Consider the following 144179-nt stretch of genomic DNA (forward strand, 5'->3'; position numbering starts at 1 on the left):
ACGTGGGATTTATTCCTGGACTGTAAGGTTGGTTCAACATCTGCAAATCAATCAATGTGATACAATACATTAATAAAAGAACAAGAACCATATGATACTCTCAACAGATGCTGAAAAAACATTTGACAAAGTACAGCATCCTTTCTTGATCAAAACTCTTCACAGTGTAGAGATAGAGGGTGCATTCCTCAATATCATCAAAGCCATCAATGAGAAACCCACAGTGAATTTCATTCTCAATGGGGGAAAACTGAGAGCTTTCCTGCTAAGATCAGGAACACAGCAGGGCTGTGCACTATTACCACTGCTCTTCAACATAGTACTAGAAGTCCTAGCGTCAGCAATCAGATAACAAAAAGAAATTAAAGGCATCCAAATTGGCAAAGAAGTCGTCAAACTCTCACTCTTTGCAGATGATATGAAACTTTATGTGGAAAACCCAAAAGATTCCACGCTAAAACTTGTACAGGAATTCAGTAAAGTGTCAGATATAAAATAAATGCACAGAAATCAGTTCATTTCTAAACACCAACAGCAAGACAGAAGAAAGAGAAATTAAGCGGTTGACCCCATTTACAATTGCACCCAAAACCATAAGATAGCTAGGAATAAACATAACCTAAGAAACAAAGAATCCGTACTCAGAAAACGATAATCAGGAAGGAAATTGAGGAAGACGCAAAGAAATGGAAAAATGTTTCATGCTCATGAATTGGAAGAAAAAGTATTGTGAAAATGTCCATGCTACCTAAAACAATCTACACATTTAATGCAATCCTTATCAAAATACTATCAGTTTTTTTCAAAGAAATGGAACAAATAATCCTAAAATTTAAATGGAACCTAAAAAGTCCCCAAAGAGCCAGAGAGGAATGTTGAAAAGGAAAACTAAAGTTGGTGTCATCACAATTCCAGGCTTCAAGCTCCTATTAAAGCTGTAATCATTAAGACAGTATGGTACTGGCACAAAAACAGACTCATAAATCAATGGAACAGAACAGAGAGCCCAGAAATGGACCCTCAATTCTACGGTCAACTAATCTTCAACAAAGCAGGAAAGAATGTCCAATGAAAATAAGACAGTCCCTTCAACAAATGGTGTTAGGAAAACTCGATGGCCCCATGCAGAAGATTGAAACTGGACCATTTCCTTATACCACACACAAAAATAAACTCAAAATGGATGAAATAAATCAATGTGAGAAAGGAATCCATCAAAATCCTTGAGGAGAACACAGGCAGCAACCTCACCTGCAGCAACTTCTTCGTAGAAACATCGCCAAAGCCAAGGGAAACAAGGGCAAAAATGAACTATTGGGACCTCATCAAGATCAAAAGCTTTTGCACAGCAAAGGAAACAGTCAACAAAACCAAAAGACAACTGACAGAATGGAAAAGATATTTGCAAATGACATATCAGGTAAAGGGCTAGTATCCAAAATCTAAAAGAACTTATCAAACTCAACACCCAAAGAATAAATAATCCAATCAAGAAATGGGCAGAAGACATGAACAGATATTTTGGCAAAGAAGACATCCAAATGGCCAACAGCCACATGAAAAAGTGCTTAACATCACTCAGCATCAGGGAAATATAAATCAAAACTACAATGAGCTACCACCTCACACCAGTCAAAATGGCTAAAATTAATGAGTCAGGAAATAGGAATGGGAATGTGAGGTGGTGCAGCCACTCTGGAAAACAGTACAGAGGTTCCTCAAAAAGTTGAAAATAGAGCTACCCTATGATGTCAATTGCACTACTGAGTATGTACCCTAAAGATACAAATAGTAGTGATCCGAAGGGGCACACATGAACCCGAATGTTTACAGCAGCAATGTCTACAATAGCCAAACTATGGAAAGAACCTAGATGTCCATTAACAGATGAATGGATAAAGAAGATGTGGTATGTACATATGTATGTATGTGTGTGTGTGTGTGTATATATATATATATATATATATATATATAAAATGCATGCAATGGAATAGTATGCAGCCATCAAAAATGAAATCTTAGCCTTTACAATGACATGGGTGCAACTAGAGAGTATTATGCTAAGCAAAATTGGTCAATCAGAGAAATATAACCATCATATGATCTCTCTAATATTAGGCATTTGAGAAGCAGGGCAGGAGGCTCGTGGGAGGTAGGGAGGGCAAAAATGAAACAAGATGGGAATGGGAGGGAGAGAAACCATAAGAGAGTCTTAGTCCTAGGAAACAAACTAAGGGTTGCTGGGGAATGGGAGGGGAGGAATAGGGTGGCTGGGTTATGGACACTGGGGAGGGTATATACTATGGTGAGTGCTGTGACTTGTTTAAGACTGATGACTCATAGACCTGTATCCTTGAAGCAAATAGTACATTATATATTAATTTTTTAAAAAGAAAGAAAAAAAAAAGACTGAGTTCTAGCCAGTGAAATATGTGCACAAATGATATAAGCCACAATAAGCCTGACACACACAAAAAACTTCTCATGTAAAGTCTTTTATCTGCTACCTGATTGAAGAGGTCTTGGAGGACCCAGAAATAGGGCAGATTCTGGACTCACCCCAAAATATTCGGAAGGCATCCAAACCAGAGTTAGAAAACAGGACTAAAAGAATGAGAAATAAACACACTATGTTAGGCCACTGAAATTTGGTGTTTAACTATTAGAGCAGCTAACATTACAACTTAATTAATACAAAGAATCAGTATCAATCAATTAATTAATTTTCACTACGAGAAAAGACTCCTATCTTCTGATGCTTAAAATTGCAGAACTCTGAGGTAAGAGTAAAATAAGAAATCATTTAATCCAATATGTTCTGCATTTACCAAACCCCAAGTTTGTCAATAATTCGTCAACTCTCTTCCAAGTGGAATTATTCACCTCTGGCTTCGTTTCCCACACTCTTCCCCTGTTTCTAGACTGGGTTTCCTTATACTTTCCCTAAGTCTGATATATGACATCTTAACTATTCAGGAATGGTGCTTGGTTTTAGGTTACTCCCAATGGGCAATGTAAATCCATAACGAAATTACACAAGATTACAAATAACAAATGTTCAGGGTGCTAATATTGTTCGGGATGAAGTTATATTCCAAATATTTGTGTAAGCATAAAAATAATGTCCTATATTCTCCTTTCAGATGAGCAATATCCCGGAATTTAATACTTAGAATATTGGTTCCTATTAAATAGTTATTGTGATTTTACATGGTTTTACTTAAGGAATTTTTTAAAATTTCTTCTGAATCTATCTTCTCTAGTATGATTGCTCTCTCTTTAAAACCAACTCCCACGTATCTGTCACTGATGAAAACTCTAGAATTAGTTTTGGTTTTTAGCAAGCCCTGATTCTTCTAGAAGCATTTTTTTCAAACTGGTTTTTGATATATCCACAATTGTAAATATGTAACCTAATCTTTATATCACAAACTTTTAGTCTCTCTTTAGGAATCTTAGTTCAGTGCTTAATAACAGTAGCATCACTATACGATCTGCTCTATGAAACACTATTTTGTGATAAATCTTCCCAGACCACCTTAGGGCTCTTTGTTAATATGTCCTTTTCCCTTTATTTTTTTTTTTCCTCCAAGCAGTTCACATTTAACCTTAAAGGAATCAGTTTAGTTCTGCTGTGCAGAAATGTCTTTATAACTTACATTCCATTGCTATAGTAGAAGTTTATTTTATAGTCGTTAATAGGCAACAAAGTATATCTTAAGCAAATCGCATATTAGAGATTCTATTTAAATGTCAAAGTGAAACTTTGTAATTTAAACAAGCTCATAATAATAGCAACAAGTTTCAAGTTCTGTGTATTTTCAGGATTTATGTCCCTTTATAGAGTCAGTACTCACTTGAAGCCATGGAGCATCAAAATGGTTCTCTAATAGTTGCAACATGGGCAGTCTTCCTGCTTTGTAGTAACAATTTCCATTCCATGTTTTCTAGCATCTTATTTTCTTCCTTTCAAGAGAGATATCCTTTTCTGACAAAATAATAACAGAATTCTCATCATCTCTTAATAATTACAATCAGGATGTTTCATAAAACTTATGTTTAATGTGACTAGACATCTATGTGATGAATTTTACTATTATTAAAGTGTGGGGGGTTGGTTTGTTTTTGAATATTTGTGATTCATCTAATCCAATGGGAGCATATACAATTATATTGATAAAACATTGGTAAATTTTGTTTTCAGAATCAACAAATACTATTCCTAACCATGAAGCTTCAGAATAGTTTCTTATTGTATTATTTTTATGAACAATATGTATTAGAAAAAATGTTTCTAAATGGTTCTTTGATTTTTTTAGACTTTTTTTTTTTTTAAGATTTTAATCCATCCATTAGAGAGAGAGAACACAAGCAGACAGAGTGGGAGTGGGAGAAACAGGCCTCCCGCCAAGCAGGAGCCTGATGTGGGGCTCAATCCCAGGACCCTGGAATCATGACCTGAGCCAAAGGCAAGCACTTAATGACTGAGCCACCCAGGCACCCCCACTTCTTTTATCTTAATGACTCATGTATTATGTCTCCTTTCTGATTTCCTTTCACACATCCTAGTGGGCTAGTTATTGATAACTTTGGATCAGCATGACTACTGTAGATTCCTAATTGTTCTTCCTCTCTCTAAAACTTCTGTTTTCTGTACATAATGGCCTTCTTACTTTTTCTAAAATAATTACATTAGATCATTTTTTCAATCAATAACCTTCTATTGCTAACCAAAGTAGTAATTTCTTGGTGAATTACATCTTACTCACTTTTGTAACTCTCACTCTTAGTACCAAGTTCAGCTATATTAAATACACTTTTTAAGCTAATGGCTTTAAAATTATTCCAAACAGGTCCTAGAGGAGTAGATAGCAAAAAGCAAGTAATACTGCAAGGGAAGGGAAAGTAAAGAAAAATTATATATAATGAGCTCCTACCGTATCATCTTATATAGTCCCCCAAACAGCCTGTGAGCTAAATATCATTACTCTCATTTCATAGATGTGAAACTAAAGCCAAAAAGTTACATGATAGCCAAGTGCATACAACTTGAAAGTGGCAAGCCAAAAGTCAAAGGTAGGTTTGATTCTAATACATTTTTGCCTCTTTCTCTGGTCTCGGGTCGTACCATCTTTGTTTTGAATCACAAGTATTGGTTTCTCAGCTGGAAGAGAAGGGGGAATTTTATGATAGGCAGAGGAAACAGTACGAACAAATAGGAAGTTATATACATGAGACATTTGGGAAAATTTGAGTTGCCAGCTACCACCACTTCCACTGGTGGATGATTGGGAAACAGGTGGACAGATGGGGGAACCTGTCAGTGTTCTAGAGCACCACTTGGGATAGTGGGTAGAATTACCCACTAAATAGTTAGCCATATTAATATATATATTACAAGAGGTGTTCTGGAGCAAGATGGAGCTATCAGCTCATTTCTGTTGAGTATATGTCTAAGACTGAAATTCCTGTTCAAAGGTAACCACTATTTTAATTTCTGAAATTTAGTTTCTGAATGTTATATTAATGGAACCATGCAATTATATTATTTAATGTCTAGTTTATTTCAGCCAACATTATATCTTTGAGATCCCTCCATATTGTGTAAATGGAAATAAAGTATGTCACTTTCCCTTCCATTTTATGAATGTACCACCCATTATTTATCCATTGATTATTATTATTTTATTGTGGTAAGAACGCTTAACACAAGATCTATCTTTTAAACAAATTTTAAGTGCATATTATTTCTGACTATAAGTACAATGGTGTGGAACAGATCTCTAGAGTTTATGCCTGTTGATTAATTAACTCACTGTTTCTTTTTCCACCCAGCCTCTGGTAAACACCATTCCCATCTTTATGAATTTGATGATTTTAGATACTGCATATAAGTGAAATTACAAAGTACTTGTCTTTCTGTATCTAGTTTACTTCATATAGCATAATGTTCTCAAGGTCCATTCATGTTGTCATAAAATGCAGAATTTTCTTTTTTTTAAGGTTGAATAGTATTCCACTACACACACACACACACACACACACACACACATATACACACACACATAAACACACACACACACATACCACACACACACACCATGTTTTCTTTTTATTTATCCATTCTAATTCCATCTGGATTCCATCTAATTCCATCTGGATTCCTGTTTGTAGTCATAGGAAGTAATATTGTTATAAATTTCCAGTGTAGTTTTGATGTTTATGTGTGTTTATTTCTGTTGAGTATATATCTAAGACTGAAATTCCTGTTCACTGAGGGTACATATGTTTAATTTTAGTAGGTAATATCATTTTCCCAAAATTATACCAATTATACTTCTTTTAAAGGGCATGAGAGTTCTAGAACAATACCAACACATGATATCCAAATCCTCATCAACTTTTAGTACTGATATTTTTAATTTAACCATTCTGGGCACTGGCTAATGTTAACTCATTAGAGTTTTAATTTTCACTTCCCTATTAACTAATGATGTTGAGTGTCTTTTCATATATTTATTGAAAATTTGGATATTATATCCTATGACATGTCTATCCAAGTTTCTTGTTCTTTTTACTATCATTACCTTTCTTATTAATTTGTAGGGTTACTTTGTTATAAGCATTGCAAATTTTTTTCCTATTTATACCTTGCCCTTTCACTCTTCTATGGTAGCTTTTGATGAATAAAAGTTCCTAATTTTAATATCATCTACTTTGTCAATATTTGCCAATCTTTTCTTTATAGTTAATACACTTTGTAATACTGATTAAGAAATCATTGCATTTCTTTGGAAGGATAAATAAGAGGTGTTTTGAAGAATCAGGAGTCAGTTAAGGACAGGATCAAAGCGACACAGAAAAAAGAACAAGTGAGCAAGGGCAAGTCAGTCACCTTTAGGTTCATGGCATGTTCAGGGCAAGTCAGGCACCTTTAGGTTCATGGTATGTGGATGTATTGGGATTATTTAAGGCTACAGAGTTGAAATGGATACTACATATGACTCAGATCCCTTCTGCCAAACAGGGTTCAGTCTAAGTTTCTTTGGAATGACCTAAGGAAAACAGGTATGCATATTCAGAGGCAATCTCCATATGAGGACAATTGCAAGCATACCAGCTCAGCAGAACACTACTTTCACTATATACTAGGATTCTCCAGCTGAAGCTATAGGTCCTAGATGTAGAGCAGTGTGTATGTTAGCCAGGTTTGGCATGAAATAAAAAATAACATGAAGAAACAGGTATCCATATTGGGAGGGGTGTATACTAAAGGGTTGATTCCCTCGGTGAATTATCTTAAAGACCTCATGAATTATCCTCAAACAAGTACAAATGTAAATGCCTATATGTTAGGGAAAGCTATCCAGTGTTTTCCACGTGGTCTGTCTGCTTGGATGTGTGATACAGGTTTGCATAAACTTTATATTGCTCCTTCCCCACTGGAGAGTAGATTACTCAGGTTTTCCAGTTTTAAGATTTAAACCAGCTTCTGAAGAAGGGATTGAAAGGAGAAAGAAATCTCTTTGCTTGTTTAATTGAAAAAAAAGCAAGAAGTTTATGATTTCAGGCATGACCAGATTTGGGAGCTTAAAGACAAATGACTGGGTCTCTCTCTTTCTTTGTTTCTGAAGTCTATGTATTTATTAGTGACACCTAATTACCACTGTAACATACTGGTAATGAACACAAGTTCTAGACCCAGATTGTTGAGGTTCAAGTCTCGGCTTTACCACTAGCTGTGAAACTTTGGGCAAAACATTTAGCTTCCTTTAATTCATTTCTGGATTGGGGATAATAAATATTTACCCTGCTTCTAATGGCTATTGTAGACTAAACAACTAGTTGTATGGTTAATTAACACCAATTAATTGTTCAATTAATTGTTTAATTAATTGTTCAATTAATATCATCTAGCCATATATTGATTCTATTTTATTCTGCATTAATTTCAATCTTAGATAGGCTCTCCTTAGGCAGGCTCTCCACACACAGTAGCAAAATTGTCAACAACAGCTCAAGATTTTTAATACTGGTTTAAATCTGTTGTAAAGGAAGCTTTTCTGCCCCCCAACAATTTCAAATATAGCTCAGAATTTATCCTCTTGTCTTCTATTGTGTAGTTATCCATGGCCCAAGCACTATGGCTAGACTAATGTGATTCTCCAACCGGATCACAGAATCACTCCTGGACCAAATCTGGGGGAGGATCAGTCCCAACCTAATAAAGTGAATTGACAATGGAAGAGAAGCAATGCCTTAAAAAAAAGAAAAAACAAAAAAAACCTCATGTCTTTACCATGAGAAAGGAGAACATCCTGGCCAAGCTAAAACATTAAATGTCCAACAGAAGCAGGGATCCTGTAGGTTTCCTTGAGCAGCTCATCCAGGTAACCAAGAGGGCTTGTTCTTGGGAAGGCAGGATATAGGGGGAAAGAGAGGGAAGCTTTGATGGCATGAATGTGGTGATTAGCTGAATGGGTAGAACAATACACTTTTTGAAAATTACACTGTAGCAGATTATGCCTTGGGTCTGCATAGTAAATGCATTGGAAATAATCTAAAACATAGCTGGAGCAGTAATTGGTCCAAGATGGAGATGACAGACAAATGGATACAGAGATATAGAACTTTGAGCAGTGACTGCTGGAAGCATGAGGAGAAATGGGCTCAATGACAGGATATCAGTGCTGGGTACTTTTTCTTAATAAATCATATGACAATGACTAGGGGAACTGGAGGTTCAGTACAGAGAAAATGCTCTTGCTGGTCTGCCATTTTGGCGAATGCATCTACCAAGATTGTGATGTGGTCTCTGAAAAGATTCAAGCATTTCACCAATCTAGGGTGATGATTTTGCAGATGGCCTAAGGGGTTGGAGTGAATAAAGAAAGTCTTCCAGAATTTCCTAATCCCAAAGAAAGAAATAACTAAGTAGTGCCATAGTATAGGGCATTGCATTTTTCTTCTTTTTTTTAAATTCAAAATTCAATTAGCCAACATATATTATATCATTAGTTTCAGATATAGAGTTCAATAATTCATCAGTTGCATACAACACCCAGTGCTCATCACATCGGGTGCCCTCTTTAAAGCCCATCCCTCAATTACTCCATCCCCCACCCAGCTAGGGCATTGTATTTAGAGAAAGCACTTTTTTTTTTTTTTAAAGATTTTATTTATTTATTTATTTATTTGAGAGAGGGGGAGGGTCAGAGGGAAAAACAGACTCTGCTGAGCAGGGAGACAATCCTGGGACTCCAGGATCATGATCTGAGCACTTGCTTAACCAACTGAGCCACCCAGGCATGCCTGAAAGAGCACTGAAATTTCTAAAAGCAACACCAGCATGAGAGTACAATTAAGACTTATGTTTGTACTTCCTCATTTGAATGATGGAGCATGGTGTTTTTGTCTAGTTTAGGACCTGATTGGGGTTATGTCTGGCTCATTACCAGACACTAAAAGGCAAAATCTCCACTTGTTTCTGCCTAATTATCTCAGTTATTGTCAGTTGTGGCCAACTAGTGGACTCACAGTCTCGGCCAGCTTCCCAGTCAGCTCTCTCTTGAGGTCTTCCTGATCTAAGCCATAAGTGTGGGCCAGTTGCTCTTAGAAGAACCTAAATTCTGCATTTACACTTTCCAAAACAGATGTGCTAAATGTTCTGTTAAGGTAAGCTGGACATTTCAAACACAGTCTAGAAGATGGCCAGAAACCCCCATACAACTCACCAATAGGAAATTGCCAGGTTACCTAAATAAAAATGTGCATTTATCTATGCCTAATTAGCAAAAGACTAAAACTACTCTTTTTAAGTTCCATATTCATTCATTAGAAAAATAATTATTTATTTTTAAATTTTATTTATTTGAAAGAGAAAGAGCACCAGTGGGGGGAGAAGCAGAGGAAGAGGCAGAAGTAGACTCCCTACTGAGCAGGGAGCAGAAAAATATTTATTGAGCACTTATAGTATGCCAGAAAACTTTTCTTAGGTGCTGGGAATGTTTCTGTGATTACAGCAGATAACTGCCCTCATCTAGCTCACATTCTAGAAAGGTAGGACAGACATTAAACATGGTAAGTAAAGTGCACATTATGGAAGGAAATGCTATAGTGTCTGAGATTTGCTTTAACATATACAGAAATAAAAGTAGTGGGGGTATAAGTTAAATAATGCTGGTAAAATATAGATAATTGCTGAAGCTTGGTGATGGAAACATGGCAATTCATTATCCTATTCATACACACCCACAGACAACACACAATTGTGATAAACACCACATAGAAAAGTAAAGCAGCATAGGAGAATAAGAAGTAGTTGGGTACAATTATAAACAGACCATGGAAAGGTGACATCTGAGCAAAGATCAAAGGGATAGGGTCATACAGTTATTCACTCTACTCAGATATATAGTAACGATGAGGTCTTTTCATTTTCTGTAACCCATCTGATCTTTCTTGGGAGTCCCCACTTGCTTTTGGGAAGCAGGAAAGAAAAAAAAAACTACATTTAATCCAGTCCAAGAAAACCTCAGCCTCATCTACTTGTCTGAAAGGTGAAAGAAGATGAGACACTATGAGGCAATCTGGAGACACAAACTTCTAGTATCCATGGTGAACACAATCTTCTAAGTTAAATGTAACAGGTCTAAAGCATCTCAGTGTTTTCTGTGCATACAAGTCTGTACATTTTTTTTTTCCTAACCCAAGTTTATCATTTCTATGTTCTCATCTTTCTTCCACAATTTCTCTCCGCCTTACCTTCCAGTGACCCCCTCCTTTTTCCCCCAAGGTGACAATAACTAGACTACAGATTGTTCTACCACTGTTTACCAATTACTTCATTTTCTTATTGTATTTTCCTATTTAAATATCGTGATCGTGAAGAGGAACTCCATTATTCAGGACACCAGGAGTGGGGCCTTATACAGCATCAGTCAGTTAGAGCCCGTCCTTTGATCAGACTCCAGTTGTGGTTTTTAGCTCATCCTCTGCTTATCATCATAATAATGAAAACATTCTGTACTTGCCTCATCCTTATCTATTTTTCAGAATGTCTTGGTAAACTTATACTTTCCCCTGAATTCAGTAGTGAACTCAGTGACTTTATCCATTTTGTTTTTTATAACCTACATTAATGTAATTCCATTACAGATTTTTTCCTTCTGATCAATTCTACTCAACACCAAGAATTTGAATACTCTGATTCTTCTGATTCTCTCCCCCAAGCATTGTCGGACCCCTGTCATCCCCTCCAGAAGCTGACTTAACTTCTCTTTTTCCCAATTGAATCCTCCCTTTTTGAAAAAAACACTAGGCTAGTTTTTTGTTTGTTTTTAACTCTGATCCCAGTTCAGTGTGTTGTGAATAGTGTATTAAAAAGAGATGAAATTGTACTGGATAAAGTATATCAAAATACATCGCAAACAATAAGTTTTTTATGGAACAGTTTTGTTTCAGCCATTATATTTATACTATATTTATAATGAATATAAGTACATTTGAACTGGGTTATAACACAATGTTTCCTATTGTGATTAGGGGTGCCCTGAAAGCCCAGTGGCTATCAGGCCTAGCTTTTAATATGTTAAATGCAAGTAAAAGGAGTTTAGGAAAACCTTTTCACTCTCCAGGTTTGCAAGACAATTATCTTCCTAGAGAGGGGTCAAGAAAGTCAGCTTTTGAATCTAAAGCTCATCAATGTCCTTTTTGGGGTAGCTTCTTGGGTATAATAGCCTCTAGCTCCTTCTGTATAACAAGCCTCAAAGTAAGGGAGAGAAAGGTTGCAAAAAAAACACTAAGTTGTATCATATTATATTATAAACTAGCATCCTATTAAATGTGCCAATTATGAGTCTTAGGCTTCCATGTGTACTTGCAGTTGCTTAAGCAAGAACAGCATTTTTTTTTTTTTCTCACTGACCCCAAGACATGTCTGAGGAATGAAGCAATGTTGGCTTGCAGATCCCTAGAACAGCTGTGGGAGAAACTGCTGCTACCTGCAGGAGAAGCAGTTTCTCTTTTTAACAAACTAATTCAGCCAGGTGGATAGGTATAAATATTATGGTCAGCATTTCCCTCCCTCACCCTGCCTTATCTTTGGGCTTCAACAGATGCACTTATCCCACTAGAACACTAGAATATAAGGGGTTTTGTTGACTACTATATCATTAGTAGCCAGAACAGCATCTAGCTTCATAGCATGTGCTAAAAAAAAAAAAAAAAAAAAAAAAAAATTGTTGGGGAAAAAAAAAAAAAAAAAAAACTGCTGACTTAAAGTGTATTTTTACATATCTTGAGGAAAAATGAAGTTAGCAGCAGAATGTCCATAGTCCCCACAAAGGGATTAAGTGTTAAATTACCCTGGGCTGCAGACCTTAGAGCATGAGAATGACTATGGTAAGTAACTCCATTACCTGCAAAGGTCCAAAATAAACAAAGGCCAGTCAGAATCCCAAGATTAAAGAATTGAGAGTGGGAATTTACACACACAAATGCCAGGTTCAGGAAGTGGAAATGATGGAATGAAGACTCAAGGGATGTATAAGAAACGGACCACAAACAGGGAAGTGGGTCCAGGATGATTTTTGCAAACACTGGGTAGTCTCTTATACAGGCCTATAGCTAAGTGACATGTGGTAAATTAGACGGATTAAGAGGTACAGGGTTGAAATGAGCAGAAAATGAGCAGATGGCTAAAGAAGTAAAATTGGATATATAGATGGGCTTTGGGGCAAAAAAATAAGAAGAAGAAAAAGAAGAAGTGAAGGCCTGAATAAAGCAGAGGAAAAACTAGATTTTTAGACAAATTTTTATTAGAATTTTTAAGACTTGATGATGAATTGTTAGTAAGCTCTTAAGGAAGCATAACAATGATTAAGGTAATGTACTTTGAGGAACTGGGAAGACAGTGATTGTATTAAAAAGGAATGGGGACCAGGGGGGAGCAGTTTTGTTCACTTTATGAGTTGAGTTTTAAACATATCTGTAGAAAATTCAAGTTGAGGGAGACCTAGGTGGCTCAGTGGGTTAAAGCCTCTGCCTTCGGCTCAGGTCATGATCCCAGGGTTCTGGGATCTAGCCCGCATCATCAGGCTCTCCGCTCAGTGGGGAGCCTGCTTCCTCCTCTTTCTCTGCCTGTCTCTCTGCCTACTTGTCATCTGTCAAATAAATAAATAAAATCTTTAAAAAAAAAAAAAAAAAATTCAAGTTGAGAGGTCAAAAAGGCCTTTGGAAATTCTCCTGTGGATCTCAGAAAAGATTAGATTTGGAACTAAAGATTTAGGGAACCAATTGTAAGTACTAATGAATTTCACAGGGACAAGTTGAATGTAAAGATTGCTCATGGAATCATAGAAAAGAGAGTGAAGCACATAAGGATGAGGTAGTTTAACATGTAGGGGATAAATGGAAGATCATCCAGTAAAAGGAATGTAGATAAAATAGGAACAGTGGTATTTAAGAAAATGAATTTGATATCCAAGTCTTGTGTTCGTCCTTCCCCCATGATTATACCACATGTGATAGCTAAAATTAATCACCTCATTCAAATTTCTCTCTTCCTTTCTCTCCCCTATTTCCATATATATATACACACACACACACACACACACATTACTACATTGCAGGACCGGATCCTTGGAAACACACCCTGAGATTCTGAGATCTGCATGTAGGAGGACTGTTGGGGGTGGGGTTTTCTCTCAGAAACAAGATCTGTGAGCCCTAAGAGAAATAGTATTGGGTAGAGGGAGAATTTGAACTGTGATGCCATTGTAACACAGGCCTCTGTTGACCCATGTGAGATCTGAAGCCTCCTCAGAGAAGCTCCCCACGTCGACAGAGGGAGTGTAAATGTGATGCAGGATCTTCTTCAGATCAAGAGGAATTTCAAGATTAGAAGGTAGCTATGAGAGGTCCCCAGCCAACACTCCAGGTGGATGTTAGCATGGGTGTCTCAGTCCTAAAGGGGTTGAAATCTGGGTGTCACAGCACAGCATCCAAGATTCTCATTTATGTTTCTACAGGTACGTGCACATGTGTATTTACTGATTTCTCTGGTTCATCAGTGAGTATATAATAAAAAATGATTACTCAGGACAGAAGCATTTTGTTTGATATAGCATAAATACTCTGGCAAGCTGACTGACTGCACCTGCTGTTGTTGAGAAGCTACCAGTAAGAACAATTTTCCAACTCATATCCCAGAAGCAGAAAGAGCATAAACTTGGGTGGGAAAACCAAGGTTGGGGGATCTTATCTCTTCCCTAAGAGAAACAGTCAATAAAAATGTCTATTTTATGCCCTGATCTTTACAGTTTGCTCATATTATAGCATCAAAACGGGAACTGTGTTGTATTACTTAGAGCCACCTATACAAGAAATATAATTTTGTCAGAAATTTTCAAAGCCTATCAAAGTTTCAAAGTTCTTACTAAGAATAATTTTTAACCAACATATAGATGTAATATGCTGTGATGATTTTTTTTTTTTTTTTTTTTTGGAGGGGACTTATACTGTTTCTGCTTTGGCTCACTTGGAACCCTCAGAAGCACTCCAAGGCCATGAGGGCCAGACTCTGGCCAGCACTCTGGTGTCTGGAGATGATGTGCAAACAACCTATCCAGCGCTTTACCTTTTTGAAGGGAAGGATGCCAGAACCATAGTAAGAGGAGGGAAGGCCCCAAATGCACCACGAGCAGGGCAATGCAGAGTTCTCATGGGCTAAATTAAAAAAAAAAAAAAAAAATCTAGTCAAGCAAAGTAATACAGACCTGAGATTTAATATATAATGATTTTTATATATCATCCAAACTTAATACTAATAGTGCAAAGCAAGCCCAAGACTTTTATGCTTTGTAAAAATATGTTTCGGGGTTGTCTCAAATCCTCTTTGTAAAGAATTCAGATGTATACAAATATTAACATACTAATAGAAATATAGTCAATGAAAATGAGGAATAGGATCAGGAAGAGGAAGAGGCATCAGATTTATTTGTGAATTCAGATTTATTTGTGAATTCAGATTTATTGGTGAACTCAGAAAATATTAACTAATTCTGAGGGGGTAAACCTGATCTTATTCAAGCCTAAAGTTCTTCAGATCTCTTCTGAATCCATTGCAAAGTTCATAACTAGTTTCCATTTCATGGATGCAAATTAAACGGATGGTTTGTTGTGGTAATATGGACAAAATTAAATAAATTCTGCCATCAAGTGGTTAGGCAGTCTTAGAGGTATCACACACGATCTTTAGGCTTTCATCTTCTTACCTATAAAGTGAGGGGGTCAGACAATTACTAAGGATACTTTATGCTGTAAGGGATACATGAGAGGTTTAAATGATTCATTAGTAATAAATATAAAGAGCATGTAGCACATTACTGAAGGAGGATTTTAAAAGCAGAATTATAGGATTTTGGCTCTGAAATATATGTTAAGCTATAGAATTCTTGAAAGCAGTCTATTACTGCCCTCTCCTGTTAATTATATGGTGAAAATAAGAAATAAAACAGAAGATATGTGAAAGGTACTAAGAGGTATGTCACAACACACGCAATGTCACTAGTCATTTGGGAAATGGAAATTATGATCACCATGAGATATCACTTGATGCCTGTTAGAATGGCTGTCATCAAAAGCAAGAGACAAGAAATGCTGGCATGGATGCCGAGAAAAGGGAGCACTTGTGCACTGCTGGTGGGATTGTAAATTGGTACAGTTATTATGGAGGATCCTCAACAAATTGAAAATAGAACTACACCATGGTGCAGCAATTCCACTTTTGGGTCTATATCCAAAGGTAAAGAAAACAAACTAGAGAAAATATGTACACCTCCATGTTCACCTCATTATTTACAGTAATATTATTTACAATAGCCAAGATATGGAACCAATCCAAGTGTCCATCAACAGATGAGTGGAACAAGTAGTTACCCCCAACCTAAACACATTCAGTTGAATATTACTCATCCATTAAAAACAAAACAAAACAAAACAAAAAACAAGGACATCTTACCATTTGTTTTGTGACAACACAGATGAATTTTGAAGGCATTATGCTAAGTAAAATAAGTCAAATACAGAAAAACAAATGCTGTACAATCTTACTGTACAAAACCAAAAACCAAAAACCAAAAACCAAAAACCAAAAAACCCGAACTCATAGAAAAAGAGATCAGACTTGTGGTTAACAGAGGCAGAGAGATTGGGGGAGGGGAAATTGGAGGAAGGTGTTCAAACGATACAAACTTCTGGTTATAAGATAAATACATATTAGGGATGTAATGTACATGATGACTATAGCTAATACTGCTGTATGATATATAGAAAAATTGTTATAGTAAATCCTAAGAATTCATCACTAGGAGAAATTTTTTCCTTTTTTTTCTTTTTATTGTATCTATATAAAGAAATTGATGTTAGCTAAGTTATGATTGTAATCATTTCATAATATATGTAAATCAATCATTCAGTATGTCTTAAACTTATACAGTGATGTATATCAACTATTTTTCAATAAAACTGGAAAAAAGAAGTAAAACAAATATGAAGCATTTTTATTTTAAACTAACTTAAAAGATTCCTAACACCCGTCTCAGCAAATATTCATTTACTCACAAAAAGGAGGAAATATATTAAAATACGGCATTCATGTTGAGTTTGATCAAACATTGTAAATTTTTATAGTTAATAAAAAAGCCCATGACTATCATTGTATTAAGAAATTGATCCAAGGAAATAATATGCAACATGTGAGGCATCATGAATTCATGTCATTAAATGTCACTGTAGTACTTATAAAGCATAAGAGCATTTTTAAATGTCATAAAGGAGCACAGCTGATCTGGTCATTATTTTGCCTCTGAAAAAGCAGCAAGGAAATTTCTATTATATACATGCTTGCCAAAATCTCAAAGTTCAAGGGTGTATCCCAAATATCTTTAATGTCTCCTGACAACTAATGTTCTTATTCGGTATTTGATTTAAATTTCCTGTTTTTATTTTGGGTTCTTTTGGTTGTCTTTTTTTTTTTTTTTTTTTTTTTTGGTTCTTGTTGTTTTATTCTGAACATCAGAAATCAACATTTTAAAGATTTTTTTTAAAATTTATTTGTCAGAGAGAGAGAGAACACAAGCAGGCAGAGCAGCAGGCAGAGGCAGAGAGAAGCAGGCTCCCCACTGAGCAAGGAGCCCAATGCAGGACTCGATCCCAGGACCCTGGGATCATGACCTGCGCTGAAGGCAGTAGCTTAACCAACTGAGCCACCCAGGCGTCCCCAGAAATCAACATTTTAAAATCACAACATGAATACCCTTTCTTCTACATTCAAAATGCAACATTCCATTCACTCAACAACTATTTAAATTGACACATAACTCACATTCCATAAAATTCACTACTTTATGTAATTCAGTGTTTTTTAGCTAAGTCACAAGGGACAACTATTTATTGAATGCCTACTATGTGCCAGGTTTCTGGTTAATGATATTCATGAACTAACAGAGTTTTCAAATTACAATATGAATATTCCTTATCTATGCCAGATAAATCAGGCAAGTTTGGAATAATTCTTAGTTCCTGACCAGAGATGAATTTAGCCAATGTGAAAAATGAAATATGCTTCCAGAGTTAAAGAGAATGCAGAGTGCAGTTAAGAATTGTTTCCTGGGGCGTCTGGGTGGCTCAGTGGGTTAAGCCACTGCCTTCGGCTCAGGTCATGATCTCAGGGTCCTGGGATCGAGTCCCACGTTGGGCTCTCTGCTCAGCGGGGAGCCTGCTTCCTCCTCCTCTCTCTCTCTCTCTCTGCCTGCCTCTCTGCCTGCTTGTGATCTCTCTGTCAAATAAATAAATAAAATCTTAAAAAAAAAAAAAAAGAATTGTTTCCCCTTTGGCATAGTCTGGCTTGCTCATGACCTTAGATTAAATCCCTGGTATCACCTGGATAGATGTGAAATGGTTTATAACCAGGTAGAACTGGAGATCATAGAATTTTAGAGCTGAAAGGTGCCTTAGAGATCATCTATATCTTTTACCTCCACTATGCAAATCAGAGAATCAAAGACCAGAGAAGGCTAACAACCAGCTCAAAGTCACAAATTCAGAGCAAAACTTTCAAATCCTTACATAATGCTTATTTCTCTATAACACATTCCACACTGTAATTCTCAGGTGCCCAGGATTCTTGCAAGGAACCAGTGGGACTTCTGGGATGACAGAGAAGTGACTGAGTCTAAGAGACTCTACAGACCTCCCTAACTTCAATTCTAACATCTCTACTTTTACTACTTTTCCATAAAATTCTAAACAAGCTTTTGATATTTTAATATTGTGCATATTTGAAAGTCAAAAAAGGAAAGCAATTTTCATTTACTGACCTCTTATTTAGATATTGAAATCACAGAAAAGAAATATACATGGGTAAATGATTGTATTTATTAACCGAATGTAAATCTATATCAAAAAACAGATTTCTGACTATTGTTTCTGTAGTATTAATCTGAACTGAAAATAGATTAGCATCTTCCCAAGAACACTTGATTTTTAAAAGTACTTATAAGGATTTAAAGTCTACTTATGCCCAAAGGAGTCATAAAGATGCCTTGCCTAACAGTCTACTCAAATACATAGTCTAATATTAGTATAGTACTACCAGTAACATAGTATTTATTTCCTAATGGAACTGGTCTTCCAGGGGTACAAAAGGCTGATCTGGCAACTGAATTTGGGGTGAAAAGAGTGGGGTGCAGCCACTCAAGAGATCAATGTTATTTGAAAATCATTTCAGTTAATGTTTCTCTGTAGACTCTGACGCTTTCTTGAGTCACTTACTATACTAGTTTTCCCAAATGAAGCACCACAGATTGGGTGGCTTAGAAAACAGCCCAAGGTCAAGGTGTCAGCAGGGTTGATTTCTTCTGGAATTTCCTCCTTGGCTTGTTCATAGCCACTTTTTCCCCCTGAGTCCTGCCATGGTCTTCCCTTTTGTATCTGATCCCAAATTACCTTTTTATGAAGACACCAGTTACACTGAATTAGCTTCATTACCTCTTCAAAACCTTATCTCCAAATGCAGTCACATTCTGAGGGATGGGGAGTTAGGACTTCAATATATGTATTTTGGGAAGACATAATCCAGTCCACAGCACTTACCATGAAGCAATAAATTCTGCTAGTCAGTGTTTAGCAAGCAGCTCTCCAAAAAGGAAAAGACTTGAATTGCAGCATTTGCTTATTTCTATGGCAAAATTTCTCTCCCACCACAGCCAATTGCAAGCTACCAGTGTGATTTCTCTGACTGCAGATTTTGGAAGAGATGCAACACGGCACACCATTTTTTACTATTTCTACCACAGAAATATATAGATGTAAATAAACTTAAGAGATCAGAAGTCAGCTAACTTTTCCCTGGAGTGCCAGGTAGTAAATATTTTCGATTCGCTCAACTCTTGGAATTGTAGCAAGAAAGCAGCCATGGGCAGCATGTAAACAGATGGGCATAACTGTGTTCCCGTAAAACTCCACTTTGCAGTTGGCCTTTGCCTAATGATACAGACTTGGGGAGATGTAGTGTTCAAAATGCTTCTTCAGCAACTTTCAATCAGCACTCCATGTTTCAGCCTCCCTTCCTATCCCCTTGATCAAGTTCTTCAGCTTCTAGTTGCTGGCACCCCTAAGCCTTTCCAGACTAGATCAGGATAGCCATGGAAGTGTACTGCTTCTATCTCCCTTCAAGACAGAACTTGCAATTCAGCCGCAATTAACGTCATTAAGGTAACTGCCTCTACCTGTAGTATTTTCAGGTTTTAATACAGCATTCCAACTGAGGCAAACTCTCCTGCTCAGCCAATAACTGAGGATGGCGGTGGTACTAGGGCCCAGCCATCTTTGCTCAATGTAGGATTTCCCCAACAGGAATATTTGCTCCATAGCTCCGCATTGTGCTGGCTGAGCTTTTGTCGTATTTGTACCATCATCTGAAACCTTTCTTTCCCAATCCTGCTTTCTCTCCCTTCATCTTTTTTTCCAATAGGCTTCCTGGACAACTAACTTAGTGCCATCATCTGTTTCTTGGAATACCCTGAGTGAGACACTTGGTAAAAGGAGTTGTCTAAGAAATCAGTAAGAGGGGGTTTGGGAAACTGGATCTGAACTGTCCCACTGTTCGTGAACCTCACCACATGTGGTATCTGGGGCTTGGATAGCCTCTGGTACAATGTGGTGGCCCAGTTAAGAAAACATTCACCAGTTGTCACTAGGGAGATTCTCCTGAAGCAGAGGAATGCCATGACAGGGGCAAAGATGCGGGCAATTCAAAAGTGTGTGTAGGTGTATGAACAATAGATACAAGCTAATAATAGCTGGCTATTATTAAGTTGCACTGAGGCCTACAGAAGGTTAATGAAAACCAGAGAGCAGTTAACCAAGTGAAAACTACTTCCCTAGTGGCTTCCAAAGACACCTTTGCTTCCTGGCCTGAGAAAAACAGAAAAAGCTTTAACACCAAACCCCAAACTTAATCAATCAAGAAGCTTTAAAAACAACTGAATCCGAGGGTAGATAACTTGTTGGAAAAATCAGGACCCTCATAAACGAGGCATATGGAGAGCTGTGTGGATTCCCCCAAAGATTCTGAGAGACTTCCATGAACACTCAGAACCTACAGAAGTTGCCCACCTTTCTGGTTAAAAGCTAGCACTCCTGGACTCCTCCATGGCTCAGTTGGTTAAGCAGTTAAGCTGTTAAGTGTCTGCTTTTGCTCAAGTCATGATCTCATGGCCCTGGGATCAAATCCCTCATAGGACTCCTTGCTCAGGGGGAGCCAGCTGTTCCCCCCTCTTTGCTCCCTCCTTTCTCTGTCAAATAAATAAATAAAATCTTTTTAAAAAGTAGAAAAAAAAAAAAAAAGAAGCTAGCACTCCCCCACGCAGAAAGTCACCACAGTAAGTGCTTCTGAACAGAAGAGGACTCTCTAAGAAACTTAGCCCACCTTCTTTCATAGCTGCTACACCACATGGGAATATGGTAGGCAGCAAGAACTAGTCAGCATATACTGACCCAAAACAGGGAAATATTTGGGCAGGTTTTCAGAGCACTTGATCAAAAGAGCTAGAACATAAGAGTAGATAAGGGTAACCTATTGACTTGTTGGCATTCTTAGGTTATGGGAATTCACAACCTGACAAGGTCCCAGGGGATGGTGAAAATCTCCTCTTAGGATGGTTCCTAAAAGTCTGGAGAAAGTAATGGCCTATGCTGAGAGATGCTGAAATGCCTAAATTGTCACACCCGACAGTGGAGGGTAAGATTTAAAAGATCAGAGAAGTAGATATATTATGCGAGGCCAGAAGCCCAGAATGGAAGATTATGTTCCATGAGAGGGTACATCGTTCTCCAAACCACCAAAACCACAGGCATGCCCTGGTAAGAGAGGTATCACCCTCATGAGTAAGTCCAGTGACAGCTTACCTCTAAAGACCAGGGCTTATTGTCAGTGATACTATCATAAAACTTGGCTTATTAGTAGCAATGGGAATGATGGGGCCCAGAAGCATAGCAGATCCAGAAGACGGAACTTAATACCAGAAGTCAGCATGTCACAATTATCATAATGACTGAGGAAATCAGCGCAATAGCCAAGGGAGTTCAACCTGGAAGAAGTTGTGGAGAGATGTCTTCTAGAAGTGCCCCTAAGAGAAAAAAAAAATTGATGGGCCGCCAATAAGAATACTGCCTAATGTATGTAATCAAAGAAAGGAAGAATGAATGAGGAGTCCGAGCATGGTCACTATAGTAAAAAGTGTCATGACCCATTGCCCAGTTCCCAGACTGGAGCTAATATTTTTTAGACCCAGAAGCTATTGACTATAGAGGTAGTCAGGTTCTAGCAGAAAGGACTCCACAACACTATGGCAAATATATATTGTAATGATTCTTCTAGTCCTTCCCGCAAAAGGACCTAGGCCATTTTCTCAGGTGACTGAACACTGAGGAAAAGGAAGTGTCCAGACATTTCAAGGAAAATTAGACACAGGACGTGTGTTGACATCAACACTAGAGACTGAGAATATTTTCTTGACCTCCCTATTAAGAGTAGGAATATATAAGAGCCAAGTAATAAATGTAGGCCTGGACAAATTTGGACTCACGGTAAGTACACTGGGTCTATGGAAACAACTAGTGCTCATTTCTTCAATCCCTAAATGTAATAATTGTGATTGACACACTAGGCGTTGGAGTAATCCCCATACTGGGTTTTAGCTTTTAAGTAAAAGCTATTTCAGTGGGGAAGACTTAGAAGTCTTGGAAACTAATACTCAGTGTACTTCTGACCCAAAAATGAAAAAACAATGTATCATATTTTGGGTATGCATTGTGGAGATGGGTGCTAGTTTTAAAGGTCATATAGATGCCTGGGTGGTGTCCATGAGAGTTAATTTTATGTGTCCACTTCACTGGGCAACAAGGTGCCCAGATAGTTGGTTAAACTTTCTGGGTTTGTCCATAAGTGTGTTTCTGGATTCAAATTTACATTCGAATAGGTGGACTGAACAAATTGCCCTCCCCACTGAGGGTGGGACTCATACAATCTACTGAAGGCCTGAATAGAACAAATAAGGCTAAGTAACGGAAGAACTTTCTCTCTCTGCCTGAATTCTTAGTCTTCTCCTGCCTTTGGATTCAGACTCAGACTGGAACTTACACCATCATGTCTCCTAGTTCTCAGGGCTTTGGACTAGGACTAGAGCTGTATCATTAGCTCTCCTGGGTCTCCAGCTTATTTGTACAGCTCTTGGGACTTCTTAGCCTCTAAAGCATGAACCAATTCATTACAATAAATCTCTTTTTATATATATCCTATTAGTCTGTTTCTCTGGAGAACCCTAACACATGATCCCTATCATTTGTCTGCCCCCTGCAAAAACTGAAAGAATCCTAGAGAATGACTATACCACTATAAGCCCAACCAAGTAGTAGCTTTGACTGCAGGCCAGACTTGGCCTGTCCCTTTACTAGAGCATATTAATATGGCTTCAGTTATACAATATATGATAATGCTGTAACACAAACTGTTTGTGGAACAATACTGTTAAGCAAACTGAATGCAGAATCTTCTGGATGTTTATGCTATTTCACTTTTTTTTTTTAACTGTTTCATATATACCTCATTTATCTGAATATTCTTAGCCAGTTGACTTTCAGTTTTTCAAAATCATTCCACAAATGTTTCAAAGAAACTAGATTGCCTTCTTAGTTCATCAGTTTATGTATTTTTTTTTTCAATTATATAACTGCAACAATGAGTACAACTAGCATTAACAGGCTTAAAAGAACAAATACATAATTTAAAATATGCAATTCAACTTACAGAAGCAGGAATGTATGTTGCACTAGAGTAGCTTTCCACATATAAGCGCTTAAAAGCTGCCGATGACAGCAATGGGTTTTACACAAGGAATGGAAAGGGTGGGTTATTCCAAGGAGTTATAGTGGATTGAAGATTAAGTGGAGCTCAGTTATGAGGGTGTTTGTTCTCAGAAAGGACATGATCTTCCTTTCCTTCTTCGTAGTCCCATGTATGTGTATATGGTGGGAGGTGGTGGGGAGGAAAGGCAGTGGGAGGGGAAATGTACTTTAGATCTTACCAACACTAAACAGATCGGATCTTACCGTCTCCCAGCTCCCAAAACATCATTAGTTCTCACTGCTCTGAAGACAAATGAAAACTCCTTAAGGGTGCCTGGGTGGCTCAGTTGGTTAAATGGCTGCCTTTGGCTCAGGTCATGAGTCCGGCATTGGACTCCTTGCTCAGCGGGGAGTCTGCATCTCCCTCTCCTCCTACCAGCTGCTTCCCCTGTAGGTGCTTGTTCTCTATTCCTCTCATACATACATACATACATACATACATACATACATACATACATAAAATCTTTAATGAAAGTAAAAAAAAAAAAAAAACTCCTTAAAAGTGGTGTGTCCCTTCACCAGCTCAGAGTCACTATGTTTTCTGTCATATTTCTACCTTGTGTCCCTTCCCCCACCAATCCTCCTGCCATGCCACTCAGTCTAGAATTAATTTTCCCTTCCTTTTTTAGGGTGACTACATAATTTACTATCCATAGTGGTAAACATTTAAGAGCAAATGAGAAAATGGGAAAAATTAAACAAACTAGGGTACTCAACAGACCTGTAATCCCCCTATTCATCATAGGCCCAATGATTTCCTCCTTTCTCTGACTCAGGGCTTAAGGCTCAGAGAATGCTCCAAAAACCTTGGTTGAAATTGATTATATATTCAATAACCCTCTCCTGTTGCTGTTTTTATTTCCCTTTCCAACCTTGGTTACCAATAACATGTATAGCAACTTTGTGTGAATTATAAAATGTGCCCTTTCTTGCTGGCAGCGAATTCCAGAGTACATAGCAAGTAGATACAGGCTGGATTTCAGCCACTACTTTCCCTGCACGTGGGTATTCTTCTGTAGTGAAAAAATTACTTGATGTGTCTCCAACTATTTATCCTGCATAAAAATTAACTGGTGGTGGAAGATACTGAAACACTCCACTGAAATCTATGTCAGATGACATTTGAAATCTGGATAAGAAAAGATGCAAAGTGAATTTGTAGTAAGGGGAGGAAAGTATCAAAGATTTATCCAGAATTTTATGTGGAGTGACCATGAGAACACTGTGAAAATCTACTGGGGAGCAATAAATTTGCTTCATGTTGAAACAGGAAAAGATTTGACAAGGGGAACATGGGACCATAATATTATTTAGAGAAAGCATACTATCAATATCAATCTAAGAAAAAGAAAAGCCAATATTCTCACTGCTCAGAAACAGGCTATGACAACCATATGTATAAAATGTCCATTTTGTTTTAAGAAATCTATCTTAACAAACAAGCACTCAGTATTTTTTTTTTTTTGGTTGCTCCATACTTCTGTAACATAGTACATACATTTTAGATATTACCCCCTGGTAACTTTAAAAATAAAAAAAGATGAGGGGCACCTGGGTGGTTCAGTTCAGTTGTTTAAGTGTCTGCTCATGTTGTGATCTCGGGGGTCCTGGGACCAAGCCTTGAGTCCTGCTCCCTGCTCAGCAGGGAGTCTGCTTCTCCCTCTCCCTTTTGCTCCTCCCCCTACTCATGCCAACAAATTAAAAAAAAAAAAAAAAAAGATGAAACTTCAAATTTCTTATCCTTTAAGACTCTGACTTCTTATGTTCACTCTATGTACCCCACTTCTGGATTACCATTCTCTACGTTCAGAACAAAAAATACTTTGATTTTTAAATTGCCCATATTAAATAGTAATTAAAGAAATCATTTTTTAAAATGGACTCAATTTAAAATTCTAACTTGGGGGCTCCTGGTTGACTCAGTCAGTGAAGTATCTGCCTTAGGCTCAGGTCATGATCCCAGGTGCAGGATAGACCCTGGCTCCCTGATCCGCAGAGAGCCTACTTCTCCTTCTCCCTCTGCCAACTGCTCCCACTGCTTGTGTCCTCTCTCTCTCCTTGTCAAATAAATAAAATAAAATAATAAATAAATAATAATAAAATAAATAACATCTTTTAAAAAAACAATATTTATTGAAAGCTATTTCTTCATTTACATATTTTATATAATGTCTCTTTACTTATTAAGAGAAAGTAGGGATTTTGTCAGGTAAGATGCCTCAACTTCTAGTAATACCAATCCCACCCCATTTAAGAAGTAAGAACTGTGCTGATTTCCACAATTCAAAGTCCGGAGTTTATTGTGAACCTGAGTCAACTTCATTCAGCGACACTAGCTCCATTTCTCTGTGGTTGCCTCAGTTCTATTATCTTGGAATGATGTCCCATCCACAGACTGCCTTTCCCGTGGGGCAAATGAACTGTAGTACTTCCTGGTCTCATGCTAACACAGCTGATATCCAAAGGAAGAAAGAGATTCATTCTCTGATTTTTCAGATTAGAATAAAGAAGATTTCTTTTTCTGAATATCTAGATGAATCCCATATAGATCTTTACTATGAATTGGGTTATATGTTCGTTCCTCAGCCATTCCCTATAACCTAGGGAATGCCATGGATTTACTGGCTCAGAACCACCCATCCTCAGATATTAGATTGGCAAGGGCAATTGGATTACACTGATCAATTTAATCAGACTGACCCCTAAAGTGGTCTTCATGGCCACTATGCAATAGGGAAGAGGTGGAATGGATGATGAACAAACAATGTCAACTTTCACTATAAGCATTCAGCACTCAAATACTATGTCCACCCCTACCACTCCAAGGGTATTATATCACCATATTTAGTTAAATCATATTTAACTTCATGATAACCATGAAAAAGATGGCAATAGGGTACTATAATTTTATTATCTTTTTGTAGAATGTTTATACTTCACCTGTAATTTTTTAAAGATTTTATTTATTTATTTGACAGAGATCACAAGTAGGCAGAGAGGCAGGCAAAGAGAGAGAGGGGAGGAAACAGGCTCCCTGCAGAGCAGAGAGCCTGATGCGGGGCTCAGTCCCAGGACCCTGAGATCATGACCTGAGCTGAAGGCAGAGGCTTAACCCACTGAACCACCCAGGTGCCCCTTACCTGTAACTTTTAATTGCTCTTAAAAATCCTACAAAATTTACTTTTAACATAGTCTAAGCTTTTCAAATGTTTCATCCTATCAATTGACCAGGGTGCTTACCTTCTAGTAGGGGAGAAAACAATAGGTAAGTAAGACAAGGAAAATGAGGTAAATGTAAATCCTAATTGCTATTTTTATGAGGAAAATAAACAAGGGAACTAGAAAAAGTAACTGAAGAAAGCCTCATTAGAGAATGCTGTTCAGAGGCCCCTTTGAGGAAGTGACATCTGACCTGAGACCTAAAGGATGACGAATAGCCTGCATGAGAAGAGCTGAGAGCAGCATTCCAGGCCCAGAAACACCCAGAGCAAAAGCCTGGGAGGGGAAAAGCATTTGGCAGGCTTGTGGACAGAAAGGAGGCCAAGTGACCTGGACAGAATGAGTAGGGGGGAGAATGATGGGGTAAGACTGCAGAGCAAGACTGAAGTCAGGTCATCCAGGCTCTTGGAAGACCATGGAAAGAAAGCTGGATTTCTCTGAAAGGGTGTGAAACAGTGGAGCAATAGGATTTGCTTAATGTTTATAAAGACACCCCCTGGATTCTTTGTTAAGAGTGGATTTAGGAGGAGGGTGGGGGTTGGAGCCCAAAATGGAAGTTACTGAAATCAGCAGGCTACTGGCTGCCACACTCTTCCTCATAGCAGTTCCACTAGACTGCATTCTTCATCCTATGTTTTTTTTTTTTTTAAAGAAGCTTGAATTGTTTTGAAAATGTGCAATCAGCTTCATTTATTAATGACTAGATGTTCATATAACCACTAAGACCAACAGAACATCAAACTTAGACAAAGTACTTGTACTTATTTTTCTTACTTATTTCAGATGAATCATGTAGGCTCACCTACTATCTGCTCTGAAAGTTTTGTTGGTGACATATATAAAATGATCATTCCATGTAATTTTTGCTTACATTCCTCTAATTAAAGTGATCTCCATTCATCACAGGAAAAAAAAAAAAAGGTGAACCACAATAACAACTAATATTAAGAAATCATAAAATCTAATGGATTTTTAACTTTTTTAAAAATAAAGCATTTATGCCTTATTATGTGATGCCAAATGTCTAAGTATTTCACATTTCCAGGTTGAAAAATTAAGATCTATGGAGAATTTAAAATATGAATAGAGATAGAGAAGCTTCTAGTTAAATGAGCACTTTTACTTCCTCAGTGTTAATACAGAAATTAGTATAAACAAACAAATAATTACTATGTGAGTGCTCCCCTGCACTGAACTCAAATCAGATTCCTTGCTGTGTCATAAGCATAATAAGTACCCTCTGGCCTTAGGGCTTTTGTCCTGCTCTTCCTTCCACACAGAATGCCCCTGTCCCTGCCAAATATCTGCAAGTGTCTCACTTTATTCAGTTTTTGGCTCACATGTCTATAACCTTATCAGAAAAGCTCTCTGTAACCTTGTTTAAAATACCATCCTCATCACCCTCTAGCCCTCTCAAAATGTGTGTTTTGTCTTCATAGCACTTAACACTACCAGATAGAACGTATGTTTACTTTCTGGCTCCCCACACAGGAACACAAATTCCAAAAAAAATAAAAAATTGAAAAAAATGCACAGACTTGGCTTTCTTGTTGATTGTTGTATCTCAAACATCTAAAACAAATAACACAATACCTATATGTTTCACATATGCTTATTGAATAGGATGTGTCCTTATCAAATAAGGACCTACGTTCTTAGCATTAAATGAGTCTAGGCTGTCTTAAATTAATAATGACTCAACTATATTCTTTTCAACTGTAGACTTTCTTTGCCCCTAAATAGTGGATCTCAGGGTCAGGATCTGGGGCATGTCCTTCTTGTCTCCAAGAATATAAGCTTCTTTGAAGCTGATGTGATGACCTTGATTACTGGTCAAGTCCTGTACAGCTGTTCACTGCTAGTCATTCTTCTATTTATTGACAACTTTTTTTCTGGTTTACGCTCATATTTCCCCTTTCCAACACTATATAGATCATTCTCAGTGACTTTCAAAATATATGTAGCTGACCCACCCAATAGCAGTGTTTTTGTTTCTGTTTTTAAATCTGTAGCATTTCTGTTTCTTTCTTAGGATTTCCAGCTCTTAGCTTACATTGCCTACCTATTCTTGCATGATGCCTACTTTATCTATTGTTCGGAATGTATCAGTCATTGTTGTTTTAAATTCTTTGATTAATAATTCCCAACAACTCTGCCATGTCCGGTCTGATGCTTACTCTGTCCTCTGTCTCTTCAAATTATGGTGTTTTTTGTTTTGTTTTGGTTTTGTTTTTTGTTGTTGTTGTTTGTTTTTTGTTTTTTGGGTTTTTTTTTTTTTTGGTTTGTTTGTTTCTTGATATACCTGGAATTTTTTTTCTTAATAGTTGGACATAACATACTGGATAAAAGGAATTGCTGTAAATAGGCCTTTAGTGATGTGGTGTTGAGGTGTTGGTGGAGGACAAGCAATCCATAGTGCTGTGATTAGATTTCAGTCATTTAGTGTGCCTATGTCTCTAGACTGTGAACCTTACAAGTGTTTCTGTTTTTTCTATTCCCTTGCGGTGGGACAGGATAACTAGAGTGGATAGGAGTTGGATATTTCCCTTCCCTTAGGTCAGTTAGGCTTTGAAAATAGCCCAGCTGGTTAGGCACTGGCTAACTAGTTTCTCCTGAGGACAGGCTTTGTTCAGAAGAACAGAATGGTCTGGAATATTTCTGAATGGCTCTTTTCCTCTCTCCCTGCAGAAGGCATAAGGGGATTCAAGTTAGATATTTATTGTGGGAACCTAGTCAAGCTCGTGGAGGTAAATCTCAATATTTGGGGGACCCCTGTATGACTGTCCCCTGAAGTTTTTAATTCAGAGTTGTTTACACAAAGCCTCTAGATATTCATCAATTATGGTTCAGATTTTCCTAGTCTGGTCTTGTTCCCAGTGTTTTCTGCTTGTCTGTGCTCAGGTAAACCATGACTGTGTATTTGCTTGTCTCACCAATCTTGGGGGCAGAGGTCTGTCCTGTGTTGTCCTTTCTCTTACTGATCCAAGAAGAGTTTCTGATTTTATAGTCTGCTAGCATAGAGTAGAAACTTCTATTCTTTACTGGAAACTGGAAAAGGTTCTTTAGCCTTCATCATCTCCAAAGACCATCACCAACCTCAATTCATATCTTAGACCAACCCTGGACCACGTAGGCACTGATGACTGTACTACCTGTGAAATATCAATTTTGAACATCTTATTTGGTCCACCCACCACCTCCTAATTTAGCTCACTTTAGCTTGGCAGTAAATCTTTAGCTTCTTACAGACCTCTAGTTCATTGATACCCTCTTTCATTCCCACTACTTTTTAATTACCTGTATTCACTCCCACATTTACCCAGCGTGGAATTCATGTTTCATCATATAAGCATTCCTTCTGAAGCACAATCAAGTGCCTTGGCTCCCATCTCTCTCTGTTGAAATCATTTCACAAAATCTCAAACCTGCTTGAATTCAATCTGATTCTTTGTGCAGAGATCCAAGCTACTTAATAAAGAAATAATACAATTCGCGGACTCATTTCTCTCTAAATTCATGACCACAGACCACAAACGAACACCCAAGCCAAACTGGCAGTCCTACTATGCTTCCCTAGGAAGTTCATCTTCACATTTTCTGAGGTAGAAATGTCATCTTTTTTTCCTGTTACCTCAGACTCCTTCACTCTCCTCATTTTCAGCAGATGATTCTACTCCATACATAATTGATTGTGAATACAGAAACCCTCAGAGAGGATTTACTTCATTTTCATTCCAACAGATATCCAAACCTCTCTGCATCCGTACTCACCTTCTAAGCCTTCTTTTCTGTTCCAATTGAAACAGTATCATTTTCCCTATCATGAGCAATTGTAACTCTTGACACCTATATTTTCTCTTCTCGATTTAGCTCCTTCAGTTATTCCATTTGTCTACTACACATCACCAAATTTTCATTCTCTGCTTATTATTCATGCCAGTCTACCAACATACATCAGTATTTTCAACTAAAAAGAAATACTCTGTTGACTTACTTCATCTTTTACCACACTGCTCTCTAACCTTTTCACAGCAAAGGTTTTGTGTACACACACACACACACACACACACACACACAATTTTTATTTAAAAATTATATTGAAGTTTATGAAACAAAACAAAACAAAACAAAACAAAACAGCATTTCCCTCTCAGCCCTCTCTACTCTCAAATACCTTCAACCTGACTAGCTCTTTGATATTTATCTCCAGATTCCCAAACAATATTCTTGTTAGCTATTTATCGATATATTTAGATACTAATGTATCATAAATGAGGACCTCAACTCAAATGTTGTCATTCTTAAAACCCAAATTAATCTTAATTCCATTTTCTCTACATTTCAAAGCTACTCCTCTAAACCTAACAGCTATTATACATTAGACTAGCTTTTTAAGTGGAGAGTTAGAGAGAGCCACTTTCACTTTTGCTACTATTATCTATTTTTCTACATAGAAGCTACAACAATCTTTTAGAAAGTAAATCAGATTATGCTACTCTTTAGTGTAAAACCTTTCAATAGTATCTGCTTGTGTTTGGAATTAAACTGCAATGCTTTCCATAGGCCACAAAGCCCTAGATAAAAGGAGGTTCCTTGAATGTGTTTTTGAGTCCAGTATCAACTTCTCATACACTATGCTTCAGCTATACTTGCCTCCTTTGGTTCTTCACATATAACAACCCCCTTCTTACTCTAGGGTCTTTGCATTTGTTCTTCTTCTTGCTCTTCCCATGGTCCTTCCTACACTAAGTGCAACCTCATTCTACCACCTATGGCTTGAAGAAGACTTTTCTTCTGACCACCCCACTGCTCTTTCCATTTGCCTCCTTTTTAAATTTCTCTGACATTACCTCACCTTTCCCCTGCAGAACCCATCCCAATTTATAACCTTATTTCCTTAATGATATTTATTTCCCTTCCCCCAAATAGAATGGTAACTCTAAGTGCAAAAACCCATTGTCCATCTTAGCACTTTTTTCCATGTCCCTACCCCAAGGGTAGGCATATAAAAAGCACCCAAGAAATACTTGGATTAATGCTGTATTTTGTGGACTAAATATAAATTCAACAAGTTCAACTAAATTATATATTATATTCAGCAGGAGTGGGATGGTAAATAATAGGCCTTGAGATCTTAAAAGGCATGAGCTAATGGACCCACTTCCTGGTCAATTATTAGGATATCTGGCTGCACCTAATTTGGATTCTCTTTTACAATCTTCCAGAGCCACTCCTGACAAAGGACACTGAGGTTCTTCACTTGGGGCAAGGGCACCCACTTCTTGCTGGTGCAGATTGTTTTGTACTGGAGAAGGAGAGGTGCTTGGGGGTTTGAGATAGTCTGTGGTCTGAGTCCACTTTGGGGTTTATGACATGCAACTGCTTTACTATGGAGAACTGCCTGCCAATTTTCTTTTAGGGAGATCTGTATTTAGCTAAAGCTGAAGAACTTAGTGGGTCAGGTTTCACCATAAGTTGTCAGTTCTTCTGGATTTCTGTTTCTTAGCAACAGCTGGGACTCTGTCCATCTTCATTGTTGGCTGCTTTAGCCTCAAAGCAAACAAGAGAAAAAGTGCATACAACAACTTGCAGTTTGCCATTTAGTAATATTCCCAGACATACAGTGCATTCCGATCTTAGTAGCTATTGATAGACCTTGTAAAGGATCATCACACTTTTGTGAAGGGGATGGCAGTGAAAAATGCTTTGATGGGAACTGAGAAATTGGAATACCTTAGTATCATTTGCTCCTTCTTGCGAGTCTTATTGCTATTACCAAAATTTCGCTTCCTGGAAATGTAAAACTTCAGTGTAAATGTAAATGTAAACTTCAATGTTAGAAATAAGGTGGTAAAAAAAGAAAATGTTGCAATTCAATAAACCGCTTAATTAATTTCTTTTTTGTGGGGGGAGGGTGGGAGAGTGGGGCCAAGGGAGAGAGAATCTTAAGCAGATTCCATGCCCAGCGGGGCTTGATTTTACAACCCTGAGATCATGACTTGTACCGAAATCAAGAGTGGGATGCTGAGGCTCCTGGGGGGCTCAATTGTTAAGCATCTGGCTTTGGCTTAGGTCATGATCTCAGGGTTCTGGGATTGAGCCCCACATCGGGCTCCATGCTCAGCGGAAAGCCTGCTTGTTCCTCTCCCACTCCCCCTGCTCATGTTTCCTCTTTCCCTGTGTCTCTGTCAAATAAGTAAATAAAATCTTAAAAAAAAAAAAAAAAGAAAAAAAGAAAAAAGAGAGTGGGAGGTTTACACAGATGCCCCTCCATTGACTAATTTCTTGGTCTGTTTCTATATTATCAGATCAAAGGCAAATTGGCTTCCAGTAATTGTCAAATCTGCTAAATTTGGCATAAATGGCCAAATTTGGTACAACTAACTTTCATCTAGGAACTTTGTTTAGAATGTCTTTTTTCTTTTTCCTTTTTAAAAGATTTCATTTATTTATCTATTTATTTATTTATGTTAAAAGATTTTATTTATTTATTTATTTATTAAAGATTTTATTTATTTATTTGACAGAGAGAGATCACAAGCAGGCAGAGAGGCAGGCGGAGAGAGAGGAGGAAGCAGGCTCCCTCCTGAGCAGAGAGCCCGATGTGGGGCTCGATCCCAGGACCCTGAGATCATGACCTGAGCTGAAGGCAGTGGCTTAACCCACTGAGCCACCCAGGCACCCCAAAAGATTTTGTTTATTCATGAGAGACAGAGGGAGATGTGGAACTCGATCCGAGAACTCTGGGATCTTGACCTGAGCTGAAGGCAGGTGCTTAACCTACTGAGCCACTCAGGTGCCCCAAGAACATCTCTCTTTTCTAATGTACTTTAAAAAAAACTCTACATATACTAACCAAGGCATGTGACTTTTTTTTTTTTTTAATGTAGCTAGAAAGTTCTCTAATGCCTTATCTCAGTGTATACATACTCTTGAGTTCTAAGATACTATTGGAGAAAGCCTGGGTAAAAGAATCACAATCGTATTAACACAAGTTTAACAAGTTCCCATTTCAGGGCAAGAAAGTCTTCATTGCCTGCTATTCCTTGACTCAGCCAGCTTCAGTTTATCTGAGGTTTATTTTCTGTTCCATTCACAGTCAAACTGGAGAAACATTCTTCCAGTTGCAACTGGCAGAAACCCACTTAAGCTAGCTTAAGCAAAGACATGACATTTTATTATAAGGATAAATTACGATAAATAATTCAAAGATAGGAAGCAAACTCAACCCTTTCAAGAGACTGAGATCAAGAAATGGAAACCTGTCAGGAATCAAGGCAGCTCTTACAGCTGTGTCTAACAGGTCAGCACTACTTCATGAAAGCACAGACTTGAGTCAGACAGCCCGAGTTTTATTTTAGCTTCAATACATATTTACTTTAGTCAAGCTTCTGAGCTTCCTTACCTGTAAAGTGAAGATAATAGGACCAACCTCACAAAATTAAAACACTTAGAACACTGAGCGACATAGTAACATGAAATCATTCTTACTCTGCAACACAACTGGGATTCTCCACTTGCTGCTCCCAAGTAAGGCAGACGTGACCCAACTTCCTCTCTCAGAACAGATTAACTAATAAACATTCTCGATCTCAGTTTTACTCAAGACAATTTGATTGGTCTAGAGGTGTAATTGTTCAGCCTAGCTAAAGACAGAGGCATTAAGTCACCTAATACACATACAGATGCTGAGGCCCACCCAGAACATCTGTGAATTTTTCTCAGTGGTGGGAGAGAATCATGAAATAAGGCTAAAATCAAAATAAAACAGACAGTGGATTTTTCTTTCAAAGATTTTTATTTATTCATTTGAGAAGGAGAGCTACAGAAAAAGGGAGAGAGAGAGAGAGAGCAGCAGCAGGGGGAAGAGGCAGAAGGAGAAGTAGACTTCCAGCTGAGCCAGGAGTCTGACATGGCACTCAACATGGGGCTGGATCCCAAGAGCAGAAGGCAAATGCTTAACCATATGAGCCACTCAGGCATCCCTACAGTGGATTTTTTTCTATACTTCTCTTAACTCACTGATCTTCTGTTCTTCCATAGTCACAAAAAATACCAATAGAAATGATGTTACCAATGTCATAATAATGGATGAAGCAATGGTTCAAAACCAGATCTGACTCCAAAATCAAAATTTATTTTCACTAAACAATGCACTGGAGTTGTTCACAATGTGAATCTATTAGATAGTTAACCCCGCATTTAACCAAGCACTTGACACACAAGACTTCAAGTAGTTCAAAATTAGGTTTCCCAGTTTCTTTCCCTAATTTTAAGAAATGGGGATGTGGCATATACACAGTAAAGTCAACAAAATTGAAATGTTCAGTTCAAACTTTTTCATATGTATACACTCATATAACCAGCCAGATAAAGGTCTGGAAGGACATTTCCATCATTTCATCACCTATGCTCCATCTAATACCTGTGCCCTGAGAGGTTACTATCCTTTTATCACCACAAATTAGCTTTGTTTGTTTTAAAATTTTATATAAATGGAATTACAGGGGGGCCTGGGTGGCTCAGTGGGTTAAAGCCTCTGCCTTCGGCTCAGGTCATGATCCCAGGGTCCTGGAATCGAGCCCCGCATCGGGCTCTCTGCTCAGCAGGGAGACTGCTTCCCTTCCTCTCTCTCTCTGCCTGCCTCTCTGCCTACTTGTGATGTCTGTCAAATAAATAAATTAAAAAATAAATAAATAAATGGAATTACATAATATGAGTTCATGTTTATTTCACTCAACACAATACCTGTGAGATCTATCCATGCTATTGTGTGTAGCGATCTATTCTTTTGAATTGATGGGTAGTAGTTCACTGTATGGATATACTTCACTTTTTTCAAGTTTGAGGCCGTAATGAATCAAACTGTGATGAACTTTCATATATGAGACTTTATCGGGACAGAAACTGCTGACATAGGGTAGACATAAGTTCAGCTATAATGGATACTGTCACTGATTTTTCAATCCCATTTACTCTTTTACCAGCAATAAGAGTTTCAGTTACACTATATTTTCTTTTAAACAAAGAAAATAATATAATCAGTCTATTGTGCTAGTTACATTTCTTTGTTCTGCACATGTGTTTTGTTTGAGGTTCTTTTGTTGCTAATATGAGCAAGGCTGAGTTCAGGCTAAGCTGATGGGTAGGGTAGATCCTCCTTCACTTGCACCCTTACCAAACCACAACTCTACCCATGAAGATTTCACTAAAAAGTAACTATTTAGCTTGATATCTTTTATAGCAGGGTTTCTCAACAATGGCACAACTGTCTTCTGGGGCTAGATAATTCTGTTGTTGGGTCTGTCTGGTGCATTAATGGATCTTTAGCAGTACCCCTGGCCTCTACCCACTAAATGTCCGCAGCATCTGCCATTCTATTGTGACAACCAAAAATGTTTCCAGATGTTGCCAAATGTCACCAGTGGAGCAAAATCTCCCCTTGGCCTATTACTAAACACTATTATAAAAAATAAATGTCCTGGGCGCCTGGGTGGCTCAGTGGGTTAAGCCTCTGCCTTCGGCTCAGGTCATGACCTCAGAGTTCTGGGATCGAGTCCTGCATTGGGCTCTCTGCTCGGCAGGGAGCCTGCTTCCTCCTCTCTGCTTACTTGTGATCTCTTTCTGTCAAATAAATAAATAAAATCTTAAAAAAAAATAAATGTCCTGGACTATCTATACTTCATTTAAACTACTTTTAGTCAGTACAGTATTAATAAAACGATGTCCATAGTTTTCCAGTGCCCTAACACAGAACCATCTTTTAAAAGGTGAGCTTTTAAAGAATGCATAGGCCAAGGCCCTACCTTAAAACAATGGAATGCAATCTCTTGAGGTAGGGCTTGAACATTTTTATTGTAGAGCTACCCAATATTTAATTCTAAATTTTGGCACAGTTGAAAACTTAACATATTTGTCTTCCCAGAAATATATGCTTTAAAATAGATTTCTACAAACGATTTTTCAATTAGTAGAATATGAGGCATACATAAATGTGGAGACTAGAAGGCTCTCAGAAACTCTCAAATCACACCAGATGACCACCTGGAACCCCTAACAATAAATAGTGGATGGTGCACCTGGGTGGTTCAGTTGGTTGGACAACTGCCTTCGGCTTGGGTCATGATCCTGGAGTCCCGGGATCGAGTCCCACATAGGGCTCCCTGTTCGGCAGGGAGTCTGCTTCTCCCGCTGACCTCTCTCCTATCATGCTTTCTCTCTTTCAAGTAAATAAAATAAAATCTTTAAAACAATAAACAGTGGTATCTAATGCTTAGTTCCTGATTGAAAAAATTACTTTTTTCCCGAAATCAGAACTTTAATGTATTTCCTTTTCTGAATGTTAATCCTTCCAGCTGACTATCACTAACTCTTCTCTAATCAACCTCTCAAAAGGACATTTCCCATTGTTTTTGAAACATCTGAAGTCTTTCACCTAAACAAATAAAAATCCACAACCCTCCCCAACAATATTCCCTCCCAAGTCAAAGTCAATGATTTTAAACTAAATGATCCACTTCAATTATCACATTCCACTCCAATCTGACTTCTGGCCCTATTATTCCAACAAAACACTTCTAAGGTAACAGATGCTCATCATATTACTAAATCCAACGGATATGCTGACCTTATTTCAGTGATTCTCAACAGCATTATACACTGTTCACCACTTCTTTATTGAAGTACTTGTCTTTGTTATCCATTGCACAACACCCTTGACATCTGCAACTCCTTATCCAGCTCATCTTCCTTCTTCTAGCCAAAAATTAATTGAAGTTCTTGACTGCATACTCCTAGGCTGTCTTCCAAGTTTATCTCACATATACTCAAGAGTTTAATTTCTCCCCACACACCTGACAGTTTTTTATTCAGTCCAAATCTCCCTTCTTAGCTCCAGACTTCTATACCAAAGACTCTGACAAGGTATGAGAAACTTGTAAGTCCCAAATTTATGATCTTCACACCTACCGGACTCCAAATACATTACCATTGAAGGGAATGCTATTATCATTCAGTTCCATGCATTCTATTGTATGCGCAGCTTTCCTCCTCCTCCTAATCCTGAATCTAATTGCATTGACAAATCCTGTGGACAGTTCCTTCCAAAACTACTCTCTTCTGTGACACTACCCTGGTCCATCAAATTATTTATCTTTAGTGAAATTCACTTAAGAATATTGTTTTTTCTTTGACATACCACCAATTTTTAAAGGCTGGAATAAATTTTCCCATTTGCAAATCCTCCATTACCATAGTTTAAAATCCTTCAAAGGCTCCCTTTGTTCCAAGAAAAGGACACACTTAATTCTTATTACTTACTTTTTTAGAGAGGGAGAGTGAGAATCCCAATCAGGCTTGATGCCCAGCATCCATTTTACAACCCTGAAATCATGACCTGAGCTGAAATCAAGACTTGGACGCTTAACTGAGCCACCAAGATCAAACCCACTTCTTTACCTGGCTTTGGGCCCTGAAGAGCCTGGCTCCTATGCAGCTTCATCTCCTCAGTTCTGTCTGTTCCAGCAGTACTGTGCTCCTTGCAGTCCAAACCAGAGCACTTCTGAAAGTAAAAAATGCCTATCCTTGGCAAACTGGATTATAAATTGACCTAATCTCTCTGGCCCAGAATTTTTGCTCATATTATTTCTTTTACCTGATAAGCTCCTTTTTTCTCTTTTGCTTATCTTCTCCATATTAATTCTTCGGTTCTCCAAGGATGTCGCTTCCTTCGGAGACTTTTTTTAAAGATTTACTTTAGAGAGATAGAGAATGAGAGAGCACATGAGTGAGAGGGGGGAGAGGGAGAGAGAGAATTTTAAGCCGACTCTGCACTGAGCATGGAGGCCGGCAGAGGACTCTATCTCAGGACCCATGAGATCATAACCTGAGCCAAAACCAAGAGTTAGATACTCAACCAACTTAGCCACCCAGGGACCCCTGGAGACTATTCTGACTAGGACTCTCCATTATGAATTCTCACATGATTGATTCTTCATACCATTTTTCTCAGTTATGATTTTGCAGTATGATGGTTTCCTCTATTAGACTCTAACTCTTCTAAAGTAACTGTTTTTTTCTCTATTATAATCCCAAGGCAATCATCTCCCACCCAAGCAGAATGTCTGATACTCAATTTATTGAATAAATGTCAATAAATGTCAATAATAGTGTACTGGGGACACAGAGAGTCTCCACTCAAATCAAACCTGTAAGAGATTCCTTCATAAGATAGATGGGCTATATCCATTTACAATTAAAAAGTTAACTCTTTTTCTTTTTAATTTAATTTATTTTTTATAAACATATAATGTATTTTTATCCCCAGGGAAAGGTTAACTTTCTAATAACTTGAAGGAATGTGTGGCTAGAGTGTCATGTGTCTCCTAGGAATGATGGAAGGCAATGCTGGAGTCAGACTATGAAAAGACTAATTAAAATATAATGTATGCAAACTTGCAGTATATCTAAAAATATGTATTTAAAAAAATTAAATAATAAAAATGTGTATTTAAAGCAAGGAGTGATTTCATTAACTTCAAGTCTGAAGGAAGCTACAGGGTGAGCTAGAGGGAAAAACAGAGAAAGTGGGGCTTATAAAAATAAAGTAGTGGAGACAAAGAAAGGATGAAAATGACATACAAGAGGTAAAATAAACAGTAACTAAAGGATCTGCAGGAGAGGAATAACACAGCATCAATGCACCAATTTGATACTAGTTAGTAAACTTCTTTTCTTACTCTCTGGGTACACTTAACTTTGAAATTAGAGGAAGTAGAATCTTTATATATAGTTTTCTATATATATTTATACGTGTGTGTGTGTGTGTGTATATGTATATATACATATATACATAGTTGCCTCTTAGTATCACCTCTAAGAATTTTCCACTTGAAGTTTAACTTGATTCAAGGATTTATCAGGAAAAAGCCCATATAAAGTGGCTATAAGCAAGGTGAATAAACCATTGGTGGATTTCTGAAAAATCCAGAAAAAAAAATTTTCTAAACACTATCTAGAACCTAGAAATTCTGCATATTAGAAGAGGAAAGGAATGGGAGTGTCCAGCATGTACAGTTAGGAAAAAATTTCCTCAGTTACTGACTCCTGCCCCCTGTCCAACACTGGGAACCACAGATCCTGTCATATAATTTTAATGATTAAAAAAATAGAAAATGTAGATTTTCATATAAGGTGATTTAGAATTTCATGAGTCCTATTTATAAAGGACTTGGTAAATTTAAGTATATTTGGAAACCCATTCCTCTGTTTAGAAAGAATCTGGGGTATGAGGACAGAAGTTCAGTTTTTAGGCTATTTTTTTTTTTTTAAGATTTTATTTGTTTATTTGACAGAGATCACAAGTAAGCGGAGAGGCAGGCAGAGAGAGAGGGGAAAGCAGACTCCCTGCAGAGCAGAGAGCCTGATTCCGGGCTCTATCCCAGGACCCTGGGATCATGACCTGAGCTGAAGGCAGAGGCTTAACCCACTGAGCCACCCAGGCGCCCCTCTAGGCTATTTAAATACTGTTCTGATTGTTTTAGCAGCTTCTCATACACAAATCCTCCAGGCAATAAGAACATAATTATGGAATTAAAATCCTATTTGGGCATCCAAAAAGTTCATGAGAAAAGTTGCGTTTATGTTGAACACCCCACAATTCCAGATAAGTGGTTTTCAATCTATCTTCACCTATGGGTACCCATCAGAAACTAGTCCTAACAGAGCAAATCAGAATCAAGAACCCACAAAGTACTGCCCTAAATTTTGTAAAAATAACATGCTTTCCAAAGAATATGAAATTTCTCAAATGGGAAATAATCAAGACTTCCTGGTTGACATTAATTTTCAAGGATTTTTGCTAGTCATGTGCTGAGATTATCAACTGTTTTTAGTACAACAGATAGAAATAAAGACCAAGTTTGTCCAAACAAAGTTAAACTAAAAATTTAACTGTGCAGGTAACAAACAGTCAAACTATTTGACTTATTATATATCTTATATATTATATATCTTGCCTTATTCATTAAATAACTTAAAAAAAATTAACTGGCAAGATTGTTCCCATTTTCCACTTACCCTGTATTTCCCCACATTCTCAACAGTAATTCTAAAATTCTGTGGAGTCATAAAGTATATTATGATATTACCAGAAATAAAAACCTCCAAGGTTCAGTATTTCGTTATAAATTTATTAAGACTTATTTTGCAAAAAAAAAAGGGGGGGGGTCTATAGACTTTATGTGTAGTGTATCACATCCAAATGGCAGTTTAAAAAGGTTTATGATATGATTTCAGAAAAAAATATATATATATATAAATCATACAATTCTTTTTTGTAAGATGATACAATATAGTACAGATATAATTCAAGTCTTTATTATCAGAATCATTCTTCTGATTACAAAATTCTTTATCTACAATGGTTACTGTTTTTCTGGGGCTTTTTCCTTTTACTTTCCTTTTACTAGTAATCCAATAAAGAAATTAGTCTGAGGCACAAGAAGACCCTATTGTTAAAGCACCTTTACCCTATTTTCAAAGCATAACATTAAAAACTAGCAGTTAGTTCCTACTTTTAGGGACTTTAGAAATGGATATTTGTTATAATCTTATTCTTCACAACCCAGCACTACAGCTCTTTAATAACCAGGACAAAAGAAAAGGTAGTGTTACATTTTACCACTTCATAATAAACATTTTTTTTTTCGAGAAGACCATGTATACTTGTTTGCCTTTCCCTACTTCCCACGGGTGAATACACTTCCATACAATGAACACATATTTGGAATTATGTTTTGAGATCTTTTCGAAGGCTTTAAATCAAACTGTTTCAACAGCTGGCGGACTAACATGACAATTTTCTACAGACGAAAAGAATTATTTTGGGAATGCAGCTACCACATTCAAACTCATTTGGTTTGGAAGCTGGGACTTTGCACCAAATCCAATCAGTGGCGAATAGGATTAGAGAGTTAACCTCTCTGATTATCATTAGTTATCATTAACCTCCAGTGAGTCAAGACTGATCCATGAACTGGGGGGGAAAAAAAAGTATAAAAAGAATTTTGATTTTAAAAATGCTTTCAAGAAGAGTGAAGCCAGACACCACCATGCTTGAAAGGTGTTTCCTTCCACACTTACAAAGGGTTGTAACTGAGGCCCGCAGCTACAGTTATGAAAGAAACCGTCAACTAAATTGCAGCAGGTTAAACCGACACAGTTACTAACAACCCGGAGTTGCTTTTCTATTGCGAGTCCGCACCGCACCCTCCACCCCGCCCTCCAGGAAGAGAGACCTGGGAAGGTCGTAAAAGTTTTTTTACTGAACCAGACAAAGGCTATCCACAGATGAAGTGTCACAGGAGGTCAACAACTCGGTCTCTATTTTCCCCCATCTCCTCAAGAACCCCGCCCGTTCGAGGTATCAGACCCCGGACGGGGCCCGTGTCACGGGCCACCTAAGCGTAGGAGGCGGCCGGAGGTGACCACAGTTGCCCAACAGTTGGGTTCCCAAGCTGCCTGGTGTGACGCACAGCCCCCTCCCCACCCCGCTGGCCAGGCGCTCAGACTGGTCGGAGGGAGTGATGGTTTGGGGCCTGGGCGACCAGGTTCCACGCAAGCCCCTGCTCCCTCGGCTTATCCAACTTGGCCCCCCGCGGCACCCCAGCCCCAACGTAGTTTTTAGCGTTTCCCCACCCCCCGGCTTCCCCCGTAGCTTCTCAGTCTCTCAGTCGCGATGTCCTTGCGTAATCGTTCCGAGTGACAGTAGCGTCCATACCCGCACGGAGCGAGCCTGCAGCTCCCACTTCCCGGAATTCAACTCCCGGCCTCTAAGAGAGGGCGCCCGAGCAAGGATCAGCAACCCACGGTCGTGGCCAGAGTCCGGCGGCCTCCGCGCGGCCAGCGTGCGCGCTCCCATTCCCGCGCGTGCGCGCACTCACCCTTGGCCCGCCTCAGCACCAATAGCTTTCCTTCTAGACCTCACGACTCCACAACGTGGCCCCTCCCACCGCCCGCGCGCCTGCCGGAGGTGTTCGGCGTGCGCGCGCCCGTTCGCCCGCCGGCCCGCCTCGCGCGCAGTGGGGAAGGGGAGTGAGCAGAGGAGCTTACGTCGCGCGGGAGGCGGAGGCGACGGCGACCTCGGTGGTGGCGGCGGCGGAGGCGGCTACGACGGAGACGGTTGCGCTCGCTCTCTCGGCGTCATGGCGGCTGCCGGGAGCCGATAAGCGGCGGGAGCGGGAGCGCGCGCGTGGCCGCGGCGACGACGACGGCTCGTTACTTCTGGCTTTTGCTGCCTTCGCCGTTGGTGCTTCAATAATGAATTGATTGTTGGATCCGCTCCGCAGGGGATCGCGCGTTGGTGCCGCGGCCCGGGGCTTCCCCTTCCCCTCCGCGTCCTTCCCCTTCCCCCTCCTTCTCACGGACTCCTGCTTACCCCGAGACGCCCGCAGCCCGAGGACTCACTAGCGGCAGAGACCGCGGGCCCGGGCGCGGGGGAGGCCGCCGATCGAGTCGGCTCCCTCCGCCCCGCGAAGCCTGCACGCCCGCCGGTAAGAAAGGGGGCGGCGGGCGGGTCAGGATGTGGCGGGGAGGACGGGAGCCGGCCAGGCGGAGGGCGGGGGCGGCGCGGTTCCCGGGCGGCGGCCCAGAGGCCGAGCGCCGGGCGAAGGCCGGGGCGGCTCTGAGAGGGCCGGCAGTGGCTGACGGGCTCGGAGCACAGGGGGCGTGTGAGTGGCGAGCGCAGGCCGGCGCCAAAGAGCGCATCCTCGCGCCGGACGGTCGGGCAGCCGGGCAGCCGAGCCTGGGCCTCCTCGGCTTGGGGCTGGCCGGGCCGCGAGGGGAGAGCGGCGAGGGGAGAGGGCGAGGGCAGAGCGGCGAGCACTTGCCGGGTGCTTTAGTCCCGCCGGGACCCGGACTCCCAGCACGTGGGGAGCGGCGGGGAGGGGGAGGGGGCGGCGGCCCGGGCGAGCCCGGGAGGGCGCGGGGCGGGTCTGCGGGAAGTTTGAGGCGGGAAGAGAGACCCCGGGACCGGGATGAAGGCCGGGAGAGGGACAGGGGTGGAGGGGGTGGTGGGGGGGGGGTGTTGTGCATCTGGTTGGGAGGCTGATTGGAGCGAAGCTGCAAAGTACGGATGCGGGAGGAGGAAGGTTTCCAGCCTCCTTTCGAGGACCGCGTTGAAAACTTAGCAGGAGCGGAGCAACTGTTACAAGGCGCAGAGAAGGAAGATTCAAAGAGGTTTAGCGTCTTAGGGGAAAGAGTCATTGTTAGGACGCGTGAAAGGCAGGACAGAGCTGCTGGCGCCTGGAGCTTCAGAACTTAAGGGTGTTTCTCACACCCTTAAGTCTCCGAAAGAGGACTTAGTCGGAGAAGGAAGATGAGGGGGAAAAGGAAGTTTCACTGTACGGAGAAAGCCATTTTGAGGGGCGAAAGGAGTGAAAAGGAAAGAGCGAAAAGAGTTGTGAACTTTCTCGTTGAAGAGAGACTTTGGGTAAGCGGCAGTTTGTTCGAGTACCTAGGTTTTTAGGACATAATTGTTTAATAGTAAAGGTCTTTGACTAGTTGGAATTAATATTTAACGTTAAGAATAAATGTTGCATGGAATAGTTACTTTTTGGATGACCGTTTCTTGCAGTCTACTGGACTGTAGTCTCTGGAGAAATAAAATTCCGATCAAGATGCAGAGTTTACTATAATTGGGTTGACAACAGCGTATTTTCCCCCTCTTTTTTGTGGAGTGGAAATAATCGTAGGAGTAAATTCTCTTTGCTGAGGTCGGCGGACAGCTCTGCTCTCAGGCGCCTGTCTCGGTACTTTCTGGCTGGGGAAGGATCTGACGTCTCCTTCCCCCGCTTCTTCCTCTCCCTCCCCTGCCAGAGATCTCCTTTGTTTATTCGTGGATGGCTTGTAGGTGACTCTCCAGGGTTGGACTGAAATCTTGAAAGGTGGAAATGCTGTGTCTTGGCTCATGATTTCTACCCCAAGCCCATTTCTTAATTAATCCTAGTGTATATTCTATTACTTTTTTTTTTTTTTTTTTTTTTTTTTAATGGAACCGCTGCAAGTCCAGACTGGATAACTACTATTTACATTTTATCTCTCCATTCTTGGTTTACCTGTGAAAGGAACACATTTGTTTTGACCTATACATTTTCCCCTGAAATTATATGATACACTTATATTCTGTTCTCATGTGAGCATTTTCAAAACTTTCCCCCACTTGGGTATATGAAGTTCTGGGTAATAGGAATTAGTGCTTGATTAAAGGTAACCCCCCCCCCCCCCCGCCATTTGTTTGACCAAGTATCTAATAAGTCTAATGAGACTTCATTTTCTGTTCTTGGGATATGTATGTTACATACTAGCACTTTGTTTTAGTTATCTGTTTAGAATGTTTATATATGTGCATTGATACACAGTTGCAGTCAGTCTAAAAGTCTTATCACTCCACATGTATTTTAATTTCTTCTGTCAAAAATAAACAGTGGTACTAAATTCTAGTAAGTAGTCAGGAATGTATTTAATAGAAGCCTAAGTATTTTGAGTGAAAGACCCCTACTCCTCCCTTACCATTTCTAATTGTCTTAGGTAGGTTTGTATAAGTTCCAGATAGACTTACTCATCTTTTCCTCTATAGGTAATTTTCTTACTTTCTCAATATATTTTCTTTAGGTGAATCAAAAAGGGCCCAGGAAGCCTATGAATGTTGGAGAAAATTCATCTGTGAATTTCTGATGTTTAAGGAGTTCATATTTGTATTCATCTTTTAAACTGGGAAGATTTATATTTTATTTTAAAACTTCTTGGTATTTACAATGAATGGACACAGTGATGAAGAAAGTGTTAGAAACAGTAGTGGAGAATCAAGGTAAGCACTTTATTACGACTATTTATTATGAAGAGAATGTAAAACTTGCATGACTCTTTAGTTTTCCTAGTAGGTGGCAGAGTTTCCAGATCAGATTCTTCCTCTGAGTTATCCAAACAGTAAAAAAGAAATTTCCTGATATATGAAGTTTTGTTGATAATACAGGTTTTATTTTTTTTTATTGGGATATACAAAGTTGAATTTAAATATGGAAAGTTTAGGTGACTTAAATCTCTTTGGAAGTTTATATTATTTGGTCACTTATTGAAACTAGACCAAGTAAAAAGAGACCCTTAAATAGCTTTGACTATTGGTGCACTCTCCAAATGCAATAAGAAGTTCTTTACTCACCTTTTTGCTGGCATTTTGTCATCCATACATTTCCTGTACAATATAGTAGCTACTAGCCACATGTGGCTATTTAAATTTGAACTATTTAAAATTACAGAATATTCAAGATGTAATCATTCAGTCATACTGGATGCATTTCAAATGCTGAAAGCCACATGTGATTAATGGCTACCATGATCTGTTGCACAGATAGAAAACATTTCTATCAGTGCAAAAGTTCTTTTTGCCAACGCCGATTGGGACATTTGTTAGAATATTGCTGCAACCCTTTTTACCCCTCTGATTTTCTTTTTAAATTTCAGTTTTAATTATGTATGAATGAGTTACTTGAGCCATGTCTTTGCAAAGAAGACCTAGTTAATGGGAATAAGACGTATTAAGCTATTTTAATGTGTAAGAAACCTCTTCAATACAAAGACTTTAAATTCTTCTGTAGCCCCCAGATTTTGAGTTACCTGCACATTGATGGAGTCCATATAGTTATATACACTTATCAGTAGAGATCAGGTGTGAACATCAGAGTCAGACCCCCTGATTACTTTTCCCAGTTCTACTTTTTATTAGTTGTATAAATTGGGGCAGATGACTTTACCTCTGAGGTTTTGTCTTTTTCACTTATAGAATATGAATTACAGTATTATTTATCTTAAAGTTGAGAATAGTGAAGTGTTCTGTAGAAGGGGCTTAAAGTAGTTCTGATATAATGAGCACTCAGTATTTGCTTACTATGATTAGCATCATGTTTTAGGTACCATAGAATACTACATAACTGGAACTTTAATTATGGTGGTAGAGAAATGTGATGGACAAGAAACAGGAAAGTTTTGGTAGTTGGGAGGGTTGCAGAAATAATATTGGTAGAAGAGAAAGCAGTGTTACTACTATATGACTTGAAACTTGGTGTTTTCTGGTCATGCTAGGTGTACTTTAGTTTATCAGCTTTCACAGGTGGACTGTTTGTATAACAAAAACATCATAGAGAGAAAGGAACAATTATGGAAAGCAGCATTGTTTAGTTGAACAGGTATTGGTCTAAACATTACAAAACCTGAGCTGATACTGCATTAACTAGTTCTCTGAACGATCTCAACTTTAAAAAAGAATTGAACTAAATGATTTTGAAGTTTCACCTCACTACTTAATTTACAAAGTATAATAAGGTTTTAGACAATAAGAGTTGAAGAATCAACAGAATTGAGAGGCTAAATTGGAAGAGTTTTGAATCTCATGTCTGATTCAAATCTCTACAGGTAAATTGACTATAGTAAGTGATTGTACACATTCTTTTATTTGTTAGTGAACAATGAAATGGTTAAGAGGTAGAACTTTCTAGAGGAAACACAGGAACTAAACTACTCACAAACTATGAAATAAGACTTGAAAATAAATCCTCTAGTTGAGTATTCAGAGAGGTCATGTGCTGTTACATTCTGAGCCCTCATTTGTTCTAATAATGTTTTATGTATTTTGCTGCCATATCTAGAGGGGAGCAGTGAGATAGATTTGGTAGTATAAGTGAAAAAAGTTAAACCCTGTGAAATCAGATGTACTTAAAGGAATCTTTTGCAACGCATACTTATTTAAAATAACTGCAAATCATATTCCCTAATTATTCTGAGTTACTATTTCTAGTATACAGGTTTTACATGCTTCTGAGAAGTGTGGTTGTCAAGTTATCTTGCTCCTGCAACTGCCTTGGTATTTATCAGGAGGGAGACCTGCTTCTCATCTGCTTTCATTTTCTTCCTTACTGCTGTTATGCTGTCTTTTTCCTTTGCTCCACTGTCATTGTTAACAACCCTCAACCACCATTCTCCCCAGCCACCTCCTGCCCGCAAAAAAACAGAACACTTCTAGTAACTATGAATATTACTATAGAGTGAAGAGAGGAGAAATATGCTCTGCTTTTAAAATTGATACATACTGTAAATAGTTTTTAAAGTAAAACTTGATTTTTATTGGGTAGAATTTTTAAATGGATTTTTGCTTTAGATTTTCTTTCTTCCTTTGTGGAAATTCCATTATGAAATGAAATAAAATTAAGCAAGGAGTCATTTGACAATTTTAGATGTTATAATTAGCTTTCTACTAAAAAATGGTTTTTGATTGTTTCCATGTGGAAAGCTGTCTATGACCACTGACTGAAAGAAGGAAGAGTACACAGGAAGATGTCTCTTTAGCTATGCTATAACTGACAATTTTGAAACTTATTTACAAAGAAATGTGGGTCAGGATGCACCTGCACATCAGTTTAAACTCAGCACAAAGTTTATTATATAACTGAAGTTAAGCTTTCTAAAGATGTTTTTGGAAGATTTCAAAGTACTGATTCTTGGCTATGTAGGTTTGAGGAAAAAACAAACAAACAAACAAAAAAATCAAGTTTTCCAAATTCTGGTTAGACTTTTTATTTTAAAGTTCTCTTGAATGATTTAATCCTGGAATAATTTGTGGATGAAGACCAGAAATACATAGTCACATCTTACTACTCAGAACAATTTCTCTCCTTGACTGCAGATTAATTTTTAATAATCTAAAATTGTACATGTAAATATACAGTCACATTTTGCTACTCAGAACAAATTCTCTCCTAGCCTGCAGATTAATTTTTAATAATCTAAAATTGTACATGTAAATTTGATAATTTATTTGAATTACTTTAATTAGCATCTACATATGATGCTCTTGAAAAATTTTTACAGAGTGAGGGAGACTGTTATTGATGTGCTGCAATGGTCTTAACCATTGTTATGGTGAATCTGTGGCTGGCAGTTGAGCTTTATTAACCTGATTCCTAGAATTCTTTATTTCATTATAGCTTTTCATAGCATTAACAATGCTTGATTTAATATTTACGTATGTTTTAAATATATATGTGTGTAAATTTTATATTTATTTTGAAGAACTCTGGCACACAAATTTCCTTGGCTTTATAGAAAATATTTTTGTTAATGTTTTATAGTTCAAATAACTAACTGGATCTGAACTTTTAAAGTATTTCTTGTAAGCAAAGAGTAGGAAATATGATCAGTGGAAATGTTCTAAATGAAAATCTCCTTTTATAGAAATTCAGCTTCTTTAAAAGGCTTTGAGAAGCCCCCTAGTTTAAAGGACCTGTTAAGGGGCACCTGGGCAGCTCAGTGGGTTAAGCCTCTGCTCTCCGCTCACGTCCTGATCTCCAGGTCCTGGGATGGAGCCCCACATCTGCATGGGCTCTCTGCTCAGCAGGGAGCCTGCTCCCCCCACCCCCCGCCCTCTCTGCCAGCCTCTCTGCCTACTTGTGATCTCTCTCTCTGTCATAAATAAATAAAATCTTAAAAAAAAAGAATTTAAAAAAAAAGGACCTGTTAAATTTATTAACACCAAGTCAAAGTTAATTTGAACACAGGCCATGTTTCTTTACCATGTATTTATTTGTTAGTGTCTTGTTGAAAACTACTATGGTACACCATTTTTGATGTGTTGCATTTATGTACATTCATACCAGAAAGATTTGTTGTCATCAAAGTCAGTTTTTTTTCACTAAGTAAACTTGAATGATTTTTAAAGGCTATACCAGTTAAATGGTATTTTCTGAGCTGACTTTGCAGTTATCTCAGAGTTTTAAAAAAAAGTTCATTCTTAAATTTCAAATGTTTCTGCTAAGAAATATTTTAAGAAAGGCAGGAAAACATGAAATCACAAAACCGGAATGGCTAGAAATCATTCAGTTAAGGAAACTGGTTTTTTAAATTTTCCCATGATGTAATTATTTGCAGGGAAGTATGGCTCTTTTACACCATTTTCTGTTAATCCCTGTTTTTCAGCTCTATGTAATTTCATTTTTTCCTATTAGTTTTTTCTTTCCTCAAATATCCTATACTTGATCCTAGATGATCTGACATTAAGTACCATTTCTTAACATTTTGAAAATTGAATAAACTGTTAAGCAGGAACTTAATAGGTTACTCTCTCTCCAAGTACAGTTTACTGAATTAGAATTTTCATAGTATTGTCTAGGATTGTAATTAATCTAGGTTACTGTAAAGTTTTGAGACTTTCAACTGGTAAGGATAAGAGAATTGTGTATGATTTGAGGTTCAAATATATTCCTTTTATCTGCATAGGCATGAGATAATGTGGAGGCAAATGTTAATGTGTAATTGTCCCTTTTTTATACTTCTAAGGTAGTTGCTGATTTAAGATCATGGTGATGGGTTACATTTGGTATGGTTCTGTTTTTAAAAATAAGAGTATTGGGGCACCTGGGTGGCTCAGTGGGTTAAGCCTCTGCCTTCAGCTCAGGTCATGATCTCAGGGTCTGGACATTGAGCCCCGCGTCAGGCTCTCTGCTCAGCGGGGAGCCTGCTTCCCCCCTCTCTCTCTGCCTGCTGCTCTTCCTACTTGTTATCTCTCTCTCTCTGTCAAATGAATAAATAAAATATTTTAAAAAATAAAATAGAAAAAACAAGAGTATTTCTTTGTAGGGAAGAGGTAAAGAATAAATAAGAAAAACCTTTTATCTTTTTATCTTTTTTAGAGAAAATTAAAAAAATGCATAAATAGAAAAGTTAAAGTTCCAGTTATAGTCCTTGGACCAATAACAGTGGCATCAACTGTGAATTTGTTGGAAATGTACAACCAACCCTGTCCCCCTGAATCAGAATCTTCATTTTAACAAGATTTCCAAGTGATTTTTGTTCATGTTAAATTCCTGTGTGTGTGTGTATAGCTGCACACACACACACACACATGGAACTGTTTGGAGTAATTCATCATCTAGCCACTTACTTTTGTTACTGATGTTGTTATTTTTTTTCCTGGGAACCCCCAAAGGATGGTGTCATGGCCCATGCCAGCAAGAGATTGAGTACATTTCGTTTCTTTTGAATCGATAATAATGTGGCATGCAATGATTATTGAACTCTTACTCTGACTGAACCAGGCATGGTACACGTAGTGTACAGATTATTACATGAATTTATCATAGTTCATCCTCATAAAACTCCTGTGATGTATGCAGTATTATGATTCCTGCTCTCCAGAAGGGGAAACCAGATTTATAGCCATTTTTAAAAATCTTTTTTAAAAAACTACTAACTAAATTCCACACTTTACTTGGATTTCATTGGTTTTTCCATTAATGCCACTTCTGTTCCAGGATTCAATCCAGGGTACCATGTTGCATTTAGTTGTCAACTCTCCATAGTATCCTTTGGTCTGTGAGAGTTTGTTTTTTGTTGATTTCCTTAAGTCTTAAAGTGCTGGCCAGGTATCCTATGGAATATCCCCCAGTTGGGATTTATCTGATGTTTTTATTAGGATAAACTGGGGTTATCAGTTTTTGGAAAGAGTATCACAGAGATGAAGTGCTCTTCTAGTCACATACATGGGAAGCGTAGTATCCACATGATATTAACCATCATCACATAGCCAACATAATATTTGCCGGGGTTCTCTATTTTAAGTTGCTGCTTTTTTTTTTTTTTTCTCACACTGTATGCTTTGGAAGCAAGTGACTATGTCTAGCCCTCTCTCAAATGTTTGGGGGAAGGTTGGAATTAAGTTCCATCTCCTACTGACAGAGAGTATCTGTATACATTAAGTGGAGTTCTTCTGTAAAGAAGTCTTTTCTCCTCTATTTACTCATTCATTTATAGAAGCCTGGACCTCCATATGTGAATTTTATGCTTTGGGTTATAATCCAGTAGTGGTTTATTTTGTTGCTCAAATTGTTCTAGCCTTGCCCATTGGGTGCTATCTTTCCAGTTTGCCTCTGTATCCTTTTTACATACTCCTCTATCTTTTTGCCCTAGAATCAGCCCTGGATTGAAGAGAGCCCTGGATCCTTTTATTGGAGAAAAGGGTATTAGAAACCAAGACTTGGGTGCTAGGTATGCTTGTTGCTACCCAGGTATCTCTGCTTCTAGGTCCTCTCAGTGGAAAAAACAGATAAGCTAGATAGTATATGTATATATACTAAACCATGTATATCTACGTATCTCTAGTATATCTGTGTATATCTGTGCATCTCTATCAGTATGCATATTAAGGTGGACATGAGTTTGTATTGATGTCTAATTCTGTACTACAGGATTCATCCTAACCTTCCTTTCTTGTTTGTTTGTTTGTTTCTTTCTTTCTTTCTAAGATTTTATTTATTTATTTGACAGACAGAGATCACAAGTAGGCAGAGAGGCAGGCAGAGAGAAACAAAGAGAGGGAAGCAGGCTCCCTGCTGAGCAGAGAGCGCAATGCTGGGCTCTATCCCAGGACCCTGAGATCGTGGTCTGAGCCGAAGGCAGAGGTTTTAACCCACTGAGCCACCCAGGCGCTCCTCTTTCTTGCTCCTTTACAACTGCAGTCTCCTTCAGGGAGAAACATGGCTCTTATCAACCACCATCCCATCATGTACTTCAAGATCAGATGCAGATAAAGCAGTTTTAGAATTTTTAGGCCACAGTCCCAGAAGAAATAAATTTATCAACTATAATACAGTATTTATGTACAGTATACAGTTTATATGATATTTAGCCTTACAGTTTCTAGTCAAAACACTGTTTTCTAAAGTTACTAATGTTAGTTTCTTCCTGCCACCCTCTTCAGTGTGGTTGTCATAAATTTGTAATAAAGTTAGAGTTATTTGGCACAGTTTGCATTCCATTCTCTGTTCTTTGGTCACATGGGTTGATCTTTTAAAGTTGCATATATTACATTTACTCTCTGATATGCAGTTTCATGTGTTTTTAAAAAATTCACAGAATCATTTATCCACTATTCCATTACTGGGCAGAATTGTTCCTTCACCCTAAAAGTTCCCATCTTTGACCCAGATCTGCTGAATCAGAATTTTCATTTTGACAAGATTCCCAGGAGATGTATATGCATATTCAATTCATATACATATAGGAGAAGCTATTCACCTGGGATCCTTCAGTATCATGCCGTGTTAATGAAGAAAGATTATTATGATTTAGAGGTGATAATGCGGTAGCTAGGTTTTAACACACAATTAGGTATGTTTAGATTCTTGGAACCATATAGGTAAACAAATGAGGTGGAAGAAAATGGAATTGAGCAAAGTGCTAGAGTAATGTAATGGGCTATATGGGACGTTTTCATGGAACTCTTTAATTTTTGTAACCTTAATGGTAAGAAATGATGTAGTGTGGAAAGAAGCAAGAACAAATAGTATATAGTCAGAAGTGGGATGGAGAGGAAAGTTTTTACAGAGTCATAGTCCCCCAATAAATAAGTGTAAGTTCCCTAATAATGTGTTGGACATGCTGGCTTTGCAGTTCTCCAGTCTGATGTTTATTCAGTGTTATGCTGAAGTTATTGAATGGTTTAGTCCTAAGCGAAGGAAGGAGAAAAAGAGAAGGATAGCTGAACAAATGTAACATGTGTTGACAGAGTAATACCCACGTAAACGGGTCGTCAGAGCCACTGGTTTTAAAGAGGTACTCCAGAAATTTATTGTACTGGAATCAAGTTCTTACATATGAAGACTGAAAAAATTGCTGTTTATAGTTAAAGGTATCTTATCTGTCGCTGTGATATGAGGTGACTGCTTAGTCAAAAGTCAGCTTTAAATGTTAAACTGCACTTCAGAGTACTTTGGTGTGGATAGATTGAGATCTAAGCTATCATTGAGAATGAAGTACAAAGATGGTAAGCTCTGGCTAAACAGTACTGGCTTCTGGCACCTAGTGTCTACAGTACCTATCTCTCAGAGATGAGACATAAGGCACAAAAATAGTGAGAAGCTCTTTTCTAATGAAAACCATTCATGTTAGCTATTTCCATCTCTCATTTCTGCTTTCAGAAGTACAGTTCTCTGTCTTCATACGCTTAATTTAGATGATTAAGCATCAACTTTGTGGTAGATTGCATGAGATATTAAAATTGGAGATTCTCCTGTGAAGTTTATAGTGAAGAAAGAAACCAGATTTAAATATTTGCAGTATCAAGTGGTTATAGTTAATACAAAGAGGTAATAGTGTGCTGCAGTTCAAAGGTGGGAGTCAGAGAAGTTTGGTCATAAGGCAAATGGTTAGTTTATTATTTTTTAAGGATTTTATTTATTTGAGAGACCATGAGAGAGAAAGCGTGAGAGGGTAGAGGTCAGTGGGAGAAGCAGACTCACCATTGAGCAGGGAGCCCAGAGTGGGACTTGATCCTGAAACTCCTGGATCATGACTTGAGCCGAAGGCAGTTGCTTAACCAACTGAGCCACCATGTGCCCACAAGTGGTTAGTTTCTCTATCAAGCCCAGTGTTAGAATGAATTTTGGTTTTTTCAAAGAGATGTGTAAACCTGTGATGATCTTAGATTTTCTGCATGTTTAAAGTTCTGATAATGTGGCTTTTATGATGGTGAGGCATTTTGACAGGCTTAGGGGAGAAGCAGAGTAACTTTTATACCCAGGAAAATGTTGTTAGATGGCAGTAAATACTGTGCTGAAGAGCTATTATGTGAAGGGATGGGGCCATAGGACAAGAGTGGAGTTAGTCTGAATATCCCGAAAGGAGACTATTCTTTTTGTGCTCGAAGTAGATTATAGTATGATTATTGCCATTCGATGCAACTACTACAGTATTCCCATTTCTAATTGAGTAAATCTTCCATTAATAAAAGGAGGAAGTTTGATCTGAAAGGAAATTTTATAAGAAAAGAATTACAGTTGTATATGAGTATGAAAAATATAAATAATTTCTTTATTCCAGTTTTACCCTATATTTTATACCAAAGGATTGAACTAGTGTTCAGTAGCTTATCTCAGTCATATTATACTACATTGATGATTTCACTTTTTTTCTTAATTGAACAGCTTACAGTAAATGGAGGTAGTTGTTATGTGCAGCACACTCCTGTATATCTGCAGACTGATGAAATACCAAATTACAAATAACTTTGTTGGAAAGTAAAGCATATAGTCCTGAGAACTTAGTTGTTCTGCTGTAGTATTCATTGACATAATAAAAACCATATACATAATTTCAAAAATCCTTTTTTTAAAGATTTTTATTTATTTTGAGAGAGAGAGAGAGAGACTGAGAGAGAGCATGAGAGGGGAGGTCAGAGGGAGAAGCAGACTCCCCATGGATCTGGGAACCCAATGTGGGACTTGATCCCAGGACTCTGGGACCATGACCTGAGCCAAAGGCAGTTGCTTAACCAACTGAGCCACCCAGGCGCCCCCAAAAATCTTTTTTAAAACAAATTACTCAAATGGATAATCTCTTTAAAAATAAACTTTTAAATATAGACATTTATTTTGTTATTAGTGTTGACTGAAAAGTTGTGAATGGTAATTTTAAGCATATGTATAAATAGTGACAGTAGTAAAATGAACTCTCATGTATACATCATATAGCTTCACATTTTATCTCATGGCCAATCTAATTTAATCTCAAAATCCTCCCACCTGCTCAATTATTTTGAAGATTATTTTGAAATACAATTTTTTAAAGGTTTTTATTTATTTATCTATCAGAGAGCAAGTGAGCACAAGCTGGGGAGCGGCAGGTGGAGGAGACAGAGGGAGAAGCAGGCTCCCTGCTGAGCAAGGAGCCTAATGTGGGACTCCATGGGATCATCACCTGGGCTGAAGGCAGATGCTTAACTGACTGAGCTACTCAGGTTTTCCTTGAAATACAATTTCTACAATTTCTACGTATGTTAGACTTCTGCATGATAGGTAATAGTAATGGGGAAAACAAATATTATAGTTAAGGTTCATCTCCTTGTTATAATTACAAATTATAGAATTGAGGAGCACCTGGGTGGCTCAGACTTTTTAAACGTCTGACTCTTAATTTCGGCTCAGGTCATGATCTCAGGGTTGTGACATCGAGCCCAGTGTCGGGCTCCTCTCTGGGCCCGGAGCCTGCTTAGGATTCTCTCTCTACCTCTACCCTTCCCCCCATTTCTCTCTCTCCTTCTCTCCTTTTCTCTCCTCCCCATTTAAAAAAAACAAAACAAAACAAAAAAAAACCAAAATTACAGAGTTAGAGATGTGTATTGTTATTAATATTATAACAAATTTTGTATGTATTTTACGAAACTAACATTTAGCGACTTGCAAATGTATATATAGTAGCCTTTATTTCTCATCTGGTTCTCTGAATGTTTAGTGCAGAAATTTTGAATTTACTGTCTAACTCATATTCAACATGACTAAACCCAGTCATTTTTTAAATTAGTCATGCTAAATGTGACCCTTTCTAGCATCTAATTCTAGCAGTTTTATTATCATTTATTCAGTTGGAGGCCTTAAGGTGGTAGAAGCATACTGTACTTTGAGTTTATAGTAGCATTTTGACTTGGATTGGTAATATAGAATGCTAAAAGGAACCGTTGGGTTCCTTAGCCATAGCAGCAGCATTAGTTGGTTTTCAGAACCATGCAGATGGATAGATATATTCCAGGTTTTCTCAAACCTTTGGTATTTATTTGATGGCTTATAATAAAATCAAGTGGATACAGATTTTAAAATAAAGGTGGTATGGTCTCAGTTATCATCTAGCTGAACTCTTCTCATTTTTTAAATGACTACTCTAGGGTAATACATTTTAAATAGTAGGTCATAGTATGTTAAAGGATTAGGATCCGTTCTTACTAAAAGAGAATAGTGTAAATTAGAATAGAAAATACAGTGTACCTTTTTTAGAATACTAGTTCATCAAACTTTTATGCCTATGTGTGCATGCACGTGCATGTGTATACTGCATCATGATAGGAACTGTACATATACGAAATAGTCCAAGAAGTTTGAAAGCCATTGCCTTTGGCCACTAATACTTTTTTGTTGTTGTTTTAAGTATTTCCTCAGTACATACAGATTTCCATATTTTTTTCTCTAGTCCTGTTGAAGTGAATAATGGTCTATAAAAACAACTAAAATGAAATCTCTGACTTAATGAATTCCAGGATATAGTTAGAAGAAAGACACATGAGGCACCTGGATGGCTCACTTGGTTAAGCTTCTGCCTGCAGCTTAGGTCATGATCTCCACGTCTTGGGATTGAGCCCTGCTTGGCTGGCTCCCTGCTTGTGCTCTTTTTCTCTCTGTCAAATAAATAAATAAAATCTTTTTTTTAAAAAGAGATACATGTATACAAATAATTATAATATTGCGAAGGCATTACTAAAAACATATGAGCAAAATATTGTGAATTTGTGGGTTGGAACAGTGATGTGCTTGGAGAAACTGGAGAAGGTTACATAAAGGATATGATAATTTTGAGTAATGTTAGAGCCAAAAGTTTTATCTCTTGCTTCAGAGAGGAATCATTCTCTAGAGTGAAAAGTAGGGGAAATACTACCTATACTGAGCTCTAAATCACTCCCTCCACAAAGCCTTGCCCCTGATTCCATTTCCCTCAACTCTAGTTCTTTAATGAGGAATCAGTCCATCTTTATATCTTTAATTTTCAAAAGTTTTACTTTTTCCCATGGTATTATGTGTCTACTAGAAATTCTTACTCAGTATTTGTTTGTCGAAGAGATGAGCCAATGAATTCACATTATCTATGTACAGAACTTATTCTTTCAAAAAATGTTTATTACATTAACACTATTATAGTATATCAGAGAACCAGTTAAGGTGTTCTCTATGCCAGAAATTTACGCTGTTCTCTTTCAGTTAGACCTGATCCTCAAAACACAGGGGCTCAAAATAGTTACTTCTTTTTCATTCTCAATGAGCTTTACCCCTTGGGGTTTTTAAGGTACTGTGGCCCGTGGGACAGCTTTGCTATTCCTAATCTTAATACATGGCTTCTCTTGCTCTGTGAGCTGCCATTTTCAGCCAGCAGGAAGAAAATGGGGAGGGAGTGGTAGGGTTTAAGGCAAGTCACTTTGTTAAGGCTGTGATGTAAAAATCCTATATCACTTCTAGCCATATCCCTTTGGTTGGATGGAACCTGTTTACATGGCCACATCTAGCTGAAAGCTGGACATAAAGCAGTGAAAACTTCAGGACAGTTATGTACTACTAAAGGTTAGACAAAATGGATCCTGGGTGAGTGAGGTGGAGCAAGTAGACACGAGCAAGAGCATATAAACATATGGCACAAATAGAAAGAAATGTTATTTCAAAATAAATCACTCCTGTCATACTAAGAAATTAGCGGCTTTCATTTTTCTTAATTTTCTTTCTTTATATGTATTCATCATTTGTACACTTTTGTTATACTAGTATTGGTATTTGGTTTTGCCACTTACTCTTCTCTGAGCCTCAGTTGTTTATTATATGAAAGTGAAAGGATTAAATTAGAACCCAGGATCTGGCACAGAGCACCAAGTAGTAATTATGATCTGTTTCCTTTTTTTATTAAGCAATTTGTATTGAAAACTTTAGTATATCTGTATGTTTAACTCACAGGCATTTTAGATATCTACATTGACAGTTATGACATTCTGAAGAACAGTTAAAGTAGTCCTTGGAGTAATAATTCTGATCTTGAACTCAGGAAAAAGAACTTTTTTTTTTCCCTAATAGTCGTCAGTGTTGAGTTCCTATAATACATCAGACTGTATGCTTTATATCTCTTTTAATCTTCACAGTAATCCTTAAGTATGTTTATTATTTCCATGTGGCAGAAACTTGAGGCTTGTCTAAAGGGTGTACATATATAAATATAATAACAATGAGAAGAAGGAGCTAGAAAGCTAGGGGAAAAAAAGTTGAACTTCAGAGCACTCATCAGGTTAGCTCTGAATTTTCAAAAATTCTTTCAGAATTCCCCCAAAGAAGTCCTTTTGAATGGTTTTGACTCTTAAACAGTAATCAGGGGAGGGAACAAGGCATGAAGTAAGAATTTGGTGCAATATGTTTATTCCTTAAAATAGTTAATACATTTCTTTGTTTATGTATTACTGTGTTTGTCAGGCGTACAACTTTCTATTAATATTTCTGTGGAAAATCGGTTTACCTTTTTTCAGTATATCCTATAGCTTTCCTGCCCTACCTCCTTAGAGTCTACTCCATCTAAATACTATGACCAGTTTAAAAAATTTTGAAAATGCTAAAGTGGGGAAATGGCATATACAAGGAGGAAGATCTTGATGTTTGATGTCCTAGGGACAAAAGAAGAAAATAAAAGAATACATTATTTAATGGAATTAAAATGAGAAATCATTGATGTAAGCCTTTGATACAGGCATATGTTTGACATATATGTTTGAATACACAGCCTTTTGTTTTTTCCTTCCCTGCTATTGTTTTGAGAGTTTCTTTTTATTGCTCCTTGGTACTTTTGCATCCAACCAATAACTCTTTCTTTATTTCTTCTCTCCCCCCGCCCCCAGTCCTATACCACTTTCTTGGCTTTTTCAGTCTATTCCTGTTCCTTTATCAGGGCCAGTTTCTTCTTTTATCTGATGGTAAGGAAAGCAGCTGCTCATTGTTACCATTTTCTTAGAAGATCATTCACATTTTATTCTTTATTCCCTTATGTGCCATTGCAGACATAGTTTCCAATTTCTGTGATAAAAAAAGCAAAAAAATACTTGAACATTTTTTTCCTTGTAATATAGAAGAATCTTTGTTTATTCACTTGAAAATATGTTCTTCTCATCTACCCATTAGGCCTTGGTATTTTCTTTAAAGGATTGATTTGAGTGGAGAGTAAAGCGCAGAACAAGGAGGTGGTGTTGCTATTCTGTCATATGCAAGGCTGAGCTAACATAGATTCTCCTAAAGTAAAGTATATCTTACCCGCAAACACATGAGAATCCTAAATAAAATTGGGGAAATGGGCGAAAAGTAAGTGCATTGCTGAACTTCAGAGAAAACCTTCATGTGCCAGAACAAAAGAGACCTTAAAGTCAGCAGAGGGAGCAGTAAGCTCTGAGCAAACATGGCAGTACAGGGAAGATGTAAAAAAGATGTAAATATACATGGTCTCTGAATAGGAGGCTGAGGTTGGAGTTGAAATTAAGTATTTGATTAGGGAATTAAGTCTCTTTAAAGTTGGGATCCTGGAAGGCTTGCCTGCTCTGGAAAGAATCTAGAAAAACTTCTATGTGTACCTTCAAGGACACTTTTTCTTGTTGTTGCAAAGATAAATTAGAATATAGTTATGAAGATATTTTGAAATCTATGAAGTGCTATTAAATTTTGTCTAGAGTAAAAGGAGAGAAAGGGCCATAAGGGCCAAGCAGATAACGTAAATGAATGAAGATGTCTGGGTATAAGATACTTATTTGGGGGAGGTGACTAGTGAAGATCATATAGAGATTTGGTGATTATAGGCATCATTGTAAGGAACCAATGCTACTTGGATATAGACAACTGTGAGCATGTGGACAATGGACCTAGTTTTAGTGTTCTAAATATTCTGATTCTTCAAAATTATTTTACCATTAACAATTTTAAGTTAGATAACTTAAGAAAGAAAAAAACCCAAAAAGAAGAATAGAAGCAGAGAAACCAGGAGGAAAGAACAAGAAAATCATAAAAGATTTAGGCTTATGATGTTTTTGAATAAAAAGCAGAGAGGTAGTAGTATTAACTGTTTATTGAGTCACATGTTTTTTGAGTCTGTCAAATAGAGTTCTAGAGAGTAGAGATAGATTTAAGCAGTAACACTCCTATGATACAACTGGCTTATATTAAGCAATGTACTAAGTGCCAGACTTCCTGCCTATGTATCTTATGTAATCAGTGGAGATCTAGAAAAACTTGATTGGAGAAGTGAAGGATAAATAGAGAAGGAATACTAGTGAAGACTGCAGAAGAGTTGCAAAAATAGTACCAAGAAATTCTTTGTGTATCTTTTGCCCAGATTCATTACTTTTTAATTTTTTGCCTTTATACATACATATCTGAATACTTGATACATAATGTAATACATATTTATTTTTCCTGAATTTTTTAAGAGCATGTTGCAAAAATCATGCCCCTTTAGGCACTGATACTTCAGTATATATTTTCTAAGAACAAAGGTACCCCTTTACAGAAACCATGTATAGTTAATAAATTCAGAAAAGTTTACATTGATATAATACTTTAATCTTTAGTCATTATTCCATTATGGTCAATCATCCTTATCATTTTTCAGTACAGGTCCAGTCTAAGATCACATAATGCATTTGGCTGTCACGTCTCTTTAATCTGTAACACTTCTCTTTGTTTTTCATGACATTAGCATTTTGAAGATGATAGGCTAGTTATTTTACAGAATGTATTTCTCAATTTGTGCTTGTCTTATGTTCACTTATGATTAGATCTAAGTTATGCATCGTCTACCATATGCATCCCTGGCTAGAATACTGTGTAAGTGATGATACATCTCTCTCAAAAGTATATCTAGAGGCTTATGTTTCTGCCTGTCCCTATTGATGTTAGTTTTGATCATCAGGACAAGGTGGTACCTGGTTTTTCAACTATTTTCAAATTTATCTGTTATACTAAAAAGCAGTTTCTGAGAAATTAACTACAAGTATCTACTCATCAGACTCTTTCCTTGGATTTAGCTTGTATTGACGATTCTTGCCTAAACCTATTTTCTATAATGATTGCAAAATGGTAATTTTCTAACACTGCTCTCCTGTTCACATTAATCAGTTGGCATTCAGAGCCCTATCAGAACCCTCCCCTGTCTTTCTTCTTGGTTAACTACCTACCTACCTACTTATCATCAGAATGGACTCAAGGATTCCTGTTTTATTTACTGGGGAATAACTTTTTAATGATCTCTTTTGATATTCAGGTCAGTTTGGCCAATGAAAGTTTCTTGAGGGTGGTTCCTGTGTCCTGTTTTATTTTTTTCCTATTCTTTTAACATGTCCCCATTTTTGCTTTTCCTTCCTTTCCAAGTATTTTGCTTTTTGGCATAGGAAGATAGTTTAGATTCATCTTTTATTTTCCTGTCCCAAGAATCTGCTATTTTTTTTTCTTTTTTAAGATTTTATTTATTTCAGAGGGAGTAAGAGAGCATGAACATTGGGGAGGAGGAGAGGGAGAAGCGTGCTCCCTACTAAGCAGGGAACCTGATGTGGAGCACCATCCTAGGACTCTGGGATCATTCCCTGAGCCAAAGGCAGACACCTAACTGAGCCACCCAGGCACCCCTAGAATCTGCCATTTCTGAAAGGTCTCTCAGTTCATATAAGTGTAGAATAGTACTTAGCTATCAGGATCTGGGTGCTATGTGATTACAAATTTAACACTTCAAAGTGGATGTTTTTATATTGGTTAATAAATAGCAAATCAGAGGATATACTGTCATAAATACAAAAAGATATATGCACAGGGCCATCTTTTTGTATCAATGTGATATCACAGGAATGGAAGCAAAGCATGTTCATCATTGAGGGTCAAGCTGGAACGGTGATGATTCTACGAAAGGGAGTATGTGCAGTTGTATGAAGGAAGGGGGAACATATCTACTGCTGTGGAATGATCTCTAGAATAATATATATGTATATAATATATAATTTATTTAATAGTGTTAATATGTTAATGATTATTTATAAAAGAGGGGATAGAAGCATACATTTCTTTTTTCTTTTTTTTTTCAAAGATTCTATTCATTCATTTGACAGACAGATCACAAGTAGGCAGAGAAGCAGGCAGAGAGAGAGGAGGAAGCAGGCTCCCGCTGAGCAGAGAGCCGGATGCAGGGCTCGATCCCAGGACACTGGGATCATGACCTGAGCCGAAGGCAGAGGCTTTAACCCACTGAGCCACCCAGGCACCCCGAAACATACCTTTCTTAAGCACAGTTTGCTTACATTGAAAAAAGGGAAAATAAATTTATAATTTTTAAAAAGAACTATAAGGGAGAAAGGACATAGTATAGAGGAGACAAGGATGGATAGTAGATTTTAACTAACTTCTGTAAATTCAAGTTGGACCCAAGTAGATAATAAAGCAAGATTAAATTGAGATGAATAAAAAAGTAGTCTATAAAATGAAAAAAAAGCAAATGACTGTAGGTAAGCCAAATTGGTGGCTATATAGAAATAAACTATTTCAGGTGACATTAAAACAATAATTTGATTCTAGGAGTGTGTATTCCTGAAGGACAAAAAGAATTGTAAAGAAATCTTGATATTTAGTAATAATGTTAATAATATCGGTATTATTTTGGAACTATTATATATAATCTAAGATAGACAGTAATTTTGTTAATGTTATTTGGAACCAAAAAAACTCAACCCAAGTGATATTATAAATATAAAACTAAAGAAATAAAAACCCTGCAAATTAAAATTGGAAATGCTAGTATAAATTCTTAATGCATTGCCTCTTAAAGTATTTATTCTAGGACCTTCCATTAAAAACAAAACTTTTTAAAGATTTTGTTTGTTAGAGAGAGAGTGCACAGCAGGGGAAGCAGCAGGCAGAGGGCGATGCGGGCTCCCTGCTGAGGGAGCAGTCCTTTGGGAGTCTGCATCCCAGGACCCTGGGATCAAGATCTGAGCTCAGGGCAGATGCTTTGCTGACTGAGCCACGCACGAGCCCCTGAAAACAAAATTAAAAACAGTGACCAATCACTAGTTATAGGCTCAGTTAGGACTTAGATTGAAATTTAAGTTCTAATCTAAACAGAAGCAGGGCTTTTGATGAAATACCTGAATTATATTCTGAAATATGCAAGATGAGCCTGGTTCTTCTTGTCAGACCAGAAAGTGAGGAAGCTATCAAAGAGTACTTGAGTTCTTGTCAAAAGGACTTCAGAACTAATAAACCCTTCAGAACAGGGTTTCCTGTTGGCTAAAGATGGGACAATTTGGACATCAATAATGATACAGTGGATTAAAATTCATCAGATAATTCAAATCCATGAGTTAATGAGACAGATAAATTATTGATTGACTTGGAAAGGATGCTAGCAATTTAACTTTCAAAACTGACAAGGAAGAGAAATGAAAATGGCTTTCATGTATGAACTGTACCTTAAGGTTAACAATTACCAAAGTTTCTCATTATAGAAGTATTCCACCTATTAATGAAATTATATAATGGGTAAATAAAGATAGATCACCATTTTACTGCCTCTAAATAAATAGATGATAAAGCAATTATGACCAATGGCTGCTAAAAACATTAGATACAGAGCTTATAGGAAACTGTGTAATGAATAGATAAGGCTGAAAATGCCATAGCTGAAATTTAACCTCACTCAAAAAGGACAGCCAAACTTAAGATTCTTTTGATAGAAGTCCATAACAACTCAAAAATTATTCTTTCTAAGGAAAGCTGAATTTGAATCTGAGTCTCTAGATCTAAGAGTTTACAGGAACTATAAGGGCCAGGAAAATATGTTAATAACAAGGGTTGAAGTTAGCAAAATCTGAAAAAGCAAGAAAAACTACCTAATTTCTTCCACAAAATAAATCGCAAGAGAAAACGAAGAGGGAACTGTCAAATTAATGAAGGAAACTTAAAGAGTCAGAGAAAAAAAAATACCGTATGATTTCACTGATATGTGTAATTTAAGAAAATGAATGAGCAAAGGAAAAAAGGCAATCCAAGAAACAGATTTTTAACCAGAGAACAAACTGGTGGTTTCCAGAAGTGGGGTGGTTGGGGGGGGGTGGATTAGTTAACTAGGCAATGGGGTTTAGGAGTGCACTTGTGGTGAGTACCTGGTGATGTTTGGAAGTATTGAATCACTATACTGTATACCTGAAACTAATATACTGTATAATAAGTAACTGGAATTTAAATAAAAACTTTAAAAAATGAAAGAAACTTAAAAAAATATGATTCAAGTACAATTTGTGAGTCTCGCTTGGATTCCTATTCAGTCAGTTGAAGAAACAAAATTGTGACTAAAGAGGTAAACTGAACTAGATATATAATATTATTTAATGTTTAATTTCATATTGAAATTCAGATGTAAGTGGTATTTTAAAGATATGGTACTGGTATTGTGGATATTTAAAAATAGTGTTAAACTTTTTATTTGTATTACCTAAATATTTATGGATTAAAATTTTAAAATGCCTGAGATTGTATGTGTTTAGGAAGCTGGATTATTTGAAATAAGATTGGTATATTGATAATTGTGAAGCTGGTTTTTAGATATATGGTAGTTCATTACATTGCTCTCTTGTTTGTATTTGAAGTTGAATATAAAAACAGGCCTGCAAAGAGACTTTAATTTGAATTGCTATTTTATTATTTAAATGTTGTATTCCTATTTAATTTTCCCTCTGAAAGCAATTTATCAGAGTGCCCATAAATTTATGGTGGGTTTTGTTTTGTAAATTGACAAAGGTGAGGAATACAGTGTTTCTTTTAATCCACCACTTAATTGTAATGTGGTAGCGGGATTTAATATAATAAGGATAATGCTTAAACTCTTATGTGACTTATGTTGTATAGATTATTGATATTGGTTGTTAAATAAATAGAACATTAGTTGGAGCTCAGCAATATTTCTTGTAGACCAAATATATTTGTGAATTATACAAGCATTTGAACCCATATATTATCTTTGATCTGTTTATATGTACATCCAACCACGCATCAAAGATACTGAGCTCTTCATTTGGTGTTCAGTATACAAAGGATAAGTAAAAATTCCAACTCTCTTGAAACATATAGTAGAATATGAAAGATAGGATACCAAAAATACTACAGCGTTCTTTACAAAGTGTATGTAGAGCCAAGATTGTGGTATGTACATAACGTTTTGGAAGTGTTGAGGAAGATACCTAATTTAAGGTTGAACTGAGAATAATAGAGTCAGGAAAAATGTTGAAGTGCCTCTGAGATGAAGCTCAAGTAGGAATTCTATAGTGAGGAAAGAAAAAGAGAAGTACGTGAGCAAAAGCAGGAAGTGGAAAGAGAAACTTGCTCTCAGAATTACAAGTAGTTTGCCATTGATAGAACTAAGGATTTAAGTGGGAAACTGGCTAGAAATAGGTTGGCAAAGACAAATTCCTGAAAGCCCTCATAGGTGTTTGCATTTTGTTATAGAAACACTGACCACGCCCAGATTTTTATTCTGGAAAGAGCATTTACAGGAGTGGGCTGAAACAATTACTTTAATAGGGAGGAGTTTTTCAACAATTTTAGCTCAAATTTTTTTGTCCGAATATAGTTTTTTTTTTCTGAACCTGTGTCTGTTTTTCCTAAAGTTTTTAGGATTTTCTTTTTTAAAAAGTTATGTAAAACATTTACAGGTCTTCAGTCTGACTACTCCCATTTCAAACCTTGTCCTGCTGTTCTTCCTCTGTCCCTCCCTCTGTAGATTACCATTTTTTTTTTAAGATTTTATTTTTTGGTTGAAGGAGAGTACAAACAGGGGGAGCAGCAGAGGGAGAGAAAGAAGCAGGCTTCCCACCAAGCAGGGAGCCAGGTGTGGGGCTCGATCCCAGGACCCCAGGATCATGATCTGAGCCAAAGGCAGTTGCTCAGCCGACTGAGCCACCCAGGCACCCCTGTAGATAACCATTTTTAACTTTTATTGTTGTCATATACTGCCATTATTGCTATTTTAAAAATATGAGCAAATAATGTGTATTTTTCCCTTATACAAAGGAAGCATACTTTAAACATTGTTTTATATCTTGGTTTTTTTTTTTTTTTGTTTGTTTGTGTTTTACTTAACTATATTCTGGAGATTGTTCTGTGGCAGTATAAACTATTTCTTACTTAATCTTTGTATACTCTTAATCCTACTAAGAACAACTAGATAAAATAAGTACTTTATATTTCTAATACATAAGGTAAAATACATTCTATAATAGGTTCGTACCATTAGAGTAACCTGGATTCAGGCTGTTTTCTTTTATCTTCAGCCAGAACTACTATAACCTAAAGAATATGAAGGGAAAGATTCCTCCTTTCACTTAGAATTTTGATTTATTTTTAGTTTTTAAAGATTTTATTTATTTATTTATTTGACAGACAGAGATCACAAGTAGGCAGAGAGAGGGGCAGGGAAGCAGGCTCCCTGCTGAGCAGAGAGCCCTATGCGGGGCTTGATCTCAGGACCCTGGGATCATGACCTGAGCTGAAGGTAGAGGCTTTAACCCACTGAGCCACCCAAGCACCCCTAGAATTTTGATTTATTAACAAAAATTTTGACTAGCCACTCATCCAAATGACTAATCAAGACATAATCAAGAATATAGCCCATGATAGCCCCCCAAATTCAGTCATTCCTGTCCACCTATTTTTTGAGTCTCTGTTGGGCACCTTTACCTGTGTAAAGTTCTGTGGTTAAGTAATCTGGAAAAAAATAAAATGGTGTCTTAAGAAGCTTACAAGCAAGTCTCCTTTTCTATCAATGACACATTTTTTTCTGTGTTTCCTAATTACTCTGTTTGACTTGCTTGTATATGTAGTGCTCCCTATACACCTAGATCACTTATCTTAAAATAGCACAGAACGACACTTACTGGTTGACATGACTGTCTCTCCATATGAAGTTAGAGGTTTTTTAATGCTAAGAATTTTGTATGCTCTTGGTCTTGCCAGTGCTTAATACATGATATTGTCTCTGTGAAGTTTACTGAGTAAATGAAAGTGGGTTGAAGGAAAAATAAAATTGTATGTCAGGAAAAGTATCTTAGTATTCGTGCTGAAATTTCTCAGAAGGGAAACAAGTAAAATATGGTAAGTGGGATTGGTTTGTCACAAGGCACTGTGCTGATTTTGGATCTCTGGACCATGTGACCAATGGTTTAAAATTTTGGCAAAAGTGATTGTGGGGTGCCTGCGTGGCTCATTTGGTTATGCTTCTGACTCTTGATTTTGGCTCAGGTCATGATCTCAGGAGCAAGAGATTGAGCCCCCCTGTTGGGCTCTGCACTCAGTGGGGAGTCTGCTTAAAGATTCTCTTTTTTCCTCTGCTCCTCTTCTTACTTACATCCATGCTCTCTTTCTCTTTTTAAAATAAATGAATAAATCTATTTTTAAAAAAAGTGGTCTTGATATCATAGACTTTAAAAGGCAAATTTTTTCTGTTTCTGTGAAAATTTTATTCTACTCAATTCTTAGACTTTCAGATATGCAAATGTTTGCATTTTAAGCATTTAATTTATATCTAACTTTTGGAATCAGAAGTCTTCTTTCAAACTTTTATGTCTGTGTTTCCATGTGAAAACTAAACTCCTTGCTCTAGAAAAGGAGAAATTTTTATAAAGGAATTACTTTTAATATTGCAGTCTATTTCTTTAGAATAATACCTCCATCTGGTGGTATTTCTGAAAATTACAGCAGAGGATGATGAAGCTTGAGTTGAACTGTGTATACATAAACTACATTATCTGTTGTTTGTCATAAAGCTAGGTGAAATTAGGGGCGCCTGGGTGACTTAGTCGTTAAGCGTCTGCCTTCAGCCCAGGTCATGATTCCAGGGTCCTGCAATCGAGCCCCGGCATAGGGCTCCCTGCTCAGTGTGAAGCTTGCCTCTCCCTCTTCCACTCCCTCTACTTGTGTTCCCTCTCTTGCTAGGTCTCTCTCTGTCAAATAAATAAATACAATCTGAAAAAAAAAAAGCTAGGTGAAAGTACATTAAAAGGTGAATCAAACGTGTATATAAAGAATTTAATGCCCTGGTTTTCAACAATTCAGATGTAAACACTATTTGAACAAATGGCCTTGGGAATAATAGTAATTTACAGAGTCACCTGTATAGTCCTGACCATTTCTAGACTACTTTGGACTGAAAATTAGTAATGGGAAAAAACGTGGTTTCTCAATGAACTGTTAATTGCTTTCACATGTGATATACAGAGGTTAGGAAAGATTGTGAGAATTTACTATTTCAGATTTATTACTGTGGAACCATGAAGATTCAGTGATACTCCGAGAAGCAATTACTGATTTTTTTCTTTTAGTAAATTATATTCTATCATAGCTTAATTTCATTTTTTAATTTTAAAAAATTTTTTGAAAGATTTTATTTATTGGAGAGAGCGCGCGCGTTAGCATGAGTTGGGGGAGGAGCAGAGGGAGAGGGAGAAGCAGATTCCCCTCTGAGCAGGGAGCCGGATGTGTTGACTCAATCCCTAGGACCTCGGGATCATGACCCGAGCTAAAGGCAGATGCTTAACCGACTGAGCCACCCAGACACCCTTTTTCATAGCTTAATTTTAATAAATTATTTTCCCCCAGACTGGTAGAGTACAGGTATAATTTAAAAACAAGTAGAAACTAGTTTTTTTTCTACCTACGACTGAAAATTTTCAGTACATTAATTGCTTTCTTCACACAATTTCTCCGTTAGAGTTCTTATGGTTAAATTGCCTTTTAAGGATAGGGACTATATGGCTTCAATTTCTTGTTTTCCCAAGTTTCTAGCTCAGGATTTTGTGTTTGATAGATTTTACTTATTATCTTGGAGGGAGATTGTGATCTGATGGCTTATGTTTTTGTCAAAACTGTACTAAATCTACAAAGTAAGTCATTTATTATAGATTAATATTCTTTTTTCTATCTGTTTGGCTATGGAATGTTGAAATATGAAATAAATGAGGCTTAAAGATATGAGGCTTTCTGCTGACTTTCAGGGAAAATTAAATTCCTAATAAATTTTGTTTGAAATCTGTTTATTTTCAAATTGTAGCCAGTCGGATGATGATTCTGGGTCAGCTTCGGGCTCAGGATCTGGTTCAAGTTCTGGAAGCAGTAGTGATGGAAGCAGTAGCCAGTCAGGTAGCAGTGACTCTGAATCCGGATCTGAATCGGGCAGTCAGTCAGAGTCTGAATCAGACACTTCCCGAGAAAACAAAGTCCAAGCAAAACCACCGAAAGTTGATGGAGCTGAGGTAATAAATAAAGTATCCTGAAAGATTGATTTCTTGTACTACTTTGGGAAAATTTATAACATTCTTAGTCTAGCTTTTAGAAAACATTAATTTTAAACATGAAAATTTACTTTCTCAAACGTAAAGTATCTGTGGACTTGATTGGCTGGAAGAGAAGAGGTCAAGCAAGTACAAAATAAACACTTTCTAAGGCAGAAACTGAATTTCATAAATATTCATTGTCTCCTGGATAAAAATTAAAGGTTTTATGAGATCTTTCTGTTAATCTTAGAGTTTCTGATCTGTATTTTCAAGATCTTCAAAGGAGATACTTTATTGCTGATAGGGGAATCTAAGAGAACGTGCTTCCTTGAAGATAACTTGGTAGAGTAGGCTAAGAGTCATTCTGTTTGAAAAAGGCTAATACAAGATTTACTAAAACCTGTCTATTCCTCATAATAGAATACAGTAGTATTACTTAGAGTACCAGTCATGATAAGATTTTTGGGCCAGAATGTACATCAACACATATCTTCTGCCATGGAGAAAATCTTACTGTCTAGTAAATAAATGAAAATAAAAGTCAGTTGAACTGAAACTATATATTTAGTGACATAGTTGATTTGCATTCTGACTCAAGCTCTTCATCGTCACCTCACATTAATTAAAAAACCAGGCAGCTACTTTTCCAGTAGCAAAAGTGTCACAGATTGTCAGTTTGTTTTTTGAAAATAATATGGAGCACCAAAGAATATATTGGTTAGTATTGTTTGTTTATGAACTCAGCACACCATAAATTTTTTATATGCAACTAAAGCTCCGAATTTTATTTTAATTGCCATAAGATTGTATTACACATAATGTGAGTACAGAAAAGAGTCTTAACTTATTATTTGGAGGCAGTGATAATGCTGGTACTGCTGTTCAGTAAATTAACCCTTTTTTGTTTTTTTCAAAATTTCATCCTTCACTGGTTATATTTCTGTTACAGTTTTGGAAATCTAGCCCTAGTATACTGGCCGTGCAGAGATCTGCAATGCTCAAGAAGCAGCAGCAGCAGCAGCAGCAGCAGCAGCAGGCTTCATCTAATAGTGGAACAGAGGAGGTGAGTTTTCATCATGAAAGCTATGATTTTAGGGATGCCTAGGTGGTTCAGGGCATGATCCCAGGGCCCTGGTTCTCCTTCTCTGACTCTCCCTGTTTGTTTTCCGCTCTCACCATGTCTCTGTCAAATAAGTAAGTAATAAGTAAATAAGTAAATATAGTAAATAAGTAAATTATTTTACAAATAAGTAAATTATTTTAAAAGTAGATATTATGCCCAATCATTTAACTAGGTGTAGGTGTTTATGAAATTATCACAGTGTTCTGAAAGGATGAGGAAAAAAGTATGTGTATCAAGAGCCTTGAAATATACATATGTTATTATCCAGTAATTCCACTTTTAGGAATTAATCCTAACAGACGTGTGTACATTTGCTTATCACAGCAAAACTAGAAATAAACTAAATGTGAATACTGTGAAAATATACAGACAAACGTGTCTGTTAAATCATTTGTATAGAATATGAATAAGTCACATCTTTTTTTAAAAGAATAGGCTGTAGATACAAACAGTATAGTTCCTGTGCACACGTAAGTATACCAGCTTGTGTGTTTGTACAGAAAATTCAGAAAGAACTCTATCCAAAACGGTCTAATGGGGCAGGATAATATTAAATTTTAAAAATATTTTTATTTTAATATATTTTATTAAATATATGTTTATATATTTTTACCATATATAACACACATATATTTATAAATATAAAATGTATATTTCCTATTTAATATTAATATATTAAATCCAAATTTGAATATACCAACAATTACAATTCCTTTTTGAGGCCATACTAGGCAAGAATAATGGTTTCTAGAGGTGGTAGATTTTAAGGTGTTGCATAAAATGCTGACACTGTGATTATTTACCTAATTTCAATGGCTGTGTTAAATAAATTTGTAATAAAGATGCTATTACTTTATGTGCTAATGGTACAAATATAACAACATGGTTATATATATAGTTATATGTATATATAGTTATTATATATAATATATAATATATATAGCATTGTATATATATATATTATACATTACATATATAATATATATATATAGCGTTATTGGCAAAGTGAATGTTAAATAGTATGACCAGCAAAAATTTGATACCACGGTCAAATTCTAATCATTAGCTTTGTTTTTTCTTTGTAGGATTCCTCCAGCAGTGAAGATTCTGATGACTCATCGAATGAGGTCAAAAGGAAAAAACATAAAGAGTATGTCATTTTGTTCAGCCAATCATTGTCATATCAGGAAGACCTTTTGATGTTGTGTTTCTTTATGAAAAATTGTCAAAAGTAGAATTATGTAAATTCTTGGCTCATGGCATCTTATTAGATTAATTTAAACCATTAATTTTTAATATCCATTTTTCTCTGAGAACTTGAGGTTTTTGTGCCACTTGTTTATCTTCTATAACCCCTCTCTCCTTTGTATTTTTAAACTCCAGAGTTCTACTTGGTCATAAAATCAGAAAATTTTAATAACTTGGGAAAACTATGTAGAAGTGTAGGGACCGGTAGAAATTTAGGTAATTCTGTTAATTTATGTTAATAGCTATCTTACTGTTCATCTGCATGTGAAATTTACTTTCTATGTAGAACTCATTTAGAAACTCACTATAATTTCCTAAACATCCTGACTCAGAAGGTGTTTAAGAGTACATCAGATTCTCAGTTCAGTTACTTAGATGGTCTGTTTTTTTTCTCTTTCATTTTGTCAAAAATATTATTCCATTGTCTTAGGTCTTATTTTTCTATTTGTTTTGAATATTCTGTAGTTTCACTTTGGTGTGTCTGGTCTGGATTTGTTATTTATTTATTCCACTTTATTTACTCATATATCTTCAATGTGAAGATTCCTGTTTTTTGGACATTTTCTTATCCTGTAAATCTCTCTGCTACTGTTATTAATATATATCAGTCATATTGGATTATATCTATTTTATATATCTGCTGGATCATCCATCTTCATTAATCTTACTGTATCATGTGTTTTTATCCCTTTATTTCTGTGCTACATTCTGGCTAATTTCCTCAGTTCTGTCTTTTAGTTTATGAAGTACATTTTCAGCTACTGTGTCTCATCAGCTCTCTAAACTCTTCCACTGAGTTAGTAATTTATAAACTTAGCAGAGGTACAGCCAAATAATTTTTAAAAATTAATGATTTGGGATGATGGGTAGGCTTGGTTAAATATAAAAATCACTGTAATTTGTGTTCTAAAAAATAGTGAATTGGAGGTACTTTCATATATTCTACGTATTGCTACTTCTAATTTGCAAGCTCTAAAAAGATCTCAAGATAAAAAAGAAATTGCTGCTCATGTTTTTATCATAAACTGGATTTTAGCATATGTGCTTGCTTATGTAACTCTTGACGAAGTTATAATTGACACAAGAGATACAGAGGAATGGAGTAGAAGCAGTAGTTGTGAGAAAAGGATATGGTGTATATATAAGAATTTAATATGTATCTTCCATTTGAAGTTTATATTATAGTAGAATATTAACATGTGCAGCCTGTAATTTTTCTCTACATGTATATTAGAATTAAATAGAATGAGTAGACTAAAAATAGCAATAAAGGTAAGCTGCTCATTGACTGTTGGTTAAAGTGGACTGATTTTTTTAATATACATTTTTCTATACTGTATTTTAGGCTTCTTAATGAACATGTACTATTTTAAAAATCAGTTTCAGAGTGTATATTTTTAAAAATCACAGTCTCCAGAGAATTAAAATAAATGGGATTAGAATTTTTTTTTTAGAGAGGGCAAATATAATTATACAAGATTTTCAAAATTAAAGCCTGTGATTCTTTAAATAGCATACTATGTTTTCATCCACAGAGATAATCAGAATAACATTTCCTTATTTGCCATTCATTGAAGTGTAACTAAATGATTAACAAAACTCTACAGTTATGGGAGAAATCTGTGAAGAATATTTTCTAGCATTTTTTTTACTCTACTCACATGGTAATATGTTCGTGTGGTTGAAAGCAACAGCTTTTTTAATAGTAACTGAAATGTAGTTCAGTTTGATTTTTTTTTTGTACTTTTATCAGATATATTTGTACTTTTATCAGATATATAAATTTGCTATACGATGTAAGGATAAACAAACATACTTTATATATTCTATATACAGTGAAGACTGGCAAATGTCTGGGTCAGGATCTCCATCTCAGTCTGGTTCAGATTCAGAATCTGAAGAAGAAAGAGATAAAAGCAGTTGTGATGAAACAGAATCTGATTATGAGCCAAAAAACAAAGTTAAAAGCAGAAAACCTCAAAATAGGTAAGTATAGTATGTTTTCAATTTGGTCCTGAAAATTGTTGGTTACAGACGGTACTCTTTCTGTATATAGTGTCTTGCATCTTGTTTTATATGCTAGTGTTTCTGTGAAAAACCTCTATCCCCTGGTCTTCCCTACCTAGATCTAAGGCAAAAAATGGGAAGAAAATTCTTGGACAAAAAAAGAGACAGATTGATTCATCTGAGGAGGAAGATGATGAAGAAGATTATGATAATGATAAAAGAAGTTCTCGTCGCCAGGCAACTGTCAATGTTAGCTATAAAGAAGATGAAGAAATGAAAACAGATTCTGATGATCTACTGGAGGTCTGTGGAGAGGATGTTCCTCAACCTGAGGAAGAAGAATTTGAAACAATAGAACGCTTTATGGATTGTCGGATTGGGAGAAAAGGAGGTATTTTCTTAAAAAATATTTATTGTTTATTTCAGTAATATTTACTAAAGTAAATAAAGTATTTCTTGAAGATATTTCAGTTTTGAAAGCGAAGAGGGTGGAAAATATACTTTGCTTAGCCTGAATATTTTCTTTGCACATGATCCACTTAACCTGACTGTGTTCATTGCAGACAATTAGAAAAATTCTTATAAACTATGTATTTCAGTTTTTTTGTTGTCATACCTAAATAATGGTTGTTATATAGGTACTTTCAGTTTCACAAATAGTTTGGCTATTTTTAAATGTTTTTTCTTTCATCTCTAATCTGTGGGTTTTTAGTTGTCTTAACATGCATTTTTTTTGGTTTTATCAAGATACGACATACAATGTATAAATTTAAGATTGACAGCATGACTTGCATACATTGCAAAATTGTTACCACAGGTAGTTTAGTTTATATTTATCCATCATCTCATATAGATAGAATAAGAGAAGAAAAAGAAATTTTTTTTTCTTTGTGATAACTTTTAAAATCTACCATTAGAGTAGGTTTCAAATAAACTGTAGAACAGTGTTAACTATGGTCATTATGTTGTACATTACATCCCCAATACTTACTTATCTTAAAACAGGAAGCTTGTATACATCTACATTATTAACCCCCACACGCATCTGCTGGCTGCCCCAGGTAACTACAGATCTGATGATCTCTTTTCCTATGAGGTTTTTGTTTGTTTTAGATTCCATATGTAAGTGAGATCATATGGTATTTGTCTTACTCTCACTTAATTTATTTAGTGTAATATCCTCAAATTCATCCACATTGTTGCAAATGGCAGGATTTCTTTCTTTTTGTGGCTAAATAGTATTCCATTATATATGTGTACCACATTTTCTTTATCTGTTGAGGGGATACTTAGGTTGTTTCCATGTCTTAACTGTTGTAAATAATACTGCATTGAACATGAGGGTACAGATCTCCAACATAATGATTTTGGAGTTTTTAAAGGTGATTTTCCATATTTTATTTCCAGTTATCAGGCAGCCAGTCATTGGTTATTATAAATTGCTGTATGACTTTAGGTGTGCCACTGTGTTTTGACCTTGTTTTTTCTAATTTTAAAACTGAGGGGATTAAATTAGATAATCTTTCCATTCTAAAATCTGGAGTTTCTTTTATGTATGTGTAATACAATTATCCTTACATTCTCTACACTGATTCTTTACTTATTTAAAAACATATATTTTTATTCATATTCTTGAATTTTTGAGTTGAAGGAAATGGTCTTATAACAGAATTACATGGAATGTATTGTGTTTTCTTTTTCAGCTACTGGTGCTACTACAACCATCTATGCAGTTGAAGCAGATGGTGACCCAAATGCAGGATTTGAAAAAAACAAGGAACCAGGCGAGATCCAATATTTGATTAAATGGAAAGGATGGTCCCATATTCACAATACTTGGGAGACAGAAGAAACCCTTAAGCAGCAGAATGTTAGAGGAATGAAAAAATTGGATAACTATAAGAAAAAAGATCAGGAAACAAAAAGATGGTAAATATGTTTTATATTTTACTTAATTTTTTAACAGTTCAAAGATGATTACTAAGGTTTTTGTTAATAAGGAATACATAGTCAAGAGTCCAGTGACCCAAAGGATGCCTGGTGGCTCAGTCAGTTAAGTGTCTGCCTTCAGCTCAGGACATAATCCCAGGGTCCTGGGATAACAGCCCCGCATTAGACTCCTTGCTCAGAGGGGAGCCTGCTTTTCCCTCTCCCACTCCTCCTGCTTGTGCTCACTCTGTCAAATAAATAAATAAAATCTTTTTTAAAAAAATGCAATGACCTAAAATAACTATTTATAGATTTAAATTGTATTTGAAGGTAAACTTTTGGGAATAGCCATGTCTGAACTTCTTGTTAATGATAATCATGTAGAATGTGTCTCATATATATTATAAATTATACATTTTTAAAATTAAAAATTAATGATGCTTCACTTTATTTCTATTTCAGTTTCTTCATTATTCAGCTGACTCACATGATAGGTGGCAAATGGGAGATTTTGTGCTACAGATAGTATGGGGGAATGGTTATTTAGGGGAGATTTTGAAGTCTATTTGTGGATTAATAATCTTTCAGGTTGAAAAATGCTTCTCCAGAAGATGTGGAATATTATAATTGCCAGCAAGAACTTACAGATGATCTACACAAACAGTATCAAATTGTGGAACGAATAATTGGTTAGTAATAAATGATTCTCACTGAACTTTTATCTTTCCATGCTTGATCTGAAAAAAATTTAAATTTACTACTTACACATCAAATACAGTAGTTTAGTCTTACTGTAATAGGGTAATGTAAACCAGATGACTGATTTTTGCTTATGTAGTTTTTTACTAAAGATTAGTCCTTGGATAAGATGCATTGTGAAAGTAAATAAATATCTGATTTATCTCACAGCTCATTCCAATCAGAAGTCAGCAGCTGGTTATCCCGATTATTACTGTAAATGGCAGGGCCTTCCATACTCAGAGTGCAGCTGGGAGGATGGAGCTCTAATTTCCAAAAAGTTTCAAGCATGCATAGATGAGTATTTTAGCAGGAATCAATCAAAAACCACTCCTTTTAAAGATTGCAAAGTGAGTATTGTTTGGAATTTTTAACTAATTGAAAATAGTATTTACACATCATAAATATTACAAGCCCAAATGGAGAGTTAGATCCTGATTTCAGAGAAGCTAAGAGAGGGAACTGCTTGGTTGATAGATCTTAAAGGAAAGAGTGTTCTGGTGATTGCTCTGTGGTCTTAGATGTGGTGCTGTCTTTTAGCCTTGGTGAGTGAAACGGTCAGGAAGGTGATAAATTGGTGGCAGTAGTTCTGAGGAGTGTCTTGGGGAGACCAAATAAGGGAAATTCCCTAGAAAATAGATGTATATGCTTGCTTTAAAAGGTAGTGAATATTTTCTCTGAAGTTGGGAAAGAAAAGAGGGACATACCCATAAGAAAAGAAGTAGTACCCAGGACTACCTTGCCTAATATAAGATCTTTATACTTAGAGACATTATTAACCATAGTTTTGAGGGTCTGTAAACTACTAGAATTTGTTTTCTTACTATAAGATTGAATTAAATTGATAATGGTAATTTAGAAATCAGAGATTTCTTTTAAGCCAGTTGTATGGTTTATTGCTAGGTCAGGGCTGCACCAGCAGTTAAATGAATGAATTTAAGATAGCTCTATCTTGCGAACTGTGTAAGACTGAAGTATTTCAGTAGGAACTTACTTATTTCTGTCATTATTTTCTCCAAAAAGGAGGGCAAAATATTTCACTGTACATTGTTGTTACAGTAAGAGAATAGAGTCTTATTTGAATGAATCTTGAGATTTTGAGTCATGGAATTTCTGAGCCTGAAATTTTAGAAAAAATTTCAGAATTTATGGTAAAAGCTAAGATTTTGATCTTTAAAAATTCTCTCATTTTGATAGTTCTTCTTACTCATTTATTTCTACTAAAGGTATTAAAACAAAGGCCAAGATTTGTAGCCCTAAAAAAGCAACCATCCTATATTGGAGGACATGAGAGTTTAGAATTAAGAGATTATCAACTGAATGGTTTAAATTGGCTTGCTCACTCTTGGTGCAAGTAAGTATATTTTGAATTGTCTGTTTAATTTGAGGGCATACAGATTTTACAAATATAGGATTTGGAAAAGATTTACACCAATATCAAGGATAAAGACCGTTTGGTATTTATATGCAGGCTTTTGAATTTCCTTAGTATGTAAGTAATACTTAATAATACTAAGAAGAAAATCCAGTGGAGTTTGAGTTTAACCTGTTTAAGTGCTGCACTACTTCATGTTATTGTTATTCTTTAAGCTTCCTTTGGACTAAAATGGCAAACTTTGTGTACTTCTCTCATACTATTGCAGAAGCCTTTACTTATTATTGATAGCTAGTAAAAGTGATATATTTGTATACCTTTCAGATTAATTTTAACTGTTTAAGTTTGTACGTGGGTTATGTGAAAAGGTTTCTTTATAAATTTGAATCTATTGTATACATAATTTTTGTTCTTAATTTTGTAGAGGAAATAGTTGCATCCTTGCTGATGAAATGGGCCTTGGAAAAACAATACAGACGATCTCATTTCTGAACTATTTGTTTCATGAACATCAATTATATGGACCTTTTCTGTTAGTGGTACCACTTTCCACTCTTACTTCTTGGCAAAGGGAAATTCAGACATGGGCTTCTCAAATGAATGCTGTGGTTTATTTAGGTGACATTAACAGTAGAAATATGGTAAGTCGTTTCTTCACAAATTTAGAAATCTAGACACACTAGTCTTTATAGTCCTAGTTTCTAGTATAAAACTTGCCACAAAGTATTCAGTACAATTGGCTGTAACAAAAGACAATTTTTAGCTGAGTGTTACTTTATGTAATATATATTTTTTTCTAATTTCTTATAGAAAGTTTCAAATATACATGAAAGCAGACAGAAGAAAATAATAAATCCCTGTGTGTCCATCTCCAGCTTCACAGTTTTAATGCTTTGCCAGTTTTGTTTGATCTGTACCTCTACAGAGTACTTTCCTTCTAAATATTGTGAAGCAGACCTGTATATTGTATATCATCCATAAATGCTGTTATAAAATGAATTAATCATTTATGTTTTATTAAATGAGAACTTCCTTCAGTGGGAAGTGTGTATTAAAAGCATGTCTGCTTTACTTTTATAGGCTTTGAAATGCTATGCTGTTTGTATTTTTATTTGTAAGTAAGATGATTGTAGCTTGTTGGACTGTGTTAAGAATTAAAATGATTTTATTATGTAAACAAACATAGTTTTTTCTGTATTTTGGAGGGATTTTTTTTTAGGGACTCAAATATAAGTGTACTTTTCTTAATGTTTGTCTTAAAATTATCTTCAAAATTTCTTGATAGATAAGAACTCATGAATGGATGCATCCCCAGACCAAACGGTTAAAATTTAATATACTTTTAACAACTTATGAAATTTTATTGAAGGATAAGGTGTGTATTACCTATGCTTTTCTGTTTGGAGTATATTAATTTTTGCTTTACCATATATTGTGGTTAGGATGAGAAGATAAATCATGGGTCAGAAGACCACATCCTCTGGGTCAAATCTGGCTTATATTTCATAACTTTTGAACGAAGAATGGTTTTTACATTTTTAGATGGTGTATAAACAAAGAATATGTGACAGAGACCAACACACATTTGTCTGCAAGAAGCTTAAATATTTACCATCTGGGTCTCTACAAGAAAAGTTTACCAACTATTGACTTATATAAAACTAGTTTGGTATAGTGTGTTGATTTGTAAGATCTTTAAAGAGAAGAAAATACCTGAAAGAATTAAGCTACCTCTGGGTGAAGCACTATACTAAATGCTTTATAGATGTTGTCTGTTTAGTTCTTTATAGTTCATATCTCAAGTAATTCCCATCTATTTTATAAGATACTGCTCTTTCTATTTTATTGGAAAGAAAAATTCTATCTCAAAAGAGGTTATGCAACCATTAAATAGCAGAATGAGGCCTGGCTCTGTTTTAAGTCAGAGACCCACATTTATATATTGGAGATCCATTTATTATTTTTATGATATAAAAATCATACAGTGAATTATTTCTACACTTGGAATAAGACATGTCCAAATTTGTATCCTATTTTCTTTCTCTAAATTGACATTAATAGAGGCTTCCGCTGGCCTTAAGCTAAAAATCTTTTGTGAAAAATTTTAAATGATACTATTTTAATGATACAATTGTTTTTCTTTTTCCTTTTTGAATGTGTAAGCTAGTAAAAACTTTCATTTGCCTTTCTCTGTTTTCCAATGAGTGAATTCATCATCAAAGGAACTTTGTTTTGCATGTTGAGTTACTTTGAGGATTTCAATAAATCTTGAAATATATAATTTTTATTTGAAAAAAGTTTGCTTTTAATTTCAGTTTGCCTGAGTTTAGTAACTTGAATTTAATTTTTCTCTTAAAATGTTAACTGTGTTCTGTTCATTTTAAGGCATTCCTTGGAGGTCTAAATTGGGCATTTATAGGTGTAGATGAAGCACATCGATTAAAGAATGATGACTCTCTTCTGTATAAAACTTTAATAGACTTTAAGTCCAATCATCGTCTCCTCATTACTGGAACTCCTCTACAAAACTCCCTCAAAGAGCTCTGGTCTTTGCTACATTTCATTATGCCAGAAAAGTAAGATACGTTGGGATATATAGTTTTAATATTAGTTTTATATGTTACGCTTCACAGTAAAATAATTAATGTAGGTCATAAGGTCCATAAGAAGTTTTATTGCCCTAGAACATTAGATCACAGATTTTTAAGAAGGAAAATTAAAAAGGGAAGTGACATACAGCAGTTCATATTTCTAATATTTTTTCAGTTTTGTAAATAAGCAAGTTTAAGTCATGTGTAATAAATTACAACAGTTCATTTTGCCCTTGTTCAAAATAAAATTCATTTGGAAAACTGAAACAGTATCCTTCTTAGTATTTAATAGGAGCAGTAATAACAATAATAATCCCTTTTTCTATATGAAGAAAACTAGAGTAGATAAAGGTCAGATAACTTGTTCAAGATGACAAATTCTTTTTTCAGAATTTTAAAATTCTTTGAGAAATATTATAGTGAAAATCCTGTATTTGAAAATACTTTAATTTTATTTAACATCTTTAACTCAAAGAGAATCATAATTTTATAAAACAGCTTTGTTTCACCTTTGGATACATGACAGATTTCTTGGAAAGAATGGTTCTTAGAAGTGACTAATAACAGCAAATCTCTTTTATTGAAAGTCTGTATTTTGTTTATATATGAGTACTCTCAAAAATCTCATATTCAATGACTTTTTTTCAGTAGTTCTTCCATTTCTTACATTTTTAAGGTTTTCTTCCTGGGAAGATTTTGAAGAAGAACATGGAAAAGGCAGAGAATATGGTTATGCAAGCCTCCACAAGGAGCTTGAGCCATTTCTGTTACGCAGAGTTAAAAAAGATGTGGAAAAATCTCTTCCTGCCAAGGTTGAGCAGATTTTAAGAATGGAAATGAGTGCTTTACAGAAACAGTATTACAAGTAAGCCGTAAACAGACCACGTGTTGGACATTTAATTCTAAATAACCCCCTGTAACCTTGTCTCATTGAAGTGTCCCCCCAACCCTGTAGTGTGTTCTTAGAGTAGTAACAATTGTTGAATTTTAGAATAGGTTTATTCTATAGGCTCTTAAAGCAAAGAAATTAAATGGCATGTTCAAGACCATGGGTAACCTAATACTAATCATGATTAATTGTGTTTCTCTGTTTTGTGCTCTGTTACCATATAGAGGGTTCTGTTAAGTGTTAATAATACTTACCTGTTAGTGATACTAAGGCATTATTTTGTAGTTATGATGATTATGTAATTGACAAATGTAGAATTTAAAATTTTAGGCCCCCTGTTGAGGAATATTAATCATACTTAAGATAAATTTGTATGTAAGATCTGTACAATACTACTTCTACTTCAAAGAATCAAAAGGTAATATTTGTCCTAAAAGCTATTTAAACATTTAATTGCATAAAATGCACTGCTGTATACATGCATTTGGATTCTGAAAAATTTATTGCATGGTAAAAGCTGTAAGTACCATACATGAAAAGGAATATATTTTTCGCATGAATTAACCCTCGGGTTTGTTTTCAGCTCACAGACAGTCTTATTTTATCTCTAGCTATTCCCACTCCCTGCCCCCCCATATCATTCTGAGGCATATCAGTCATAAAATTGTTTCATGTCCTTTCCCAGACTAACCTTATAGAAAGGAAGAAAATAAAAGATGTTAGAAGACAAAGTATATTGTGGTGAGAGGAAATGTTATATAGTTACATAAATTGTTTGGACTGATAAAAATAACCACCCATAATTTTTCTACAAGTTGCATATATATTGTTTAATTGTAATTTAGAGAAGGCAATGTGGGTAAGCCAGGTATGCTCATGAGGTTTCTTACATGTCTATGTTTTGGTTGCCTAATGTAATAAAATTTGTAGGAAGGTTAATATAGATCATAGTTGATCCATTTTTGAAGTAACTTTGGGAGAAAAAGGATTAATACACTATACTCACTGTTACATTAAGCCTTTACTGTATGTTGCTCAGATAACAAGTTATGTGTTGTTTTCTCATTAATTTTATGAATGAAGTTAGTCTTGTGAATGGGGTTTGGTCCGTTGTATATCCAGTTGTGAACTTTGTAATGGTGCAGTTTTGCTTTGGTGCTTGATTGTTTTTTCATGATTTTAGAATTCATCCTGGTAAGTATTGTGCTGAACCTCATTTTTGTGTTATTTTTTTTCTTTAAACAGATGGATATTAACTAGGAATTACAAAGCCCTAAGCAAAGGTTCCAAGGGCAGTACCTCAGGCTTTTTGAACATTATGATGGAGCTAAAGAAATGTTGTAACCATTGCTACCTCATTAAACCACCAGATAATAATGAATTCTATAATAAACAGGAGGCCTTACAAGTAAGAATTTTAAAATATTGTTACTCTGTGGTAAAACAAAATTCTAGAAATGCTTATTGCAGTTATAACTGAAAATGGTACAAGGCTTTAATGTTTTAGTTAAAATTTCTCTTTGGTTATGGTATAATTAAAGAATTTTTTTTTTTAGTCTTTATAAAAAAAAGCCTTTAAAATGATAATTTATTCAATTTATTATTTTGATCATTTTCTAAAAATGGATTTGTATGGAGTAACAAGGTCTATCCAGCAGAAATCCCTTAATATATTCTTAATTGACAGAAATTCACTTCAGTGAATGTGCTGAATTTGTGATATGGCAAATGGTAGTCTTGAGAAAGACATCTTAACCTCAGGTTTTACCATAACTGTCACTTCTGGAAGATGGATGAGAAGTATGCAGAAGGCACAACTGCCATCCTACTCCAGCAGTGCTTTAAAGTCCTAGGTTCAGTGACTGATATGTATAAATTCAAATATGTTTTGTTATTGTTTTAAAACCTTTAGTTGCTTAGTAGCTGTTTCTTTCAGTATATTGTTTTTCAAAGATTTTTGGAGAAGTAGTTGTAATGACTAGCCAGTGAAGTGAAACTACTCCCCCCATCCCCTTACCTCCAAAACATGACAAAACCTAGGTGCTGAATGACAAGGAAAATCCTAGCTGGCGTAGATCAGAGTGATCCTAGAAAGGTCCTAGAAAATTTTGAAAACTGAAATAAACTATATTCCACCATTATAAAAACAATTTTGATTTCTAGAAAGGTCCTAGAAAATTTTGTAAACTGAAATAAACTATATTCCACCATTATAAAAACAATTTTGATTTTAAATAATTAAAGAAGATGAAGTATTAAGTGGAGTATTTATTTAATGTGATTGATTTTTTTTCACATGATGTAACATTTTTAATTTAATGTTTCTAGCACTTAATCCGTAGTAGCGGAAAATTGATTCTTCTTGACAAACTGTTAATTCGTCTAAGAGAACGAGGCAATAGAGTTCTTATTTTTTCTCAAATGGTGCGGATGTTAGATATTCTTGCAGAATATTTGAAATATCGTCAATTCCCCTTTCAAGTAAGCATTTCATTTTTTCTTTTTTGTTGACTTAAATTTTATCTGATTTTTTAAAAAATTTTTATCTGATTCTTGAGTGTATTCTACACAATTACCTTTGAAATTCTTCTGTATAGATTTTTATATAAACTGTACTTCTAAGATACTGTTATCTATTTTAAAAATTTCTATTTGTGGGGTGCCTGGTGGCTCAGTCAGTTAAGCTCTTGCATCTTGATTTTGGCGCAGGTCCTCTCATGGTCGAGATTGAGCCCCAAGTCAGGCTCTGCACTGGCTGTGGAGCCATCTACCTCTGCCTTTGCCCTCTCCTCTCTCTCTCTCTTCCTCCCCAGGTGGGGGGGGGATTTCTATTTGTTGTTATTCCTTTTTTTTCCTTTTTGACTTACATTTAGCAGCAAAGCAATTTTTCTTTTCTCTAATTTTTATTTTAATTCTGTACTTCTCTGCTCAAATCGAAATGGCCGGACTGTTACAGATTCTGAAGAATAATGTTCTTATAGTTACTCTGATTACATAGCTTGCTGAATAAAACTACAGATGACTCTAAGGAAGGTACTAAAGACCAAATGGTCTTATATTTCATTTATTCATTATTTATTTTGAAATCTATTCAGTATAATTGAAGTTAACATGAATGAGTGTTTAATGTTAAGAGACAGGTGCTAATCTCAGTACTTTCTAATAATTTGTTTAATCCTTATTTAATCCTTTATGAACAGTCCCTAGAACCTAGTGAACTTCAATCCTATAACTAGTTAATGACATATATTTACTGCAGGAAATAAAACAGAAGCAGAATTATAAGGATGAATCTCAAGACATAATTCCTGCTCTGTTAGAATTTAAATCATAATGTGAGAGATAGATATTAAGCAGGTAATTGTACATAAAAATAACATTACAACTCTGGTAATGTGCTTTGAAGGACAGGTTTTTGGTGATATGAACATGGTTGAGAAATAGTCATTCAGGCTAGGGGAAAAGTGGAACAAGTATCATTGTTTTTTGTAACAGCTTTATTGAGATGTAATTTCCTTCCCATGCAATTCATGCATTTAAAGTGTACAGTAAAGTGATTCTTAATATATGCACAGAGTTGGGCAGCCAACTGCACAATCTTAGAATGTTTTGTTCCCTCAAAAAGAAACTACCCTTCAGCTACCATCGTATTTCTCCTTATCACCCCTCTGTGCCCACCTCAACTCTCTCTTGGTTGTTTTTAGTCCAACTAGTATATGTACATGGTCAAATAAAACAATAGAGTAAAGAAGTGCTTGTTGTCAGCAGTTCTGTGCCCCTTATGCCTTCTCATTCCCAGATTAATTCCCAGAGAAAACTATCTTTACTGTTCTTTTGGTCTAGTTATATTTCAATAAATGATATAGCCACTGTATTTTAAAAGTTTACTAATTGCAATTGTTAATGAAAAGGAAACAAATAGCAGTATTTAAAATATATATTTTGAGCAGGTGTTTAGTAAGCACTCAGTATATATCCAATACTGAGCTAAGTGTTTTTACTGTTTTCTCTCACTGAATGCTCTGAATGTTGTGAGGGAAATATACTATTATGATCATTCCCTGAGAACGAAATGAACAAGGTAAAAAGTTAAGATCACTTGTCCAGGCACCGATGAATACTGAAGACACTCAAATGCAGGCTATTTGACTAGAACCCGTGGTGCCCCAAATCAGTGACTTTCATACTTAATCAGGGGGTTTTGGTGGATCTACCTCCCTCTTTCTTTCCCTCCCTTCCTTTATTTCCTTCCTTCCTTTCTCTCTTTCTCTATCTCTTTTTTTAAAAAAAATTTTTAAAGTTTTTATTTATTAGAGAGCCTTCATGAGCAGGGAGGAGGGGCAGAGGGTGAGTGAGAAGCAGACTTCCTACTGAGTGCAGAGCTCATTGTGGGGCTCAATCCCATAAACCTGAGATCATGACCTGAGCCAAAGGCAGACACTTAACTGAACCACCCAGATGTCCCTGGATCCCGTTCTCAAGAGTTTTTGATTCAGTAGATCTGGAATGGGGCTCAAAAAGTTTGCATTTCTAATTTCTCCGGTGACATTGATGGCTGTTGGTCCGGTAACCATGCTGGACTTAATCAGCATTTATAAAAACTGCGGTTTGAAACCAGTTAATGGATCTGGGAATCAATTTAATGAGTTGTACCAATATTTTGAAAAAATGAAATAGATTTTAATATATGAGAGTGTATCATGGTACATTGATTTCATGTAACTTGCTTTGAGTACACAGCTGTGTACTCATTCATATGTAAAGTGTATTTCTTACACTGAGACTCAGGTGAAATGGTAGCCATTGCCATTACTTACTGTTATAATCTGGGGAAATAGTTTTAGTGGTTAAGAGCACAGACTTGAGAGACAAAATGCCTGGACATTGTCTTCTCTCTTCTTAGGTACCTTATACTCTGTTACAGTCTTAGCAAAAGCAGTATAGCCTTTTCATACTTAATCTCATTGATTAAGTATCAGTGATTTTAATCTTGTTGATTTTAATATTTTAAAATATTTGATTTGGTTATATGCAGTATTTTGCTGTGTTCTTTCTAGAGATTAGATGGATCAATAAAAGGGGAGCTGAGAAAACAAGCTCTAGATCATTTTAATGCTGAAGGATCAGAGGTATGAATGCTTTTAAAATTGTGAATTATTTTAATCACTATTTTAGTTGTATGTGCTTTTTTTAAAAAAATCATATTGTTGTTACCCAGTTTTGCTTTGTGAGGTTTTTAAAAATCAATATTCTCTTTTTTAAATCTGAAGAATTTTACCCTTTCTTTATAATACTGTTTCAGCATAGGACAGTTAATTTGATTCAGAATAAATTAGCCCACTTTCATTTAGAATTTTTTAAATTTGGTGTATATTATTCCATGTATATTTGTATTTAAGAGTCTTGTTGACTGGTTTTGCTAGAGGTTTTTGTATTTTAGTATTTTTTAAAACTACTTTCTTAGTTTTATTGGTGAAATTCTTCTAAATTCAAAAAAATAAATTATTAAATTCTCTAATTAATTAATCACAGTCTCTAATTAATAGATCACAGTTTAGAAGAATTTAAAATCGAGCCTATTTATAATTCCTTACAGGATTTCTGCTTTTTACTTTCCACAAGAGCTGGAGGCTTGGGAATTAATTTAGCCTCCGCTGACACTGTTGTTATATTTGATTCTGATTGGAATCCACAAAATGATCTTCAGGCACAGGCTAGAGCTCATCGAATTGGGCAGAAGAAACAGGTATTTTTTTTTCTTTAATTTTACTTTTGTATTACATCAGTGTTTGGAAGTGATTTTGGTTTATCTTCCTGGTCAAGTCATTAGAACACAGTCATGTTGCTCTTTAACATGTAAAATACTAAGGAATTCAAATTTACCAAAAGAACAGCTGGCAGAATTGAAGTAACTGCCAAAATAGGTTTATGCCCTCTCTTTTAATCATACATTTTGTTTACAGCTATAGAGTATCAATTGTTTTTCATTTAAAACCTAAACTTCAAAATGTTTTTACTTTAACTACTGAAAGAGATTTTCTTTAGTATATTGCTACCTCTTTCTTAACCTGTATTTTATCCATTTGCCTATAAGATTGCAAAAAAGCCATTCTGATTTTATAGTTTTTATACAGCTTTCTGATACTGTTATATTAGGCCTTGAGAAAAACCACCTGTCATCATTCTGATGCCTTGTTCTTTGTATTTTAATTCATTTACCTACATTTAGAGTAATGCTTCTCAAACTTCTCCAAAGCAGGAGATAACAAACAATAGAAAGACTTATGGGCACATTTATACTGCCTTTTAAAGATTTCATGTTTTCTACTGAACAATTTGTCCATAATTTTAAATTGAAAAAATATTTTGCCCAAATAATTCTCATAAAACTCTGATCAGAAATATATTATGCTTCTTTATGTAATTTTTTATACTCTGGAACAATATTGCATACCCCTAACTGAAAGCTTGTATTTACAGTAGTGGTTCTTAACATCATCAGACCCAGTGACTACTTTTACGACCCAGTGACTACTTTTACATCAGCTGTTTTTAGCACCTCCTTTCCCTTGAATTGAATGCATGAATTTGAAAATAATTTGAGTGCCCTAATAGCAATTTAGGTAGAAAAACAACAGCAACCCAAAACCTTTTTAAAAAATACGTATTTTAATATATAGAGCTACACATATGGGAAAATAAGAGCAGAACTCATTCTCCATTGGAAGTACCAAGGAAGGAAAGATCCAGGGGTATGTTGGTGCATAAGGGAATAGAAATTAATATTAAAATTAGGTCATAACACTTACTTGCACATTATAAAGAGAGGTGCACTTGAAGTAGGGATAATAGCATGCCAAGATAAATTACAGACTGCCGGAGAGGAGATGGTGAGGAAGTAAGGTAATCTTATAAGTGAGCTGGACCTTGTGAATAGTCCAATTAGACCTGTTTTATGAATGAGATGGGGCATAGTGGTTAATTGCACTAAACCTTCCTGTATTGAAATCCTTAACACATGGCTGGACTCATTCCATTTATACTACTTAGATACTAATTAAAGGCCACCACATTTTCCAATAGGTGATAGAAAATAAAGGATACATTAGAAGAACCAGTTAGATAAAATACTATAGAAAGTTGCATGGTAGACCTTTGGGAAGAATATCTGAATAAGATCATGAAATGATGGTAACACAGATTTCTTACATTTATGTTACAAAACTTTAAAAAAAATGTGATATAAACATAACTATATTTTTAAATATAATTTAATTATCATTTAACACATTTAAAATATATAAATATGGGTACATATTTTTATTAATGATTATTGAGCTGTATTTATTATTTGACTATTGGTGTATTATAATAAAATTGCTTCCTGTTCCTGGGTGTTTTTTATTTTTTAAATTTTTATTTAAATTCCAGTTAACATGCAGTATATTATTAGTTTCAAATGTACATTATAGTGCTTGAACTCTTCCATACAACACGTGGTACGCCTTATTACAACAGGGGCCCTCCATAATCCCCATCACCTGTTTAATGCCCCACCCACATCCCCAAGGTGGTAACTATCAATTTGTTTTCTGTTGTTAAGAGTCTCTTTCTTGGTTTGCTTCTCTTTTCCCCTATGATCATTTGTTTAGTTTTTTTCAAATTCCACATATATGTGAAATCAAGCACGTGCCTGTGGCTTTACTAGTATTTGGTTCTAAATCTGACACAAGGTATTTCATATCTCTTATTAAATATTTATATACAACAACTACAAAATGAGTATAGATGAGTAATACAGATGCATTTTATTGGAGACACCAGTAATATACACATTTGGAAATAATTTTTGACAGAGATCTAAATAAAATGATATCCTGTTATCTACTGATTTATGCAGTAGTTAAAATGCTGGGAAAAAAAGTGTGTGAATTAGAACTTCATTAAAACTCTTATTGTTTACCTTAAAATGGAATCAAATTTAGACTCAAAATAATTTAAAAGTTTTTAAAAATCATATATAAGACTTGAAAGACTCAAGATACTTTTTCTTTGTGCCTGAATGTCCAATGTCTCAGGTCCCTCTGCTCTAAAGTACTGGTAAACCTACCTGATGATTTCGAAAACTATGAAAATGTCCCCATAAATTTTCAGAATATCCCTATATGGTCCTACTGTTTATATAGAACTGCTGGTCTTGAGAAATAGGGCAAAATATCTACACATTAATTTTTGTTTGTTTTGGAAAGCTTTGTCTTATGGCAGGGTTTCATCATTAACATGGGAAATGATTCACAGAATTTTGGATTATATGAAATATGAAATATTAATCAGAATTAACATAACTGATGTAAATTATCATATGTTTACCACTTTTTCCCACTTTTTTTTTTTTTGCTAAAAAATAATTTAAAAATTACTGTCATTGCTTTTATTTATTTATTTATTTTTAAGTATATTTCTTAAAGATTTTATTTAGTTATTTGAGAGAGAAAGAGATCACAAGTAGCTGTAGAGGCAGGCAGAGAGTGGAGCGGGAAGCAGGCTCCCAGTGAGCAGAGAGCCCAATGTGGGGCTCAGTCCCAGGACCCTGAGATCATGACCTGAGCTGAAAGCAGAGGCTTTAACCCACTGAGACACCCAGGCGCCCCATCATTGCTTTAAAAAAAAAAAAAGTAAGCAAATAAAATCTCCTGACCAAAGTATAAGGACACAGCCTCAAAATAATCTTTAAATTGAAGAAGTTTAGCTGTTATATATATTGTTTTTTTTGTTTTTGTTTTTGTTTTAATTTTGACCAGTGAAAATTTCACGTAGGATGAGCTTTCCTCTATGTAGAGTATTTGGGTGTTCGTTAGCAAGTGAATCCTTTTTACTACATTTTATGTTTCATCATGCGTTTCTTTACAGGTGAATATTTATCGTCTAGTTACGAAAGGATCAGTTGAAGAGGATATACTTGAAAGGGCCAAAAAGAAGATGGTTTTAGATCACCTTGTAATTCAGAGAATGGACACAACTGGGAAGACAGTACTGCATACAGGTTCTGCCCCCTCAAGGTAGTTAGTTACTTTCATTTTTTTTTTTTTTTTTTTAAGATTTTTTTCGGTTAGAGAGAACATGAATCTGGGGCAGGGGAGAAGAGAGGCAGAGGGAGAAGCAGACTTCCCGCTGAGCAGAGAGCCTGATGACACGGGGTTGTATCCCAGAACCCTTAGTTCATGACCTGAGCCAAAAGCAGATGCTTAACCAACACTGAGCCACCCAGGCGCCCTGGTAGTTACTATAATATTTAAAAAAAAAAAAAGTAGACTCATTTTACACTCATTTTCCTGAAATGTTACATAGTACAGGCAGATCTTTGATGTATCATATTTAGTATTGTAATTCTTCAATTCTTTAAAGCACTGGAGTAATTTTTAATCAAAAGCATACATTCAGTACTGATTTCACCACTCAAGTTTTATAAATCTTGGGAGAAATTCCTTTAATTTCCAGGTTTCAAGTTCTTATCTTTTAAAATAAGTGATCTTATAGTACTTCACATGTCTAACTCTGTCATAACTTACATAAAGTTGACTGTGTCAATAATGAATGAAAGTGCAGTGTAAATACTAAATTGTTAACTGTTAATATTAAGCATTTTTATTTGGCTTTATTTAGTTCTACTCCTTTCAATAAAGAAGAATTATCAGCTATTTTAAAGTTTGGCGCTGAGGAACTTTTTAAGGAACCTGAAGGAGAAGAGCAAGAGCCCCAGGTAAAAAAAACTTTCCTCAAAATGTGCCATTTCATTAAACTTATGAAGTATATTTACTTCAAAATATATTAAAGTATACTTAAAGATTTCTTTCTAATTATAGGAAATGGATATAGATGAAATCTTGAAGAGGGCTGAAACTCATGAAAACGAACCAGGCCCTTTAACTGTAGGAGATGAGTTGCTTTCCCAGTTCAAGGTATATTTTCTTTCTTTTTAATTTTTCCTTCAAATTATCTAAATTGAGAGGGAGTGATTATTTTTTTGTCATCTCATGTTTTATTAATCTCTTTATTAACAGTGAACATAATTTCTTATGATTTTTGTCTTAAAATTTGCTATGTGTTTGAAAATTTTTCTCCCTTATTTTGAGAAACCAGTAGCAACTTGTTTTGAAAAGGACCAAATCATTTATGAATAGGTACATTTAGTGGAATGAGGAGGGCTGTTATTAGCTGTTATTAGCTTCTAAAAAAGTGCTTGGCAAATAGCATATCCTCAAATATTTGGGTAAATGAGTGAACATGGTCTCTAATGGAGATTTCTGTGATGGAAGGCTTTTAGCTAATGTTTGTTGGAGCAATTTTTGACATTAGATTGTTAAGCATTGTCACACCTCAGAAAACTCAAGTTAATCAGTCCATGTAAGCAATGAGCTCCTATAAGTACTTATAAATACCCCTGGTCTGGTAAGGGCTAAAAGGTTGCCAGGAGTCCTAAAGCAGAGTAAGTCAGCCAACCTCATAGAGTAAGCTGTTTAGAGTAAAGAAGAAAGTTCCTCGGTAGCCATAACCCTAGAACTGAGGGTTCTAAGAAGAGCAGTTCAGTTTGTGTCATTTGTTCATTCAACAAATATTTATTGCATTCTCTCTCTCTCTCAAATAAATCTTTAGAATAAAGACATGAAAGGATGAACACTGTTTGTAGTATCATCTCTTAACACAGGATAAGCATGGGTTTTTTCATCCAGTTTTTGTAAGTTTTATGTGCCACTATTGGCAGTTAGCTTTAATGAATTCATTCTGTGTACCAGTCTTCATAGTTCCTTCAGTATATTATTTAATCTTCACAAAAGTTAGTGAGCTCTTTCTATTCCTTTTTTTTTAACATTGAAGAAACCAGGAACCCAAGATAACTGAAGGTTATCTATGGACCCAGAGTTCTTTTTGTCTTGTTAGTAACTCTTTGTACTACTTTTATGATCATAAAAATAAGAATATTGGTTTGTTCTATAGCGCTTTGTACTTAATGGGCTGGTGTGCTATTTTCTGCAAAAGATGATTTAGCATGTTACTATAAATTATATTGTTGGTCTGTCAACTGATTTTGTTGAGCAGCAGGACAAAAGAGAATCATTCTATAAGTCTTTTGGTTTATTCTACTTTGACCTAAAGAAAAAAATAACAAATAATAAAGAATATAGATAGCTTAGCAGTCATTTTTATTTAATCCATAGTCGTATTCATTATCCTGAGGATATTTAGGTTTTATTGCCTTATTCTAGTATATCACTCCCTCTCCCCTAAAATGCAAAATATAATTTAAGGATGAGTTTTTCTTTAATGCTTATTCTGTTAAAATTCTGGAATTTAAGGTTGCCAACTTTTCAAATATGGATGAGGATGACATTGAGTTGGAACCAGAAAGAAATTCAAAGAATTGGGAAGAAATAATTCCAGAAGATCAAAGAAGACGATTAGAAGAGGAAGAAAGACAAAAGGAACTTGAAGAAATTTATATGCTTCCAAGAATGAGAAACTGTGCAAAACAGGTGATCTTTTAATTTAAAGGATTATGTCTGTTGTTGTAAGGATATTCATACCTGGACTGATCTGGTTTTGTTTATAAAGCATGCTGGTCCATTGTTTCCTTTTGTAGTATTTCATCTGATTTAATAATTCTTGTCTCATAAAATAAGTTGGAACGTGTTCACCCCTCCTCTGCTTTTGGGAAGAATCTGTATAGAATTGGTATCCTTCATTAAATGTTCGGCATTATTTGTCAGGAAAACCATCTAGGCTTGGAGTTTTCTTTGTTAGAATTTTTAACTCTAAGCTCTTTTTTATAAATACAGAACTATTTACAATATTTCTTTCTTGAGTGAGTTTAGCAGTTTGTTTCTTTTAAGGAATTTGTCCATTTTATCTAGATTGTTGAATTTATGGACATGAAGTTATTCATAATATTCCCCCCCAAAAATCATCCCTGGTTTCATTATTTTTTCTGTTTCAGTTGATTTCTGTTCTTTTTTACTTTTTGCTTTGCTTTACTTTGCTCTACTGTTTTTAGTGTCTTAAGATGTATTCTTAAGAATTTAATCAAAACCTTCCTTTTATAATATTATCAGTGTTTAATGTAAACTACAAGTTTCCCTGTAAGCACTGTGTTTTTTTTTATTCTTGCAAATTTTGATACCTGTTGTGTTCTCATTTTCATTCATTTCAGAGTATTTTCTAATTTGCCTTAGGAAGTACTCTTTGACCCGTAGGTATTTTTTTGTTGGTTTATTTTTGTTCTTTTTTGTTGTTACAGAGTTTAATTTAATTTACAAATATTTGGGAGATATTCTGATTATCTTTGTTACTGATTTCTCATCAGCATATCTTGTGTGATGTGAATTTTTAAGTTTATTGCTGTTTATTTTATGACCCAAATGAAGAAAACAGGAGATTTTAAATAATGGTAATGGGGTCATGCCAGGTTACATGAGATCCTGCAACAAAAGGAAAGAAACTTTAATACTAGATTTTTTTTTTGTTTGAATTAACTTTTGTTTTTTAGACTATTCAATTACAAGATTATTTGTCTTGATTACTGAGCTTTTTTGGTGCCTCCTTAAATTTTGAGTTTGAGGCAAATGAGGGAATTGCTTAGTCATTGTTCTGCTATCCTTCCCCCAGGGATAGAGTGTTTTGTTTTCTTTTTCTTTTCCTGCAACTGTATTGTGTCTTTTGGTGAGGTGCCCAGTGAGATGCCCTCAGTGCCCTCAGTGCGGAGAAAGCTACTCCTGTTCTCCAAGCCATCATCTGGAAAGAAAGTTTTTTCTTATCTCCTGCCCAGTGTTACTCATGAGCACCTGTTGGGAATTTTGCAGAGGAATGTCTGAGAGGGGGTGCAAGTTGTATTCTCCATGCCTTTCATTTCCAGGGATCCTATACTCTCATAGTCACCCAAATGAAGCCTTTAGCAAATTTTAGCTAGCTTCTTTTGCCTGCTTATAACTCCTGCTTTTCACAGGCGAACCAATGCTCAAGTTTCTTCTTTTCTTACAAACTCTGCTGTATTTCCTTATATTTTAGACTATTAGATTGCCTTGTGATTGTGTAAGAGGGGTTAGGATTTTGTAATTGAGATTTGTTGTTAGGATTGGGGCATCCTATCAATAGGCAGAAGTGGAGCCAAAAAAAAAATATGTCTTTGGTCTGAAAGTGACATGTATGTAGTTTCTTGTTAGTGTTTATTTCTGCCAACCCCATGATGATTTCCTTTTATAGTACACAGGAAGCACAGCATTATATTGCTTCTTGTGAAAGGATGAAAGGAGCTTAGAATGAGGAAGAACTGACTACTGTCTTGACTTTAAGTTAGCTTTCAGCATATTAGGGGTTCAGAAAATGCACTGTGACTTTAGAAAAATTCCAGAGAGTTATAAAGATACGTTTTGATATTTCTGTTAAATAACTGGTGTTAGAAATACTGTTGCTTTAATTCTTATTTTAAAAAAATTACCATTGAGGTTGTTTAATTCTGTGTTTATGCTATTTGATTAATCGCTTATTAATAATTTTTCTCATTTTTACAGAAGAACAATTTTGGGGGCCCCTGGGTGGCTTAGTTGGTTAAGCATCTGACTCTTGGTTTCTTCTGAGGTCATGATGTCAGGGATTGTGAGATCTGGCATCAGAGCCTCATTCTCAGCAGGGAGTCTGCTGGAGATTCTTTCTCCCTCTTCTCTCCCCCTCCCCTTCTCACATGTGAGCGTTCTCTCTCTCTAATCAATCTTTTAAAAAAAAAGACAATTTTGTATTTTCTTTCTAAGAGTGTTTTAAAAAATGTTTGGGGCCGTTAATAACTCTTGGTCATTAACCTGCCATGTTTTTCTCTGTTTTGTTGGCTTTTTTAGTTTTATTTATAGAAAAATTTTTGATATACAGACATTTGAATTTGTTAATTCTCTTAATCTTTTCTTTTGTAATGTTTTCTTTGCTCTTAGAGTTAGAAGGCTTCTTTAGTCTAAGTTAGGATAAATTTTTGTTTTCCAATTCCAGATTAGTTTTAATGGAAGTGAAGGGAGGCGCAGTAGAAGTAGGAGATATTCTGGATCTGACAGTGACTCGATCTCAGAAAGGAAAAGGCCAAAGAAACGTGGAAGACCACGGACTATTCCTCGAGAGAATATCAAAGGATTTAGTGATGCAGAAATTAGGCGGTAAGATGACACAAGACTATATTACTTCAACTTGCTTTTATTAGAAGGTGAAATTTAAATGTACAAATTTCCATAATTTTCAAAATTAAAATGAAGGTTTTAGAGGAGGCAAATATATGATAATTGTGTAGGAATTGGATGGTTCTGCTTTTGGGTCTTCATTATAGCTATGGAAAATAAAGTTTGGTATCTAATCTCTGCATGTTATTTATTGTTAGTCTACTTAGACTGTTAAATTTTTTTAGTTTTATTAATGTGGTTCGGAATAGTGACCCTTTTGAATAATGAGTGTATATTTTAGTACATTGGATTTATTTATTAAAATTTTTTCCTGCATTTATGACTCCCAACATTACTATTTTTATGTGGGACTACTTTAGTTCCATATTTTTCTAGTTTTTTTTAACACTGAGGAGGTTTGCTTTTTGAAAGTAGCAATGTTAAAAGCATTTCTGATATGTCCAAGTAAGAATTGAGGTAAGATGGTCATGTAGGATAAATTACAGTTTTCTTTTAAAATATGTTTTTCTTTATATACATTTATATAAGGGGAATGGGATATCAGCCTGCTTTTGTTTATGTAATATTTTTGCTTATGAAATTTGTAAAAAGGTTTGCTTATTGTTATATTTTGAGAGTTTGTTATTTCTTTCAAGCCATTTTAACTCTTTTCTTTTAAATCATAGACCTGACCGATAAAGTTCTTCCTCATTCTTTCTACCAGAAAACTAAATATGTTGTTAGATTTTATTAAGGGTACTTTTATGACCACCTGATTTGCTGGACTTTCTGTCTTTAGTTGAAGAACATTTCAGCTTCTACTTTTCCTGGATATTTTCCCTCATCCATCAACCACTTGGTAGCTTTGTTCTTAAGTAAAATTTTTATTTTCCATTGTTGGTATTATACCATACATCTGAAATAAAGCTATTATTCAGTAATCTTTTATCAATACTTGGAATGTGAAGGAGGTGTAGTATGGTTGATAATTCTGGACATAACTTCCTGTGGTAGCCTTGAACTTGTCTTGTGAAAATAATAAAGTAATTTCTAAAATAAAATTTAGCTTCTATTGTTTTATTTATATTGGTTTCTAAACATCATGCTGGGTGTTAAAATATGTCTTGTCTTACTTGGTATATATTAATGTTTTAACATTTTTGTCTTTAGCATAGTTTCTTCATTTGTGTTAATAGTAACAGTGCCCTGAATTGATTTTTGCACTAACAGCTGTTTTCTTTTTTCTGTATATTTATAAATCTATTTTTTAATGGATAACACATTTAAACCAAACATTTATTTTCTGTTAGGTTTATCAAGAGTTACAAGAAATTTGGTGGCCCTCTGGAAAGGTAAATATTTCATTCTTGGAATCACAGGACGTGTGTTATGTGCTTTCAGCTTTATTTACATATATTATTATTGGCTTTAACTACTTCATTAAATTTGCTTAAAAATCATTTACAAAGTTTTCCTAATTATAGTTCATGCTTAAAATTTAGTTTATCAGGACAGGGGTGTGTGTGTGTGTGTGTGTGTGTGTGTGTGTTTAAGTTAATGGTTAATCTCAATAATTGTTGGTGACTTGAATATTCTTTGTCCTTTGTTGTAGAAGGCCCAATGTCTGAATATATAGTGGCAAAGACTCAAATTGGCTCAATTCTATTTTTTCTGTCCAGAACTCCCTCTTAAAGATATTTTCTGTTTTATTTTGGATATTTAGAGTTACTCTATTTATCAAAAAAAGTCCACATATAATTGGACCTGTCCAGATCAAGCCTGTGTTCAAGGGTCATCTTTATTACAATGTTTAGCCCCTTTAGAATTTAAAATCTGATCGGTTATGAAAAGCTTTTATAGAATCATTATATAATCTTCAAGTTGGAAGCATACCATTTTTTTATAATGAATTTGTTAACTTTATTATTCTTGAATAAATGCATAAATAAATTGTTTTCCTGCCAACTTTTTAAATTTGAACTCCTTTTTTATGTATCTTGTGCCATTTATGTGAACTAGACTTTTTAGGGCATGTAGAGTGACATGTAGAGGTTAAGGTAGAGTGAAACTACTGTGTCTTAAATGCTACCACTTTATTCTCCATATTTACCTGAAAATTGTATTATTTCATTAACAGATTAGATGCAATTGCTCGGGATGCTGAATTAGTTGATAAGTCAGAGACAGACCTCCGGCGATTAGGAGAATTGGTGCATAATGGTTGCATTAAAGCTTTAAAGGATAATTCTTCGGGAACAGAACGAACAGGTAATATTAAAGTGAGAGTGATTTAAAAAGAGAGATAAATGGAAGTTTCAAATAATGCTTTTACTGAGTTAGGAAGGTATTTACCTATTCTTAAAAGATGCTTTGAAAAACAAAGCAGGACCATACTGGGTAATAGGAAATGGGTAACAGAATTGTATTCTTGAAAGCAGTAGATTCTCTTTCTCTGATGTATTCTAACTAATTGGTAACATCAGAGGTTTCTGTATTTTTAGTATAGATGGCTGGGAAAAGGTAGTGTGCCTATGTGATAATGGCTTTGGGCATAGTTCTTTAATTATGCTTATTTTGTAATTTACTTACATGAAAATATTTAGCTAAGATTTAGTAATGTATACTGAAAAAAATTATGCTTAGAACACTTATTTAGAAGGTAAGAGTATTAATAGATGTATCTTGTGCACTTGATAAAACATTTATGGAAATACTTTCTGTGAAATGCTTTCTTTGAATCCATATCTGCTTTATTGTAATCTCTATAGTATGTACTTAAAAATCTTGTGAAATTTAAGGTTTGCAGCAAGTGCCACCCCTCAGTAATATAAATAAGTAATACTTATAAATACAGTTAAATAGTAATGCTTATTAATATAAGTAATAGCATATCTTTGTATTTTGTAGAATTGTATATTTCATTTTTTTATGTCTTAAAAAAATTAAGGTGGTAGACTTGGAAAAGTGAAGGGTCCAACATTCCGAATATCAGGTGTACAGGTGAATGCCAAGCTTGTCATCTCCCACGAAGAAGAATTAATACCATTGCACAAATCCATTCCTTCAGATCCAGAAGAAAGAAAGCAGTGAGTTGTTTACTTTATCCATTGTAAATTATTTGTTGTTATTCAATAATTCGAATTTGTATATTTGTTATAAAAGTCTTATGTCATTGGCTAGTTTGAATGACATGTTTTTAAAAATAAATAAGGCATAGTATTTTGAAGTTCCAGTAACTCAAATATGTCCTTCAAAATTAATTTTTAATATGGCAGTTATAGGGGCACCTGGGTGGCTCAGTGGGTTAAGTGTCTGCCCTCGACTCAGGTCATGATCCCAGGGTCCTGGGATCGAGCCCCGCATTGGGCTTTCTGTTCAGTGGGGAGCCTACTTCCTCCCTCTCTCTCTGCCTGCCTCTCTGCCTACTTGTGATCTCTGTCTGTCAAATAAATAAATAACATCTTAAAAAATATATATGGCAGTTATAAACTTGAAAGTGGTTATTTGATACAGGTATACTATCCCATGCCACACAAAGGCAGCTCATTTTGATATAGACTGGGGCAAAGAAGATGATTCCAATTTGTTAATTGGTATCTATGAATATGGATATGGAAGCTGGGAAATGATTAAAATGGATCCTGACCTCAGTTTAACACACAAGGTACTTATATATTTCTTGTTTCTGTTGACTACTGATACTGAATTAGATTTTTGCTTTTAAATTATGTTAGAAATAAACTCAATTGATAGGAAACCAAGGTTCCAACTAGCTGTATGACCTTGGCTTCTTGGTTTTCATGAAGGGGTTGAATTTGAATGTCTCAGATTTTGCTTTACCTCTGAAATTATATTTTTTTATTAAGGCATAGGTTTATTTTTCTTCATATTACTAGGTTTAAAGTAAAATTCTCATTCTGTCATATTATTCAAGAGCAAAATGATTTTCTTAAAATTATCAATGTTTAGGGGTTTTAGTGATTTGATACTACCACAACTAAAATCATTTTTTTGCCTAGACTGGAAAACACTGGAAGCATTGCCTTATTATCATATATCTTTTTATATTTTACTTCTTCACAGTCACTTTTGATATTGGTGTTGTATCATTTGCTATCTGTGAAGCCAAACTGGAATAGCTTAAATTCCTAATGTAAAAATTTCTTCAGAGCACATGCTTTGGGTCACATACATAGCTGATACATTGTATTTGGTGAATTTTTGTATACTTTATAGTTAAATATACTGTTACTAAGAGAGGGAAGAAATCTAAAAATAATGTTTAATAACACTGGATGCTAAATATACTTGGACATTTGAAAGAAATTTCTAACCTCACACTTTATATCATTATTTTGAATGGAGGGTTTTTTTTTTCATGTATTTATTTAGAACTCATTCCCAGGCAAATGAAATCTTTGCTATGGTGTAGGTATAAATAAAAAAATGTATTTTGCATTCTTACTGCATTCAAACTTTAACAGTTATAACTTGCAGTGAATTATGTGTTTCTTTAAATGTGTAAGCCTTATATATAGGCAATAAATTTCTCATATTATTTATTAAAAGCAATCTGAAAAAATTAATTTCTTTCCAGATCCTTCCAGATGATCCTGATAAGAAACCACAAGCAAAGCAATTGCAGACACGTGCGGACTACCTCATCAAATTACTTAGTAGAGATCTTGCCAAAAAAGAAGCTCAGAGGCTTTCTGGTGCAGTAAGTTAATTTAGATGCTTAAAGAGCAGTTCACTTTTCAGTAAGATAAATTTAGTTTACTGAAAGTCCTAGATATCTGAGGCTAATATGACCTTATAAGTGTATTTTTCTGTAATTTGATAACTTTAATTGCATTTGATGACATTTTGCCCTAAGTTTTCTCTGCATTCCTGTTAAAACTGCTATGTCCTTTTTTCAGAAGTGGGATCCAGGTTTTTTTCCCTAATGTTTGGATAGGTACTGGGGGCAAGCTGTTTCAAGTAGTGTACTTTTTAAGAGATCAGGCCTCTATTACTCTTTTATTTGGTCGTATTGGAGAGCTAAAGGTACAGCATAAAGAACACTGAGCTTATTTATTAGGGGCAGGGGGTCCAAAATAGTAGGAAAAATACACTGAAGAGGAGGTGATTAGAAACTAACAGCCTTTAACCATTTGCATTATATCCACAATGTCAGTAACTACCTATGTACCAATAAAAATATTTGTAATGCTATCTCTAGTAGGATCAAATTTAGTTTAAGATAATAGTAATTTAGGAAGGTGAAAAACCTTCCTTCTGTTTCTTTCAACTTCTGCTTTTCTCTAATCCTTTTTTAAGGGAATAATTAATTGTCGTTAGTTCCTGTTATTCATAATATGTACTTGATTCATTAAGTTATATCACTTTTGTTGATTTTCTAAGACTGGTGTAGCATATTGTGATTAGACTAAGGATTGGGTTGGAATATCCATTCTTTTAGCTTTTTAGATTTAGTATTCAAGAATCTTTTTTTTTTTTTAACTGAATCTGTGGATTTGGTTAGAATAAAAATAATTATTTTTAGGGAGGGTCAAAGAGGAGAAAAGCAAGAGCTAAGAAGAATAAAGCAATGAAGTCTATAAAAGTGAAAGAAGAAATAAAGAGTGACTCTTCACCCCTGCCTTCAGAGAAGTCCGATGAAGATGATGAAAAGGTAAGAATGTGTTTTAGAAGGATATTTATAATATCTAATATATTTATATTTATATTAGAAAGGTACATAGCATGCTTTAGTATACTTAATATTTAAAATTTGAACTAAGACCTGAAATTTTACTTTAAGGTACTAAAGTTCCTTATTTGTAGTTCATTACATGGTCTCATGTATGAAACAGAATTCTACCCATGACTAAGAGGGATAGAGCAGAGGTCCTTCCTTTTTAAACATTTGCCATTTAAACGAGGTTCTGTTTCCTTTCATTTTATTTTGAATTTTGAATGGGACTGGTTTACTTTAGTTTTTATAGGAAGGTGAACATTGCATGTATCATTATTAACGGGATTCTGGGTTATTTCTTTCTGAATCCACGTACATGCAATCCATAGTCTTGCAAAGAAAAGAAATTAGTCTTTGTCAAGATTTGGTTAGTAATACATTGGCCATACTTGCCCTTTTCAGGATGAGATCACTTCTGTGAAACATCCAAATAAAAAAATTAAAACAGAAAGAGACAGTGAAGAAAGACCTGAGCCAGATGTTTTTATAAAGAAGGAATCAGAAGAAAAGAGGGAAGCAAAAGAAAAAGAGAATAAAAGAGAACTTAAAAGGGAGCTAAAAGAAAAAGAGGATAAGAAAGATATAAAGGAAAAAGATTTTAAAGAGAAAAGAGAAAACAAAGTAAAAGAAGCTATACAGAAAGAAAAAGACATAAAGGAAGAAAAGGTATGCAAATCATAATATAAATTTAGAAAGTGACACAATCAGCATATTTACATTTTAGGAAAATAAATTGCCTATCATCCCAAATTAGCGTGAATAACCAAGTCCTTTAAAAATACATATGGGTATCTAGAAAAGGAAAAAAAATTTTTTTTTTGTTTGTTTGTTTTTAAAGCTTTACCTATATGGTAACTTTACAGAGTGGATCCATTTTTGGTTTCCCAGAAAGATAAAATAGAGTGTGGAATGTGAACAAATCACTGTAGAATAAAGTAAGACAGTAATTGTCTTGTGGAAGTGTTAATCATTTTACCTTTGTTTTTGTTGGACTTTTGCTTTTATTTTCTCTTTTTCTTTAGTTGAGCGAATCCAAGTCTGATAGCAAGGAAAGATCCAAGAAATCTTCAGTGTCAGATGCTCCAGTTCATATCACTGCAGGTGGTGAACCAGTTCCCATATCTGAAGAATCTGAAGAGCTAGATCAGAAGACATTCAGCATTGTAAGTAGTAGACTTGCTGGTTATTAGTAAGAATTCATACAGTATTTTAATTGGCAATTTTATCTTCTGGAGCTTTTAATTTAGAAGTGTATTTGAATTGGGTAGTACTACAGTTCTGATTGATAAAGGCAATAGATTTGAATTTTGAAAGTTTTCTTAAATTTAGAATTAACTTGGAAAAGCTCTATAATAAAAACTTTAAGGAGAGGCATTTAGGGAATGCTTGGAGCAAACTTTTTTCCCTTCAGCTTTAGAATTGTAAACTTCTCTGTTCCTGTACCTTTTATCTTTGTAACATTGCTTCTTATCTATAGAATAGGACTAGCTTTTTTTCCCCCATCTTTTATAGAACAGTATTCTTAGAAAGTACAAAAAAAAACAATTAGTGAAATTATTTCATTAGAAAAGTGAAAATAAGGGGAAAATGCAAAATGTAAGCCCCATTGTATTACTAGATTTAGTAGACATAAAATTACATTGTCAGATTCATAGAAACGTTTCTAAAATCTCTGCCTATTCCTTCTTGTGAACTAGTACAGTTTCATAGACCACTTTAACTAACAACTTGGCTAAGAAATACTGGGTTTACATGCTGTCATGCTTTTATATTCATCAAAGTCCCCCTCTGCCTCTCCCTCTTACGCACTTGCATGTGCTCTCTCTCCTCTCTCTCTCTCTAAAAAGATAAATGAAATCTTACAAAAAAGAATACTTCCTCTTTAGGATCTCTAGAATCTGAATCTTTTTGGTGTTTTGGTATAATCTTAAGTCAGTTTTATTGCTAGTATTAATCAAATGCTATACTTGAAAGATGGAAATTTTCACTTCTAAAAACACATTTTTGTTTTACCTCCTACACCGTTTTAGATGCCCAGGTTACCTTCTTTTCCCATTGTCTTCAACTTTGTACCCTAACTAGAGAATGTTGATCATTGAACCCATTTATTTATTCGTTCCTGCTGATTCCATGGCATGCCCATATTTTGCCCATATTTTTCATGCTCTTTAAGTATAGTAGTTCCTACCTCAGTTTTTTTCCTCCTTCTTACTTTTGGCTGTTTACATCCCTCCAATCCTTAAGAATGTTGGAAACAGTCAGAATAAGCTACTCTTATTCCTGTTTTCCATCATACTTATTTGAACATATCTCTGTACTTTTCATTTTTATCTCTTACATGCTGGGATCCCTCAGCATCTTTTTAAGGTTAACCTTTCTATTTGTGACCTGGTTCTTAATCTAGCCTCTCTCCATTTTCTGTTGATTTTTTTTTTTAAAGCCTCTCTAGGGACGCCTGGCTGGCTCAGTCGGTTGAGTCACTGCCTTTGCTCAGGTCATGATCCCAGGGTCCTGGGATTGAGTCCCGCATCGAGCTCCTTGCTGAGCAGGGAGCCTGCTTCTCTCTCTGCCTCTGCCTACCACTCTGCCTGCTTGTGCTCTCTCTCTCTGACAGATAAATAAATAAAATCTTTTAAAAAATAAAATAAAAAGCCTCTCTACTGGGTGGAAATAGGGAGGTGATGGTGTGCTTTTGCTTTTCTGAAGTGAAGACTGAACGCTTTTGAACTGCTGCCCTTACTCTGCCTATTCATTACTGAGTTAAATACCTCTTGCCACCTTTCTTTGCCTACATTTCCTCCTTAGTCTTCTGACTGGTTCATATAACTGCTGAAATGGAAAACTTCCTGTTGTGCCCAATGCACGAGTTTCTTCTCCATCAACTTTTATGATTGATCTTAAAATCGCTTGTATTATGGAGAGAAGAATGGAATAGTTTTCAACGTGGACTCTGTAGCCAGACTTTCTGAGCTCACATGATTAGGATTTTACTGCTATATAAATTTTATTTGGAACTAGCTCTGATTATTAAATTCAGTGGTCTTTTCTTGGTCCTCATTTTCCTTTACATCTTTGCTTAATTTGACACCTCTTGATTTTCTTTGTGTCTTATTGATTTGTCTCCTAAATATCCTATGCAATTTAACAGTTAAGAAAGAGTACAGCCTTTGAGGTCAGACTTGGGTTTGACGGATGTCATTTCACTCTAAGCTTCAGTTTCTTCCATGAAATAAATAGTGTTGCAAAGCTCTACTAGCAGAATTAAATGAGGTGACTTTACACAACACATAGCTTCTAATACCTAGCAAGTGCTTTTTAAATATTGGTTATCATTGCTCCAATTCCCAGCTTCAGGCCTTGGCCTTAGCATAGATTTTGGTCAGGAATTCTTTTTTTCTTTACTGCTATCAGTCAGTGAGCAAATCATATTGGCTCTTCCATACTACTTCAAGCTATATCCATCTCTGCCTTCAATTATTTCAAAAGCTTCTTAGCTATTTTTCACTGCTCCCACTCATCTTTTGCTTATACCCTTTTCATTCCTCAGCACATACTCCACACACAGCAGCCAGAGTGATAATAACTGTTAAAGAGAGGGTAAAGTCACCCCTGCTTATTTTTTTGCTTCAAATCCTTCAGAGAGTGGCTTTCCCTCACTCAGGATGAAAGATTCATAATAGGCTAAAAGATACTGCATCTGGTTTATTATTCCCATCATCTCTTGCTACTTCTAGGTTCCGGCCATGCTGGCATTTATACTATACCTTTGAACTTTCAATTTTTAGAACATATGTACTTGTTCTTCCCTCTGCTCAAAATCGCTTACTCTGTCATTTTCTTTAGATATATGCTCTTCTCTGAAGTCTTACTTGAAGTAGAAATTCCTCTACTTTGCTTGCTTTATTTTTCTTTGTCACCATCCAACACACTGCATCTTGTTTATTTTTTGGCTGTTTTCTCCTACTAGAGTACAGATTCCACAAAAGCAAGATCTCTTTTATTTATTGCTCTGTTTCCTGGGTCTGGGATAATGCTTAGAACATGGTTTGCCCTCAAATTACATATGTTGAATGAATCATTTTCTAGCAGAATATAAACTACCAAAATCGAGCAAGAAGCAGGAAATGTGGAGAACAGAGAGGAGTAATGCTGGAAATTGGAAAGGAAAAGATTTTCCCTTAATAAAAAAAAGACAACAGGCCTGGCAGAATTCTGATTTTAACTAAAAAGCATGTAATTCTAATATTTTTTAAATTATTCCTGACAGAAGATGGATAACTTCCAAGTGATTTGGATAAATAAGTCAATAAAACAGAATAAAATACTCAGAAACGATTCCATACATATATAGATACTTAATAAGACTGGCCCTTCCATGGCAGTGATATGAGGATTTCTTCTTTAAATGATGTTGGTTCAGCTAAATATATTTTCTGTAGTTGATCCATCCTTAAAATTCTGGGAACTAACCCAGCTTTGCTTCTTGAGGATATCATTATTTATTTTCATTTGTTTTGTATTTGTATGCATAAATAAAATTTGTATAGTTTGATTTTTTAATAATACTCTTATTTTAGTTTTGGCTTAAGGTTATAGCTTTTATTGCACATGTTGGACTTTTAACTAAATAATACAGTTTTTGATATATCATCCTTTTATTTGCATGCCAGTGATATGTAGGCATTGGAAAAGGTTGGTTCCTATCAAGCATTCCCAGTTCCCTGACCAGCCAAATATAAGAGCAAAATTCTTTAGCTACTTTCTTTTGTCCCAAAGGTTTAGAAGCATAGACAGTTTATACTTATAGCTACATTGATTTTAATAGCTTTGCCAGCATTTTTATTTTATGAAGATCCTTATTTTTTACATTTTATTCTATATTAGAGTGAATCTAAGATAATGAGTTGTGTTTTGAGATACATTATTTTTTAACATTCTGTGTTTAAGACTGCTTAATAATGTGTTACAAGATATAAAGTAACCATTTTTATAGAAGGTAATTAAACCCAAAGCTTTAACATACACAAAGATTGAATTTCAATGATAGTGAAAAACCTTACTTTCTGAAGAAAATCTGAGAGAAAAAACCCTGATATTTAAGAGCTGCGATGCAAGCTTTAATGCTTATTTTAGCATCAAATAGTGTTATATTTACTCCTATAGATGTATTGAAGAAAATAGATCTTTGTTGAATTCTTATTTTTAATACGTGTTCTTATTTTCCCATATTTAAAGTGTAAAGAAAGGATGAGGCCTGTCAAAGCAGCTTTGAAACAACTTGATAGGCCTGAAAAAGGCCTTTCAGAAAGAGAACAATTGGAGCATACTAGACAGTGTTTAATAAAAATTGGAGACCATATCACAGAATGTTTGAAAGAGTATGCAAATCCTGAACAAATCAAGCAGTGGAGAAAGTAAGTGATGTGCTTTTCAGGAAACATGAAATTTGTAATTATGTAACCATCTATTTGTGTCTTATTATTTCAGTTTCTTATTCTTAAGTTTAGGTAACAAAATAATGTTTAAAGAGGTAGCCTGAGGGCAATTGTTTTCATTTTTTCCCTTTAACTTTAAAACTTTGTATTTGTGAATGATTGCTTAATTATACATCATGATAAGCCACAGGTGGCACCTCTTCCTTTAAACACAAAATAGTGAAGGGTTGGCTGGGTGGCATAGTCACTTAAGCCCCAGACTTCAGCTCAGGTCATGATCCCAAAATCCTGGGATTGAGCCCTGCATTGGGCTCCATGTATAGTGGGGAGTCTGCTTGTCCCTTTCCCTGTGCCCCTACCTGCCTGTTGCCTGTGTTCATGTGTGTTCTCTCTCTGTCTCAAATAATTAAAATCTTTAAAAAAAAAAAAAAAAGGGTAGTGGAAACTTCCATTAAAATTCAGACTGCATTTTATTTTTAGAAATTTCTACAGTTCGCCAAATTTTTTTTAGTAATAATTTTAGAATTTTGCAGTACCAAATAAATAAATTTATTGTTAATATAAATTTAGCAGTTCATCTGCTAGGTGTAAGTATACAGCCTTGTAAAAATTAATTTTATCAAGCAATGTAAAATGCTGACTTTTACTTTCCCCTTTATTTTAGAAGCAGCAGCAACACAATTGATCTTAAAATTTGGAAATCTGAGCTGCTATAATATACAAATCACTTAATGACTACCAGATCCAGATCAGTGTTAAGCCAAGCTACTAGACAAGTTAGGAATACTCCAAAATGACCACAACCCAGTCCTATCAGTTTACTAATCCTATCAGATTACTAGTAATCATCTGTAAAATAACATCATGTGTACTTGAAACCCTTTATAAACTATATATAAGGCACTGTATATTTTTCAACTGAATGATACGATATATTATGAGGAGGGGCACCTGAGTGGCTCTGTCCATTAAGAATCTGATTCTGGATTTTGGTTCACGTTGTGATCTCAGGGTTCTGGAGATCAAGAACTCTCCCTCTACCCCTTTCCCTGTTCCCGCTCTCTTCTCTGTCTGAAATAAATAAATCTGGAAAAAGAAAAAAAAAGATATTATGAGGAAGGAGAGGAAATAATCATAAAGTACTATGTTATATTGTTTGGCTTAATCTTTTATTTATAGCTGGAATATATATACTAGAGTTTTAATGCTTTCCTTAAATACCATAAAACAGAATTCTATACATCTCAAGCTCTTTGAACTCACATGATGACTTCCAAACCACAGAACTATAGAACAGGGATACAGTAAAGTTCAATTATATATATTTATTAGGCTTAAATGGGAATATAGCCACATTATCTTTTTATATTCAAGATCCAAATTTAAAGTTTCTCTGTTAATGGGTCCCATACAGTTGCTCTTTAGTACATTCTTTTTTTTTTTTTTTTTTTTTTTTTTTTTTTTTAGATTTTATTGATTTATTTGATAGACAGAGATCCCAAGTAGGCAGAGAGGGGGAAGGAGGCTCCCTCCCGATTAGAGAGCCCGATATGGGGCTTGATCCAAGAACTCTGAGATTATGACCTGAACCAAAGGCAAAAGCTTTAACCAATTGAGCCACCCAGGCACCCCTCTATAACACATTCTTTAGGACCCTTCTTAAACAAGCTTAATCTACACTATCTGATGATATCTTTAGTCAGACTACTAACATAGGTTATTTCTTTTATAGTAATAGGAACCATGATATGAGTACCTTCCTGATTTGTAAGTTTATAACTTTTTGGTTTCAAAAGAGGATGGATTACTACTTTTCATTCTAAAAGATTATAAAATGAAAGGATTTGGAAGAGAAGTAAAACTTAATGTTTAATTTGGAGTCTTATTCATATGGGAGCACCAGCCTGGCTGTCTTTGGAACATGGAACTCTTGATCTTAGGGCTGTGAGTTTGGTGTTGGATGTAGAGATTACTTAAAAAGATTGGAGTCTGAACCATATAAAGTTTTTAAAAATACTAGAAATAATGTCCTTAGGCTTTTTTCCATAGAAGGCCAAGTATGTGTGTATGTGTGTTTCTGTCTAGAGGTTAGGGGTTCCATGAAAAGGCTTAATTTTTTCCACCAGACTGACTTACCTGTTCTTCTTCTAGAAACCTGTGGATTTTTGTATCTAAGTTTACGGAGTTTGATGCAAGAAAATTACATAAATTATACAAACATGCTATTAAAAAACGGCAGGAATCTCAGGTAAATTAATGCATCATATTTTTTCCATTAGTTTATGTTATTAAAACTGAGACATTCTTCCATATAGAAGAATTTAGTTAATAAATGTAGAAGGAATGAAGGAAATGCAAAATCAGTGTTAGAGCACAATAAAAGCTGTTACAGGTAGGATCTTCTGAAGGAAGCTAAAATAAGTGGTCATGAAAACAAGATATTGGCATAGTCCAAGGGTATCTCCTCCAAAGTGTTTAAAAACCACCTTAAACATTTGATCAGGGTTAATAGCATAAACCCTCAGTACATGCACTAAGAAAGGTACATCACTTTTGTGGAATTCTTAGCAAAAATGCATGCCTTAGTTTGATCATGAGAAAAATATCAGACAAACCCCAACTGAAGGATGTTCTATAGAATAACTGTCTAGTACTCTACAGAAGTGTCAAGGTCATCGAAGACAAACTAAAAAGCTGTCTGAGATTGGAGGAAATTAAGATAACATGAAAACTCATTTTTCATATGAATACCATATTGGGTCTTGGAGCAGAAAAAAGATTTTACTGGAAAAATGTAAAACTTGAATAAAGTTTCAAATTCAGTACATAGTATTGTCCCAACGTTAATTACTCAGTTTTAACTATGCTGTGCTCTTTTGTAAGATACTAACATTAGGAGAAGCTGGGTAAAAGGCATATGGGAACTCTAGGTACTTTTTTTGCAGCTTTTCTGTAAGTCTAAAATTCTTTCAATTTTAAATAAAATTTTTTCATTTTAAAGAAAGTCATAGGGGACAGATAGTCTGTGTTTTTAAAAAAGGTATCTGGAAGTGATACATTTATACATTCTAATATATGAGGACTTCTTTCAACATCAGGATTTTCTTTTTAGGGTGGTTATTTTTTTTTTCTTTTTCCAATTTTGTAAGGGTATTTGAAGCCACTTTAAAGATTCTTACGTATCTGCATTTATTTTAGCAAAATAATGACCAGAACAGCAACTTGAATGCTCAAGTGATTAGAAATCCAGGTAAGTGTTACTAATTGTTTTAGAGACTAAATTTAAAAATTGTTTTCCTCTTTCAGGTTTGTTTTACGCAATACCCACATTTTTCTATCAAATCTTGTTATCTTAAACAGTAATCCTTTTAGCTTATTAATCTTCCCATAAATCAACCTCTTGTCAGGTTTCTAGAACTTACAGAATAATTGTTAAAGTGAATGTATTTTTAAAAACACAAAAATACAAAAAAATAAAAATAAAAAAGAGACCATTTCTGAAGTATTTAACTGTTGAACAACTGATTTTTTTTTCTGGAGTTGAATTAGGTATTCTTATAATCTAGCAGCAAAGTTACTTTTGTACCATGTTTTTTTTTTGTCTGTTTTCTCTTTGTTTGTTTTTACACGTCATTAACCAAAGCTGTACTCTTTTATCTAATAGATGTGGAAAGATTAAAAGAGAATACAAATCACGATGATAGCAGCAGGGACAGTTACTCATCTGATAGACATTTATCTCAGTATCATGATCATCATAAAGACCGACATCAGGGAGATTCTTATAAAAAGAGTGACTCTAGGAAAAGACCCTATTCTTCTTTTAGTAATGGTAAAGATCATCGTGACTGGGATCATTACAAGCAAGAAAGCAGGTAAACTGGACAATTAGTTTTAAAATTTTGCTTATTCATATCTTTTTTTTTTTTTTTTTTTAAGTTTGCAATACTCGACTTTGTATCAGTCAGTTCAGTATTCAGGTAATCATTACAAATCATAAGTGAAATAAAGGTGTTTGTTTACAAATAAAAAAATTGATACATAGTCCTTTTTTAATATTGAGAACTGAATTTCTATAAATTTTTTTTAATTCTTAATTTAAGATCAGAGTGCTATAATAAATCATAGGATTCATTTTTATTGGTTGATTTTAGGAGATTATTGGCTCAAATACTCTTCAAAATACAATAATAGACTAAAATAAAAGCTCAGTGGAATATGACTGAAATTTGATGGGGGGAGTTTTGTATTCCATTAAAAAACGGGAAAAATTAACTGATCTGAAAACACTTTACTGAGTTTATATTTAATCACAACAATCTGGGAAGTTTTGAAATCAGAAGTTTTCTCTGTTTATTGTTGTTATTTGAAAACTAAGTAGTAAAAAACCTTATATAATCACAAAATACATTATTTGATAAAGGAATACTTTCATCAGTTAATTATAATTATGAAGAGCAAAAGATAAAACAGAAGAATAAGTAAAGATCAGAAATAGAGAAATTAGTAGATTTTCTTTTCATTTTAGTTAGGCTCACTGCAATAATTTCTTCTGTCATAGAAGCACTGTCATAAATACAGCAATTCTGGAATTGCTCTTAGAATTAGAAAAGGCACACAAAACAAAAAGATCTGTTTACATGTTGTAGTAAATTTTTATAATTTCACAGGTTTATGGAACATAATTTTATGTTGTTTATAACAACAACCTTTCCCCAACTAATGAAAATTCTCTTCTGACAAATTAGTTCACAGACTGCATTTTAGAGGTCTTTATTTTTTTTCTGGTTAAAAGTTCATAAAAGGCTCTGATTTCAAGTGTATTCTGTATCATTATCTTAATCTCCACTTCCAGATAACTTAGATGCAGTAGTATAACTTTTGCATAGGATAGTAGCAGCCAGTTGAAAAATGGGCGTTTGAACTAAATGAAATAATTCAGACAGAGAAAGACAAATACCATGTGATTTCACTTGTGTCTGGAATCTTAAAAAAAAAAAAAAAAAAAAAACAGAAAACAAACAAAACTCATCAATACAGAGAATAAAGCAATGATTGCCAGAAGGGAGGGGGGGCGTTGGGGGGATAGGTGAATTAAGTAAAGGGGACTAATAGGTACAGACTTGCAGTTATAAATTTATATAAATTCAGATAATTATAATATATAAGTAATTTATATATTTATATTATTTATATAAATAATTTATATAATTTAAATAAATTCAGATAATTAAATAATATATAATTATATAAATTTATGAATTTATGTAAATATAAACTTATATCGGGATATAAAGTACAGCTTGGGAATAGTCAGTATTGTAATTACTTTGTATGGTGACAGATTGTAACTACACTGAACCATGGTGAGCATTCCATATTGTGTATAATTTCAAATCTCTTTATGTTGTACACCTGAAGCTAATGTGATAAGTATAAGTTATGCTTTAACTAAAAAATAAAATGGGCATATAAAATAAGCTGCTGTCTGAGGTATTCTGTATGATTCACTTCAGTTTTGTGAATTGAATCATTTTTCTAGCAAGACATGTAGAGATAGATCCAATGACTGAAGCTCATTTAGGAAGCTTTTGTAATGAAACACAGAGCTTATATCCAATTAAGAAGATGCCTTAAAGTATTTTTCTGTTTTATTTTTTAATTATTTTATTTAGAAATTTTAAATTCACATTATTAATTTAATCCCTCATTTATCTTTTATTAGGTATTACAGTGATAGAGAGAAACACAGAAAACTGGATGATCACAGGAGTAGAGATCACAGGTCAAATTTGGAAGGAAGTTTAAAGGATAGATCTCATTCTGATCATCGTTCTCATTCAGATCATCGGTTACATTCAGACCATCGGGCAAGTTCTGAATATACACACCATAAATCTTCCAGGGATTATAGGTATCATTCAGATTGGCAAATGGACCACAGAGCTTCCAGTAGTGGCCCCAGATCACCTTTAGATCAGAGATCTTCTTATGGCTCCAGATCTCCATTTGAACACTCAGTTGAACACAAAAGTACACCCGAGCATACCTGGAGTAGTCGGAAAACATAACAAAAACTGATACTTTGTTTTTCTGGACTTTTCTTTTAGCCATATATCATAAACCAACACAGTAATTGCCTTACATGACTTGAAAGATATAAACAGATCTTCTATCAGTAGCAGTATTGTTACTTCTTTCCAGGATGCAAGGTCTATTATCCCAACAGAAGAGAAAATATTTTTATATTTAAGGATTATGCTGCACTGTACTACAAATACTGTAGTACTTTTTTTTTCTTTTTTAAAGAAATGGAAAATGTTTACTATTACAGGGACCTCAACACTGCCCTTCCATATAGGCTGGATAAAACTGTTTTTAAGTCAGTGATTTTAGACTGACCTCCATTTAAATTATGTTTGTATATGAACTTTACTCTGACCTGTGATCATGTTTCAGGAAGGAATGAAAGAGAGTTCTTTTCTTAATAAAGAAAAAACACTCAAGGACTTTGTTCACTTTCCAAAGCTACTTGTTTACATTGTACACTGCGACCACCTTGCCGCTTTTCATCACAAGCTTGAATATTTAAATTCTGTACTTATATCTGTAAAATAGCCAGGAATTTCCTGTTTGTGATCTATTATTATGCCTTTTTACACACACACATACACACAAATGGCTGTAAATTATTGTAAATGGATTAAAATGAGCTTTCCTTACTTCCTTTCCCTTCTCAGGCTTTTTTTGACTGTTCCTTTCCCTACCAACTCAGGCCTTCTTATCATTTGAAAATATCAGTGTAATAACACTTTTTAATGATTTGTCTGATGGAATCATTGTTTAGAATGTAAAAAATGGGGAAAGGGGCCACTTAATTCCATTAGTCCTCTTTTTATATTGACTATTTTATTAGATACATGTTATTTTTTTTTTCTTTTGTAGTAAATATTGTGTTTGTAGTAACAAAATGGTGAGATAATATGTAAAATCTAAACTGCATGCTCTGGAAACATTTTTTTCAGATGCATTTGGTTTAAAAGGGTAGGTGTATGAACACTTTTCAGAATCCAAAATGGCCAAAAGTTATTGTAAATCCATTTGTTTTCCCTTTTCATGTGGGCAATAATGTCAAATGTGCTATGCAGCCAGGTAACATTTTAGATAAACTTGATTGACTTTTAATATAAACTGTTACAATGCACACTGATTGTATATAAAAACCTTATATATGACAAATTAAATTTAAGAAAAAGGATATGTGGGCTCCTGTAATTTTCTGCTGCATTCTTATTCCCTTAAGCACTTAACTTTGTTTTTTTTTTTTTAAGTGATAATGTTTAGCTACCAGGAAAAAGGTATTTTGGTAAGCAGTTAACTATTGTCAATGTGTGGCACTACAACTAAATCTATTTTGAAGACTATATGAACAATCTATGAAGTAAAATTGAGATCATAGAAATCTTTGTTGGACTCTTGTTGGTTTCCTGCAGATTTTATTTTAGAATGCCTTATATTTATTCACAGATTTTTATTTTGTTATATTCAGTGGGAATTTTTGAGTCAGTGTGGCATACATTGGATGTGTGCTATGCTGTAGCGAATTTGAATCTTAACTTCAACAAATATAAGTATATTGGTATATGCTTATAATATTCTTAAATGTGTCCCTGTTGATTAACTGTGGGAACAGTCTACAGAAATTTATTCATAGATGGGTGTATTTTTTAGACATTTTTCTTTTATCTATTTAGGTCTAAGATTTTATCTGTACGAAACAAAGCTTCCCCGTCCCCCTTTTTTGGGAATAGTGATACCTCTTTTAGTTACCCTGAAGAATAATAATCTATTTTTCCCTGGCATATCAGATAACATAGCAAAAATAACTCAGTTTTTAAACATTAATTTATAATTAAATATAAAAGTGATAAAACAGTTTAGTGCCAGTACATTTTTTAAGCTTTTCCACTTTTTTCCATATTGAGTATAAATGATTATTCCATAAGATAGCATTTAACAAGGAAATACAATACTTAATGAAATTGTAATATTAACACAGAAAACAGATCAGGGTTGGCATTTTTAATTCATTTTGTAGCTGGGATATTTGTGTTATATCCTATTGTACAGATTTCATAGAAGAACAATATTAACATATTTTGAGGCAATGGAATGGCTTTAATTTCTTAATGACATATCTAGTTGAATATTTCAGTCACTTAATTAGTTGAGTTGAATGAAAAATCTAAAACTGTTTGTAACATTAATTGATGGAAAATGTGTTCATTATTTGTAAGAAATCATCAATCCTGTAGAAAAGGAATAAGCCATAAACTTATTAAGACACAATGGAGAAGAACATTAGTGCATAGATATAACAGGGAACATTCTCTATAAAATATACTTAAATTTTGTCTTACATGCTTATTCTGCTTTGCTATTTTTATTCATTTGTGTTTAAATTTTCAAGGGTGAGAGATTATGCATAGTACTGTACCAGTTAACCTCCACTTCAATAATATACAATAAATGATTCTTATTAAAAGCAATGGCCTCTTTGCTTATAAAGAAAATATTCTTTGTTCAGGATATGTTAGAAAATAATTTTAGACTGGAAAGCTGTCAAAAACGAGTGTGAATGATTCATTAATTTCAGAGTAAGTGGCTTAATAAAACAAACCTTTATAGTTGCATGAAATATGGTAGGTTACATATATGGTAATTTATGTAATCCATTTTTCTAGTTAAATAATGAAAGGGTTGTATAGATACACTGATTGACACTGATTTCATTTCTATGGGATTTAAAGAATATGCCCTGGGGTAATTAGCATAATTCCTATCTTCATTACTCTTTCTGACTAAATAATAATAGAGTTTTATAGTTGTAATTGTTTTGCAGGAAGTACAGTGATTTGGGAGTAAGGGTAGGTAGGGAAAAGCAGCTAATTTTTAAATATGGGATTCTTTTGGACTTACCCATCTTCATTTGAAATTGTAATACGAACTCATAAATGTGGCTTGTTAAAATTTTAAGTAGTTTGTTACTTAACAAGTAATGCAAAAAAAAATTTTAAATGTTTCTAAATTGATATTTAAGGTATTAATATAAACAACTATCAGACCCCATTACTGAATTTCAAGACTCATATATTGTAGCACTTAATGCAAGATTTGTGATGAACATGTTTAAGGACAGGCAACTAGGCACAGTACAACAAAAATACCCTGAGGCAAAATAATGTCAAAAAAACTTCTTGTTAAAAGTTTAAAACAAAACAATTGAAATTATATTTTCTCCTGGCAATGGCTATAGTAATTGATTTGATAGATGCTTTGTGCTAACTTTTTCTTCTTTTTTTAAGAACCAAATAGATTGATTTTATTATAGGATATCTTTAGATTCTTTATAAAGAAAGACCTAAGGATAGGAGATCCTAACTACATTAAAGAATCAAAGATAAGATTATTTGGTAAAGTAGGATTAAAATATACTTCTAGGTTTTTTCCAAATACCTATACAAATTCTTCAGTGGGACTTCATGTGCCATATTTTCTATCCTAAAAGGCCTTTAGTCACCTTGTCCTTTAATCAAAATAAAACAAAAAACCACCAAACTTAACCCACCTTTATTTTGAAATAAGACTGGTAGTTCAAATTCCCAAATGAATAAGATGCTTTTAATTCTATGTCCCAATCTGCATTTGAGTCTTGATCTAAATATTAAATTGAAATGGTATAGGTTGTCTCCAAACAAAACTTGAGTTCATAATGCTTCTCTTAAATGAGCTAAAATATTGATTGCATGGATGATCTACATTATCTGCCAGAAATGTGGATTGAATTGTAGTTTTATTATTTTAGACTACTGTTAGGTTTTCAGTCTGTTGATGAGCTGTGGAATTGACCTGACACATTGTTTTTTTCCTCTTTTTACCGTTCAAAACTTGCTTTGTCTCTGGTGTTCTTCTATTTCACTATGCTGAGTTTAGGTGTGGTTTTATTTTTTTTTAGATCAGGTCTTGCCTCAACCAGTTCTTGGTACTTTCTGGAAACCTATGGTATTACTATCATAATGGTTTTTTTTTTTGTTTTTTTTTTTTATGTCTGTCCTCTGTCTCACCAATTTTACTGTTTTCCTTTAATCTTTCCATTTCTGTGCTGAATATCTTCAGCTTCAACTACTCCCCTGAACTCATCTCCACTTAGATATCTAATAGGTATCTAATCTTAAAGTATGTAAAACCAGACTCAGCCCTTCTCCACCAGTAACATCAAACAACAACAAAACAACTGCCAATCTTCCATAATTTTTGATAAATGAATGGGCTTGGCAATCATAACTTTATAATATGTGGCACTTAACCCCTAGCTATTTCTATTCTTTCTGTCTCACATTACTCCTATTGTTTAGAATACCCCAAAGAATACTTTTGGGACTTTGCATTGTTGGTCATTCAGTCAAGAAAGCCTTTATCCCTCCCTGATTTGTACAAAACTTGTTCCCTCACTTAAATAATTCAAGTCAAGTCTGCTCACATGTCACATCAAGTCTCTAAACTGGTGCTGTGCCCCTATCAATCATTTTTGAATCCCTTTTCTTTTCCTTCTAGCACTTGTCATTACTTGACTTTTTTTTTTTTTTTCTTTTTTTCATTTGTCACTGGCTGCTTCCTCGTGAACATGTATGTTCCTTAGGGGCAGGACTTCATATTCACTGAGGTAACCCAAGTACCTAAAACAATGCCTCATGTATCAATTGCATTTTTTTCATTATTTTGGTTCTTTCCCAGAAATGCCATGTCCCATAAGTGGCAAGAATTATTAAACTTTTGTCTTTCCATTATTACCTGATCTGTTGGTATATTTGGAAACATTTATATGCCTATCAGTATTTCAATTACTAGAGTCTTCTTACTATCTCTTGCTTTTTAACTCAACTAATAAAAATCACCTGAAACAGAGAAATACCTAAGTCTCATCTAGAAATTAAAGGTCTCAAGTAATAGGATTTTAGGGATTTTAATATTTATTTTATTGACTTGAATAATAACAGAGGTTAATTCCCCTCTTAAAACACTATGCTTCTATATAAATGAAAAACTTGTTTTTGTAACTTATGACTGCTTAGAAAGATAATGATACTTTGTGAAGAGATATTCAGAGATGTGGTATGTAATAGAAAAATATAAAACATTTTAATATGTCTGTTCCTTAATCTTTTGATAGGAAAAATGTTTTTTGGTGGCATGATAGACTGTCCTATGCTACTCATAAGGAAAGAGTACAACTTATAAAAACACCATAAAGCAAGAGAAACATGCTACATTTGCAATGTCTTTAAGGTGAAATAGCCAAAAAAATTCCCTCTCTGGCTGGTTTTTGATATTTTCCCATTAAAAATTTAGATCATGTTTATATAAGGTAAATGCATCCTTTTTAGGTATACATTGTAATAAGCTTTGACATATTACACAGTTGTTCAACCACCAACATATTTAAGATACAAAAACATTTTCAGTACCTCAAAAAAAAGTTATCCTATACTAATTTCCCAGTACCTAGTCCCTGGCAACCACCGATTTGTTCCTACAGTTTTACATTTTCCATAATGTTATTTAAAGGAGTCATACAAAATATAGGTTTTGAGCCAAGCTTTCACTTAGTATAGTGTTTTTGAGATTCATCTGTGTTTTTGCATTGAGAGTAGCTCATTACTTTTTATTTTTAAGTGCCATTCTTCATACAGTTTGTTTATCCATTCACCAACTGGACTTCCAGTCATTTGGCCATTATGATTAAAGATGCAATAAACTGTCACATGCAAGTCTCTGGGTAGACGTATTCTAAACTTTGGAAGTACTTTGGAGTAGGACTTCTAGGTTGTATGGTAAAGTACGTGTTTTATTTTATAAGAAAACTGCCAAACTATTTTTCAAAGCAGATATGCCATTTTATGTTCCCAGCAGCTATAGATGAAAGTTCTTGTTACCCTTTAACCATGTGAGCATTTTGTACTGTAGTGTTTGTTTATTGTTTTTGTTCTTTTTGTTTTCATGTAGCCATTCTGGTAGGTGTCTAGTGGTAACAAGTAATTTGCATTTCTCTAGAGACTAATGGTATTCAACATCTTTTAATGTGTTTGTCATTCTTATTTCTAGTCTTCAAAAATTTTTCCAATTTTATAAATAGTATTGTTTATAGAATTCACATATCAAATAAATGCAATTTTTTTTCTAGTCTATGGCTTGTCCTCTTCTTCTTCTTTTTTTTTTTTTTTTTTAAGATTATATTTATTTATTTGACACAGAGAGAGAGAGAGATCACAAGTAGGCAGAGAGGCAGGCAGAGAGAGGGGGAAGCAGGCTCCCCACCGAGCAGAGAGCCTGATGCGGGGTCCGACCCAAGGCCCTGAGATCATGACCTGAGTTGGAGGCAGAGGCCCAACCCACTTTGAGCCACCCAGGTTCCCCTATGGCTTGTCTTTTAATTTTCTTAACAGTATCTTTTGAAAGGTTGAGTTCAAAAATTTTTTTTTATAAAATCCAGTTTTTCCCTTTTCTCTTCTGTGGTTCCTTTTTTGCGTTTAGAAATCTTTGCCTAACTCAAGATCACAAAGATTTTTCTCATATGTTTTCTTTTAAAGGGATTATATTTTTAGGAATTGTATTTAAGTCTGTGATCCATTTCGAGTTTATTTTTGTATATAATGTACGATGAACAAAAGGTATGTGGGGTGGTTTTCAGTTTTTGGTTTTATTTTTGGGATATTATCTGTTGAAAAGACTATCTTACCACTGTCTTGATTACTGCACTTTAAATAGTAAATTATGGGAGCACCGGGGTGGCTCAGTCAGTTAAGCAACCAACTTTTGGTTTCTACTCAGGTCATGATTTGGGGGTTGTGGGAGCGAGTCCCGTCTCAGGCTCTGTGCTCAGCACAGAGTCTCCTTGAGATTATCTCTCTTCCTCTCCTGCCAACAACCCCCCGCCATCCCCCTTGGGTTCTCAATGTTCTCTCTCTCTCAGTAATAAATACAATCTTTAAATAAACAATAAATTATGAAATCAGGTGATGTGAGTTCTAAATTTTGTTCTTCTTCAGTATTGTTAGGGCCTTCTAAATTCCTTTGCTTTTCCACATACATTTTAGAGTCCAATTGCTACGTTCTACTGAAGTCTGGTAGGATTTTGATTGAGATTATATTGAGTGTATAATCAATTTGGAAAATATTGACAGTTTTTTACTTAGGAGCACAGTATGTATTCCATTATTTATGTCTTTAATTTCTCTCATTGTGATTTTTTCACTATACAAATCTTGCTACATAAATTGTTAGAACCATCCCTGTTATAAATGCTTTTTTATTACAATTTTTTAAAAGATTTTGAGAGAGAGCATGAGGAGGGCGGAAGGAGGGGAAGAAAAAGAAGGGAATCCCAAGCAGACTCTTAGCCGAACATGGAGCCTGATGGGGGAACTCAATCCTATAACCCTGTGACCTGAGCTGAAACCAGGAGTCCAATGCTGAGTTGAATGAACCATCCTTGTGCCTCTTTAATTTGAATTTTTAAGTATTTATTGATTTTTGGAATTAACTTTTTTCCTGTAACCTTGCTGTACTCAATAATTAGTTCTAACAGCTTCTTCCAGATTCTTTGAGATTTTCTACATAGATTATCATATCTTCTGTGAAAAAAGTTTTATTTGTATCTTTGCAGTCTTTTCTATGCCTTTTTTTCCCTTGCCTTAATGTACTTCCTAGGATCTTTTTTATAATGTTGGTAAGAATGGACATTTATTGCCTTATTTCCATCTGGCATAAATTTGTTCTTCCAACACTGATTATGGTAGTAGCCATAGCTTTTTGTATATGACCTTTATCTTGTCAAGGAAGTTCCCTTCTAATCTTAGATTTCTGAGTATTTAAAAAAATGACATTTTTAAAAATATTCTTAAAATAACCACAAGTACTTATTCTTGGGATATGTGAACCTGTTGTACAACTTCTTAAATCATGGAATCAGATTGGAGACTGCCACCTTCGTTACCTATTCTACTTTTACTTCCTCATATAGTACTTTTTAATCAGAGAAACCATCAAAAAACAACTTGTAGTGGGATTTTTTTTTTAATGTAGTGGGATTTAATGATGAAATTGAACTATCTCAAGCTGCTGGTTAGTATTTTGGACAGATGGACATTATCCATGTGTTTCTTTCAAAAATATAACATTTCTTGTAGCATCTCTGTTTCTGCTGCTTTTGCAAAGTACAGCACCAGTCTAGTACACAGTTATTCTTCAAAAATGTATTAAATATTAACTGGTTTCTTACTCTTTTCTTTCTTTTTGGCTTAAGTTTATTTTTAAGTAATCTCTATACCGAACATGGGATTCAAACTCATGACCCCAAGATCAAGAGTCATATGTTCAAACTGAGCCAACCAGGTGCCTCTAACTGATCTATTCTTACTGCTTTATGTCTTGTCTAATATATGGTTCATTTAGATTAGTTTCCCTTGGAGAATGTTACCATTTTTTTTTAGAATTCAGTTCACTTTGTTGCCTGGTGGTCTCTACTCTCTAATGGGTTCAAATAAAACTATGATTTTTTAGATTAACTATTTTTTCTTGTTAGAATTAAGAATGTTTATAACTGTATCCTAAGAAGAGGCACTCTAAAATGGATTTTTTAAAGTCAAGTTTATTGGGCATAATAGACATCCTACAGTAAATTGTATGCACCCTATGGGTGCAATTTGGTGAGGTTTGAGAAACATATACATTAACATAATCATGATACAGAATATTTCCTGAAGTTTTTACTGCACTCTTCCCAGTCAATCTCCATACTTGAACTGTGCCCAGGAAACCACTTACTGATTGGCTTTATATGACTACAGATTAGGTATATATGTAGTTTAATAAGTAAATTAGTAAAATCACACACTTTTTGTCTGACTTCTTTTGTTCAACAAAGTGTTTTTGAGATTAGTTCCTGTTATTGCATGTATCTATAGTTCTTTCCTTTTTATTGCTGTATAATACTCCATTGTATGGATCTACTGCTCACTTAATGGGTTTCCAGCTTTTAGCTCATATGAATAAAACTTCTATGACCATTCCTTTACAAGTTTTGTGCATATGTTTTCATTTCTTGGATAAATACCTTGGAAAATAATTGCTAAATCATATGCTAAACACTGAACTTTTTTTTTTTTTAATCATGCATTGCTCTTCTTTTTTTTTTTAAATTTTTTATTTTTTATAAACATAAAAATTTTTATCCCCAGGGGTACAGGTCTGTGAATCGCCAGGTTTACACACTTCACAGCACTCACCAAAGCACATACCCTCCCCAATGTCCATAACCCCACCCCCCTTCTCCCAACCCCCCTCCCCCCAGCAACCCTCAGTTTGTTTTGTGAGATTAAGAGTCACTTATGGTTTGTCTCTCTCTAAACACTGAACTTTTTTTTTTTTTTAAGATTTTATTTATTTATCAGAGAAAGAGAGGGGGAGAGAGCGAGCACAGGCAGAGTGGCAGGCAGAGGCAGAGGGAGAAGCAGGCTCCCCACTGAGCAAGGAGCCCTATGTGGGACTCGATCCCAGGACGCTGGGATCAAGACCTGAGCCGAAGGCAGCTGCTTAACCAACTGAGCCACCCAGGCGTCCCTAAACACTGAACTTTTAAAGAAGCTGTCAAACTTGTCCAACATAGCTGTACCATTTTACAATACATGAAAGCTGCACTTGTTTTGCATCTTTGCCAGCACTAGCTATGGTAGGTTTTATTTAAAGTTATTATAGTAGTTATGTTATGTAGTCACATGGTTTTAATTTGATACTGATCTCTTCATGTGCCTTTGGGTATTTATGTCTGAAGTGAAATACTTATCAAATCTTTTGCCCATTTTGTAGTTGGATTATTTGCTTTCTTGTTACTGAGCTGTAAGCATTTTTTCTGTGCTATTTTTAAATAGATTATGGGATTTTTTTTGATAGGTTATATATGTATATATATATTTTAATTTATTTGACAGACAGAGGTTACAAGTAGGCAGAGAGGCAGGCAGACTGAGAGGAAGGAAAGCAGGCTCCCTGCTGAGCAGAGAGCCCGATGTGGGGCTCGATCCCAGGACCCTGGGATCATGACCTGAGCCGAAAGCAGAGGCTTTAACCCACTGAGCCACCCAGGCACCCCTAGGTTATATTTTCTAAAGCAGTTTTAGGTTCACAACAAAATGAAGCAGAAGCTAGAGATTTTGCATATGCTCGCTACACTCATTATCCTCTCAATTATCAATATCCTCTGTAAGCATTTTAAATACCAGTCTTTTATTAGGTGTATGTATTGTAAGTACTTTTTCCAAAGCTATAACTTGCCATTTTTTTCTTAAGAGTAGTTTTCAAAGAACAAGTTTTAAATTTTAATGAAGTCCATTTTCCAATCTTTTCCCTTAATATTTCATACATTTTGTATCCCATCCATATAAGCTTTTGTCTACCCCACAGTCAAAAATATTTTCTTGTACTATTTTTCTGTAGGATAAGAACTAGGAGTTGGGGCTCGTTTTTCCTGCTGTGTGGCTATCCAGTTTCTCTGGCATCATTTCCAAAGAAGAGCAATTTTCCTCACTGGGTTATTTGAAAAAAAAAAATTTATATATATACTGGGTTATTTGAAAAAAAAATTTATATATATATATGTATATATATACACATATATGTGTATATATATATATATATATATATACATACATACATCAGTTGACCACATGTGTGCATCTATTTCTGTATATTCTACTGACTATCCCTAAGCTAAAATAAAATAGTCTTAATTACTATTTCTTTCTAACTCTTGAAGTCAGGTGCTTGAACTTTGTACATTTCCCAAATTGTTGTAGCTGCTCTAAGTCGTTCATATTTGTTGACCTTAAACAAAAGAGCCAACTGTTTTATTAGCAAAATGAGTTTATTCGGGAATAGCAGAGGAATTGCATTTCAGGACAAGCAAGTTATGGTGGACCAGAGGCATGTCTGGAGAACAGAGGAGAGGGGCTTGCTTTTACAGAAGGAAGGAGAAAGCTGAGAGGGCTGTTTCAGAGTTCTCATTGGCTGGGCTATTGCTAAATAAGGAGAAATTCTTCCTTCCCACGGCTGGGATATGTAAAGTAAGTTTCTTGTTGGAAATGCTTTTTATCGTGACTAGCATTACCTGAAAGCTCATGCTTCAGGGTTTCCCGATTCCATCTTACATGAGGTTTCTTTTATTTGTTTTCACATTTCCTACTTCTGATTAAGATCTTTGCTCAAAACATTGCTGCTCAAGATTAGATTTTTGATATTTAGTGGTTTTTGTCCCTTGGTGCCAGGAAGGACATTTACTGGTTGTCCTGTTCTACATCAGAGGGAAAAATGCACAGGTTTCAAACCTGTGAGGCCACATTTGAGTAACAAGAAAGGTAATGAGGGAGAACTCTTGGGCATTTCCCATTTGAGGTCTGTACCTTAAAAAGTTGGAAGCATTGGGGAACATCTGTAAGTGCCGAGCTAAAAGCACCCTACTGGGTGTATCACTTCTGTAGAGATTTGACAGGCAACAGGCGCAAAATTCAAACATGATTATATAGCAGAATAATGACCCCAGTTTGTATGCATATAATAGTTCTGAACCATGAGCCAGACTTGAAGTCAACCAGCTAAAGACCTACAAGGTTATGGTTAGAGGAAGGTTAAAACAGGGATGAAGCCTCTGACTCTTAACAGCCTAAACTGATAGGTCTTGGGATCAAACAGAAATTGCTTACAGATAAAACCAAGGGATCCCTGACATTATGAGTAGACTGGAGTTTCTGGTAACAGAACCTCGGGTCAGAGAGGCTTCATCTTTTTTGCAGCAGACTGGGTCAAGAAAGGAACGAAGCAAATAAGGTAAGAAGAAACAACAAGGAGAAGGTAAACAGAACCAGGCTTCTGTCATTTGGGGGAAAGTTTTTCTCCTTCACTTGTTTCAATTCCTGGAAATCTATTTTTCAGGCCACCAGTTGGTGTGCAGGATCAGTCAGGGTTTGGTGATTTTCTTTCTTTTCTTTTCTTTTTTTTTTTTTTTTAGATCCAACACATGTACTCAAGAGTCGATTCCTTGGAGTTTGGCTGCATAAGGGTTGGTTAACAGTACTAGAAAGGGGCCTTTCAATAGAGTTGCACTATGAAGTCTTTCTGGAGAGATATTTTCCAATAGACAAAATCTGAGCTGCAAGGTGAGATGTTTAAAGTCTTTGTCCCCTCGGGGACGCTGTGTAAAGATCGTTCTTCTAAAGCGCAGTTTAACAATCAGGTGTTCACGATATCATCAAAAGGAGTAGACCAGAGATTAGGGATTAATGGCAGTGCCTTTGGCCAGGATATTTGAAGGGTTTCTGCAAATTTTGCTAATTTTGCTAATTTACAACACAGTGAAGTGTTGTAAAACCGGCCAACCAAACAGCACGGACCTGTCGAAAACCTGCCCAGTGAAGGGAGTTCCCCCAGCACGACGAAGTTCCAGAGAGAGTTCTTCAGGTTGGGATGATCTTTTCTAGTAGATCAAGAGCTTTTCTTGCTCTGAAATGAGGTGCCCTAAATATCAAACCTCCATTCAGGAATTTGAAGTGCTTGGGAGCAGTGTGAACAGGTGTTCTTAAATTGTATTTCAGCAAGAGGGCAAAAAAAAAAAAAAAAAAAAAAAAAAAGCAAAGTAGGCACTCCTTGCAGCCTTATTAATATATCCCCTCTACTGCTGTTCAGAAAGAATCATTTTTTCAGAATGCCAGTGATTCAATGCATGGATATAATCAGTAATGAGAAATTTGGAGTCTCTGGAAGGACTGGATTACCATTTGGCCTAAGCCAGAATTTTCTTGTTTTAACCAAACGAACAATTATTAGAATTCCAATACTGTTTTTCCTTTTCTAGGGCCAATGGCTGGGCATCTCTAGTCAACTTTTCTAGATTATCATTTGAAGGAACATCTCCGTGGACCATGACAGAAGTTTGGTTGTGGGTTCCTTGGAGAGCCGTGTACTTGGTGGCATTCTCGAGGCGTCACTATTGTCATACAGGTAGATGCGGTTTTGCTGGCAGCTAAAACACAAGTCCGCATAAGACAGTTCAGACCGTTGGGCCGAGGTAACCAAGGGCAGAGGGACTTCCAAAGATTTGATGACTTCCAAAGCCTTCGGAACAGCATACGCAGCATAATATTTACCGATTCGGTCCTTTTAAACACAGTACCAAATGTCAGTACAAAAGAGTTGGTGTTAACCAAAAGAATTTCCTCATAGTCATCAGGCAGCCGCAGGAGGTGACCTGTCAGAGACACACAGTCCTGAGGATTCCCATCCACAGGAGAGGGAAGGAGGGTGGCAAGGTTAAGATGAGGGATGTGAGGAGTGGGTACGGGTAATAAAGTTCAGGAAGGAGAGGGAAGGAGGAAGTTGGTTATTTGGATGTCCAAAGGCAGGGGATTTTTAAAGCTTTCCTTTAGGGTTTTATTTCTAAAGATCTTATTTGTTTATTTGTCAGAGAGCGAAAGAGAGAGCACAAGCAGGGGGAGCTGCAGTCAGGGAGAAGCAGACTTCCTGCTGAGGAGGGAACGGGATGTGGGACTTGATCCCAGGACCCTGGGATCATGACCTGAGCTGAAGCCAAATGCTTAACCGACTGAACCATCTAAGCATCCCTCCTTTAAGGTTTTGAAGATTAAATCATCCTGATCTTCCCAAATGATAGGATCAGGTTTTTGTTTTTTTGTTTGTTTTTTGTTTGTTTGTTTTCATTTTTTAATACAGTAGCCTGTTAACCAAGAAAACCTTGTAAATGGCACTTGGTTTGGGTTTGAGTAAGTTCAAGGTGTATATTTGGATCTAAATGTAGTCCTTGTTCTGAAATTAGGTACCCCAAATAGCAAAGTTTAGTTTGAGAAAACTGCAATTCCTCCTTGAAGACTTTGTGTCGCATTAAGGCTAAAAGTTTAATAGGTGGTTGCTGTCTTCCGTGAGAAGAGGCCTGAGAAGGGGATCAGAGAAAGCAAGTCCTCGGCATTTTGTCATAAACCAGAGCCTCCAGGTAACTCTGTATCGTCTAAAATTGCTTTTAAGCATTGGGAGAAGTAGGAAGGACTTTTGGTCATTCCTTGGGGGTACTAGAGTCTATTTGTAATGTCTTCCTTCCTAAATAAAAGTAAGGCGAATCCTATCCCCAGGGCAGAAGTAAGGAAGCCCTGAATCTTACAATCTTTTTTTTTTTTAAATAGATTTTATTAATTTATTTATTCGAGAGACAGAGAGAGAAACAGAGTGAGAGAGCATGAGAGGGGAGATAAGAGGGAGAAACAGACTTCCCACAGAGCTGGGAGCCCTATGTGGGACTTGATCCAAGGACTCCAGGATCATGACCTGAGCAGAAGGCAGTTGCTTAACCCACTGAGCCACCCAGGTGCCCCTGAACCTTATAATCTTTTATTATGGGCTTGATGCCCTACAGCCTATTCAGTAGGGATCCACAGTTAGAACCTTTATTGTTGGGTCTCCTGTTGTCTCAGATGGAGCACTTAAAGATATTGAAGGGTTATTTGATTCATCTGGTTGCCTTATTTTGGTTGCTACTATCAAATTCCAGAAGTATCTCCCCCTTTTGGGAGAAAGAAATTTTAGTGTGTTATTTCTCTAAGAAATCTTGGCCCAATAAAGGGATAGGGCTGAGAGAAGTCAGGAGAAAAGGTTGCGCATCTCTCAGAGGGTGTAAATAAAAGGGAATAGGTTTAGGGACAGGAATGCACTAAAGTTTATTAGAAACCCTGGTATTTAAACCACTTGAATCCATCAAGGCAGGGACTGTTTTTTTTTTTTTTTGTTTTGTTTTGTTTTTAGATTTTATTATTTATTTATTTATTTGACAGAGAGAGAACACAAGTAGGCAGAGAGGCAGGCAGAGAGAGAGAGAGGAGGAAGCAGGCTCCCCGGTGAGCAGAGAGCCCGATGCGGAACTCTATCCCAGGACCCTGAGATCATGATCCGAGCTGAAGGCAGCAGCTTAACCCACTGAGCACCCAGGTGCCCCAAGGCAGGGACTGTTTGATAACAACAGTGACGTTGAACTCCCAACAGTGCAGCTCCAGGGTCAGTAAACAGAGAGATTCATTTCCAACCTGGAGAAAGATGGAGAAATGCTCCTATAGTTCCTCAGAGTCTTGTAATCAGGAAAAGGTTGGTTGGAGGGCTGAAGGCTCCTGGAGAGCTTAAATACATAATAATCTTTCTCCCAGTGTCCTAGCTTTTGCAGTAAGACAAAGACCAGACAAAGTTTGGCTTCGTTTAGGGGCCTCCATTTGTTGGAGTTGAAAATTAAGGATTTTAGTGGATTTCCTTTCAGTTGAACCGCCTAGGTTGAGGGTGAGCAGATGTACTCACTTAACCGAAGATAGAGTGGACGTGGTTTCCCATTTCATCCTGGTCGTTTTAACTAGAAAGTAAAGATCTCAGTTCAGCCTGTTAATGAACACAGAGCTGAAGCCAACCCAAGTGGATTCAGTAATGGTAAAAGGCTAGAGTTTTCCTTAGAAACAATTTGGAGTCAAATGTAAGAGTTGTGCACAGGCTCACTGGGTTTCTGAGTGCAAACCTGAATCTTATTCCAGTCAACAGGTTTTGGGAAAGCCCTAGAAATTGCCAGGTGAAGTCGTTTAGTGATTGCAAACATGACCATGTAAGAGAGCAGGGGATTGGTCTCTCATTTGCAGCTCCAGAAAGTTTTCAGAATCGTCCTGCTTAGCTGTTTTCCTTCAGGGCTGTGCTTGGCCTTGGCCAAGGAGCTTGCGAACTAGCCGGTGAAGTCAGAGAAACCAGGTTGGTAAGTCCAAACAACTATATTAAATTCTTCAGCAATTAAAAAAAAAAAAGGATTATTTATTTATTTGACAGAGAGAGAGAGAGAGACAGACAGACAGCACAATTAGGTAGAGCGGCAGAGGGAGAGGGAGACACCGTGGAGCTCGATTCCACGACCCTGGGATCATGAACTGCACCGACGCTTTACTATTTGAGCACCCCCAGGCACCTCTCCTCTGCAAATTTGTGGGGAAACTTGCTTGCTTTGGGAAAATGTTAGTCCAGGGGATATGCGAAATTAAGGATTTAACATTAGGGTCTTCATAGGGTCTAATTTTAAAGGGGCAGATTCTAATGAGTTCTGAGGAGGAGGACAGGGAGAGCTTCTGAGAAAAAGAGAAGCTCAGCAAGAGAGCTGGAACGGAGACGTGAAGGGTACCAGGGAGTGCGCAGAGTGGAAGAGCAATCGTGTGGGGGCGGAGGAAATGAAGAGGCCTCTGACGGCTTTTTCCCTTTTTTTAGCAGTTTATTTCCCCGGGTCAGGCCTTCTTTCTTTCCTTCCTCCCCTCCCGTCTTTCCTCACTACACTTTTTTTTTTTTTTTTTTTTTTAAGATTTTATGTATTTTATTTGATGGGCAGAGAGGCAGAGGCAGGTAGAGAGAGGGGGAGGCAGGCTCCCTGCTGAGCAGAGAGCTGATGAGGGCGGGGCTCGGTCCCAGGACCCTGGGCGGGGCCGGTCCCAGGACCCTGGGATCATGACCTGAAGCCAGGCTCCCCGGTGAGCAGAGAGCAGAGGCTTTAACCCACTGAGCCACCCAGGCGCCTCCCTACACTCTTTTTTATGCTTGTTTTCATTGACGTGTAGTTGACATAATTGTATTCCCTTCAAGAACACAATACATTGATCTGACAAGTACATGCATCGCTCACCGCTCACCACCCTGAATATGTAGTTACCCTCTGTCGCCATACAGTGCTGTTATAAGTTCGTCGACTATATTCTCTGTACTGTGTTTTTCATCCCCATGACTTAATATGTTATTTTTTTATTACTCTTTGGACTTATTTATTTATAACTGGAAGTTCGTAACTTTTAATCCCCTTCACCTATTTTGCCCGTTACTCTACCCCCCTCCCTCCCCTCTGGGAACCACCAGTTTTTTCTCTGTATTTATGAATCCATTACTTTCTTTCATTTGTGTCATTTTTTAGATTCCAGATATAAGTGAAATTGTACGGTATTGGTCTTTCTCTGACTTATTTCAGTTAGCATAATAACCTCTAAGTCCATCCATGTTGTCACAAAAAAAAGATTTCATTTTTTTATGGCTGAGAAATATTCCATTGTGTGTGTGTGTGTGTGTTGGTGTATGCACACGTGTATGGATAGATATATACACATACACATCTTCTTTATCCACTTATCCCTTGATGGACACTTACATTGTTTCCATATCTTGGCTATCATAAATGAGGCTACAATTAACATAGGCACACACCTATCTTTTCAAAAGTGTGTTTTCATTTTCTTTGGGTAAATATCCAATAGTGGAGTTACTAGGTCATATAGTATTTCTATTTTTAATTTTTGAGGACTCGTGTACTCTTTCCATAGTAGCTGCATCAGTTTACATTCCCACCAACACTGGAAGAGGATTGTCTTTTTTGATACTAGCCATTCTGCCTAGCGTGAAGTGATAGCTTTTGTAGTTTTGATCTGCATTTCTCTGATAATTAGTGATGCTTAGGATCTTTTCATGTACCTGTTGGACATTTGAATGTCTTCTTTGGAAAAATGTCTTTTAAGGTCCTCTGCTCATTTTCTCATTGACTTATTTGTTGTCTTGGTGTTGAGTTGTATGAATTCAAAGTATATTTTGGATATTATTAATCCCTTATCAAATATATCCCTTGCAAATACCCTCTCCCATTTAGTAGGTTGCCCTTCAGTTTTGTTGATGGTTTGCTCACTGTTAAAAAGCTTTTTAGTTTGACATAGTCCCAATTCCTTTTTTTCTTTCTTTCTTTTGTTTCCTTTGCCTGGCGAGACAGATTCAGAAAAATGTTGCTAAGGCCAATGTCTAAGAGTTACCTGCCTAAGTTTTAAGGTCTTACATTTAGGTTTTTAATATATTTTGAGTTTATATCTGTGTATGGTACAAGAAAGTGATCCAGTCAAATTCCTTTGTATGTAGCTGTACAGTTTTCCTAGCACCAGTTTTTGAAGAAACTGTCTTTCCCTCACTGTATATTCTTGCTTCCTTTGTCATAGAATAATTGACCATGTAAGTCTGGGTTTCTTTCTGGACACTCTGCTCTATTCCTTAGATCTGTGTGTCTTTGTCTATACCATACTTTTTTGATTACCATAGTTTTATTGTATAGTTTGAAATCTGGGATTGTGATACTTCCAGCTTTTTTATCTTTGTCGGTATTGTTTGGCTATACATGGTCTTTTAAAATTTCATACAAATTTTAAGATTGTTTTAGTTCTGTGGAAGATACTGTTGTTATTTTGATAGTGATTGCATAGGATCTGTTGATTGCTTTGGGTAATGTGGACATTGTAACAATATTCTAATGCATGAACATGATATATCTTTTATTTGTATCTTTGTCAATTTCTTTCATCACTGTCTTACAGTTTTTGGAGTACAGGTCTTTCATTTCCTGAATTAAATTTATTCCCAGATATGTTTCTTTCTGCAGTTGACTGTGGCTTCTTAATTTCTCTTTCTGATAGCTCATTATTAGTGTACAGAAAAGCAAGTAGTTATTATGTATTAGCTGTATATCCTACAAATTTACTGGATTCATTTGTCAGTCTGATAGTTTTGGGATGGAGTACTTAGCATTTTCTGTATATGGTGTCATGTCATCTGCAAATAGTGACAGTTTTACTTCTCTGCTGATTGAGATGCCTTTTATTTCTTGTCTAATTGCTGCTAGGCCTTCCAGTACTGTCGTGAATGAAAGGGATGAGAGTGGACATCCTTGTCTTGTTCCCGATCTTACAGGTTCATATCCTGTGGGTTAGGACAGATGCATGACGTGTATCCACCATTGTAGTGTGATACACAACAGTTTCCCTGACCTAAAAAGTCTCCATGCTCTGTCCTTTCGTCCCTCCTTTCCTCCGATTCTGGCAACATTGATCCTTTTACTGTCTCCATAGTTTTGCTGTTTCTAGACTGTCCTAGGGCTGGAATCATACAATATGTAGCATTTTCTGATTGGCTTCTTTCATTCTGTAATGTGCAACTTAGTTTATTCCTATCTTTTCATGGCTTGATAGCTATTTTCTCTCTAGTGCTGGAGAATAATCTATTGTCTAGATGTAACAGTTCAGTTATCCTTCACATACTGACTGAAGGATGTCTTGGTTGCTTCGAAGTTTGGGCAATTACGAATGAAGATTTCGAATAAACATTCATGTGCATGTTTATGTGCAGGTTTTTGTATGGACCTAGGTTTTCAACTCATTTAGATAAATATCAAAGAGATCATATGGTAAGAGTATGTTTAGTTTTGTAAGAAACTGTCAAATTGTCTTTCAAAGTGACTGTCCTGTTGTACATTCTCACCAGCAGTGTATGAGAGTTTCCGTTACTCTACGTCCTTTCCAGCATTTGGTGGTGTCAGTGCTTTGGATTTTTGGCCTTTCTGATAGGTGTGTTTGGATATCTTCTTGTTACTTTGATTGACAACTATATCCCTAATAATATAGGGTCTTGAGAATCCTTTCATATGTCCTTTTTAAGTTTTTCATTTTTACTAGCACATCTGGATTAACGAATTTGAGTATCTTTTCCTATATTTCATATTCCTTTGAATTTCTTCTGTGGATTGCCTGTTTAGTTTGCTCATTTTCCTATTGCCTTTCTCATTTGATTGTTGATTTCTTATTGATTATTATCATTCCTTTGGGATGCTGGAAAATAAGTCTTTCGCTGGTTTAAAATCTTGTATCTCCTCCCAATTTATTATCTATCATTAACTTCTACATGATATCTTTAATTGAACCCAAATTATTTTTTAAAGATTTTACTTAGAGAGTGAGTGAGGAAGCAAGAGAACATGAGCCATGGGGAGGGCCAAAAGGAGAGGGAGGAAGTAAGATTCCCCGCAGAGCAGGGAGCCAGACGTGGGGCTCCATCTGATCCTGGGACTCCAGGATCATGACCTGAGCTGAAGGAAGATGCTTAACCCACTGAGCCACCCCGGCATGTACCAGCTCTACTTGTTTTCTTTGCATGTTCACCCTTGGCAATCCCTCGGACCTTTGCCCCTTGAAGTACATTGTTTCTGTGGATGGTTTTCACCTCATTGTCCCCGAATGGTGACCTCTCCCAAATGTTGTTTTCAGAGGCCAGGTGTCTGCTAGCACCTTGATCTCTGCTTTTTAAAAAAATCAACCCCTCAGATCATCTCTCCTCACCTCAGATTTTGCATCACTCATTTTCTGGTCAGTAGAATTCTGGTTAGTCATGGTTTTACTCTAATTATAAATGATTTGGGAACAAAAAAAAGACACCAAACAAAGCACCTCATCTATATTTCTTCAATAATTTTAGCATTTAGATGAATGCTTAGGATGGAATTTGAGGTTGTTTTTGCTATTCTAGAAAGAAGGAGGCAAGAGTAAAGGTTTACTGGTGACTACCTGATGTCATAAAGGGGGTTGGAATCCTTTTCACTTTTGTCTTTGGGTTTCCCACCTCTTTCCCCCTTCAAATGAAATTTTCTTATGTATAGGATTTTTTAAAACTTTTTTAAAAAATTATTTTTGTTAACATGTAATGTATTACTTGCCCCAGGGGTACAGGTCTATGAATCATCAGGCTTACACATTTCACAGCACTCACCATAGCACATATACTCCCCAGTGTCCATGACCCAACCACCCTATCACCAACCCCCAAGCCCCCAAGCAACCCTCAGTTTGTTTTGTGAGATTAAGAGTCTCTTCTGGTTTCTCTCCCTCCTGATCCCATCTTGTTTCATTTTTTCCTTTCCTACCCCCCACAACCCCCCACCCTGCCTCTCAAATTCCTCATATCAGAGAGATCATATAATAATTGTCTTTCTCTGATTGACTTATTTCACTCAGCATAATACCCTCTAGTTCCATCCACGTCATTGCAAATGGCAAGATTTCATTTCTCTGATGGCTGCACAGTATTCCATTGTGTGTGTGTGTGTGTGTGTGTGTGTGTGTATTATATCTTCTATATCCATTTATCTCTTGATGGACATATAGGCTCTTTCCATAATTTGGCTATTGTGGACATTGCTGCTATAAACACTCAGGTACACGTATGCCCACTGGATCACAACATTTGTATCTTTAGGGTAAATACCCAGTAGTGCAATGGCCGGGTCATAGGGTAGCTCTATTTTCCACTTTTTGAGGAAATTCCATGCTGTTTTCCAGAGTGACTGCACCAGCTTGCATTCCCACCGACAGTGTAAGAGGGTTCCCCTTTCTCCACATTCTCACCAACCTCTGTATTTCCTGACTCGTTAATTTTAGTCAATCTGACTAGTGTGAGATGGTATCTCATTGTGGTTTTGATTTCTATTTTCTTGATGCTCAGTGATGTTGAGCAATTTTTCATGTGTCTATTGGCCATCTGGATGTCGTCTTTGCAGAAGTATCTGTTCATGTCTTCTGCCCATTTCTTGATTGGATTCTTTGTTCTTTGGGTGTTGAGTTTGATAAGTTCTTTCTAGATTTTGGATACTAGCCCTTTATCTGATATATCATTTGTGAATATCTTCTCCCATGCTGTCAGTTGTCTTTTGGTTTTGTTGACTGTTTCCTTTGCTGTGCAAAAGCTTTTGATCTTAATGAAGTCCGAATAGTTCATTTTTGCCCTTGCTTCCCTTGCCTTTGGCAATGTACCTAGGAAGAAGTTGCTGCAGCTGAAGTTGAAGTTGCTGCCTGCATTCTCCTTAAGGATTTTGATGGATTCCTTTCTCACATTGAGTCTTTCATCCATCTTGAGTCTATTTTTGTGTGTGGTGTAAGGAAATGGTCCATTTTCATTCTTCTGCATGTAGTTGTCCAATTTTCCCAACACCATTTGTTGAAAAGACTGTCTTTTTTCTATTGGACATTCATTCCTGCTTTGTTGAAGATTAGTTGACCATAGAGTTGAGGGTCCATTTCTGGGCTCTCTGTTCTGTTCCATTGATCTGTGTCTGTTTTTGTGTCAGTACCATACTGTTTTGATGATGACAGCTTTGTAATAGGAGCTTGAAGTCTGGAATTGTGGTGCCACCAACTTTGGCTTTCTTTTCAAAATTCCTCTGTCTTTTCTGGTTCCATACAAATTTTAGGATTATTTGTTCCATTTCTTTGAAAAAAATGGATGGGACTTTGATAGGGATTGCATTAAATATGTAGATTGCTTTAGGTAGCATAGACATTTTCACAATATTTGTTCTTCCAATGCATGAGCATGGAACTTTTTTCCATTTGTGTCTTCCTCAACTCTTTGATGAGTACTTTATAGTTTTCTGAATACAGATTATTTGATTCTCTTTTTTTAAAAGATTTTATTTATTCATTTGACAGATGGAGATCACAAGTAGGCAGAGAGGCAGGCAGAGATAGAGAGAGAGAGAAGAAAGCAGGCTCCCTGCCGAGCAGAGATCCCAGGACCCTGAGATCATGACCTGAGGCAAAGGCAGCAGCTTAACCTACTAAGCCACCCAGGTGCCCCAGATTATTTGATTCTTTAGTTATGTTTATTCCCAGGTATCTTATGGTTTGGGGTCCAATTGTAAATGGAATCGACTCCTTAATTTCTCTTTCTTCTGTCTGGTTGTTGGTGTATAAGAATGCAACTGATTTCTGTGCATTGATTTTATATCCTGGCACTTTACTGAATTCTTGTATGAGTTCTAGCAGTTTTGGAGTGGAGTCTTTTGGGTTTTCCACATATAGTATCATATCATCTGCAAAGAGTGAGTGTTTGACTTCTTCTTTGCCAATTTGAATGCCTTTTATTTCTTTTTGTTGTCTGACTGCCGAAGCTAGGACTTCTAGTACTATGTTGAATAGCAGTGGTGATAGTGGACATCCCTGCCATGCTCCTGACCTTAGAGGAAAAGCTCTCAGTTTTTCCCCATTGCGAATGAAATTCACTGTGGGTTTTCCATAGATGGCTTTGATGATATTGAGGTATGTACCTTCTATGCCTACACTGTGAAGAGTTTTGATCAAGAAAGGATGCTGTACTTTGTCAAATGTTTTTTTAGCATCTGTTGAGAGTATCATATGGTTCTAGTTCTTTTATTAATGTATTGTATCACATTGATTGATTTGCAGTTGTTGAACCAACCTTGAGTCCCAGGAATAAATCTCACTTGGTCATGCTGAATAATCCTTTTAATGTACTGTTGGATCCTATTGACTAGTATTTTGGTGAGAATTTTTGCATCTGCATTCATTAAGGATATTGGTTTGTAATTCCCTTTTTGATGGGGTCTTTGTCTGGTTTTAGGGTCAAGGGAATACTGGCCTCGTAAAATGAGTTTGGGAGTTTTTCTTTCATTTCTATTTTTTGGAATAGTTTCAGGAGAATAGGTATTAATCCTTCTTTAAATGTTTGGTAGAATTCTGCTGGGAAGCTGTCTGGTCCTGGGCTCTTGTTTCTTGGGAGATTTTTGATGACTGCTTCAATCTCCTTACTGGTTATGGGCCTGTTCAGGATTTCTATTTCTTCCTGGTTCGTTGTAGTAGTTTATATGTCTCTAGGAATGCATCCATTTCTTCCAGATTGTCAAATTTTTTGGTGTAGAGTTGCTCATAATATGTTCTAATTGTCTGTATTTCTTTGGTGTTATATGTGATCTCTCCTCTTTCATTTATTATTTTATTAATTTGGGTCCTTTCTCTTTTCTTTTTGATAAACCTCAGGACAGACTTACAATCTTATTAATTCTTTCAAAGAACCAGCTCCTAGTTTCTTTGATTTGTTCTACTGTTCTTTTGGTTTCTATCTCATTGATTTCTGCTCTGATCTTTATGATTTCTCTTCTCCTACCCGGCTTAGGCTTTCTTTGCTATTCTTTCTTTAACTCCTTTAGGTATAGAGTTGGGTTATGTACTTGAGACCTTTCTTGTTACTTGAGAAAAGCTTATATTGCTATATACTTTCCTCTAAGGACCACTTTGCTGTGTCTCAAAGATTTTGAACAATTGTGTTTTCATTTTCATTTGTTTCCATGAATTTTTCAATTCTTCTTTAATTTCCTGGTGACCCATTATTCAGTAGGATCCTCTTTTGCCTGTATGTATTTGAGTTCTTTCCAAATTTCCTTTTGTGATTGGGTTCTAGCTTCAGAGCATTGTGGTCTGAAAATATGCAAGAAATGATCCTAATCAAATCAGTTGAGACCTGATTTGTGACCCACGATGCAATCTATTCTTGAAAGTGTTCCTTGTGCACTAAAGAAGAATGTGTATTCTGTTGCTCTGTGGTGGAATGTTCTGAATATATCCGTGATGTCCATCTGGTCCAGTGTGTCATTTAAATCCTTTCTTTCCTTGTTGATCTTTTGCTTGGATGATCCATCTATTTCAGTGAGGAAGGGTGTTAAAGTCCCCTAATATTATTATATTATTGTTAGTGTGTTTCTTTAATTTTTTGATTAATTGGTTCATATAATTGGCTGCTCCCATGTTAGGGACATAGATATCTAAAATTATTAGATCTTGTTGGACAGACTCTTTATGTAGGATATAGTGTCCTTCCTCATCTCTTGGTTATAGTCTTTGGCTTAAAATCTAATTATCTGATATAAGGATTGTCACCCCAACTTTCTTTTGATGTCCATTAGCATGGTAAATTTTTTTCTACCTCTTCACTTTAAATCTGGAGGTGTCTTTGGGTCTAAAGTGTTTCTTGTAAACAGCATATCAATGGATTTTGTTTATTTATCCATTCTGATACCCTGTGTCTTTGATTGGGGCATTTAGCCCATTTCCATTCAGGGTAACTATTGAAAGATAAGAGTTTAGTACCATTGTATTGCCTCTAAGGTGACTGTTACTGTATATTGTCTCTGTTCCTTTCTGGTTTATTACTTTTATGCTCTCTCTTTGCTTAGAAGACCCCTTTCAATATTTCCTATAGGGCTGGTTGGTGCTTGCAAATTCTTTTAATTTTTATTTATCCTGGAATCTTTTTATTTCTCCTTCTATTTTCAGTGACAGCCTAGCTGGATATAGTATTCTTGGTTGCATATTTTTTCTCATTTAGTGCTCTAAATGTATGGTGCCAGTCCTTTCTGGCCTGCCAGTCTCTGTGGATAGGTCTGCTGCCAATCTAATATTTCTACCATTGTATGTTACAGACCTCTAGTCCCAGCTACTTTCAGGATTTTCTCTTTGTCAGTGAGATTTGTAAGTTTTACTATTATATGATGGGTGTGTGAACCTATTCTTATTGATTTTTAGGGGGGTTCTCTATGCCTCCTGGATTTTGATGCTTATTCCTTTTTCCATATTAGGGAAATTTCCATATTACGCCTGCTTCCTATTCTCTCTCTCTCTCTCTCTCTCTGCCCCTCTTTTCTTCTGGGATCTTAATTATTCTAATATTATTTTGTCTTATGGTATCACTTATCTCTTGAATTCTCCCCTCATTGTCCAGTAGTTTTTTGTCTCTCTTTTGCTCAGCTTCTTTATTCTCCACCATTTGGTCTTCTATATCACTAATTCTCTCTTCTGCCTCATTTATTCTAGCAGTAAGAGCCTCTATTTTTTATTACACCTCACTAATAGCTTTTTTGATTTCAACTTGGTAGATTTTAGTTCTTTTATTTCTCCAGAAAGAGATTTTATTTATCCAGAAAGGGATTTTTAGTATCATCCATGCTTTTTTTGAGCCCAGCTAGCACCTTGATAATCACCATTCTGAACTCTAGTTCTGACATACTACCAATATCCATATTGATTAGGTCCCTAGCTGTTGGTGATGCTTCTTGTTCTTTTGTTTTTTTTTGTGGTGAGTTTTTCTGTCTTGTCATTTTATCCAGATAAGAATAGATGAATGAGAGAACAAAATACTAAAAAGGTTGCAAAGACCCCAGAAAAATACATGCTAACCAAATCAAAAGAGACCCAAAACAGGGGAGAAGAAAGGGGAGGGGAAACAAACAAACAAACAAAAAAATATATATATTAGATTGATGAATAAAACAGAGCCACCCACTTGATTTTGGGTGTATTCTGGTCTTTTAGAAGAAACTACCTCCCAAAATTTTAAAGAAAAAAAAAACCTGTATCTATTTAAAAAAATAAGGGTAAATACAATGAAGGGATAAGATATGACTATAACAATGAAAATTTAAAATTTTTTGAAAAGATACTGATAAGATAAAATAGTTAAAACATTAAAAGAGGAAAGAGGAGAAGTTAAAAAAATAGAATAAGAAAAAAGATAGGGTCGCCTGGGTGGCTCAATGGATTAAAGCCTCTGCTTTCAGCTCAGGTCATGATCCTAGGGTCCTGGGATCAAGCCCCACATTGGGCTCTCTGCTCCCTGGAGAGCCTCCTTCCTACTCTCTCTCTCCCTGCCTGCCTCTCTTGCCTACTTGTAACCTCTGTCTGTCAAATAAATAAAATCTTTAAAAAAAATAAAATTAATAAAAAATTTAACTTTATAAAACTAAAGAATCATGGGGAGAAAGCCAAGAATTCCATGCTTTGCTTTCCCCTCCTCTGGAATTCTGTTGTTCTCCTTGATGAGTGAGCTTGGTCTTGGCTGGATGTTCTTGCTGATCTTCTGAGGGAGGGGTCTGTTGTAGTGATTCTCAAATGTCTTTGCTGGAGGCTGAATTGCACCACCCTAGCCAGGGGCCGGCCTAAATAAATTGCTCATGTTTGCTCTAGGGAGCTTTTGTTCCCTGAGTGCTTTCCGTAGAGCTCTGGAGGATGGGAATGAAAATGGCGGCCTCCCAATATCCCACCCAGAGGATCCGAGAGCTTGGGGCCCCACTCTTCAGTGTGCCTTCAGAGAAGAGTGCTCAATCCCTCCTGTCTCCCTGGTCTCTGGCCGTGCTCTGTGCTCACCCAGCCTGTGACCGAGTTTCCATCACTGACACACAGCCCTATTTGGAGTCCCCAAACCCAGCAAATTCCTGTCAAGTGCTCCCTCACTGCTCCTCCCAGAGGAGAAAGGAGAAAGTCTCCCCAGATCTGCTATTTGTAGGGTCCCTGATCAAAGAACAGTGGCCCAACTATGCCTTGGATCATGGTTTAAGGTAACCCTGAGCTAAGAGCTCACTCCTCATCTCTGTCTCTGTAACCAGCTTCCCCTCTCTGATACCTGGCAGCTCGGTCGTACTCAGACACCTCTGGTATTTCTGTGACCCCACAGGTCCTGAGACCACATGGTCCCCATGAGGGCTCCACCCCTGCTTAGCCTCTGGAGTGATGTCCCTCAGTGGAGCAGACTTCTAAAAGTTCTGACTTTGTGCTCTACTGCTCTACTGCTTGCTGGGAGCCAGCCACTCCCCACCACGGTTTATCTTCCCATTGCTTTGGATTCACCTCTCCACATGTCTTGCCTTCCCAAAAGTGGTTGATTTTTTATTCCTGGAATTGCTGCTCCTCTTCTCTTTGATCTTATGTCAAATTTGTAGGTTTTTGGAATGGTTTGATAACCATCTAGCTGAACTCCTGGGGTCTAATGTTATTTCAGTTTCCCTCTCCTCTGCCATCTTGCCTTCCAATGTATAGGATATTTTAAACCTTCGCCTCTCTCTCCCTCCAAGAATGCAGAGGGTTCCAAAGAATCTTCTCTATTTTAATTCTAGTATTTGAAGCTATAAAATGTCAACATATAGGCAGTTCTTTAATGAAGAGATTAAAATATTTATTAGGTAATAATATTTGAATTGGTGATGTTATATTAAATAGTAATGAACAGATGTTAGTGCATATGCAAATTTCTACTTGAGCATGCACATTGGACTATAAATATAAATAAGTTTGAGATTCTCTGGTAATCATATGCGTAATACAGCTGGGGCCACTCTACTCATCTCCAATAACAGAGACCACTATGATAAAGCTTGCTGTTTGTGACTGTATTAGTCAGTGTTTTCCAGAGAATCAATGTCTATCTCCTCTATCCATACCTACTTCCTTTCCTACATGTCACCTTACCTGTATTTATACAAAGAGAAGAAAGAATACAGAAAATGAGGGGAGAGAGGGAGAGATTAATTTAAGGTCTTGGGTCACATGATTATGGGCGCTGGGGAGTCCAAAATACTTAGGACAAGTCAGAAGGCTGGAAAGGTAGGGTTGCAGACTTGAGAAATTTCTTCTTCTTTGAGAAACCCATCTTTGCTCTCAAGACTTATAACTGACTGAATGAAGCTCACTCAAATTTTGGGGGAGGGAGTTAATCTGCATTACTCAAAGTCTGCTCACTTAAATATTAATCACATCTAAAAATGCCTTCACATCAGTATCTGTATTATTATTTGATCAAACAACTGGGCACCATAGCCTCAGCAAGTTGATGTAAAAATTAACCCTCATGGTGAGCCTGCCACTTCTTGGCTGGTGCTAACTGAGAAAAGATGTACACTTCAAACTTGCACTAATCAGGTTTTTCTCATGGAAATTTACAGTGAGAGACTTAGGGACTCTTGACCTAGAAAGTTCTATATCATAAATCTTCAAAGGAACATAAGAATGAAGAGATGTGGAGAGCAGGAGGAACAAGAGACTATGCATCCCCAGAGTGGCCTAATGAATTACATTATAGGGCTTGGCTGTATTTCCTGTCCCAAAAGTTTGTGAGATAATAGAGATTTTTTTTTTTTAAAGAATGAATCTTTGTCTATTTGAGTTACTTTGAGTGAGTTCTTATTCTTTACCACCAAGTCGTCCCTAAGATACCATTTAACACATACCCTACTTTTTTTCTTCTCATTTTGCATTGTCAACTCTCAGAAGCTGCTAAGGAATCTGTTAAGAACAGAGCAAGTTGTATTGGAATTGGTATCAGAATTGAATTTCTGACCTTGGCAAGTTTCAGTCAAGGAGAAGGACATTATTCCATAAAGAGTAGACTGAAGAAAGCATGTGAGGTGAGGAAATAGAAACTATGACTATGAACAACTCTTCCAAGATGTTTAATGATGAAGGGGAGCAGAGAAAGAAATCATTATCTCAGGGTTATGTGGAGTACAAAGGCAGTTTTTATTTTGGGGGTGGAGGTTGTTTGATTGAAAGAGAAGCAAATACCTGAGAACATATCTTATTAGAAAGGGAGACAACAGGCTGCTGAGGAGAGGGGTAATTGTGCTGATCAAGCCTCCATGAACATGAGCGTGCTAGAGTCGGAGAGCACATGGGGAGAGACTGGTCCTCTCCATAGCAAAAGAAGTGAGTGTGGCACTGCCGCCAGGCTGTGACTGCTGACAGGTCAGTATTCGTGGAGGCTGCATCTGTTTTTTCATCATAAACCAGGATCAATCACCTGAGGAAGGGAAAAGAGGAGCAAGTTTAATAAAGATAAACGAGGGTGAAATGTTTCTCTCAGAGTAGGAGAGAAAACACTGAGGAAGATACATGTGATGGCATTGCTGGGACTAAGTAAATAAAATTGAGTAAGATACCCTAGGTGACCCCCCTGGGACTATAATCTGTATCCTCCTCATGGGCGGACCGCCTAATAGTCCTCAGGTGTAAAAGAACAGTAATTACAGTTTATTGTTATTATTGAGCATGTTACCTATTTGTTTTTACGGTTGTAAACGGTTTTACATGGTGTCTGTGAGGCTGGTATTATACTATTGGAGAAAAGGACCAGGAGAATCCTATGAATTTTATCAAGATCACAGGTAGTGATGAGTGGGATCAAAATTCAGGTACTGTTGTTGGAAGTTTCATTATCCCCTGCTCCATCTACTATGCCACACGTTCTCTCTAATGGATATCCTAGTTGCTGACTGGGTTCTCTTGGGGAAGAGGTATGAGGAAGGGGACGAGAAGGGAAGGAGCTGAGCAGAAGCTTGAATAAAGGTAAAGCTCCACATTTGTCCTGACAACAACCTGAAGCTATAGGCTGATGTTGCATTCAGCTGATGGACTGTCCGTGTTGTGTCTCTGGACTCTTATGATGGTCTGGATGTCTGTGGAAAGGGGAAATCTTGTTACTTAGTCAACACCGAATGACAATTATTGAAGGCAAGTAAGCTGATTTTTTGGATCCATTTGGGTTGTCATATTTTAACTTTCAAAATCCTTTCAGTGTACTCACATTTCATAAAACTAGTAAGAATATGTGAGATGTAGTCATCTCTACAAGTTGCTATTTGTTCAATGCTACAAGAAGGAAATGGAATTCCTGTGTTTCAAAACACCTTATGTCCAAATTATGCGTTCTATCATCCTAACCACAAGAGGGCAGTGTGACTCTACCCATTAACCTTAGCAGGTGTTCTGCTGCAAAATTTATGCTCTCAGACCTGTAAAAATAATTTCAAAAATTGTGAATCCCCTCAGAGAATTGATAACTAAATTTAAGATCCTTAAAATTGGGATGCCTGGGTCTCTTAGTTGATTAAGTGGCTGCCTTCGACTCAGGTCATGATCTCAGTGTCCTGAGACACACACACACACACTCTCTCTGACAACTGAATAAATAAAATATTTTTTAAAAAAGATTTTTAAAATTAAATATCTTTATTTAAGTTGGTATCTAAAAATTTTCCAGATAGGGACATAATTTTTATATATTTTATATATTTTATTTATAACGGAAGATCATTTCTGATATATTTTATATACTGACCTTTTAAAATAAAATGTGTATAACTTTTTCCATATAGCAAAGAAATCTAAATACATGGCAATTTGGTAGCCATCACCATCCATTTAAAAGTTAGATGGTGGTGAGCAAAGGAGGGCAGACCCAAGGAACTTGTACTTTTTATGGGTGGTACTTCTGCCCTGCCTGGCCTCATCCTTGTATTTATTTATTTATTTTTAAAAAATTTATTTACTTGAGAAAGAGAAAGAAAAAGAGAGGGAGAATGAGTGAGGGGAGAGGGAGACGGAGAAACAGATGTCCCGCTGAGTGGCGAACCTGAGGCAGGGCTCCATCCCACGACCCTGAGATCATGAACAGAGCTGAAGACAGATGCTTAACAGACTGAGCACCCAGTTAATCTTACTAATTAAAAAACAAAGCACCTCTGTAATCCTTAAAAAGATTATAAGGAAAAATAAAAATTTTTTTTTCTACTTCTGTGTAAATTCCACTCCCATCACAACATATGTATCTGTAGGGTTTTCTGGATTGATTTCTCAAACCTTTCCTGCAACATAAATAAATTGGAAGAGTCTAGAAAAATTTCAAGTA

General features: G+C 35.8%; 2 protein-coding genes across 5 annotated transcripts; one reads left to right on the forward strand and one right to left on the reverse strand.

The window, feature by feature from the left end:
* Positions 1–40856: 40856 nt before the first annotated feature.
* On the reverse strand, positions 40857–43950 carry LOC123390410 (basic proline-rich protein-like). Its single transcript, XM_045074415.1, has 2 exons — positions 42799–43950; positions 40857–42518 (listed from the first exon to the last, which is right to left on the reverse strand). The coding sequence occupies exon 1, from the start codon at positions 43948–43950 to the stop codon at positions 43120–43122; it is 831 nt and encodes a 276-aa protein (XP_044930350.1). The 3' UTR covers positions 40857–42518; positions 42799–43119.
* On the forward strand, positions 43104–119152 carry CHD1 (chromodomain helicase DNA binding protein 1). Of its 4 annotated transcripts, none has more exons than XM_045074523.1 (38): positions 43104–43238; positions 45358–45553; positions 51700–51777; positions 69424–69625; positions 70596–70709; positions 71855–71919; positions 73854–74003; positions 74144–74415; positions 75728–75953; positions 76542–76642; positions 76863–77041; positions 77918–78045; positions 78491–78707; positions 79352–79441; positions 80452–80642; positions 81334–81522; positions 82792–82954; positions 83875–84027; positions 86604–86675; positions 87143–87292; positions 90457–90605; positions 91210–91306; positions 91410–91505; positions 92901–93077; positions 95575–95735; positions 97046–97087; positions 97873–98003; positions 98683–98821; positions 99249–99399; positions 100333–100455; positions 101281–101409; positions 101875–102138; positions 102495–102635; positions 106708–106886; positions 109059–109155; positions 110106–110157; positions 110572–110782; positions 112633–119152. In XM_045074523.1, the coding sequence occupies exons 2-38, from the start codon at positions 45501–45503 to the stop codon at positions 112976–112978; spliced, it is 5478 nt and encodes a 1825-aa protein (XP_044930458.1). In that variant the 5' UTR covers positions 43104–43238; positions 45358–45500; the 3' UTR covers positions 112979–119152. The 4 variants fall into 4 exon arrangements, with proteins under 4 accessions (XP_044930458.1, XP_044930461.1, XP_044930460.1 ...); XM_045074524.1 differs by lacking the exon at positions 43104–43238 and adding an exon at positions 43797–44176; XM_045074526.1 differs by lacking the exon at positions 101875–102138.
* The last annotated feature ends 25027 nt before the right edge of the window (positions 119153–144179 follow it).

The sequence above is a fragment of the Mustela putorius genome, unplaced genomic scaffold, assembly GCF_011764305.1.
Source record: "Mustela putorius furo isolate JIRA1106 unplaced genomic scaffold, ASM1176430v1.1 tig00537350_pilon_pilon_pilon, whole genome shotgun sequence".
NCBI lineage: Eukaryota > Metazoa > Chordata > Mammalia > Carnivora > Mustelidae > Mustela > Mustela putorius.

Bases quoted from the DNA above. Each gene is read 5' to 3' on its own strand.
- LOC123390410 (XM_045074415.1), bottom strand. From the start codon at position 43,950: ATGACTCTTTCCCCTAAGACGCTAAACCTCTTTGAATCTTCCTTCTCT.
- CHD1 (XM_045074523.1), top strand. From the start codon at position 45,501: ATGAATGGACACAGTGATGAAGAAAGTGTTAGAAACAGTAGTGGAGAA. The intron at 74,416-75,727 runs GTATTTTCTTAA...TTTCTTTTTCAG, and splicing joins TCGGATTGGGAGAAAAGGAG to CTACTGGTGCTACTACAACC. The intron at 100,456-101,280 runs GTAAGTTAATTT...AATTATTTTTAG, and splicing joins CTCAGAGGCTTTCTGGTGCA to GGAGGGTCAAAGAGGAGAAA.